Genomic DNA, 144,179 nt, shown 5'->3' with positions numbered 1-144,179 from the left:
AACTGGGCACCATAGCCTAGCTGTGTTGACAGAAAAAATTAGTCATCACACTTTTCTAGATGGAAAAGTTAGAGGACTTGAACCATCACACTGTTCTAGGTGGAAAACTTACAGGTCATGGAAGAAGGGGGATAGACCCATGACCAATATATGAAGTTGGTGAAAGTGGGTCTTCTCTAATGGTCAAATATTCTTTCTAGAATCTACCTCAGCCATGTATGTATCTTCTCAGGCCCCATACCAGGTACCTACACTGCCCAATGCCATAAGCTCCTACTAAAAGTGGCTACTGAGTGATGGACATGTGGCTAGGCCAAACTGAGATGTGGCTCTAAGTGTAAAATACACACCAGATTTCAAATACTTAGTATTTTTTTAAAAAACTCATTAATGCTTATATTGATTATATGCAGAAATGAAAATATTTTAGGTATAAAAGGTTAAAAAACTATTAAATTTTATTTTGCCCATTTCTCTTTTACTTTTTTTTAACATGGCTACTGGAAAATTTTAAATTATATATGTGATTTATATGTTATTTCTAGGGCCAGAGCTGCTCTAGACCCTTGCAATCTGTTATGGACAGATTATGAATTGTTATGAATTATTCTGATATGAACTGTTTCTTCCCTAAAATTCAGATGGTTTAGTTGCTAAGTCATGTCTTGACTCTTTGCAATCCCATGAACTGTAGCCCACCAGCCTCCTCTGTCCATGTAATTCTCCAGGCAAGAATACTAGAGTGGGTAGCCATCCCCTTCTTCCCTTCTCCAGGGGAATCTTCCTGACCCAGGGATCAAACCAGGATCTCCTACACTGCAGGCAGATTCTTTACCGATTGAGCCACCAGAGAATTCATATGTTGAAGCCTTAACCCATCATGCAACTGTCTGACCCACCAGGGAAACCCAAGCATACTGGAGTGGGTAGCCTGTCCCTTCTCCAGCAGACCTTCCTGACCCAGGAATTGAACCAGGGTCTCCTGCATTGCAGGCAGATTCTTTACCAGCTGAGCTACCAGGGAAGCCCCATATTTGGAGAGAGGGTTTCAGAGAAGTAACTGCAGTTAAATGAGATCATATGAGTTGAGCCCTGACTTGATAGTATTAGTTTCCTTATTGGGAAAAAACAAAAAACAAAAAAGGAAGAGATATCTGATGCAGATGCACAGAGAAAAGGCCATGGAGAGAATTCTTACCAGAAACCAAACCCTGCTGACATCTTGAGATTGAACTTCCAGTTTCCAGATTGTGAGAAAATACATTTCTGTTGTTGAAGCCCCCAGTCTGTGATGTTTTGTCATGGCAGCCCTAGCAGGTTAACACACCACTCAAAGTGTGGTCTATGGATCAACAGAACCAGGATGACCTGGGAGCTTGTGAGAAACACAGAGTCACAGGCTCCACCCCAGACCATGGGAACCAGAATCTGCATTTTCACAAGGTCCCCATGTGCTTTGAGGAGCCCTGCCCTGGAGAAGGCAATGGCAACCCACTCCAGTACTCTTGCCTAGAAACTCCCATGGACGAGGAGCCTGGTAGGCTGCAGCCCACAGGGTCGCGAAGAGTCGGACATGACTAAGTGACTTCACTTTCACTTTTCCCTTTCATGCATTGGAGAAGGAAATGGCAACCCACTCCAGTGTTCTTGCCTGGAGAATCCCAGGGACGGTGGAGCCTGGTGGGCTGCCATCTATGGGGTCGCAAGGAGTCAGACACAACTGAAGCGACTTAGCAGCAGCCCTGGAAGACGTTTGTCAGGGATTTCTAAGGATGAGAAAAGGATGTGGGGGAAGTGCGCGGTGGGGTGGGGAAATCAGGAGGCTTTGCCTGGTGACCTCTGCTCCTCAGGGAAAGCGAACATCTAAGAGCCTTAAAATTCAAATCCCCAGCCCAGGGAAGTTTACTCTTTTTGATCCCAATGATTAGAATCACTGTTTTCAGAGCTGGAGAGGCTCCTTCAGAAAATATCGAGTTCACGTCCTTAAGGGGTCACTGTGACTGATCCAAGGTCACTCAGAGGAGATGAGAGTCCAGACGCTCCCTGGTGGCTCAGCAGTAAAGAAACTGCCCGCAATGTAGGAGACGCTGGTTCAATTCCTGTGTCGGGAAGATCACTGGAGAAGGAAATGGCAACCCATTCCAGTATTCTTACCTGGAGAATTCCACGGGCAGAGGAGCCTGGTGGGCTACAGTCATGAGATAGCAAAGAAGTTGGACATGACTTAGTGACTAAATACAATAGCAACAAGAAAATAAGATCAGGGTCTCCCAACCTAAAGCCCTTTGAGAGAATGCTAAGTCGCTAAGTCATGTCCAACTCTTCGAGACCCCGTGGACTGTAACTCACCAAGCTCCTCAGCCTGTGGGATTCTCCAGGAAAGAATACTGCAGTGTATTGCCCTGCCCTCCTCCAGGGGATCTTTCCAACCCAGGAATCGAACCCTTGTCTCTTACGTCCCCTGCATTGGCAGGCAGATTCTTTACCACTAGCGCCACCTGGGAAAGCCCTTTGCTACTGTTTAATTTAAATATGCATGAGAATTCTGACAAACAGTTCCAGTTCCAAGAGGCTCATGGATCTGAGGGTGTTTGTTTCTTTGTTTGTTTAAATTCAGAGAAGCCAGTCCTGGGCTTTCTTGGGAAAGGAGAGAAAACAGACTGAGTCCCGTGGACTTGCAGGGTGAACACACACTCTAATATTAACCACATGTTCTCTGCACATCTGATGGGGATCCCGTACTTCTCACCGCGAGTTTTCTACTAAAGGTTACCATATGCTGTAGGAATGTTTCACCACCACGAACTGGCCATATAAGCTGAGCGCTTTAAATTACTGCACAGTCAGAGTGAGTTAATCTATGCCTTGATTATCTGTGTGTCTGGCTATCTAAAGACATCCCTGGCATGGAGCTGTAACTCATGACTAACTTGCTAATTTGAAATATAGATGTAAGCCTTCCTTGTAAACACACACACACACACACACACACACACACACACAGATGTACATTACATTGGAGTTTGCAAATGGATTGAATGCATTGTCAAGTCTGTCCTCCATTAATTTGTATAGATGCATTGCTGCCTGGGAGCTGGAGAATTATCACGCAGTTGAAAGTAATGGTGGGGAAGCCTATAGAAGGGGAAAACGGGTGGAGAAGATGTTAGAGAGAATGAGAAATAAGTGAAAATTAACTAGCTATTGCAGCCTGAACTGTAAGTCATTTCAGAGTGGTCTGATTTCTATATAAATCTCAGCTTTGCCTCTTGAGTGAGTGAGTAAGCCTGGGAAAGCTGTTTAATCTCTTGTGTGCATGCTAAGTCATTTCAGTCACGTCCAACTCTTTGCGACCCTTTGGACTGTAGCCTGCCAGGCTCCTCTGTCCATGGGATTCTCCAGGTAAGAATACTGGAGTGGGTTGTCTCATTTTACTCATCAGTAAGAATGGGAATAATAAGACTTTTCCTCTAAAATTTCAATGAGAAGATACAGAAAATGCACATGGTAGGGTCTCTGTTAATGTCCACATTCTTTCTTTCCTTCTGTCCTTCTTGTCCTCCTATTGAAACCAAGATGTTGGCAAGATGAGGTTCTTTTCACCTGCCCAGTAAGAGGAGAGATTATGGACAGACACAGTAAGATTGCCTTCAGGGACATTGATTGCTTTGATTTGATTGATTTATTGAGCTATTCAGTACTTTTCATGGTTATCAGAGTATATAATTATGACAAGTGGTAAACAATGATAGTCTATTAATAAAAATCAGCAGAAGGAACAACAATAATAATAATAACATAATCATAACTGTATGCTGGAAATGTAAGCTGGTAACCTTTGTAGCTGAATGTTTCATATACTATGAATGGACATGTCAGACTCTGGCCATTTCTGTTGACATAAATTTAAAAGGTAGCACTTGCAGAGAACTTTAGAATCAGTAGGAGATTTCTTTTTCAAATCCCATCAGTATATTTTTAGAATGTCCTTGGCAAATGGGCCTATCCAGGTAAAGCATGTTAAAATATTGTTCTATTATTTCAGCTGTCAAGGACACTTAGATGAGAAATGAAGTCTCCCCCTGTATGATGGGATCCTGCTGGATGCTAGTCAGCTTTGTAGCTCTTTGGCTTCAATTGAAGCAGTTCATTTGGACCAACAAGGGCCATGGTCAAAGCCAGAGGAGAACCACTCGGCTATGAGCCCATCCTGGACTTGGGGATCCAGAAGGTCTCTCTCCAAGGAGTTTTCCATTGGCTTCTTCCAACTTGTCTCCTAAATCATCAGAAAATAAAAATTTACTGGGCCCTTAACTACATGCCAGAAATATATATCAACTCATTCAACTCTTGAAATAATCCTACAAATTAGGAACTATTGTACCATTATACAGGTCAAGAACTAAGACTCAGAAAGGCTAATTAACCTGCCCAAGTTCACCCAACAGAAAACGGTGAGCTGGGAATTGAACTCAAATATGGCAAGATTCTGCTGCTTCTGAAATCAGAGACATTTCCTCAGCTCCTTAGAGTTTTAGTTTATATATGGTTTACAAACTCATTCTCTTTTCTTGGTATCTTCATTTCTTTCAGGTGAGAAAATATCCAAGATGCTTTTCAAAAGAGTATCAACATCTTCACCTAAATCAGGAATGACTATTCTCTTTTAGCTAAGAAACTTTGGTGATCTCATTCCATTTTGTAAACATTCTTGTATTTTTTTAATACATACATTTCTTCCTCTTTCTCTCAAGTTTCTAAACTCACAAAGCTGCTCCTCGGCCACCATCTGCTACAAATTCATTTATTTGTTTGACTGTCCACTGAGGGTCTGCTCTGAGTCAGGGACTGTGTTCTTCCCTGGAAAGACAAATATTAATAAGTTCTCACTCTCAAGGTGCTCCCAGTCTAGTGGGATGACAGTCGTGCAAGCAGACAGTTTCAATGGAGTTTTATACAGTTCTGGCCACTATTATACACTTCTGTATACTCCAGTCAAAGTTGGAGAAACACATGGGATCCAGCAACGACATCAGTGTGGAAGCACTAGTGAGGTATCAAGGTAGGGGGTGAGCTTTCAGTCAGAGCAACAAGAAGAAGAAACGATAGGGCCTGGAGTATTTCAGGAATTTCCTGTGTGACCGTAGAATGTGGGGAGCAGAGGGGCACAGGTGGTGGGAGAAGAGTTAGAAGAAGTCCAAGGCCAGGTATAGCAGGCCTCGTGTCCCTTGCTCAAGAGTCTAGACTCTACTGTGGGCAAGGAGGTGCCACAGAAGTTTTGCAAGGGGACTAACATGATAAGATTCTTCTTTTAGGAAGATCCCCTGGTCTCAGGAAGAGCTATTGCCTAGAAGAGAGAGAGAGATGAGAGGGAAACCGACAAGGCTATGCAGTAATCTAGATGGAAGATGGACTTAAGACAATGAAGATGGAGCCACGTTTGAAAACATTGCTGAGTCAGCGTTGTTAGGATGGAGAGTAGCCTGGATGTGCAGGATGTGGGAGCTGAGTTCAGGCGAACTCTGAAATGTCTTACTTGGGGATCTGTTGGACGGTGACACTAAATGAAACACGGCATTTGTAGGAAAAGCAGGTTTGGACGATTGGGGAATGGGATAGAGAGTGTAAAATATAAAAGAAAAAAACGTAAATACTGATGCCTGGGTCCTACTCCCAGGGAGAATTCTGTTCAATTTGCCTGGGATATAGCCTAAGGGCTTTCCAAGCGATGCTAGTGGTAAAGAACCTGTCTGTCAACGCAGGAGACCTAAGATCCTTGGGTCAGGAAGATCCCCTGGAGGAAGGCAGGGCAATCCACTCCAGTATTCTAGCCTGGAGAATTCTATGGACAGAGGAGCCTGGCAGGCTACAGTCCATGGGGTCGCAGAGAGTCAGACACGACTGCAACGACTTAGCACACATGCATAGCCTAGACATTTATTTAATCTCACGAGGTGATTCTAGTTTGAAGCCAAGTTGAGAACCACTGTTAGGAGGAAATAAGAGAAGACAGAATTCTCAGAAATACCACAATTTAAAAGGCAAGAAAAATAGCTCAAGTGTCCCTTAATAGGGTACTAACCAAATAAACTATGTGATTCAAAACTCAGCCCCAGATTTCAGGGAAGATGGAAATCATACTCCACCTCTCTCTCCCCCTGAATGCAGCTATAACCTGAGCAGAATTCATGGAGCAGCAATGTGACTCTGTAAATAGTAGCAGATGGATTCAGAAGGAAGACCAGAGATCAAAGTACCTCTAAACCAAGGGTGAGTTTACCAGATTGTCAGCTTCAGTGTTGCCCAGTCTGGACAGAAGGTAGCCTGAAACTGGATATGGGCTCCTGGAGAAAGCCTCTGGTTCTGGCTCAAGGAACAGGAAAGAGAATTTTCAAAGAGAATGAGAGAATTTTCCTTTCTCTTTTCTGGTTTCCTTCTGGTTGGAGAACTGAGAAGGGAAGCCCAGGAACCAGAAGGTACTGAGGACACGGAAGAGAGGAAGGAGTCTGGGGAAGTGACCTGATAAAATGGCTTATGAATTCCTGGGCTCACTCAAACGGCACATGTCTGAGCTTGACCCCAAATATTTGAGATGGAAATACACAGGGAGATGGACCACCACTCACATCCCCCCCTGGCCACCAGGGGGCACACACGCAAGATGGCTAGGAAGAGCGTTGTGAAGACTGAAGGTGGAACTGACATTGAAACCACAACCTGCAGAAGGCTGGTTGGCACTTGTGACCTGAACCCAACTGGGTCAGTTACTTATTAAAGCAAAATAATCCACATTTTCCGTAGGATTTACGTAAGATCCAGAGATTCATAATATTCAAAATGTCCAGAGTATGACACAGAACTACTTGTCATATGAAAAACTAGGAAAATCTCAACTCGAATGCTGAGATGACACTAACGATAGAATTACCTGACAAAGACTTTAAAGCAGGTATTATCAAAATCCAAGCATAGAAATAATTACATTAAATGAAAATAGTCTGAACAGATCAATTGGCAGAATGGATTTAAAAAAAAAAAAAAGACTACCCATGGACTATAGCCCACCAGGCTCCTCTCTCTGTCCATGGGATTCTCTGGGCAAGAATACTGGAGTGGGCCAGCATGGCGTACCGGGGCTAGGGCCAGAAGGTGCAGAAGGTGATGGTGCAGCCCATCAATCTCATCTTCAGATACTTGCAGAATAGATCACGGATTCAGGTGTGGCTTTATGAGCAAGTGAATATGCAGATAGAGGGCTGTATCATTGGTTTTGATGAGTATATGAACCTTGTATTAGATGATGCAGAAGAGATTCATTCTAAAACAAAGTCAAGAAAACAACTGGGTCGGATCATGTTAAAAGGAGATAACATTACTCTGCTCCAAAGTGTCTCCAACTAGAAGTGACAGATGAAGTGAGAAATTGTTTGGCAGTACAGTTGGTTTTTTTAGGTGTCCTTTGTTAGAGATGTAGTTCTAAAACATTTATTCATATTGTTCTGCTCTTATGTTATTACCAGATGACAATACATGCTGTGGGACTGTTTTTATAAAATAAAAAAAAAGAATACTGGAGTGGGTAGTCATTCCCTTTTCCAGGGGATCTTCCTAACCCAGGGATTGAACCTGGGTCTCTCACATTGCAGGCAGATTCTTTACCATCTGAGCCACAAGGGAAGCCCCAAAATATAAGACATGACATCATAAAACTCCTAGAAGAGACCATAGACAAAACATTCTCTAACATAAATTGTAGCAATATTTTCTTAGATCAGTCTCCCAAAGCAAATGAAATAAAAGCAAAAATAAACATATGGGCCCTAATCAAACTTACAAGCTTTTGCACAGCAAAAGAAACCATAAACAAAATGAAAAGACAACCTAAGGCCTGGTAGGAAATATTTGCAAAGGATGCAAATGACAAGGGCTTAATTTCCAAAATATACAAATAGCTCACACAACCCAATATCACTCTTCGCGTGACGTGGCCCAAGTACTAGAGTTTCAGCTTTAGCATCATTCCTTCCAAAGAAATCCCAGGGCTGATCTCCTTCAGAATGGACTGGTTGGATCTCCTTGCAGTCCAAGGGACTCTCAAGAGTCTTCTCCAACACCACAGTTCAAAAGCATCAATTCTTCGGTGCTCAGCCTTCTTCACAGTCCAACTCTCACATCCATACATGACCACAGGAAAAACCATAGCCTTGACTAGACGGACCTTTGTTGGCAAAGTAATGTCTCTGCTTTTGAATATGCTATCTAGGTTGGTCATAACTTTCCTTCCAAGGAGTAAGCGTCTTTTAATTTCATGGCTGCAGAGATATGCAAATCAAAACTACAGTGAGGTACCACTTCACACTAGTCAGAATAGCCATCAACAAAAAGTCTACAAATAATAATGTTAGGAAGGGTATAGAGAAAAAACAACCCTCCCAAACTGTTGGTCAGAATGTAAATTGCTACAGCCACTAAAGAACAGTATGGAGGTTACTTTAAAAGCTAAACATAGAACTGCCCTATGATCCAACAATCCCACTCCTGGGCATAGATCCAGAAAAGATGAAAACTCTAATTCAAAAAGATACATGCACCCCAATATTCATTGTAGCACTATATACAATAACCAAGATGTAGAAGCAACCCAAGTATCCATCAACAGATGAATGGATAAAGAAGATGTGGTACATATATACAATGGAATATTACTCGGCCATTAAAAAGAATGAAATAATGCCATTTGCAACAACATGGATGGACCTAGAGGTTATCATACTAAGTGAAGCAAGTCATACAGAGAAAGACAAATATTATATACTATCACTTATATGTAGAATCTAAAAAATAATATACATGATCCTATTTAAAAATCAGAAACAGACATAATAAATTTATGGTTACAAAGGGAAAGGGAAAGAGAGGAATAAATTAGGAGTATGGGGTTAACAGATACACACTACTATATATAAAATAAACAACAAGGACTTACTGTATAGCACAAGGAACTATATTCAATGTCTTATAATAACCTATAATGGAAAAGAATCTGAAAATTATATATAGTTGAATCATTTTACTATACACCTGAAACTAACACCACATTGTAAATCAACTATAATTCAACTTGAAAAAAGAGAAAAAAGTCGATATAACAGGAGCAAAGGTCAAAGAGAGAGCCTGGAAGATGGTACAGCGCTGGCTTGAAGATGAAGGACGTGGGCCCTGGGTCAAGGAAGGCAGGCACCTTCTAGAAATGAAGTGGCAAGGAAATAGATCCTCCCCTAGAGCTTCGAGAAGGAATACTCTACTGACGCACTGAGTTGAAGATTTCTAATTTCTAGGATAATAAGATAATACATTTGTATCATTCTAGGCCACTGAGTTTGTGCTTCAATAGCCATAGGAAGGGCTTCCCTGGTGGCTCAGCAGTAAAGAATCTGCCTGCTAATGCAGGAGATGAGGGTTCCAGCCAGGCTCAGGAAGATACCCTGGAGAAAGAAATGGCAAACTGCTCCAGTATTCTTGTCTGGGAAATCCAATGGACAGAGGAGCCTGGCAGGCTACAGTCCATGGGGTCACAAAGAGGCCTACACGACTGAGCAACTAAACAAAATCAACAGCAAGCCATAGGAAACTAACACAGCCACAACTTTTCTGCTCTCTCCAGTGTGAAGTATTGCCCAACAACCTCCTCATCGATGCTTCCCGCTCAGGAAGCACAGCTGCCTCTCACATGTCTTCTAAATCCCTGCGTGGGGAAATGAACCACAGATGGCAGAGTTCCATTGTCCTGTGAGGTGTAAAAGATGTGCGTGGCAAAGTAACCCAAGATCTGTCTCCTCTGCACCTCCGGAGGAAATACTGAGTTCTAAGCCCTGTTGGATAAAGATACATGACAGAAAGGACTCGAAAGTCTTATAAAGGACATAAGCAATCATTGCCCTTCGCAGAGATTGAGCAAGATCTGCAGAAACCAAAGCCAACGAGCTTCCTCCTTATCCCCACTGGCAGTGTTATTACCTTTAGCTGGCAGCTGCAAGGCCGAGAAGTTTAAAAGCTGCCCCCGACTCTCGCCTCCTGACCCCTCTCCCACAGCTCAGCGGTGACTGGCAGGACCTGCCCATCCACAGGTCATCCATCAGCCGAGATGTCTGCATGTGGTTTTGCTCCACGTCCATCCTCTTCAAAGCCCCCAATATGCTTCACATCTAATACGTGTAATAGGTTCACTCCAGTGGAGCTGGCCCACAGAGGGTAACTCCATGTGATAAAAGACCCCATAGCAGGTTGGGTGGCAGGTCCAAAGAGCTGAAGGTCTATAAATTTTTTCCAGCTCTTTCTACTTCAGATGGATGAGGATACTGCCATCACTATCACCACCTTCAGAGAACAGACAGCTTTGGATCTCTGCCAGCTACGACATAAAAATCCACTTACAATTCATTGAAGAAACACTTGAAGAATGTGGATCTCTGACTAGGGAATAGGTCGGAATAAAGCAGTGTAATATTTCTTAGAACCCAAAAGAAAATAGTTACTATTTAAAGCGGGAACTACACAGGATCAGCTTCAAAGAAACATTCACCAGAAGGTGGGATTTCGTTATTGATAAGAGCAATAACAACAATATTTATTGGGCACCTGCTGCAGTGATCCTGTGGGAGTTCTGTCCCCTTCCAGGCATGGAGTCTGGGTAGGATTCACCCGCCCCCAGGTCAAGGTGTGAGCCCTGATTGGTTGGAGCCAACCGAGTTAGTTCATCCCCCACTTGCCACAGTGATTGGTTCAGGGATAAGCACTCGATGCAGATCTGAGCCAATCAGCACTTGGCATTTCACACCCACCAGTTCAGGGCATGACAGCATATGACCAAATGCAGCTTCCTAAGAAGGAAGTTCAAGATTTCGGCTCCACAGTTGAAGGGAACATTCTGTCTTTCTTTCTGACTGTGATGAGGAAGCATGCAGCCCTGCACAGCGAAGGTACCCCCCCACCCACCCCCCGCCCGGGCCTTGTGAGAAAGAGGGAGAAAGTCTGGCATGAGATCAACATCTTGGAGGGCCCTGGTGACCTGACTGGACAAATGGGTTAAAACAACCCTGAAGCCTGCCTGCTGGGTTTTCGATGATATGAAGCAATCAACTCCCTTGTTATTTAGGCCAGTGTGTGTTGAGATTTTTTTTCTGTTTACAGCTGAATGCATCTTAACCAATGTACCCACTACAGCCCAAGGGCTGTGTGAGGGATTTCTGAACGATCTGTCTCAGTTAATCTTCACCATGGCCCAGTGAAAGAGGTGTCATTCTTCTCTCTTTACAGATGTCAGGTGTTCTATGAAACTGCTGACGAGTGGTGGAGCCAGGATGCTCAGGTCTGTCCATCCCTCAAGCCTCTGCTGTCTGCCACAATCTCTTGGCTTCTCCTGTGATACCTGTGGGCACAGCATTGGGGAGGAGTCTCTACAGTGCTGCAATAATTCTACAGATCAGCCCCAGGAGAGATGGTTCCTATCATCATAAAAGCTGCCATATTTTGTATCTGGCATTATGTCTTAGAAGCTGAATGTTTCCTACAAGTATTGGTTGATGTTCAGTGATTCAGTCGTGTCCGACACTTTGTGAGCCCATGGACTGCAGCACACCAGTTCCCTGTCCTTCACTATCTCCCTGAGTTTGCTCAAACTTATGTCCATTGAGTCAGTGATGCCATCTAACCATTTCATCCTCTGCCACTCCCTTGGTGGATCACTGTAAGAACAGCAATTAATAAATCCCTCATGACAGAGGCACTGCAGAAAGATCTCAGCTCTTATGGGCATTTTAGGCAGCAGAACTTAATTCCAAGATCTCAAAAGTAACCTTCTGTCTACCAGAAATGGACCTAACCTTAAAATAAACAGAACGGCCAAGAGGAGTTACCTTGCATCCGAGGTCAGGGGTGGCGGCCGGGGGGGGCTACCCCACGCCCCTAAGCCCGAGGCCAGGGGCAGCGGCCGGGAGGAGCAACCCCACGTCCAAGGAGCTGTGGCTGCGCGGGCGCAGGAGGGCCTAGAGGAACTATCCCACGTTGAAGGTCAGGAAGGGCAGCGGTGAGGAGATACCCCTCGTCCAAGGTAAGGAGCAATGGCTGCGCTTTGCTGGAGCAGCCGTGAAGAGATACCCCACGCCCAAGGTAAGAGAAACCCAAGTAAGATGGTAGGTGTTGCAAGAGGGCATCAGAGGGCAAACACACTGAAACCATACTCACAGAAAACTAGTCAATCTAATCATACTAGGACCACAGCCTTGTCTAACTCACTCAATGAAACTAAGCCATGCCCATGGGGCAACCCAAGATGGGCGGGTCATGGTGGAGAGATCTGACAGAGTGTGGTCCACTGGAGAAGGGAATGGCAAACCACTTCAGTATTCTTGCCTTGAGAACCCCATGAACAGTATGAAAAGGCAAAATGATAGGATACTGAAAGAGAAACTCCCCAGGTCAGTAGGTGCCCAATATGCTACTGGAGATCAGTGGAGAAATAACTCCAGAAAGAATGAAGGAATGGAGCCAAAGCAAAAAGAATACCCAGCTGTGGATGTGACTGGTGATAGAAGCAAGGTCCGACGCTATAAAGAGCAATATTGCATAGGAACCTGGAATGTGAGGTCCATGAATCAAGGCAAATTGGAAGTGGTCAAACAAGAGATAGCAAGAGTGAATGTCGACATTCTAGGAATCAGCAAACTGAAATGGACTGGAATGGGTGAATTTAACTCAAATGTTGGAGAAGACTCTTGAGAGTCCCTTGGACTGCAAGGAGATCCAACCAGTCCATTCTGAAGGAGATCAGCCCTGGGATTTCTTTGGAAGGAATGATACTAAAGCTGAAACTCCAGTACTTTGGCCACCTTATGCAAAGAGTTGACTCATTGGAAAAGACTCTGATGCTGGGAGGGATTGGGGGCAGGAGGGAAGGGGACGACAGAGGATGAGATGGCTGGATGGCATCACTGACTTGATGGACATGAGTCTGAGTGAACTCTGGGAGTTGGTGATGGACAGGGGGGCCTGGTGTGCTGCGATTCATGGGGTCGCAAAGAGTTGGACACGACTGAGCGACTGATCTGATCTAAGAAGTCACTTAAAATTGACTTTGTTTTCCTATTTGAAAGTGGAGAGTTAATGACATGAATCTAATTCACAATGGTTCATTTCCTTTCCCTTCAAAGATTTTTTTCTTGTAAAAAATCAACCTTAATAATCACCACTTAAGTTAGATCACTATATAATTTACTGTTGATATTTATAATTCTTATATTAAGGAAATTCCAGCACAAAAGCTTATCAACTGTCTACTTTCTCTCAACCTTTTCATTCAACTTTTCAAATATTATCAGGTTCGTATCTTGTCTTGGCTACAATGGTAATGGTGGAGGATATAAATCAAGGCTAAAACAAAATTCCAGGGACTTCCCTGGTGGTCCAGAGGTTGAGAATCCACCTTGCAATGAAGGGGACACCAGTTGGATCCCTGGTCTTGGAAGATCCCACACACCAAGTCTGCACAGCACAACTACCGAGCCCACGTACAGCAACTACTGAAGCCCACGTGCCCTAGAGCCCGTGCTCCACAACAAGAGAAGCCACCACAATGAGAAGGCCGCACGGCGCAACTAGAGAGAAGCCCCCAGGCTCCACAACTAAAGAAAGCCCGCACAGTAATGAAGACCTAGTGCGGACAATAATAAATAAATAAAAGTAAATAACAATTTAAAAAAAACTGAATTCCAGGGACTTCCTTGTGGTCCACTGGTCAAGCATCCACCTTCCAATGCAGGGAACTCTGTTCAATTCCTGGTCAGGGAACAAAGATCCCACATGCCTCGGAGCAACTAAACCCCCACACCACAACTGCTGAGCCTGCAACTAGAGAAGCCCATGCACTGCCATGAAGACCCAGCACAGCCAATAAATTAAAAAATTGAGTTGATTGTTTTAAAAAGAAAACTGAACTCCACCTTCAGAGACTCCAGTCAGTCTAGTGCAGTGGTCTCCTATCTGTTTCTGATCATTTGCTGCATCAGTTTAAAGAGTCAGACACAACTGAGTGACCAAGCACGAGCACTGTATAACACAGGGGACTAGATTCAATATCCTCTGACAAATCATAATAGAAAAGAATATGAAAAAGAATATGTGTGTGTGTGACTGAGACGCTTTGCTGTATAGAATAAATTAACGCAACATTGTAAATCAACTACTGGTCAATAAAATTTAAATAAATAAATGAGGTATTAAAAAAAATCAAGCAGTTACCCCAAGCTTATGTAATTTTATTTATTAATCATATACATATCCTACCATATATAATAGTGATCTGTTACATATGTGTATATATGTGTAAATGTAGATACACATATAATAAAACATACTTATATTTATGTAAACACATAAAACATTTGGGCTTCTCAAGTGGCTATCATTGTAAAAAAATCCGCCTGCCAATGCAGGAGATGTTAAGAGATGCAAATTCAACCCTCGAGTCAAGAAGATCTCCTGGTGGAGAGAATGGCAACCCACTCCAGTATTCTTGCCTGGAAAATCCCATGGACAGAGGAGCCTGGAGGGCTACCTTCCATGGGGTGGCAAAGAGTCAGACATGACTGAAGCGTCTTAGCACACATGCACAAAATAATATATACTTTCACAAATAAAACATACACAATGTAAACAGGAGGCAATAAGCAACATAAACAAAAATTATAATATTTTTTCCCCTTTCCCCACCATGAATCCTCTTCCTTACCCTCTGGGATGCTCAAATCTTTGGGGGTTTGGAAGCTATTGAGCTTGTGGATAAGAAAGACTTGTAAGCAAAAATTTGCATACAATGTGATAAGTTCTGTAATTGGAAAGTTAAAAGTGCACAGGAGTGGGGGCCTCTGCTGAGAAGAAGGAGGAGGAAGCCTTCATGAAGACGGTGACCCAGTGAGACTTGAAGGGTGATGAGACTTTGCAGGTAGGCTTGGGGACCAAGGATGCTTTTCAGGCAAAGAAAACAAGCTTTTGAAAACACATTATTATGAAAGAGGAAATAGCGTCTGCAGAGAATCAGGAGCAACTGGGTATGGTTTCAGCATAGAGTTCTGTTGGTAAAGGAAGAGTTAAGTGTGGCGAGAAGAGAAGATTCTAGGACATGCAGAAGAGCTGAAGCCCAGGAAACAATGCAAACCTGAACCTCGACCTTGTGCTCTCATTTACATATTAGCAAGATCATTCCGATAGAGGAGGAAATTCTAAGTGAACTCTCAGAATATTGAATTAAAGCAGTAAATTACAGTATAGATTAGTCTGTCCAAATAGTATGTGTTCTAGGATTACCCAGATGGTTTAACATTAGAAAATTTATTAACATGGAAATTTAGATTACTTTTTTAATAAAAATATTCATCTCAAGAGATATTAAAGATTTATTCAATAGATGTCCAACTTAGAGAACCGGGACACTCAGACAATAAAGAGTATCTATCTTAAACACACAGCCCAACATCATATAAAAAGTGTTTCCATTAAAGTCAGAAATAAAACAAAAATACCAAACACTAGCATTATTATCTCATATTGATGGCTCAGCGGATAAAGAATCCACCTGCAATATAGGAGACATGGGAGACTTGGGTTTGATCCTTGGATCAGGAAGACCCCCTGGAGGAGGGCATGGCAACCTACTTCAATATTCTTGCCTGGAAAATCCCTTGGACAGAGAAACCTGGCGGGCTACAGTCCACAGGGTCTTCAAGAGTCGGACACGACTAAAGCAACTTAGCAGGCGCACACACAGCCTTGTTCAGCCAGCCCTCGCCCTCCGCTGCTGCAGACTATCCCCTGGAGGGGGCCAAGGCCTTGAACAGGCATCTAAGTTGCCAGAGAGAAAATTCTTCTTGAGTCTTAACACATCCTTCAGACTTTGGGTCTGAGACTTTGCCCTGATGCCTCCTGTCAAATGAGGGTGGAGCCTTGGGTACCTAAAGCCGCTACAGTGGCTGGCACTGTGGGGAAGGCCCGAAACCCTCCTCGTCCCCATCTCAAAGGCCTGATCTGGGTGACATCCCACTCATGCCTGCTGCTGCTGCTGCTGCTGCTAAGTCGCTTCAGTCATGTCCAACTCTGTGCGACCCCATAGACGGCAGCCCACCAGGCTCCCCGATCCCTGGGATTCTCCAGGCAAGAACACTGCAATGGGTTGCCATTTCCTTCTCCAATGCATGAAAGTGGAAAGTGAAAGTGAAGTCGCTCAGTCATATCCGACTCTTAGCGACCCCATGGACTGCAGCCTACCAGGCTCCTCTGTCCGTGGGATTTTCCAGGCAAGAGTACTGGAGTGGGGTGCCATTAATTCCAAATCTGTATTTGAAATCACCCTTTGTTGCAGGCCTGACTTGGGATTTTGGCAACCATTTCTGGTCATGATTTCTGTTTCCTCCTGGTCCTCAAGTCCCCAGGTGGTAAAGAACCTCTGGGGTCCTAATACCTAGAAAAGACCCAGTCTGTGCCCCTGGGTGTGGAACAACAGCAGGACGGGTCTTAGGGAGGCGGTTAGACAGAAAAACATCCATCTCTTCCCCACCAGTCACTATGCCTCCCACCAGCCAGAGGCTCCTTGACATCTGAGGTGGAGGAAGTGGGGTGACCCGGTAGAGTGATGAGCGGGAAAGGCAGACCGGAGGCCACTGGAAACCAGCCCAGCTCTGAGATGTCGCGGATGACTAGGTCGGGGCCAGCTCCTTAGCGCCACTGGCTTCTCCAGCAGGTCAGCTGGAATAATGACTGAGGTGACAGCCCTGAGCCTGGCGGACCCTCTTCAGAGGGAAGTGGGGGAGAAGGCTCCTTGCATTGCGAAGGAGCCTGCGTGACAGCCTCTGAGAGCACCAACGAGCGCTCACAACCAGCTCCTCTGAGAAGGCCTCGACCCACGGGGAGGCTGGGCGGGGGGCCGGGGGGAGCCCACCTCTTCTGAGTTAGGGTTACACCAGCCAGAGCGGTTCTGCCCTCCCAGCCCCCTCCCCTCAGACACTGAGCCCATTGTTGACGATCTGGCAGTTACTCCAGCATGGCTCAAATCTGGCACATCCTCAAGACCTTTCCTGGTCAGATCAGGTGACCTGCTTCCCTGAGCCCACAGAGAAAGGAAGGATTAGCTGCCACCTCCCCTCCCCCTAAGAGGCAGGTGAGAGTAAATCCATTTAACTGACCAGTTTACAAATAAAACAGAAGCTATAAAAGCCGCCTTTCTTCCACTGAGGCAGCCGGCCTGACTGGGAGGTTAGATTAGCAATTTGCCCTTTGTCAGAGCGGTTAGCAGAGCCTCATTGTTTTCATGTTTATTTATCAATTTGCATCTTCTAACAGCTTCAGTCCAACTCCCAAGGCCCCAGTTCTCCCGTGTCCCTGCTCATTTTACGTCCTCTGCCAGGGGCCCAACGAACCTGGATTAGGGAACCCCCCAGGTTGGAGCTCCGGCAAGCCCCCTACCTTTCCTTCTGTTCCTGTTCAAACTGGCCATCCCCCTGCCACAGAGAGGAAATGACTGCCCAGGTAGAAGGACGAAAAGATGGTTCATCCAGATAAAGGGACCCTTCTCCCCACCTGTACACATGCCAACTCGAATGCAGAACGCCGCTCTCCATCGAGATCGAGAATAAATAGTCTTAGTTTTGATGCCAGCCAGTCCCCGGGTGGCTGGGCAGGTATCATCATACCTGGGCGTTTCCTTTCGATTTTGCCAAGGTTCTGAAGGACCTGGGACAGGGTGGGGATGACTTCCGCAAAGCTGACACTATGCTGGACAGAGTTCTCTGGAAAGACTGACCAACAGTTATCACGTCCTTCCCCAAAGATTATGTATTAAGTACCTAGTTGTACAGGGCTTCTCAGGTGACTCAGTGGTAAAGAACCCATCTGCCAATGCAGAAGACGTAAGAGACGCAGGTTCAATCCCTGGGTCAGGAAGATCCCCTGGAAAAGGAAATGGCAACCTGCTCCAGTATTCTTGCCTAGAGAATTACATGGACAGAGGAGCCTGGTGGGTCCATGGAGTTGGTAAGAGTCAGACACGACTGCGTACATACGCACCTAATTGTAGGTGAATCCTACAAGGAGAACTAATCCATCTCAATACCTGCCCATCTAGGATATTTCGGCCCAAGACTTTTACAGTAGTACTATTTTTTCAAAGCTGCAAAATTATTTTTCTAAATGAAAGCTTACTCTGGGGGATAGTGAAGGATAAGGAAGCCTGACATGCTGCAGTCCATGGGGTCGAAAAGAGTCGGACGTGACTTAGTTACTGAACAACAACAAGGGCCAAATTTTGTGAAATAAAATAAGCACCCTGTTCTCTCTGGTGCCCTCCCCTCAGCCCCAAGGCATCTCAGAGGAGTACTCTGTGCTGCAGGACACATTTGGAAACTTCTGGATGAAACTCTGGGGCTCTCCTGCTCTCCTCCATGTGCTTCTCTCCACAGCTCTCACAGTCAGGCTGTTCCTCCTACATCCTTTTCCCCAACCTGCCATGAATCCCACAAGATAGCAGTCCTGGTCCCCTTTTATAACCCCCTCGTTGCACTTTCTAAGCATCATCAGACATTCTGGGAAGACTTCTTTTAAAATTTTTATCATGTTACCTCTCCAGCTTTGGTAAGACTTTCAAAGTCATTTAGAACTTGGCCTTAACTTAATATTTCAGTTTTATCTTTCACTGACTCCTAAACAAAACTTCCACCTCCTGCTAGTCTTAACCACTCACCATCCTGAAGCCATGCGCTCATCACATTTGATGAATGAATGAGCGAATGAAAGGCATCTGTGTTCTCCCTTTCATAGAACGGTGACACTGGTTGAGAGTCACAGGAGTCAATTCCGACCTTCCTGATCCATCAGCCCTGTGACCTTGGGCAAACTACTTCTCTGCACCTCAGTTTTCTCAAGAGCAGAGTAGAGATGCTCCCTATCTTACATGGGCGTTGAGAGGAGGAATAAGTCTTTCAGGCAAATACCTGGCTAGTGCTTAGATAGTATGCAGGTCTGGAGGACTCACGGAATATTGGAATATTTTCTACTTAGCGATAAATCTGATACATTAAAATGCCCATCTGTTATTAATTACAAAAACCTTGCCAATATTTGTTAGCTCTAGGCTGAAAGGAATACTTAGAGGAGCTACTAAGAGCCATCACAGTTTTGTTTTTACATTTTATTTATTCATTATTTTTGGCTGCGCTGGGACTTCGTTGCTGTGCGAGGGCTTTCTTTAGTGTGGCAAGTGAGGGATACTCTCTAGCTGTGGCGTGTGGGCTTCTCATTGCGGTGGCTTCTCTTGTTGCTGAGCAGAGAATCTAGGCACGCAGGCTCAGTAGCTGTGGTGCACAGGCTTTGTTCCTCCACGACGTGTGGAATCTTCCCGGACCAGGGATCAAACTCGTGTTCCCTGCTTTGGCAGGCAGATTCTTAACCACTGGATGATCCGGGAAGTCTCACATATATTTTCAGTTCCCTCTGAAACGTGATCATTGAAGTGTTACTCTTTCCTTTTCAGACAACTATATGGAGGGCACATAACTCTCTAGGTTTACCCAGTGCTAGATCTACTGGACCTGTGGCAGATACCATAGCTAGTTAGATGGAAGAAGTATGTCAGTTACATCTGCAGCCTCAACTCCAGACAGCTGGATTAACCAGTCATAATGTGGAAATAAAAGCCAAAGTACAACCACAAAACTTCCCCCTACTGGACCTGTGGCAGATACCATAGCTAGTTAGATGGAAGAAGTATGTCAGTTACGTCTGCAGCCTCAACTCCAGACAGCTGGATTAACCAGTCATAATGTGGAAATAAAAGCAAAAGTACAACCACAAAACTTCCCCCAGTCCAGGCCACCTAGGCTTCACAAACATCCAGCCAACCTGAAGAACTCAAAGGCTGTGACAGACAGTTGTCTCAGCTTCTGCTTCTCTCAAGGATGTTGGCAAGGTATCTTGCCCCCGCTGATGGGAAACAATAGAACATGGAAGCAGAGACTAAAAAAAAAAAAAAAAAAAAAATCAGGGATCTGCATTTCCCTTGAAATCCAGACTAAAAAGAAAGTCAGATACCAGAATTAATGTACCACACTTATGATTAACCACATTAACATGAGAAGATGTATCAGCTCCCTAATTAAGAGCATGGCTTCAGATGCAAGCAGCCCTGGCTTTGAATGCTGGCTCTGCCACTTATTAGCAGAGTGATCTGAGTTACTGAACCTCAGTGTCCTTGCCTATAAAATGGGTATAAGGATATTCATCTCACAAGGTCATTGTAAGAATTTAAGTGCAATATATGAGATGACCTTACTTGTGCCTGGCACTTGGTAAGTATTCAAGGAATGGTAGCTATATGACCAACAATAATGATAGGAAACATAGGACATTTTAAGAACTTTGTATACATTACTTCATTATTCACAGCATCCCTATAAAACAGAGACTACTATCACTGTTTTACAAATGCAAAACTAAGACACAAAGAGGTCAGGCAACCTGCCCTAGATCACACATCTAAGCAGCAGAGATAGAATGTAGACCAAGGAGCTGCTGCAGAATCCACACTTGCTAAATCACCTCCGGTCTCTTGTTGCCATTTGACTACTATCACGATCAGAGTCAATACCATTCAGTGGTAGTGACACTGAAGGAGGCAGAGACAGACATAGATGGGTTTTTAAGAGTTTTAAGTCCATCTGCTGGACTGAGGAAGTCCTCAGACTGAGCCAGGAGACAGGATGAAAACCTGGTCACACTCAGTCAAGCCGCCAGAAAGTTCAGGGCCTCTAAGGCTGCAAAGTACCTACTTGCCCACAAATTAGATCTATGCTCCAAAAAACATGAAACAGTTCCAAGCTCCAGAAGACTGCAGGATCGTCCGCAAACATTTGTGAGCAATCCCCTGGAGAAGGAAATGGCAACCCACTCTAGTATTCTTGCCTGGAAAATCCCATGGACAGAGGGGCCTGTTGGGTTACAGTCCATGGGGTCGCAGAACTGGACTTGCACGTGTCAGGTATTACGTTACACACCCTATGAGGTGTCCAAAGATATGTATAACTAGGAGCTTCATCCTTGGAGGGGGAACATGCCATCAGCCATGAAAGTCAGTGCTCAGAGAAAACATCTGGGTGAAGAGAGGGTTAAGCAGACCTTGAGCCTGGGAAAATAGTGGACCAATAAGAATGTTCAGGTAGGCATTTGGTGTGTTCCCTGTGAGCTGCCATCTCACTGGCTTAGCTGAAAAGAGCTTTGGTTCACAGAGAGCTCCATTCAAGGCAGTAGCTGCAGGACAATGACCTTTGACCTGTCCTGGCTCAGCCGAGTCCCCTGGTCTGAAACAAATCCTATTTCTCATTCCCTTAAGAACATCCCTGGGAAATGCTAGGGTGAAAAGTTGATTTGGAATAGCTAGGTTTCTGGCCCTGGAATTTTTTGACAAGATGGGCTCAGGGAAAATAAATTAATCTGTGCAGCAGGGTCAGCTGTGGAATTGTGAAAGAATGTTGGCCTTCATTGCAGGAAGGGAAAGTGCTCGAAAGCCACTTCCAAGAGGCCTCGGGGCTCCAGGAAACACTGTGTCTTGGCCTCTGCCCCTCCCTGCTCCACCATGTCATTAACCTGGGAGGGGAGTTGGAAGGAGGCCCCTCTACTTTCTCTCCTGCTCTGCTCTGGACAGCAGACACTCTTGTTTATGCTCACAGACAAAGTTGAGTCCTTATTCACCTAAAAAGAGTTAAGATTGGAAATCTTTTGTTTCAGTAGAACTGAACCCAGATGGTGGCTCAGGCGGTAAAGAATGCAATGCAGGAGACCTGGGTTTGATCCCTGGGTCGGGAAGATCCCCTGGAGAAGGGAATTATACCTGGTTAAGGGCTTCCCTGGTGGCTGAGTGGTAAAGAATCCGCCTGCCAATGCAGGAGATACAGGTTCCATCGTTGGGTGGGGAACAGCACCTGGAGGAGGAAACGGCAACTCACTCTGGAATTCCTGCCTGGAGAATCCCATGGACCGAGAATCCGTAAGGTCACGAAGAGTCAGACATGACTTAGCAACTGAGCACCCACAATACACCTCATATAATTCTCCCTGCTAGACACCAGACAAGTTTTCACATACCTCCTCCTAATTATCCCCCCACTTGTCTTTACAGCCAGTCTTTTCTAAAAGTGTCCACTTGCTTTCTCCACTTACAAATCTACATATTACACCTCTTGAACTTGATGTGTGAAGAAATCACAACCAACTTGGAATCTGAAGACCAAGTACATTCTGCTGCTGCTGCTGCTAAGTCGCTTCAGTCTTTTTTTTTTTTTAATTTTATTTTATTTTTAAACTTTACATAATTGTATTAGTTTTGCCAAATATCAAAATGAATCCGCCACAGGTATACATGTGTTCCCCATCCTGAACCCTCCTCCCTCCCCATTCCATCCCTCTGGGTCGTCCCAGTGCACCAGCCCCAAGCATCCAGTATCGTGCATCGAACCTGGACTGGCAACTCGTTTCATACATGATATTTTACATGTTTCAATGCCATTCTCCCAAATCTTCCCACCCTCTCCCTCTCTCTCAGAGTCCATAAGACTGTTCTATACATCAGTGTCTCTTTTGCTGTCTCGTACACAGGGTTATTGTTACCATCTTTCTAAATTCCATATATATGCGTTAGTATACTGTATTGGTGTTTTTCTTTCTGGCTTACTTCACTCTGTATAATAGGCTCCAGTTTCATCCACCTCATTAGAATGGATTCAAATGTATTCTTTTTAATGGCTGAGTAGTACTCCACTGTGTATATGTACCACAGCTTTCTTATCCATTCATCTGCTGATGGACATCTAGGTTGCTTCCATGTCCTGGCTATTATAAACAGTGCTGCGATGAACATTGGGGTAGTCGCTTCAGTCATGTCCAACTCTGTGCGACCCCATAGACTGCAGCCCACCAGGCTCCCCCGTCCCTGGGATTCTCCAAGCAAGAACACTGGAGTGGGTTGCCATTTCCTTCTCCAACATTCTGCTAGGATAACAAAATCATTAAAATTGGGTAGGTAACTGAATGATCCATGTAAGACAGATTCAACATGTGTGTGAAACCAGCATTCCCCTTTTTTTACGCTGTCCATTCCCACCTATGTTACTTCTCCCTGCCCGTATCTGCTCACTCAACAATGCCCCAAACGCACACAAACACTGACGTTTGAAGGGTCAGGACTCAGCATGTACAGCTGGGATGTTGCCTTGCAGATACTAGCTTTCAGTTGACTTTCCCAGAAAGCAAAACAAAGTGTCAGGAAGTGGGTATTGCCCATAAAATATCATATATTAGGACAGTATGAATTCTTTTTATTTTTTTAAAAAATCAATTTATTTTTTACTTTTTGGCTGGGATGCTGGCATATGAGATATATTTGCTGACCAGGGATCAAATTTGCCTCCCCTACCGTGGAAGCCTGGAGTCATAACCACTGGACTTCCAGGGAAGTCCCAGGACAGTATGAAATCTTAAGGGAGACAATGATTTTATTCCCAATTTAAGTGCCTTTGAGACAATGCCTTTGGCCTTTGTCTTTTTCTGCCACCTACTGTTGGCAGCCTGGTTCACTATCAAGATAATAGCCCCTAGGAGCTTCCAGTCCCAGCCCTGCACTTCTTAACTCAGAAAAGTTACTTAACCTCTCCTGGCCCCAGTGTCCTTATCCATAGGTAAGATGACTAGAGCTAGATCATCTTTTTCTGATTAAATGAGATTCTGGTTATAAACCTAACTTCAGAGGAAACATCCTAATTTATAACCATTGATCTTAGTGAATGAGGGCAATAAATGTCTTTCCAAAGATTTAAAAGAGTAAATGCTCTTTATTGTGCCAGTGGGCAAAGTAATACTTTCGTTGATCCATTTACAACTGATCAGAGCAAAGAAAAAAAAAAATCTGATGTCTGTTAACAGAGTACCATTTTAAAAGAAATATCCAAATCTATGCTTGCATGCCAGCCACAGCTAAATTTTTGCTACCTAAATGCCAAACAGAACTCTAATTACTCTTAAATTCTTTTCAGTTATCACACCACCTCTATCCCTCATTTAATGAAATTTCCAAAATCCTCTCTAAAAGAAACTTCAACACACACGCACATATATAAACATTTTAGAACTTGGAGCAGTATAAACTATGTAAACTTTTTCCTCACAATAATCTCCAATAAAGAATTATTTTATAGGGTCTGTTCAATTTCCAGACTGCAGAGATGTGATTTCAAGAGACATAATTATTAGAACAAAATCCCATTACAACAATATCAGATATAGTTATGTAGTTATAGCTATGTAGTTAGGTATAGTTATGTACAGATATAGTTACATACACTTTGTATTAAGATTTCACCAGTCCTCATCAGACAAAATCCAGGACCTAAACATTTATTTGACCTTAGAATGACATTTAGAAAAAATTTTAGCATTATCTGTGTTATATGGAAACATAAAATGTTAAAAATGTTTATATAATATATTCAAATCTGCTCACTTTTTTTCCTTTATTATTTCCAGGTTTCCAAAATATCTTACATTTCTCCCCCCAACTCTGAAATTATATGAATGGTCTACTAAACTTTTCTCCTGATATTTTAGTTTTTACATTAAGTTATTATAGCTGGAGATTACTTCTATACATGATATAAGAAAGGAATATAACTTTTTGCCCACACAAATATTGCTAATTACACCAGGATTATTTATTAAATAAACCACCTTTTCCCCCAAAGTGAAATATTACTTTTATGTGGTATCAGGTTGCAACATATTTGAGATATTTCTGGATTCTGTTCATTGTAACAGATCCAAGGATATGTGTTGCAGTATCTTTTATATTTACAAAATCTGGAAAAAACTAGCATGTCTATCAGTAGCAGAACACATAAATTATAGGACATTATCATTTACAAAACAAGACTATTTATTAGAGAATATAGGTAGCTCGATAAATGTCTCCAACCATAATGTAATAAAAATAGAACTTAGAAACAACATATTTCCTTAAAAATACTATATGTATTAGAACTAAAAAGCATATTATAAAATAATACTATGCTTTGCAACTTTTTTTACAGTTTTAAATAGCACTCAATTTTAAAGAAAATAAATATTTATAATTAAATGATAATGAGGCACCATATATCAAATTCTGGAGGACACAGCTAAAGCTGTACTAGAGGGAAATTTATATTTTTAAACATATTTATCAGGAAGGTTATAAGCAAATGAGATGAGACTTCAACTCAAAACACCAGGGAAAGCAAAACAGAACAAATTTTATTTTAAAAAGCAAGAAGGAAGTATAATTTTGATTCCAATATCAGACGGGGACATAGTAAGAAAAAAAATTTATAGTCCTCTTTCACTTATGAATATAGATGTAAACATCGTCAATAAAATAATAGCTAATTGAATCCTGATCAAATACGGTTTATCCCAAGAATACAAGTATGATTCAGTTTATGCAAATTTATCAAGTTCATTCACCTTATAGTGGGTTACAGGAAACAAACTCTATTATCTCAAATGATGAAGGAAAAGCTTCTGATACAAATCATCACTTATGATTTTTCTTCACAAGCCTAGAAAATTGGGAAAAGAAACAAAATTTCTTAACTTTGTATGTTATTTATATGAATGTCTTAAGTAAATATATACTTAATTGAGAAACTGGAGATGGCTTCCCTTTAAGACAAGAAAAAGATAAGGCTGCCCATTATCACTAGAGTTGTTGGTTATTATACTGAAGGTCTCGCCCAACCCTACAAGAATTAAAAAAAGGGATGAGAAAGGAAAAGGAAGATATAAAAATGCTATCATTTGCAAATGATCAGCAATGTACAAATACTAACAAAATAATCAGCAAAACCATTAGAAGAGCTGAAGCTCCAATATTTTGGCTACCTGATGCAAAGAGCTGATTCATTGGAAAAGATCCTGATGCGGGGAAAAATTGAAGGCAGGAGGAAAACGGGTCGACAGGATGAGATGGTTGGATGGCATCACTGACTCAGTGGACATGAATTTGAGCAAACTCCAAGAGATAGCGAAGGACAAGGAACCCTGGCATGCTGCAGTTCATGGGGTCGCAAAGAGTCAGACGCTTAGCAACTGAACAACAACAACAAACCACTAGAAGAAAAGAGCTCAACAAAGATATAGAATAAACTGAAAATGTTAGTCCTTCATTCTATAGACTAAAAGAGCAGCTTGGATAAATCAACAGTATTGTTCTATGTCCAGAATATGAAAACTAAGACCCTGAGGCTCTCAAATGCCCTCAAAAATCTGTTTTTATAAACCTTCACCAACTGAGAATACTTTTTACATTTTTTAAAGTTGTAAAAAAAAACCCAAACACACTAAGAATATTCAACAAAGATCTTATGTGATTACCAAACATAAAATATTCACCACTTGGTCCTTGACAGAAAAAGTGTGCCGATTTCTGGCCCAAACCATGGGTAATCAGCTAGAAAAATCTAACTTTAAAAAATAGAGCACAGGACTCTTCCCTGGTTGTCCAGTGGTTAAGAATCTGTCTTCCAATGCAGGGGACACAGGTTTGATCCCTGGTCGGGGAACTAAGATGCCACATTCCAAGGAGCAGCTAAGCCTTTGTGCAGCAACTACCAAGCCCGCACTCTAGAGCCTGCGCACAGCACTCCTCATGCCGCAACTAAGACCTGACACAGCCAAATAAGGACATAATAAATTTTTTTTAAGAGAATATAAAACTGCATGATCAGGGGACTAAAAGAAAAAAGAGCTCAGTTCACAACTGCCACAAAAACAGTAAAATACCTAAGAAGTAACTAAATCAAGAATCCATAAATCCTCTGTGAGAAATAAATTTAAACTTAAAGAATGCACAAAATTTTTCCCCCAATTAACCTACAAATTCAGTGTAATTCCAGTTGGACTTTTCAAAGAATTCCATAAGCTTATTTAAAAATTTATATTGAATAAGTATCCACAGAAATGGCTAATGGGCTTCATAAAGTATTAAAGAGTGGGATACATTAAAGAGTCTAACATGTCTTAGCATAGTGTGCGCACTCAGTCATGTCTGACTCTGTGCCACCCCATGGACTGTAGCTCACCAGGCTCTTCTGTTCATGGGGTTTTCCAGGCAAGAATACTGGAGTGGGTTGCTGTTTCCTCCTCCAGGGAACATATTAAGATAATTTTAAATGCCAGTTTATGAATCCAGTGTAATGTATGCATGAACAAACTGGCCAATAGAACAGAATTAGGCCAATGCATACATGGGGACTTATATGCTGAAGGTGGCACCACAAACCAATGGTGGAACATCTGATTGTTAGGCAGATCCCTGGGGAAAATTTGCTCACTGTGGGGAGAAAAACAAAACTCAATCCCCACCTAACACCACAAAGGTGAATTCAAGATAGATTACAAACCTAGGTACAAGATGTAAAGAAAATATGGGAGAAAATCTTTGTGACCTAGAGGCAAACCACTCTTTAAACAAAATTTCAAAACCATGAAGTGTTAGGCATTGACAGAAACATCAACTTAATTATATCAATATTGGCTTCCCTAGTGGCTCAAATGGTTAAGAATCTGCCTGCAATGCGGGTGACCCAGATTCAATCCCTGGGTTGAGAAGATCACCCAGAGAAGGGAATGGTTCCTACTCCATTATTCTTGCCTGAAGAATTCCATGAACAGAGGAGCCTGGCGGGCTACAGGCCATGGGGTCACAAAGACTCAGACACAACTGAGCAATTAACCCATGCACACACACATATTAGGGATTTCTGCTCCACCAAAGATACTGTAGGTGAAGTTTAAAGAATGATAAAATGGGAGAAGATATTTGCAGTGTCTCAGACCAACAAAGGATAAATATCTGTTTGCATGAGATGATAAAAGGGAAGAACTAGATATTATCTAATACCTAAAATAAGATATTTATATCTCTTATCTAAAAATTAGAGATGGGCCTCCTACAGACCATGGGTGAAAATGTGACATGAAGCAAGAATTATGACTAACCTCACTCTGCATCTGAGGCCCATGGTAAACGAATATCATATTTCAGCAACTCGGAGCACTTTTAGATTGTAAGATGTCCCATCAGCTTATGAAAGGAAGGGAAAATTGCCAATTTACACTATGACACAATGTTTTCTTATCATGTAAAATTTTATACTTTTGCAAGTTCTTTTAGACTTACTTAGGATGAGTTTTTTTAATATTATCCTTGCCATATATAAAGAGAGAGAAAATATAAGTGAAATGAATCGGTTCAGGCATTGTTGAAACTTCTTTATATACTCAGAGTCCAGCTCTTCTGGATTTTTAATTTAGACTCATCACCACCCATATTTTGCACGCAGTTTCCTCCTCATCAAGACTATTTGTGTGACAACTTTTCTTAAAATAGGAACCAAATGAAATGGCTGACATTTGACTGTAACCAAAATCGTGGCAATTTCATACAACTCAATCTTATACAGGAAAGCTCCATTACCTCCAGAATTTTCTTCCAAGTTGCTGATATTCATTCTGCAAGTTTTGACACTGGTGTTCTCTTGCTCTTCCCAGAAGATATCAATGGAAGGGAATTTTTTCAGACAATAATCAGGATATTACTTTTTCAAATGGTCCTTTTTGACTGGAAACATCAAGAGATTGCAGCTGTCCAGTCAGGCTACCAAGAATAATATTCAAGGTCACTCATGCACAGGGAAGGAAAAGTCTGTCACAGCTGGCTGAGAGCAATTGAAAGATGGCCCGTGGATTATGAGTCGGGGTGCTAATTTTAGAAATATTAGAATGAGCAGGCGGGGGTCTATCTTAGAATTGATGGGTACAGTAAAATATCATTAATAAAGAAATATTAATACATTTATATCATTGTGTAGCCAATCTCCAGAACTCTTCATCTTGCAAAACTGAAACTGTCTCCATGAACCAGTAACTTCCCATTTCCCTCCCTACTCCTGTCCCTGGTAATCACCATTCCACTGTCTGTTTCTGTGAATCTGACTGTCATAGACAACTTATTGTCCCACTGTGATTGGCTCATTTCACTTAGCATAATGTCCTCAAGGTTCATCCATGTGGTAGCGTGAGGTAGGATTTCCATTCTTTGTATTATTTTCATTGTATATATACCACATTTTGTTTATCCATGGATATCCATGGATGGATATTTGTGTTGCTTCCATGTTTGGTTATTGTGAATAATGCTGTTATGAACATGAATGTACAAAACACTTGTTCTAGTCCCTGCTTTCAATTCTTTTGGGAATCCAGAAGTGAGATTGCTGGATTGTATTATAGTTCTGTTTTCGCTTTGTTGAGGAACCATGGTACTGTTTTCCATAGCAACTGCAGCATTTTACATTCTTATCAACAGCGCACAAGGGTTCCAATTTCTCTACATTCTTGCCAACACTTATTTTCTGTCTTTTTGATAGCAACCATCCTAATGGGTGTGAGGTGATATCTATTATGGACTATTTATTCTCTTCCCCACCCCCAAATTCAAATTCCTATGTTGAAACCCTAATCCCAATGTGATGGTCTTTGAAGATGGGGCCTTTAAGAGTTAACCAGGGACTTACTTGGTGGCCCAGTGACTAACACGAAGTGACTTAGACTGAGTGGCAAAGACTTCATGCTCTCAGTGCAGGGGGTCTGGGTTCAACCCCTGGTCAGGGAACTAGATTCCCATTCTGCAACTAAAGAGCCTGAGTGTCATAAAGATCAAAGAACCTACATGGCACAGCTAAGAACTGGCACAGCCAAGTAAATACATTTTTTTAAAAAGAGGTAATCAGGTCGAGGATGGAGCCTCACGAACAGGGTTAGTGCCCTCATATGAAGAGGCCAGAGAGCTAGCTTGAGCTCTTTCGGCTGTGTGCCAATCAGATGAGAAGGCAGCCATCTGCAACCTAGAAAAGGACCCTCACTGTAATCTGACCATGCTGACACCCTAATCTTGGACTTCCAGCATCCAGAATTGTGTGAAATAAATCTTTGTTGTTAACAAGCCACCCAGTCTGCGGTATTTTGTTAGGCTACCCTGAGATGACTAAGATAATACCTCACTGTGGTTTTGATTTGCCTTTCCTTAATAATTAATGATGGTAATCTTGTCTCATACGCTTGTTGCCCATTCTTCACATCTCCGTGATTTTTGATAATTCTGCTTAACCACTGAAGGCGATTGGTTTGCTACACGCATCCTGAGACATTCTGAACATCTCTGCTGTGTGTTGTCTTAGGAATAAAATCACTGGTTCATTTAATATTAATTAATTAAATTTAATACTTGGGGACATACCTCTTCTCCACCACAAATAGTCAGACTTTATACAGAGAAACGTCTGTTCATCATATCCCACAATGCAGTTCTTGGAGGTGCTGGAGGGAAAAGAAGCAGAGTTTGGGATGGGGAGGGGTGAGAAGACTAATGGCGAAGAGAGGGAAAAGTTAGGCCAAAGGGAAGGCTGGACAAGGAACAGAGGCATAAGGCAGGAGAAGGCAACTTTGGGTTCAAATCCCGGGAAAGAGAAGATGTTCTCTTGGTGAGAACAGGAGAAAGAAGCTCGTGAACGCTTTGAGTCTGACGATGGCTGCACACTCCAAGGTCCATAGGTTGCAGCTCCCCAGAAGCAGGCACTGAAGTGAGATTTGCATGCAGGCGGTTTACTTAGGAGGCACTCTCAGGAAGTGTCAGTCAGATGGTGGAGATGAGATGCAGAGGAGAAGGAAGCCACTCTCGAGGGTGTTTGACCAGGCTGTTAGTGGGGGTAGCTGGCCCTCCATCTCCCTGGGGAGCTCTGGGAGATGACGAAGAACTGGCCTCAGAGCTACTAGTCCTCCAACGCCCTCCATCCCTGGCTGACTGCTGCTCCCAGGGGTGTGAGCTCCCCACCATTTCTGGCCTGCCCTAAGCAGGCACAGACCAAACCCGAAATCCATCAGGAGGCATGTTCTGGAAAATGGAGGGCAGGAAGCAATAGGTGCAACACTAACAGTGTCTACTCCAAACGTCTACTGAATGCTTTCAAAATATATGGTTTAATCATTTATTATTTCTGGGCTTCCCTGGTAAGCTCGGGTAAAGAAGCTGCCTGCAATGCAGGAGATCCTGGTTCGATCCCTGTGTCAGGAAGATCCCCTGGAGAAGGGAACGACTACTCACTCCAGTATTCTCACCTGGAGAATCCCATGGACAGAGGAGCCTGGCGGGTTACAGTCCATGGGGTCACAAAGAGTCTGACATGACTAAGCGACTTTCACTTTCTACTGAATAATATACTTGAAAATGGTTAAGACGGCAAATTTTATGTGTATTTCACCATGATTTAAAATAAAAATAGGAACTTCCCTGGCAGTCCAGTGGTTAAGACATCGCACTTCCACTGAAGGGGGCATGAGTTTGATCCCTGGTTAGAGAATTAAGATCCTGACTGCATGCTGAGTGGTACAGCCAAAAAATAGAAAACGGGCAAACAAAACAAAAATAAATAAATAAATAAAGTAATAATAATAATAAAGCAATGGCATTTTTTGAACTGGAAGAGGGGACTGGGAGACACAAAAAGTCAAAACATTTCTTACCTTTTATTCTGCAATTCTCCCTTAATACTGATAGACAGAAAAAATATTAAATGAGCCATGAGGTGCTCTCTGTGCAAGTTCTGGGCCAATATTTAGGTCTCAGTAGAAGCAAGAATGGGCTTCCTTGCAGCTGAGAAAGTAAAGAATCTTCCTGTAATGCTAGAGACCCGGGTTCCATCCCTGTGTTGGGAAGACCCTCTGGAGAAGGGAATGGCTACCTACTCCAGTATTCTGGCCTGGAGAATTCCATGGACAGAGGAGCCTGGCAGGCTACAGTCCATGGGGTCATAAAGAGTTGGACACAACTGAGTGATTAACACATACCCAGAAGCAGTAATAAAGCTCACAGAGCACAAAGCCCTTCTGAATGGAGACTATTTCTTAAGCTGTTTTATGCTCCTGCAGTTCCTATGACTTATACACAATCAGAGGTGAATAAAGATAACACGGGCTACCTTGCTTTTTTTTTTCTTTCTAACAGAAGAGGAAAAACTCATAGAGGAACAATGTCAAATACATTTGGTTAGAAATCTCTTATTAAAATAAAAGACTAAAGCAAACATCTTTTTTGCTATAATGATCCAGTAACACAAAAGGACACAAAATTAAAAGCACACAATGGCTTATTGGTGCCCCTAAGCCAGGGGTAGTGATGTGTACTGAATTATTAAATGAGCAATTATGATAACCTATGATATTGAAGACCACTGTGTCGGTGAAGCTGGGTTTATTGTTTTCAAGAGAGCTGCCCATGAGGGTTGCCCTTATCCACCCCTTCACTGGCACAAATGAATCTGATGACACAGATGAGCTTGTCCACAGTGACGTATTTAACACCAGAACAGCATCTATTTATTCCCAAAATTGTGTTTTAAAAAATTAAAATGAAACAAACACTCTTGCATTTCCATCCCAGCAGGGAATAGAGTTTTAATGAACCCGTAAGCAACTAGGTGACACCTTTATCAGCCCTCATAAACCTTGATTGAACACACAGCGATAAGGCCTGTTTAAACTGTGCTCCTCCCGATAACAGGCCTGGAGTCCGCGACGGCCTTAGCAACCAGCCGGGAAAGAGGCCTCCCCCAAAACCAGAGCTCAGCCCTCTGGGCACAGTGAGGAGTAAAAAGCCAGGGCACCAGGCAGCTAGTTGCTTTGTGGGTGAGGATAGAAGGGAGGGAAGTGGGTTACAACGCTTCCCCCCCGGATTTCTTGCAAGGGGACTTTCTCCGGAATCAGCTCTGGCCCCTAGGGGTGAGGAAGATGCTGGAGGGAAAAGGGTGCTTTAAGCCCTAGTGACCTTTCGTATTTACATCTGCAAACACACAGAACTCCAAAGGGCTGGTTTTAAAGGATTTGGGAATAGCCAGCTCTGGTTTTCTTTCTACCGGCATCATAAATGCATGAAAGGTACAGACATCCAAAAAGGACCATAGAGCCCTGGGGTTTTGCTAAAAAGCTTCAGTCTGATTCCTACAGCCCTTCCCTTTAATGCTCCTACACACCCAATCACTACTGGCTTCTTCAGCCCACCCCCTGGCCTGCCCCAGCCAGGGACCACAGCAAGCCCCCACAGGCTGCCGCCGTCAGTGCCTTGGCGTATAGTATATATGTATAGTATAAAGAATCCGCCTGCCAATGCAGGGGATGAAAGAGACACAAGTCCCTGGGTTAGGAAGATCCCCTGGAGCAGGAAATGGCAACCCACTCCAGTATTTTCACCTGGGAAATTCCATGGACAGAGGAACCTGGCAGGCTACAGTCCACTATGTGTGTGCTGTGCTCAGTCATGTCCGACTCTTTGCAACCCCATGGTGTCTTACATCTCCTGCATTGACAGGCAGGTTCTTTACCACTAGCACCACCTGGGAAGCCCAAAAATCACCAAGAGGGCAAAGTATACAGTAGGTTATTTCCTACATCACTAAGATACCAGTTTTCACAATAGCTTCCAACACGTGGGTGACTAAAGTTTCTCTTCTTCTCCTCTCGCCCCTCCCCTCATGTTGGACAAGCCTTCGATGGGGGCAAAGTCAGGCCCCTAAGATGCCCTCCTATAGGTCAGTAACCCAGAGCTTTGGCAGAACAAGAGTGGAAGGAAGTTTTTCAGCTGGGAAATTCCACTCTTCTGTGGAAAACACCTGGCCTCAGTGACATTCAGGGATTTGTATCTTCAGATGAGTTTGCAGAAGAACTCAAGCTCTTTTGACCCAGGAGGTAAATAGGAAGCAAGGTCATCTCTAGGGAAACTGGGTTTTAAGATAACAGCCTGTCTTTGGAGCTGTACCCAGCACATGCTCCATGCCAGCAATTTCCCTTGAACATTGGCATGGAATTTTATATTTGGAAAGTGGTTTTTTATCACTTTGCCAGAAGTCTACATTCCCAGAACAACACTATGGTTAATACTACTTATGAGTTTGTTTTGTTTTTACACAGAAAAGATTTTATGCACACACAGGGAGAAAAAGCGAGTGAAGTGACAAAACTAACAAATACTAAGGCAAAGATTCTGTTCTTATAGGTGATAAACTTATACACATCAGTACACTGTGGATATTTTCCAAACCCAAAACTATCCATGAGATGTGATGACCACAGATGTGCTATTAAAATAAAAAATTCGTTTATTTTATTTTTGGCTGCATCAGGTCTTATTTGCAAAGCTTAGGCTTCTCTATAGTTGAGATGCCTGGGTTTAGTTGCCCTGGAGCACGTGGGAGCTTATTTCCCCGACCAGGGATCAAAGCTGCATCGCCTGCATTGGAAGGTAGATTCTTAACCACTGGACCACCAGGGGAGGTCCCACCATGGATGACCTTCTGAGGGAGATGTGGCAGGATAACCCAAACCCCAGCTGCCTGGGTCAATCTCACGTAGTCATCAACACTACAGAGCGGACTTCCCTGGTGGACTTCCCTGGTGGTCAGTGGTTAAGAACCCACCTACCCATGCAGGGGACATTAGATACTTCGTTCGGGAAGGTAACAATACCTCGGGGCAACTAAGCCTGTGTACCACCACTCCGGAGCCCACTCTCTAGCGCCAGTGCCTGCAACAAGGGAAGCCACTGCAATGAGAAGCCCGCTGGCAGCAACGAAGACCTGGCACGGTCAAAAAAAAAGAATTAAAAAAAAATACAGGCGTTCTTGGGAAGCTAGATCCTGGGATTTGCAGAGTAGAGACACAGCGGCAGTCAGCACCCTCAGGTACAGAACCATCACAGTGTTCATGCACAGAAAGGGAACGAAGCCGACCTTCTGGGAGCACCAGTTAAGGAAATAGTATCTGATGCTCCTCCTTGTATTCAGAGAGTCTGTCTCTTTTCATATCATTTGTAGACTGAAGGTGCTGATATAATTAACCATCCAAACAGGGCATTTGAAATGAGGACCCTATTAGTAATTATTAGTAATTACAACAGGCATCAGGTAGGACCGGCCCAGGCAAATAGGACATCTGGTCATCCTGTCAACACACCTGAAGGATCGGGGGACCCCAATTCCCAGTCCATAGAAGTCATGCCTTGCACAACTCAACCTAGATTACTTTTCCAGATTGTCCTCTTCTCTATGAAAATTTAATATGTCCAGGTCTGGACTATTCTATAAATTTTTATTTATCCCTCCCAGGTGGCACTTGGGAATGCCAATGCAGGTAGATCTAAGAGACACGGGTTGGATTCCTGGGTCAAGAAGATCCCCTGGAGGAGGGCATGGCAACTCACTCCAGTATTCTTGCCTAGAAAATCCCATGGACAAAGGAGCCTCGCAGGCTACGGTCCATAGTGTTGCAAAGAGTCGGACATGATTGAAGTGACTTAGCACTCACACACGCCTCCAGCAAATATTTATTCATCCCCTGCTACAGGCACTGTGGTATCTGCAGGTCTCCTCAAGGCACTTGTAGTATAATGATGTGTAGACTGGGATTATAACCCTGCCTTCACCTTTAATACTGCACCAGCTTCTCTGAGCCTCAAGTTTCTTAATCTGTCAAATGGGGATAATAAAGTAACTACCATATAGGGTTATGGTGAGGATGAATGAGTCAGTATGTTACATGCCTGGCACAGAGGAAGTGCTACGTGTTACTACAATCCACAAAAGCCACGTGTTTCTGACATAACCGTTTCGTTTATAGTGATTTTTCTCACTATAGATGCAGTTCAGTCCACAACACACTCACCTCATTCATTCAGCTCACTGCATGGCCCCTGGATGTGAGACCCTGCGGAAGACACAAGAAAGCAAGAAGCACAGAAACCTTGGCCTCTCGGGAATTTCACAGTAAGTGGAGGATGGAAGGCATTCATGGATGGAAATGAAAGAACCATACGAGTATCACAAACTCAGTGCTTCCTAGCTCTGACCACATATCAGAACCATATGAAAAGCTTTTGGGAAAAAGCAGGGGCCTGAGACTTCCCTGGTGGTCCAGTGATTGAGACTCTGTGCTACCAATGCAGGGGGCCTGAGTTTGATCCCTGGTCAGGGAATTAAATCCCACATGACGGAACTAAAGGTTCCTCAGGCCACAACTAACACCTGCTGCAACCAAATAATTAAGTAAAAAAAAAAGAAAAAGAAATCTACCTTTCAATTCAGAGTACACAGATTCAATCCCTGGTGGGGGACCCAAGATCCCACAGGCCATGGGGCAACTAAGCCAGCTCCCCAAATAGAGAGTCTATGGGCTGCAACAAAAGATCCCACATGACTAAACTAAGACCCAATTCCATCAAATAATAAATAAATTAAAAAAAAAATTTTAAACAGCAGGGACCTTACCACTTACCAACTAAATGAGACTTTCTAGGAGGAAGGCAACACAGAATATTGATAAAAGAAGTATCTCACCTGTCAGTGAATGGTACATGAATAAGTTGTGATGCTTTTGCGATACCCAGTAGCAGAGCAGCAGTCTTTTGAGTTTTTGTTATGTTCTGAGTATTATCACAGGAGCTCCATGAGTTTTGGTTTGGTCCAAGATGGCTTCACTGTGAAGCATGGTAGGATTCAGAGAGAGAAAGAAGCCTAGCTTTCCATGATGCAAAGGAGAGAATTTCAGTACTAGAGATGGAGTGTGCATTTTCAGATCAAGGATAAGTAAAGCAATGAATAAATTTAAAAGTAAAGCAAATTGTTTTTGTTTTATGTGTAGTGTACAAGTCTGTCCCGTGTCGCTTGCATCTCCTGCATCAGCAGGCAGATTCTTTACCACTGTGCCACCTGGGAAGCTCTACTGAAAGGGATATTCACCCAGAAAAGAGACCATTTATATCTTGAACTGAAAAATGCGTGGCTTCAAGGCATAAACAAGCAGGCCCACCTACGTTCTCACTTCATGGGGCTTTATGTAACTGACTATATTCAAAACACAAACTTCAGTGAAACTCCATGGAAAATAAAACAAGAGTGGATCTGAGTTAATTCCGTTCACTGTGCCTTTCCTTCATCCTGACCTCTGCTGTGTTCCATACAAAACCAGCATGGAGTTCTCAGGGATCAGCCTGGAAGCAGCACTTTGGAGTCTTCAATTTGACTTCGGGATAAACAAGAATAAAAGAACAACAATCAGAGAGAGACAGAGACAGAGAGATAATTAGATTTTCAGTTACAGAATAAAATCAAAACATGAATCTGTGCAATGCAGGCTCTCTCTCTCTCTCTCAGAGAGAACTGAACTGGGGTGTTACTTAAAAATGGAATGACTGCGAAAAAGCCAAGATTACACAGGTAGGAAATAAACCCATCCTGTCACACCAGAGGATTTTTAAAATAAAATTTCTTCATTGAGCTTTATTCCAGGGAAATTCAAATCTTCCTCCCCCTCCTCCACACACACAAGGCTGGATTAGACAAGTAGGCATTTCTCATTTTGTTGGACAGTTATTTTTCAGCCTCCTTCGATTATAAGACCCTCCAATAAGGCAAGGGGTGGAGAGAAGGAGACCAGCTTACATCCCTGTGAGATACTCTTTCATTTGGGGATTTGTATTCCTTTCGCCATTTTCTCCTGCAGCCTGCATTTTTTCCTACTATCTCACTTTGATTAGAGTAACTCACTGGCAGTCCCATCCTTTGTTGATTTCACAAAGTTTGTGCTGATTCATAATTACCCTAAAGCCTCTATTAATAACCAACATTGGAATTTCATCTCATGGACAACAACATCACTACATGGTCCTTCATCAAGCTGACAGATAAAGTATCCTTGTCATCACCATTGTACCTGTGGGAAGACCGAGGGTCAAAGAGGTTATGTGGATGGCTGAGGACCGCTGGTCAATTTGGCCCAAAGTTTCAATTTCAAATCCCACTTCTTTCTACTCAAGTATCTTTTCTTGCCTATTTGGGGGAGCATTTCGTTCGCTCACTTTGGTGAGCGGGGTAGAAAAAGAAGTCACATTTCAGGCAGTGCATTTCGTTACCGTTGCTGGCTTCCACTAGCATCTCTAAAACCAGTAGTAACAACATAAGGCATCTGAAAACTTTATCTCTGCTCGCATGCATCCATTCTCTCCCCAACTAACACGGAGGATTGTGTCAGCTCTGCCTGCTAATCTCTAATAGCCAAGCTTCCCCCAGCTCTGGGGGGTGGGGTAGACCCTGTGGAGGTGATCCCTCGCCTCTCCCCACACAATGACGAATTGTCCCAGAGGTGCAATGGACCAATTTCAGGAGCCAAAAGAACAAAAACCCAGGGAACTTAGTAATCCTGCAACAACAACAAAAAAAGCAAACTCCAAATATTATCAAGGGTCAGGCCCAAGCATGGAGACACTCCAGACTCTTTCTCTGTGTTGGAATTCCCACTGAGACCTTCAGCCGTCCTCGCTGGGTTTTCAGTCTGTAATGCCTTACAGATTTCAGGCCTGGCCTCTGACAGCTCTGACATATCTGAACTGAGGCTAACCTCAGCTAGTTACTTGAAAGCCTGATAAGTTATACTGTACCTGTCAAAGCCTCTCTCCACCGAGATTCTCTCTCCTTCTCCAGTGGAGCAACCAAAAAAAAGAAGAAGAAGAAGAAAATGTATTCTCTTCATTGGACCAGCATAACCTCCTCTGTGTATTACCATTGCTGGGAAAGATTGAGGGCTGGAGGAGAAGGCGGCAACAGAGGAGGAGATGGTATCACCAACTCAATGGACATGAATTTGGGCAAACTTCGGGAGATAGTGAAGGATGAGAAAGCCTGGTGCGCTACAGGCCATGGGGTTGCAAACAGTCGGACACGACTTAGCAACTGAACAACAAAGTATTATCATTGCTGTTCTATTATTGCAAACTCTAATTCATAAAAGAAAATATAGACCACTTAGTTGGGGGTGACACATAACAACTCGATTTCTTTCAACTTTATAAGACATTGTTGGCTACTCTTGGAAAATAAATTCCAGATTTGAGCTGGGCAGGAGAGAGGGGAAGCAAAGTCTACATTGACAAGAAATGAGCCATGTCAATTTGCCCCTCAAAAATTCAACAGGTTCTCTCTAATATTCCCCACAGTGGAAGTCGTTTCTGCATTTGGCACTGTGTCCACACAACATGTAAATGCTTACCCAAGACCCTAACACCACCCTTGTGGTCATGACATTGGGGCTCCTGAGTCAGTCTCCAGTGAAGAACCCAGGGGAAATCACAGGGAATCTTTCTGTGAAGGCCCTAGAAGAAGAACCCGATTCTTCATGTCTCTGTCCCCAGTCCTGACTAGTGAAGAGGTTTTACTTTAGATTATGGAACATTTAGGAAAGTGAAGACTTTACCCAGATCCCATCAGAGTTTACAACACTAAAGACTTTTGGAAAGAGCTTCCCTTGTGGCTCAGACAGTAAAGAATCTGCCTGCAATACAGGAGACCTGGGGTCGATCCCTGTGTCGGGGAGATCCACTGGAGAAGGGAATGGCAACCCACTCCAGTATTCTGGAGAATTCTATGGACAGAGGAGCCTGGCCGGTTATAGTCCATGGGGTTGCAAAGAATCAGACATGACTGAGTAACTAACACACACAAAAGACTTTTGGGAAGGCAATATATCACAAAGAACCTGAAATCAAAAACAATTCCTAGCCTTTGCTAACTCTTCACTGTTATAAGACCTCGCAAAGATACTTTTCATCTTTTGTTTCAGTTCTTTACCTGTCAAAAAAAGAGAGCAGGTGGCAGCTTTGTCTCAAGGGTACTGAAACAGCAAGTAATTTTAAAGCACTGTCATAATACAAGGACTGCATAAATGTCAAATCACAAAGGATACTGCAAATTTCAGTTCTCAGCAAATAAAATTACCCCAGTGAGACAAATACAGCTTCAAAAAGAAACTTGTCAAGAGGGCTTTCAGGCTGGGTCAGCACAAATATATTGATGTACCATGGACATGGGGCTGCACGACCCATCTCTGCCCTCTAGAAGCTTTGACTCAAGATACCTCACTTGAGTATCTTGAGTAGGGGACTGCCCTCGTCGTCAGGGGTTAGCACTTTGAGCTTCTACTGCAGCGGGCATGGGTTTGATCCCTGGTCAGGGAACTAAGATCTCAGAAGCCAGTGCAACCAAAAAAAAAAAAAAAGATACCTCATTTTCATAATGCTATTTTATGTGTATTACATGAATATACTCTCATTTTAAAAATTTAAGCCAAGAACTTTTTTAAAAAACATCCCACTTCTGGGACTTCCCTGGTGGTCCAGTGGTTAAAACTCTGCACTTTCACAGCCAGGGTCAAAGGTTCGATCCTTAGCCAGGAACTAAGATTGCATGTGCCCATGGCACAGCCAAAAATTAAAAACACCCCACTCCCATACCTATTTTCTACTGGTCCCTTCCATCTTCCCAAATGTAAATCCTCTTAGCTATTTGCTGGGCTGTGTTCAGAGCATTTGCTTGCCTATGTGTATATTGTAACAGACTTTTAAATATACAGTTTCTTATTCAAGGATTAAGTATGTGACCTGAGGGACTTAAATATTAATGTGAACCTCTAGATTAAAACTTAATCTCTGCAGATTGTGCCCTTTACACAGTAGAAGCTAACTCCAGGGTAATTACACAAGAAATCAGTATCGTAGTTAAATTTCAATTATCTGGGGACTTGATTTCCAGTCTGGGAACTCCTGAGTCCTTTCTGCTGTTCCAGCTCCACCTGGGTACCACGTTTGGCTTATGTTATCTCTCCTCAGTGCCTAACCCAGAAAGTAAAATAGTTATAATGAAAAGACTCCAAGACTCGAGACTCACAGCAAGTGGATACATGTATATGTGTGGCTAAGTCCCTTCACTGTTCATCTGAAACTACAAGACTGTTAATCACTATGAGAAGTGAAAGTGTTATCTGCTCAGTCATATCCGACTCTTTGCGACCCCATGGACTGTAGCCCAAAAGTTTCCTCTGGAATTCTCCAGGCAAGAATACTGAAGTGGGTAGCCATTCCCTTCTCCAGTGGATCTTCCTGACCCAGGGATCGAACTTGGGTCTCCTGCATTGCAGGCAGATTCTTTACCATCTGAGCCACCAGGAAAGCCCCAGGAATGGCTGTACCCCAATACAAAAAGAAAGAAAGAAAGAAAAGACTCTGAATATAATTGTCATTACTTGTTACCCTTTTCATTAGTGCATTCAAAAAAAAAAAAACCCAAAGAATTTGGAAATTAATTTTTCTCCAATTGCCTAAAATAAGGTTTGAGTTTATCAGCAAGCTCTGCTTACTCATGGCCCCACAGCACCCTTCTCCTCTGCCCGCACCACGGACAATCAAGGTTTGGCTCTGGTTGAGATTTATAGGAGAACAGAGCTAGAGTTCCCTCTCTACCCTTGTCTGCTAATGTCCAGTTGGCTGATGTTCAGGGCAAGGTGCCAGGCCTATATTTTGGGGAAGGATCATCCAGAGAGATAGAGGCGGATGTGATTTGGCGGCCGTGTGAGATCTGGCATGTGATTTTACGTGCTGTGGTGTTGTGTTTCTTAAATTCAGTACATGCACTTAGAAGGCTGTTCATCACCATCACGGAATATCCAGGCAGCGTCCACTTGGCACTAGAGGCAGTCGGAATGTCTTTTTAAAACAACATTTTAGTGAGGGGCCCAGGAAACGCACGATGGCATGGCACCGCATGGTACTAACCTGTTATGCTGATGCTGGCTTTTCGTGGGAAATTACAATATTTTCCTGTTTCTGACAATCAGCAAGAATTCTGGAAGAACATAGGCTACATTTTATAATTGTTTTCATTTATTCAGTGAAAGCAATGGCAAGCACATATTTTAAAATAAAACGTTTCTAGAATTAATAAAAATGAATATTAGAACTTTGTCTTCACTCTGCTTTTCTTGCTTTCTTATACAACTCACAAATAAATAAGAAGAACTTTTTTCTTTTTTTTTGAACGGAGGAGAAAGAAAGAGTTGCTTTATTATTTTGCCAGGCAAAGGGGGAACACAGTAGGCCAGTCCCTCAAGTACTGTGCCCCCAGAAGAATGCTTTTGTAAACCGATCTTTAGAACAAAGTTGTCTTGCCCGTTGCCTACAAGTCTCTCCAGAAATATTTTCCACCCTGGGTTTGGATTTTGGATTTGTGATGATAGATTCCACCCGCAGGTTTTTGGACGACCTACCTCTAAACCGTACGGTAAAACCCCAGCACTTCATTTCCCTGAGTATACTATCATTCTGCTGTCATCAGAACAGATACCCATGTATCACCCAAGGGAATAACGGGATCCCAAATATTTTTTAAAGGATCCAAGTAAAATACCAGCTTTGCAGGAAGAAGTTAGCAAAGGAAACGAGTGGTGGTCCCTTGTTCCTTAAAATCATCGCGTAGCTAGCAGAGTTCAGGACATATTGATGAAGTGTATGGTTCATCTTCTGATTTGGGAAAAGGAGTTTGGCTAAGAGAGGCAATGTTGTCCCATCAGGAGACCATCTTCCTGACGACTGAATGTCCTCCTGGGTCAAAAGAAGGGGGCCGGCTGATGACCCCACAGTTCCCTTTGGAGCAGAAATTCTCTGCCTGCCAGCAGGGCTTTCCATACTTGGCCCCTTTCCCAGCGATCAAGTTATTAGAAGATTAGGAGGGGAGAAGGGTGAGTGAAATGACAGGTCAGCATATTTCTGAAGGGCCCATTTACTTTACCCTATGTCCTCAAGCAGAGCCCAGCCGAGTTCAGAGGAGTTGCTTCGGGAAACAAGACACAAGTTTGACATCACAATGTCATGTTTTCAAAAAAAAAGGAATGACAAGTTCCTCCACGTGTGGGTTTATCACAGTTTAACCAACTGGTAACTCTATCTCCCTTCTTTCTTATCAATACCTACGCTACTAAAAAAAAACAATTTATTTGACTAAAACTCATAAATAATAATAGATCTCTCATATACTGCTGTGCGAATGAAACAAGATAATAATAGATACTAAACCTTTAACACTGTGGTTAGCAGTAGTAAACCATCCATAATTGTTAGCTATTGTTGCATTGGTGAAAACTCACTTTTGATAATCCCTTTTAATTTATGAAGCAATTTCATGTTATGGCACTCACTCCAATCTTTTAGCACACATCTAAGGAATGCCTACCATGATGTGCCAGACTCTGCTGTGAGAATACAACTGTGACCAGGATTGGCAGAGGCCATACCCTCCCAGAATGTATGTTCTGGTTGTGGGAGAAAAACAGTAAACAAGAAAATAGGGTATGGGAGGGGATTTGCTGATGAGTTGGGGTTAAGCAAAGAGAAAAAGAGAAACCAAGGATGACTGAGGCTGTGCCTTGGGGTCTGGTAGTGGGAAGGCAGACTTGGCAATTACCCAGATGGGAAGATGTTTACTCAAAACTCCCCTGTCAGGTAGAGGTCATGAATGCACCCATTTCACAGATGAGGAAGCTGAGACACAGAGTTTAAGCTTAACTAGCCCCAGATAAAATAAACCTCACTTACTTAAGAGGTAGATAAGGACTTATCAAATGGCAGAGCCTCAGAATCTTGGATCTTAAATTTGCAAAGTAGATGAAATTTAAAAAAAAAATTTTTTTTAAGCAGGCAGTGCTATTTAATTTTCGAAGGTTACTCCAGTCTCCATGGGAGGAAAGCAGAGCCTGGGGAGGTGAGGGAACTCGTGAGACCCGCCTCGGCTGCTGAGGGCAGAGCCAACACTAAACCTGGGTGAGGCTGAGACTCCCAGGACAGACACGGGACAAGGGAGGATCTGAGATACCCAGACGCAGCATGACCATGGCATGAGGGGACAGTGAGTGTGATCCAGCTACAGGTGACCGCCCCCCCCAACCGCCGCCCCGCCCCGCCCCGCCAAACTTGCCACCTCACAAAGTAAGAAATCCGGGGTGAGGGGTGTCAGTAACTGGACTCAGGCTGCCATCTTGCCCTGGCTCACAGCTGCTGACCGGCTTACTGGAGGACAGTTGCCTCTGCTCTGAGCTGAGGAGTATGCAAGAGCCCATTAGTAAAGATGGGGGAAATCCCGTTAGAATTTCTACAGGAGATAACGCCACGTTCAACACCCAGTCTCCAGTCTCCTTGGAAGAAACTGCCAAGAGGTTTGGTCCTCAGAGGGGAGGCAGAACTGCATCAATCAAATGAGTATTTATTCAGTGCTGACATGCACACAGAACTGTGATAGGCCCGTGAGAAATCCTAGTCCCTGTCACCAATTTGTTTATAATCTGGCTCAACAGAGATGGACTCACATAAAATGCTTTGTAAGCAGTACACGAAGGTTTACCCGAAGGCCAGCCTGGAATGGATCCTTAACAAATAGTTGCTGCGGGAATTGCTTGTTAAAAGTTGTTGGAGTGCAGATAGAGGAGAGATTCGAGGGCCTGGGAGTTCCTGGGAAGCTTCAGGGCTCTGGGTCAGGATGTGAGAGGTGTGCTGGGTGGAGGTTTCAGGCCAAGGAGAAGCGCGTGAGCAAAGCTTTCACAGTGCGGGTCCTAGGAGAGTGGACAACACAAGATGGCGGCGCAGCCTGACGTCTCCATCAGCGTGCTCACTTCCGTCGTGCTTTGTGCGTGGGAGTCTCCCCTGACCTTCCTTCCTGATGCAATGACCCACAGCCTCCCCAAAATTACATTTCATTCCAATCAGAGTTTGTCTGCCAAGAGAATGGAAAGCACTTCAGGCATTTCAGAGGAAGATTTAATACAGGGAACCAGTAAACAACTTTGTTGGAAGGGATGCAGGAGCAAGTGAGCTGGGGGCTGTTACCAAAGATAAATACGTATAGAAAACGACCAAGTCCCTTGGGCTGCAGGAGCAATGAGGGAGGGTGGTGCTCCCATTGCCTCCGGCACTCCTGGGGTCGGGGGTGGGGGTTGGTTTAGTCGTTAAGTCCTGTCGACGACTCTTTTGTGATCCCATGGATTGTAGCCCGCCAGGTGCCTCAGTCCATGGGATTCTCCAGGCAAGAATACTGGAGTGGGTTGCCATTTCCTCCTCCAGGGGATCTTCCCCACCCAGGGATCAAACCCCCATCTCCTGCATTGAAGGTGGATTCTTTACCAATTGAGCCACCAGGACACCCCTGGGTTACTTTCTATTTTCTTGACTGCTTGCTGATTGGTAATGTATCTTAAGTTGCAAGGAGTTTATTTAAGTGACCACAGAGCAGATTCAGAATGCAAATAAAATAATGGAGGACCCCCCCCCCCACCCCCCACCCCCCGCCAAAAAAAAAAAGAAGCAGAGACTGCAATATTCAGGGGTATGGGGAAATCCTGTCACCTGCCTGCCTGCTGCTGGAGAGGGCCTGTCACTAGATGCCAAACGTATCCTTGCTGGCAGTGGGCTGGGGTTGCTCTCTCCCCACCAGCTGTGGCAAGGCTGAGCGTGAGTTGGGTGTCCACAGGGTCCTTCCGCCTAGTACTGAAGAAGCTTGAGCTGCAGCTCCACCAGACAGGCAGTCCTGGGAAAGGTCCAGGAGTACGTTCATGTGGTCATGTTGTTTGCAAAACAGGCAAAAGTAACATATTTTAAATGCAATCAGTTAAGACCACTCAGTATTTCTCCTCCCACTTTTCTTTCACTTCTCTGTGTCAGGTGGCCATGAGGTAGCCCTGCATTTTTGAGATGAGGTAGATGGGAGGGTGTACAATAAGGATGCATTTATTTGGGGTTTATTTAGATACATCCTGGTGACTTGCAGTTAACTTCTTTGTATATTTCAGTTCAGTTAAGTCCAGTTCAGTCATGTCCGACTCTTTGCGACCCCATGGACTGCAGCACATCAGGCTTCTCTGTCCATCACCAACTTCCGGAGCTTACTCAAACTCATGTCCATCGAGTCAGTGATGCCATCCAAGCATCTCATCCTCTGTTGTCCCCTTCTGCTCCAGCCTTCAGTCTTTCCTAGCATTAGGATCTTTTCCAATGAGTCAGTTCCTCGAAGTAGGTGGCCAAAGTATTGGAGTTCCAACTTCAGCATCAGTCCTTCCAATGAATATTCAGGATTGATTTACTTAGGTTGACTGGGTGGATCTCCTTGCTGTCCAGAGACTCTCAAGCATCTTCTCCAACACCACTATACAGTCCATGGACTTCTCCAGGCCAGAATACTGGAGTGGATAGCCTTTCCCTCCTCCAGGGGATCTTCCCAACCCAGGTCTCCCGCATTGCAGGTGGATTCTTTACCAGCTGAGCCACAAGGGAAGGCCCTCTGTGTATTTATGTTACTGCTAAGGCTTCCTGGTACGGTCATGGCTCCTAGGACCCTTCCCATCACTCTCACCACCTGGTGATATGATTGGAAAAGCAGGGCTGAAAGGAGTATCTTAATATTCCTGGGGCACTTGGTACCTAAGGTACACAGACTGTGGAGGAGGGGAAAAAAGGGGGTTGATATGAATGCAGCCCTAGACTGGCCTGTGAAAAATTCTTCCACTCATCAGACATGTAAATGGTAAACCAAAGATTTGGTTCTCATTAACACCTAGTCAAAATAGCCTGCTCTCCTGTCAAGATACTGCAGGAGTGAAGGTCAGAGCTCCGTTCAGTAACAGAACGATCCTCGTGGACCGGTGCTGTCCCGGAGTGGTTAATGGCAGTAACGGGTCTTCAGCTCACTAAGAGGATTTTACTGACCCCTTGTGGAAGAGAGAAGATGGTGCACCTGTTTGTTTAGTAGCTCAGTCGTGTCTGACTTGAGACCCCATGGATGGCAGCATGCCAGGCTTCCCTGTCCTTCAACATGGGTGCACCCAGAGAGATCCCAGTTTGGGGAACTTACTTTTCTACCGTCCTTCAGGGAAAAAAATCAGGGGGCAGAAAGGTGAGGTACGTTACTAACTGCCCAGTTTCCTCCCATTCAACTTGAAATTCTCAGTTATTTCTCATACCAACTTTTTTTCCCCAACACATATCAGGGCTCTCATCAAAGGTAGGAGATGTGTGATGTCAATTTGTGATGCTTTGGGTTTAAAAAAAAAAAAAAAAAACGATGTAAGGAAGGGTAGGGGGCAGATAAGAAAAAGAAATGCAGTTTTGGATCCTAGCACAGCTACTAACTAAATGAAAGACTAAGCAATCCATTTAATGTCTCTGAGTCTCACCATCCTCACAGGTAAAATGAACTCACTGTTAGTGAGTTTGATGTGCATGGTAGGTGCTTAATGACAGTGTAGGCTGCTATCATTAAAGATAAGGATGTCATATTCATTCATCATCTTGATGCTCACTGGACAGTCACTTCACACTCCTGTATAGAACATCTTTTGAAAAGAGGGAAAAAAAAATCTAGAAGTTTCTTTTCAGTGAACAATTTCCTCAGTTGAGACCAGGTCTGACAGAGCCTCTGACAATACACACAGAGAACACCTCCCGTCCAGGAAGCCTGGTTTCCCTGGTGTGAGCAGAATTCCAGAGAACGGGGCACAGAGAGACCCGTCCCCCTCCCACCCCCTGCCTCCCCAGCAGGGCCAGGACTGTCCTGGGCTCTGGTGTGTGTCTGCGTTTATCTTCCCATAGGAAATGCCTGAGGTCCTACTCAGAAGTAAATACTCTTTGCTGAGACTGGAAGGAGACAATTCCTGTTTTCCCAACCTGCAGTTTGAGGTTCCTTGTGTTCCAGGGTAAGCAGCCCTCAGCATTCCCTGGCAGTAGGGGGAGCGGGGTGACATGGGGGACATGGTGCAGGACATCAGCTGGTGTGCTTTTCCCCCTCAGAAGGTTCCAGGGGATGGCCGATGATTGCTCACCCTGCCCTTCTTCACGGGGGGGGAGGGGAGATGGGGCTGGAGGATAAGATGCTGGATTAAACCAGTCTGGGGAGTGGGAAACCAACCTGCCTGGCTTAGGATCACTTGGCCAGAGCCCCAGAACGACGCCCATAACTTTCCAGGCCATTCTGACCTCCCACTCACCGAGCCAGGCAGCCCAGAAGTAGACTTTGTAGGCCACCCTCTCTCAGCTCTGGAATAACAGGCAACTTCTCCTGCTTTTCCTTTTCCTGTTTCCCTCTGCAGAGCAATTTTTCTTTTTTTGATCTTTTTATCTTGTATTGGGGTATAGCCGATTAACAAAGCTGTCATAGTTTCATGTGAATAGCAAAGGGACTCATCCATACGTAAACATGTATCCATTCTCTATGGAGCAACTCTTTAAAGTCATTCTATATAATATTGTCGTTTTTACTAAGATGTAAGAGGTTGGGCAGAGACCACACGCAGAGTATGCATATTTGTGTTTTTCAAAACAAGAGGGGACCAATATATACGTGTATTTTGTAGTATTAAAATAAAAGCAGTGGAGGGAAAATAAACCATAATATTATTTATAGGAGAATGGAGGATGGAAGGGATAGAAAAGGAAGCTAGACTTCCTGGACTATATCTTGCTTTGTGGAACTGACTTTGAAAAATGTACATATTTCACGTAACTTAAAATGAAATTTAAAAAATTAATGATGAAGGCAATTCCTAATATCTGAAAGTGTAATGATACAGAGAGCTACTCTAGGGTCTTCAAAACACAGTCATTTCACTAAAACATCCCCAGTGGGATTTACTGTTATATTTTTTTAAAAAACTGCAAAAATATTTTAACTGTTTTCAGAAATCATACTGTTGGTGATAACACTGTGACTGTGCAATAAAGCAAATACATTTATTAACTGGTTGAAAAGAGACGTAGACATAAAATCGATAAGGCTAAATAAACACCCAGTGGTCCTGAATTTGAGTTCCAAGATTCTTCAGTTTCAACTCATAGCATTTCTCTTAAAAATGTTCCTAGCTCTTTCCACTGAAAAGACCAAGAAGCAATGACCAACCCCAAAGCATTGGCACCTCTAGCACCCAAATTATGGCCTCTAGATATCACTTATCACTAAACAGAGTCAGGAGTCCTTGGAGAAATGTTCTATTCCACGTCTGTGCAGAGAATATACAGGATGAGACTGGAAATCTTGTCATTTCAGAAAGCAAGAAGACTCCCAACGAGGAACACGTTTGAGTCAATAGAACTCAGGAGCCAGTTTGAGTAACTTTCCACTGACCAGAGATGGGACAGTGTGAGCGCCAAAGAGTACAGTATAACTGCAATATACTATTAATAAAATGTATAAAATGTTTAAATCCATGAAATTAAAATATCATTAAAAAAAAAGAACAGGGCATCTTTGGAAGATACAAAGAAACAACTCATTAATCAGTTTGTTCTTCGGTCTCTCAGTCATATCCGACTCTGCTACCCTATGAACTGCAGCATGCCAGGCTTCCCTGTCCTTTGTTATCTCCCAAGTTTACTCATGCAATCAGTCAATTATACCAGAAATAATTAGCCCCTGCCTTTCTTTAAACAGGTCTTCTGAGTAAATATACTGTGTCAAGGCAAAGCCTGGCTTCACTTTAACATCACGGGGAGAGAGCAGCCATCTGATGGCTGGGAATGGGAGGAGCTGAACAAATCCTGGTTACCAGGTTGGAGAAGCTAAGATGATGCTTAGACTCTCAAGCCAAACTGTCCGTTTCCTGGAGAAGAGCCTCAGCGAACAGGATCTCTACACGATTACTTATGGAGATCACTAATATTCTTTTTTAAAATAGAAATACAATTCACATATCGTAAAATTCACCACTTCAAAGTATTAAAGTTCAATGGTTTTTAGGTAACTGTGCAACTCAATCCAGAACATTTTCATCACCCCTATAAGAAACCCCATTACAGAAGTCAGTCCCCCTTCACCCCTCTCCCAAGTCGTTAGCAGCCACCAAAGTCTATTGTCTGTATAGAATAATGTCTGTATTCTGGGCATTTCATATAAATGGACTCGTACAGTATGTGGCCTTTTGTGTCTGGCATAGTTTCTCAAAAGGGGAAACATTTATGCTTGTTTGCCATATGCAATATATTCCTTACCGAGCTTTATCTTTGCTCATTTTTTTAATTGGGTTGCTCTCATGCTCAAGTTCTAGGGTTCTTTTTACATTCTATATACAAGCCCCTTTATGTGTTCTGCAAGTATTTTTTTCCAACCTGTGGCTTACTTCTCATTTTTTCAAAAATGTCTTTTGCAAAGTATAAGTTTTTAATTTTAAAGAAGACCAATTTAACAATCGTTTCCTTCATGTGTCATGCTTTTAGTGTGGTATCTAAAAACTTATAACTAGGGAGTTCCCTAGGGGTCTAATGGTTAGGACTGGGCACTTTCACTCCCATGGCCCATGTTCAACCCCTGATAGAGAATTCCTGCAAGCATGCGGCAAAAAAATAAGTAAAACAAAAAGGGATGGAATGAAATGAAGTAGAATAAAATACATACACACTAAACTCAAGGTCACCTGGATTTTCTCCTGTGTTATCTTCTAGAAGTTTTATATTTGGCATTTCATATTTAGCTCTATGATGCATTTTGAGTTAATTTTTGTGAAAGGTGTAAGGTCTGAATCTAGGTGTTTTTTTTCCCTACATGTATCTGCCCAGTTGTTGCTGGGGTTTTTTTGGTTTGTTCTAGTTACTAAGTCATGTCTGACTCTTTTTGATATCCCAGGCAAGAATATTGGAGTGGATTGCCATTTCCTTCTCCAGGGGATGTTCCTAACCCAGGGATCAAACCTGCTGTCTCCTGCAGTGGCAGGATTCTCTACTGCTGAGCCAGTTGTTTCTGTACCATTTCTTTAAAAGCCTACCCTTTCTCCATTTCATTGCCATTATCAAAGATCTGTTGACTATATTTGTGTGGGTCGATTGGTAGGCTCTCTGTTTAATCAATCCACTTGCCCAATCTTTTGCCAGGATCACAGTCTTGATGGGTTTTTAAAAAATTGAGATACAGTTGATCTACAATATCTTATTTTAGCTTTATAGTAAGTCTTTAGGCAGATATTGTTTGTCCTATGACTCTGTTCATTTTTAGTATTTTTCTAGCTATTCCAAGTCTTTTGCCTTCCCAAATAAACTGTAGTATTGGTTTGGTGATGTCTATAAAATAACTCGATGAGATTCTGTTTGGGACAGCACTCAATCTATAGATGAGGTTGGGAAGAACTGATATCTTAACAATACTGATTTTTTCTATCTATAGTCATGGAATCTCTCTCCATTTACTTAATTTTTAAAAATTTCTTTTATCAGAGTTTTATAGTTTTCCTCATATAGATCTTTCACATGTTTTGTTATATTTATACACAAGTATTTTTTTGGTGCTAATGTAAGTGGTGGGTTTCCCTGATAGCTCAGTGGTAAAGAATCTCCCTGCCAGTGCAGAAGACATGGGTTCAATCCCTGAGTTGGGAAGATCCCCTGGAGAAGGAAATGGCAACCCACGCCAGTATTCTCGCATGGGAAATCCCATGGAGAGAGGAGCCTGGTGGGCTACAGTCTATGGGGTCAAAAGAGTTGCACAGGACTTAGCGACTAAACAACAAATATAAATGGTATTATTTTAAATTTCGAATCTCAACTTTTTATTGTTGGTATATAGAAAAGCAGTTAACTTTTGTACATTAACTTTTTATCTTGCAACCTTGCTATAATTGCTTATTAATTCCAAGAGTTTTCCTGTCAGTTCTTTAGAAACTTGCAAATAGACAATCATGTCATCTACAGACACAGTTTTCTTTCTTTCCAATCTGTATAGTTTTTACTTCCTTTTCTTGTCTTATTGCATTAGCTAGGACCTTAGAAGGGGACCTCTTTGCCTCTTTCTCAACCTTATGGGGAAAGAGCACCTAGTTCCTAAGTCTCAAAGTAATGTCAGCTGTAGGTTTTTTGTAGATGTTCTTAATCAAGTTGAGGATGTTCTTTTCTGTTCTTAGTTTGCTGAAAGTTCTCACCAATTCATTTGCCCATTCATTCTTTTGCCATGGGCAAAAAAAAAAAATGGATTCTTAACCACATTTGCCCATTCATTCTTTTGCCATGGGCAAAAAAAAAAAAAATGGATTCTTAACCACTGGACCACCAGGGAAGTCCTAAGGATCCTTAAAAGTGGAAAACTTCAGGAGGCAGAAGAGGCATTGCTTGTCAGACTCACATGCAGTGTGAGACTCAGCCGGCCACTGATGGCTTTGAAGACAAACAAGGGCCAAGGAAAGTGGGCTGCCTCCAGAAACTAGAAAGAGCAAGGACACGGAACTTCCCTAGGAGCAACCAGAAAGCCCCGACAGCAGGTTGAATTGAGCCCAGGGAGATTCAAGTCAGACTTCTGACCTCCCAAACTCCTACTGTGTTAAGCCAAAACATTCATGGTAATTTGCCACAGAGCAATAGGAAACGAACACAATACTCTTGCACTATTACATTCATACTAAAGGCATATAATCTTTGTGAACTTCAGTCTTTCTTCAGTGTGGTTTGGCCATGGTCAGCAGCCAAAGATACTCTGATTCAATTGTCTATTTTTGTATTAAATCAGGGTTAACTTCACCTATAAAGGCTTCTCCCAAACTGTACATCAATATTTCACTCAAGATATTACTTGTTCTGTGGAACTAAAAGGAAGTAAGGTCAACAGTCTTAAACGAATGAGAAATAATATTTATACTGATTGAAAATCTGCCTTTCAGAGAGTTGCCATATCTAAGAGTGAGAACCTAACATGAAAAGGCATTTTAAGCATGAGTACATGGTATCTGATTCTAAAATCAGTGCAAAGGCAGCACTGCCCAGTGGTTGCAGGGACATAGCATCAACTCTGGGACTGACAGTCACTGTTCCAGGTCTTGTCTTATCTTTTCATATAAATGTTTATCATCTTTTTATCCTTAACATAAAAATAAATCTCTCAACTAGTTTTGTTATAAGGAGAAAAAAACTATTAGCCAGATGATCATTCTTTAGCAATTAATTTATGGGAGAATCATTTTAGTGTTCTACTTTAATCCATGCACTCGTTCTATCTTTTAAACTCCTATCACTGCCCTGCAATGTATCATTTAAAAGCTTTCATTATTAGTCAGTCTGGGAAATGCTACACTGTATGACTAACAATTTTAACTTCTCTGAAGAACAAATACCTACCAATGATAAAAAGTAGAAATCAGATTTTCTAAAATGGGTTTATTTTAAAAACCTATACAGAGTTTCAATTTAATAAAAAATATTGCCATGAAATGACTAATTATACAGCAATAGAAATAAACCCCCAAATACAGTTAATTAGAGGTTATAAAAAAAATTAATTCACAATTTTAAAGGTGGAATACATATGCTTTTTTTTTTTTTTCAAATAAACAATTTTAAAAGGTTTTTGTTTTAGATGGTTTTCCTATTAAACATCTGAGTTATATACATACTTAATTTTTGAACTAGACAACCTCCCAGTAACTTCACAAATAAGTACTTCTATTAACTTGAAAAATAAAATAACCCACAAACCCTTCTATTACTGATTTAGTCACAAAATGCTAACAAAGTCAAGTAAATCATTGTTTTAAAATGTTTACCTCTTGAAAATGAAATCTACGTTGGAGTTGTGAAGTATAATAAACTTTTTATAGAAGTTGAGTCTTTCATGACTAGTAGATTTATTTTCTATCAAGTTTATCCTTTAGACTACTTTTACAATATCTCTTAATCCTGAGAATGTGAGGTGTTAAAATAGGAAAACCTTTGGCCCCATTGATAGAGAGGTACCTTAAATGTAAACAATTGCAATGAGAGCCTTCTAGACGTGAGCACCCATGTCTTGTATAGAGTTGGAGATATATTTCCTTGTTTCTCAAAGACATGATAATTTCCTTCCCAATAAAAAGATTTGATGTATTGAGATTTGTTTTCAAATGCCATAAGGAATCAAAATTCATGTTTACATCTATAGAGAATAGTTTTAAAAGATCAGCGAAAAGCATTATATAATGATATTACATCATACACTTTATTAATGGTAAATGTTTGTGTTTATTTTTAAAAGCTTAGCTCTTGCTAAGCACTTTTTAAGAGAAAGCTAATAAATGAGAATCATTTGCCATACAAAAACTGTATTCACAAACAAGACTTTAATCAAATGAAAGCTAAAAAACACTGGAAAAAATACAAAGCAAATCACTGCTATGAGTCAATTAAACTGCCTTCTATCACTAAATATAATGTATCTAGAATGACACAAGTACACTGAACAGAAAATTCTGTGGATTCAGTCTAAGTAAGACCAGCGTTAAAGAGTGTCATGCAATTCATGATTTTCTTAAAAAAAAGTTTTTTTAACCGAATCATTTAAACAAAAGGTCTTCTTTTCATTTGAGGGGAAGACAATCTGTTTTCCAAACAGATTCTCCTTTTTTGCTAAAATAGCAAAAGGTATGAATTCTAGCTCCTCTTCCCAGGTGCTACTGATATAGGACTTGGCATAATGACTTAACATAGAAGTACTTTCCTGGTAACAGTGTCATGGCCATAAATAATCCATTAAAAAAAATGATCAAGTGCAAATCTAAGAAAACTTCCTTTAAAGAATTACCCAAACCCAGCACACAAACAGTATCGCTATTACATGAGCTAAGAAATACAACTTATCAATGTGTGTATGATGATAAACGCACACCAAAGACCACCTTCTATCAAGTTTTAGTAGTGCTGCCAAGTTAATAATTCTTTCAAGGCACTGAAGAATTATGTAGATGGATTTTCCCAAAATATAACTAACAATTGCTTAAACTGTTAAAAAGCCCTGAGTCAGAACTTTCAATAACTTCCTGAAATTATTGATTTCAGACCAAAATGGCACATTTGTTTATTCTATAGAAAATTACAAGACCACTTTGCTTTTTGGAGGGAAGAAGTCATGTTTATGAAACAAAACTAAATAGACTGCACAAGAAAAAAAAATATTCACCAATATTATCTCTCTTACACATTTCATTATTAATTGTAACTTGCAGTTACGGATTTAGGCACCAAACTGATGTGGCAAGTCACCTTTGCTTCCTCAACAAAATAAAAATCTCCATTTTTAACCTCAGGTTTCCATCTCCTCCTTAGTCACAAATATGAATAAACGCTGGAAAATACTCTGGCAGAAAAGGAGGCAGAACGTGCCCATGCAGCAGCTTACACTTTAACTCACCAGTTCTACTATCTACTTCCTATCTTTATGCTCTAGTTTCACCCACTACCAGCCACTTACCAGCAAACTGAGGCTCAACCTAAAAAAATGTCCCCCTTGTTGTAGCAAAGCAATGTATACATGAGACAGCATTAAATAGCTTTTCCTCAATTTTAGTGTTTTAAAGAAGTACAACTGTAATTAATACTGTTATAGTTTTACATCTATGTAAAGGTTCCAAGGCTATACATGATTCATCAAGTAATGTCAGTAAGCATTCCTATTATAATACTCAAGCAAATAAAATTAAGATTCCTTTTTGAGAGGAAAAAAACATCTTGAAAACAGTTACAAGTAGACTTAAAGAAAACTGACATTTTCAACAACAAGGCACACAAAATTTGTGAAGTTCTAATACCTTGTCAATTTAGTATAAATTCAAAGCTAACCTAATTACAATGTTTAAAAAGTGTGCTTCTCCCCTCTGACTCAAAATGAAATAAATCCTTCTAATTAACAGATATTTAAAACCTACTCAATTACGACTGATGATGACTGGGAGGGAGAAAAGAAATTCTGTCTTCCCCAAACTTGATTATTCACCATCACTGTAGGTCTTGCAAATACAAACTCTTAAGATAGTCAGCTGTTTCTCCAGTTATATTTAATCAAAATGCTATTCCACTGGAGGAGGGAGAAGAGGACTGCTGCTTGAGGGGTACAGTTTCAATTCTGCAAAATGAGAAAGGTGAATATACTTCTACAGTTACTGCTTTGGTAAAATCTACATGATCTCCATTTTTCTCTAAACTCAAAAACTGACTTTTCTTTTCCTACTTGCTGCAATCCCTGTCATCCCCTCTATCCAATTCCATCACCAATTCTCCAAGTTCATAAGTTTAAATAATTCTTAGTCCAAAAGGGTCCAAAATTCACAATAAACAAAAAACAGCATTGGGCAATACATTACACTACAATACAAGACCAGCTATTTCTGCCACGTAAAAATGACCTAGCAAGCTTTGAAATTTGAATTGGACACATCTTAAGCAGCATGCATTGCAATTTCCTAAATGCTCTTACAGGCTAAAGCCATCAAAGACATAAATTTAAGAAAATTATTTTCAACATTATCAATTAATTTTATGCCTCAGTAGCTAGATGGTCAATCTGCAATGTTTAAATTTACATACAATCAAGCATAATTTGGCCAGCTAAACTAAAACACTTATGTAATATAATATTCCAATACTAATACAAAATGACCTTCTCTTGAAAAACTTCCTTGCTCCCAACAAAATGAAATATGTTTATAGTTTAAACAGCAATGTTAAATTATGGGAAGAAAAACTATTAGAATAGCACCATCTGGTTAAGTTGTGTGTATGTTTTGGGTCACAAAGCTGACAATATTAGAATAAAAGAAAAACTATGGTAGAGGTGAGAGGGTACAGAGAGGGAACCCTAATGACAGCTCTTCCAAAGCATTAGGAAGAAATGCTATCAGTATCTTTAGATCCCTTCTTTTTGAAAAGAATACTTCAAATACACAATGGCTGCATGATAAATTCTGTATGTGCTTAGAAACTGACAATTTTTTCAGTGTTGTGTATCTTGCTCCTGAAGCCCAATAAATACGTTTCTGAGTGAATGCATGACAGTTTTGGTGTTTTTTTTGTTTTTTTTTTTTTCTTTCCTAACGATTCTAGGAAAAGCAAAAGCTCCTTCGAGGCACAAGATAAAAAGATGATCATGACAAGGACACATCCTAACTGGGAGTACTGCTGAGACTTATGATAAGAGGTAGCCGTTTCATAGAATTAAAGGAAAGTCACTTAAATAATGATGCTCTTAAACTTATTCTCTCTCACAAACCAAAAATAAATTTAAAATTATTTTTCAGGTGCTTAAAAACACGAATGAAAAAACATTTTCTTTTCACTAGACAAATTTCAAAGTGGTACAAATGGAGAAAATCCACAAGTGTACAACACTACAGTTACAGTGACTTTGTGACTTTTATAATAGTTCACAGGTTATTGTATTTTTAATATGGAGGAAATAAGCTAGTCTGGAAGGTGAAGCTGCCTTTTAGGGATGTAAGCTTGAGCACTGTCGCTCAGAAGACCTAAAACAAGAATTTAAGTGAAGTAAAGCTCCGGACTGTACAATTCTCTGGTTGGTCAAGCTAAGCACGAGTCAGCCAGGTGCTCCCTCCTTATAGTCGGCCTTGTGGAAAAGAGATGGGCAGCACGTGGAGGAAAACCCTGACTTACACTGTTTACAGATCTGAAAGAAAATAGTCTTGTCTCTCTATGTGAACATCACTGGACAGACATTCTATGTTTTTATAACTTCAAAATATGGCTTCAACAACAGCCTCAGTAGCCTGTTATTAGGTAACTGAGTACAGTCAATATAAATTTTCAAATTTAAAATTTATAAAAACTTTTACTGTTCTAAATGGTAAGTCACGCCACTAAACGCAGATACGGAATTACCGAGACTAGAAAGGCAGCAAAGTGCACCATTGCTCTCGCCAGGGCTTGCAGAGGCAGCAGGCATTAATGAGCCAGAAACATGGTATTATGAGGGCTAGAGACCTTGTACTTTCCAATTTAATTGTTGCAGCAGGAGAAATGAAATAAGAACCAGAGTCAAAGGGGAAAAAACCCACAAAAAAGATACTTATCCTTAGGAGTCAACTTATACACATATAGTAGATACTACTGTAAACAGGTGATATTTGTATAATCTAGCAGCAATGAACCCCAAAACACTTACTTATGTGTATATTCATTCCAGATGTTGAAAGAGAAAAAAATAATTAGATGCTCCAGAGTAAAACAAAACAAAAACACCGATAATCAGACATATTTCTGTAAATATCCTAGTCACTCTTTCTAAATTAAGTTATTTACAAGGTCTTGGATATTGCTGACAGGTTAAGTAATATCCCCATTGTTAGGTATGATGAGAGACTGTTTTCTTTATAGTCAGCTCTACTATCTAGAAGATGATGGAAGGAGGCCTCTGAGGAGGACAGCGACAGTGACGGTGGCAGAACTGACGCCGAGGAGAGAGGGCCAGCGCCTTACTGAGGACAGTGCTTTTCCCTTCCCGGATTCCTGCTACTCGGCGCATCGGGAAAGGTAAACTGAACCCCGGGGGCCCAAACAGGGCAACACCATTTCACTGGTCAGATCAAGCCTGAGTAAGGAACCACAGGGGAAACTGAGGCCCATTTTTCACAGTTTTTTACAAGCTGGCTGAACAAACAGTGTACAAATTGATGTAAGAAGGGCAACTCTAACAGTTAATAGGCACTCTTTTATTGGATGCCCCCACCCGCCCTGCCTTCAGTTACCCACTGTGATTGCTTAGTTTTACTTTTCATGTCTCAGTCATTTTGAAACAAGCGAAACAATTTTCCTTTGATCCAGAAAATAAGTTAAATGCAAAGTCACTATTCTCTCATTCTATATCTCCATTTTCTCTGAGAATTTAGAGACAATCATTTGGATAACTTTATGTTACCTTATAAGGAGAATCCTCACTTCAGTATTCCTTTAATCATGCAGAACTTGTACTATAATTTTATCATGTAATATATGAAGCATAATGGTTTGACTTGCACCTTTCATATGATACATGACCTTTCTGGGTACCTGTGTCAACTCACTGTACAAATCATGATAAACTGAAAGACAGCTGACCATAAGGAAGTATATCTTTTGAGGTCTAACATTTATAAACTATGAGAGAAAATGCAATGAAAACAAAAAATAACAGGAGATGCTTAAAGGACTTTCTCCCTTAGATGCAGAAGGCAAATTATATATGAATTACATGGATTTGATGTTTCAATTGAAAGGAAAACAAAAAATACACAGCTTCAAACACTGTTTTGTAGAGTTTTTGTTGTTGTTGTTGTCGTTGTTCTGGTATGTTTAGAGTCTAATTACACTCTAGCAAAGACACTATGAAATTAAAAATTAATTCATTAGAACCTCCAACTAGCTTAAAAAGCTCACTAAGATCTCACAGCCAAAATATTTTCGCTAACAGAACACAGGGGGTTTCTTAGTTAATACAAAAGAATCCTCCGTTCGATAGCTTTTCGACAGATGGGACATTCACTCATCCGGTCTCCGCAGAGCTGGCACGTCCCATGGCCACAAAGGAAGATCATGTTCTTCAGACGATCCAAACACACAGGGCACATTGTCTGCAATATGAGATAATAAACAAAGTAATAAATGCTGAGCTATTTTCTAGTTTGAAAGTATAATCTGACAACTCTGCAAAGTCATTACTTTTTTTGTTGTTGTAGTCAAATAATCTTTGGCTGCTGGACACTTTTAAATTTTGAATCTTTAAGATATCATCCTTATAAAAATAGAAATACTGGCTGTACTGTCAGGTCAGTATAAAATGGTACTATATAAAATAAATAGTACATAAAATTAAAAATGCAAATGCCAAAATCTAATAGGAAAAGGATGAAAACAGCCCCTTCAGCCTGACTCAGATTGTTCAACTCTAGGTACCAGGTTGTTCTTGTATGAAAATAACACAGTGTATCGCAGGAAGCAGCGGAGGATATTGCTAAGAACATACACACACGCCAAGCACGATGCTAGACGTGATCCAGGCCCAAAGCTTGTATCACTCTCACTTCAAAAGAGGAAACTGAGGCTTAGTGACGCTAAAGACGAGCCAGAATGTGAGCTTGGGCGCGTGTGGCCCCAGAGCTCCTGCTTTTAGACGTGAAGCTGCGCTGCACAGCCTTCAGTACAGACCCTCTGGTTAAACACAATTAACCTTAGCCATTGCTAAATGTAGCTTCATCAACTGAGAAGAATTCAGGAGTGTATTTCTATGAACTTTTCCAGAAAAAAATCACACACTCACAAAGTACATTTTACGTTTATAAAAACATTATATATCTTAATACTTCATTCTGAATTATATCTTTCCCAAATAACACAGAAATGAAATAATTAAATAAAAATGTCCAGATTAATAAATCAGCCCTAAAGCCTATAGGAAAATGTAATTACCAACTCTGACAATATCAGAAATCATCGTGAAGAAAACGATAGAAAAAAAGAACTACAGTCTCACTTGCTGGCTCCATTCTTCCAAGGTAAACTTTCACATTTATCGTCGAAGTTTTGAGAAGAAAAGGGATAGAAAAATCAGTTTTTATTTTAAAAAGCCAAAGCAGCTTTTTAAAACTAAAATAGTTTCTTTTTCATTAAACTTCCCAGAGGTTTATGTAGTTAATTAATAACTCTTATTTCCAAAAGTAAACACATCTGTGCAGTCCAGGGTTAAGTTACTTTGGATTAATATAGCCTTAATAGCATATAAAATAAATCTTTGTTTTTTAAAGAGACATTGGGGTAAGAGAGAGATTGGAGGTTTAAAATTTAAAGAGACTTATTCAGATGCTTTCTCTTGGTAACCTTGAAGGGGTAAGAAACCTCAACATTCCACAGAAAATGAGCTTTAACTATTTAAATACTTTAGTGATGAAATATGGACATAACGATTATCTAAGAAAGAAGAAACTTCAGATAGAAAAGACAAGCGTGGGACTCTGCACCACTGCACGGCAGCACTGCTGTGACTGCGACTGAAGAAAGCCCTTCCTGCTCAACCCTCTGAATTAAACCAGATTTAACTGCTGGGTCAAACGGTAAGATAAGAGGGGAAAAAGACTGTTTTTTAAAACCAGAACCTCTAAGTTTTAGGTAACGTCTTCATTTTAATGTTGCTTTTGTTAAATATTAAGCAGATATGAAAGAGTACTTCTGTTGGTATGTATAATATATTAAGAAACAAATAACCACCACCCAGCTTAGGCATGAATACGCCCTCCACACCCCTCACTGATAACGACGTTTCTGAATTTAACATTTATCTTTCCCTTGCTTTTCTTATGGAGAGTATGTGTGTGTGTATCTTTTTCTCTTTTTCACTGAAGTATCACATCTATAGAGAAATGTGCACAGGTCATAATGTACAGTTTAATAAAAGCTCACAAACTGATCAAACGTAAGTAAATAACTTAGGTCATGAAACGGAACCATCACTACTCATCAAACTGCCCCCATGTCCCAGCCAAAAACAACCACCATCCTTCGATTTTAAACACTATCTGTGTGATTATTTTTTCCAAGTTTTCATCCCCAAACAAAATCTTATTTAGTTTTATGAGATGATGACAGACTTTCCCAAAGTGTTTTTACTAATTAATATTCCCATCAGCACTGTGTGAGTTGCAGCTGCTATGTACTTTGCCTGAACACTCGATACTGACAGTTTCTAACATTCCCCCCTCAATCTGACAGGCAGGAAACGTGTGACGGAGCATTTTCTCATGTTGGGTGTGGTGCGTCTCCTAGTTTGTCAAGCACTTGATGAAATCTTCTAATCAGATCTTGCTGACTGCAAATATTCAAATACTACAAGTGATACACTAATATGAACCACGCTTGCTATAGACAACGCTAGTAGTTTTTTAGAAAAAGATGCACTGGCGCTCTTGGGAGTCGCTCTTCACTGTGGAGAAGCGCCGTTACCTGCTCTTTGATGTCCTGCAGCTGCTGCTGCAGCTTTTGCACATCCGCATTGACATTGGTATTATCCTTGTCCTTCTGCAGCACCGGAATATTCCCACTGGCTAAAGCACACACAAAGAATCTTAATGTTATGACTGTTGTGAAGCAAAAATGATTTTTTTATTTCAAAATTATTACTTTTATTTATTAAAAACACGATACTATTATTCGAATGCTCTTAAAAAACTTTTTTCCCATGTGGACAACAGATACAGCAGTGACATTCATGTTAAACTTCTTCATTTATAATCTTCAAAAAGTAATAGGTTTACACATTAATTTCTAATCATGTTTAACTCAGGTGGACAATAATCCACGCTACAAAGAGACTTCCGGGTTTTCCAAGGCTCTCCTGTTGCTACTGATCCGAGATGAAGAACTCCATGAAAGAAAGGTCCATGATACCTACTCAATGGAGGGAAATTTTTTACCTCACTTTTCCTATTCTCTAGATACTTGGACTTTTACTCTGGTTAATCTGTCCCCAGGATTTTTACCCTGCTCTATTGGGGATAAAAACAAAGTGGCTACACTAACGTTATTCCTCATCCTACACAGAACAAAGAAATCAAAGAGACCATCCAGTTTACGTCTCGTGCAGAGATGAAAACTATGTTTATACCACTATACTACAGGTGACCCTTGAACAACACAAGGGTTAATCAACAAATAACTTACAGCAGCCCTCCAAATCCACAGTTTCTTCACATTACTGGACTCAACCAACCACACACAAACCATGTAGTCCCGTAGTATTTACTACTAAAAAATATCCAAGTTTTGGGAGTTCCCTGGTGGCCTGGTGGTTAGGATTCCAGGCTTTCACTGCTGTGGCCTGGATTCAATCCTTGGTTGGGGAACTGAGATTCCACAAGCCATGTGGTGTGGCCAAAAAAAAAGATTCAAGTTTAAGTGGACCCCGGCAGTGCAAATCTATGATGTTCAAGGGTCAACTGTACAGAAGATTGAAGGTAAATAACTTACTTTTCATCTTTCCACTGTTCACTGGGTTACACTTCCATTTATCTATAGTTACTCTGTCACAAATAATGACTATTTCATAAAATAATTAAACACACTAGGTAAACCTATTATATAAAGGAATAAGGTTAATACATGTGTAAACTGAAAAAATAATTTTTAATATGATGTCCTCCTGCCCTGAGACACAATAAATTTCATCTTAAAAATAGTCAAAGTATCTTTAAGAACACAACAATACTTTGTTATAAAACACACATGGGTACTTCCTTAAAAGACTAATGCTTAAAGCTCCAAAATATTACAAGTTAGAAAAACACAATTGCAGGTTTCCCATAGTGCACCTGTTCCTTGTAGATTCAGGTCACATACCTTGCGTTACGAGCAGGCAGTACAGTGCACTCTGAGAAGACGTGTCTATGGAAATCCCGACAAAGTAAGAAAACCCACTTACAGATATCATCCGTGGCGTCCTCTGCACTTTTCCCTCCACAGCACATGATGAAGGGCACTCTTCGCTCAACTACTGCCCGACACTGCACACACTTCTTCATCAGGCTGGCACAGTCTGCAAATGGCAACACAACACATCTCACAGAAGAAAACGTGAACAGGGGTGCCTCCCTCCACTCATTTAACAGTGAGATAAACACTAAGTTACAGCGATACACAATTCTACCTTCTCAAGATGTTACCCACCGAAGAAAGCATATTTTTCACTGGTAGCCTCTAGAGTAGAAAGCCCACTGTTATGAAAATAACAGCATTTTCTAATACACTGGAATAAACTGAGGGGAAGGTTCAAATTTTTTTTTAAATATGTAACATAAATATTTCAAGATCTTAAGGCTTAAGAATAAAGGAGGGAGAGACCTTTCATGAATTTAACTACTGCAACAAGAATTATAAGGCTGCCAGCATGATATTTTTAAAGACTACTTTCTTTTGTAAGTATTTTATCACTAGTCTCTTAAATTCCTAAAATATACTATACAATTCTCTTCCTCCTATCAAATTGATGCAATCTAACAAGGAAATTGCTTAGTGACTACTTTTTTAATGTTAGCAGTCAGGACAATTCATCATAATGGACTATCTTTCTAATACCTCTATATTAGAGGTAGAATGCTTTCCCATTCAAAGAAGACATTCTCAGGCACAATTCTATGTTATGGACTATTAATGTTACACCTAAAGTTATTAATTAATTATAAAATAACACATAGCGCTTCAAAACAACCTTTCCCATTAGCATTTATTATGAAAAGTGTACTCCATATCTTAGCCTATGGTACCAAGTGTCTTTGTCAATTCAAAAACAGGAAAAATAACAAAAACTGTGGCAGGGTATCTTTATGATATGATAGTAAACCTTAACAAAGCATAAAATCACCAATGTGGACAAGGGGGTCATAGACTCTCAGCAGTGCTGATGCTGGTGGACAGATGTTCTGTCAAGGTCGATCTTCTGCCAAGGCCTAAACAGAGATGGGTCAGATGCTGGCCTCGGCAAGATGAACCAGGTAGGAGCTATTGCTAGCAGACAACTGGTTTGGGATTTGTCTTCAATTTGAGGGCAGACTTTTTTCTCTTGAGTTTATAATTTAACAGCCTGAGTATGTAATATGTAGCCACTATTATTTCAAATAGATAGCATCCCCAACTCAATGGGCAGGAATTTGAGCAAACTCCAGGAGATAATGCAGGACAGAGGGGTGTGGCAGGCTACAGTCCATGGTGTTACAAAGAGTCAGACACAGCTTAGCAACTGAGCAACAACAAGTTATTTCAAATTCCTGTAACTATTAGGTTAGGTTGTTATATTATTGATATAAAATCTGTCTTCAGCCTGTCCAAAGGGCTGTAACTTCTCCTTCCTTGATTACTGTGCTGTGGAGACTGGACCACCTGCTGTACTATATATTCCTTGAGAAAGGGACATTTTTTCCCCCGCAATTTCAGCTTCTCTAGCAAATATATGTTTACCAATAACAATATATCTGTAAAATGGAGAAAGCAATCTACTTTTTAGGTTTCTTATGAAAATAAATGAGGAAATACTCAAAAAGAGATTACAATAGTTGGCACAAATTAAGAACGCAATATAATCAGCAGTTGTTCTCATTATATTCTAAAGCAAAAATAATGTAAAAACTTTGGGGAACTCCTGAGGGAAAATATTACACTAAGGCTCTAGAGTCCATATTACCAACTATTAACTATAACCAGCTTTATGACAGGGTCAGCAAACCACAGACTGCAAGCCAAACTCAACTGGTCACTAAGCTTTTATAAATCAAGTTTTAATGGAAAACAGTCCCACCCATTTGTTTACATGTTGTCTAAGGCTGTTTGTGCGCTACAATGACAGAAGCAAACAGCTGGAAAGGGCTGAGTTGTTACTGCAGAAATCACGGGGCCCACAAAGCCAAAAATGTTTTCTAGTTGACCTTTTACAGAAAATGTTGGCTAACTCCCAGGCTATGAAAACTTGCATAACCTGAGCTCTTTTACTTAAGACAGAATTCTCTTTTTTCTTGCCCTCTGACAGCTGATAATAGCCATTATACCAGTCTCTGTAAACAGAAACAATTAACTTGGAGCAGAATGTTACAGCAGAAAACCTTGATCATTTCTTAGTTGACAAGCGGCCAAAAAAAAAAAAACACACCAATGCTTGAAGCAAATCTGTGCCAATGAGATTAATCTATCACACAGTTTTTTACTTTAGTCAGATTTTATATTAAAAACCAACACCTAAGTGACTGAACTATTTCATAAGAGGAAACACCATATTTTAGCTTGGGCCCATTTAAGTACAAATTGTTAAACATGTTTAAAATCTTTCACTGACAAGTAAAAATTAAAAGGGAGAACATTAATACTAAATATATTAACTTGCAAAGAACAAGGGAGACATGTAAAAGCAAAGGTTAAAACGCCTCTTAAATTTTAATATTACCTCCATAAAGAAAAGATTTCTATAAGCTCTCTTGACATAGAGGTTAAGGAAGGTTAAGAAGGCCAGAAATTATTGCCCCAAATGGCTGCTGTGAGTGGTTCAGCAGTGGAGAGTGTACACAGGAGAGGCTCCACAAAGGTGTAGACAAATGGAGATGTGTTCATTTTATACGTGGAAAAAGGCCATACTAAATGTTTCAACGTTCATTTTTGGAAACAAAGAGGTCATTTTATTTCATTTATGCTCACACATAAATGAAATAAAAAGTTGAGCTGGGGGAATGCAGTGCATCCAGCTTTCGCTAACACTTGGGACTAAGGAGGGAGAGTGGTGGCATCTGTACCGCGTACAAATGGGGAGTCTCAAAGGCTACCAACACCTCTGTTCGTGAGTTACTTTTTAAAAAAATTCAAAGGTATAATTTACTTCGCTTTCTATTTTTATGATAATTCTGAGAAAGTTCTATTTGGGCTACTTACTCTCACAAGCACACATGTGTCCACACGGCTGAAAAAGAACAGCTGCTTTCTTGTCAGAGCATACCACGCATTCTTCAATCTGTGAAAAAGAGGGTACAGCATAAGCGTGAACATCTACAAATAAACCGAGTGACTCTAACAGCTCCTTTTGTATCCAAATGCATTGCTTCTCTGTAAGGAAACTCTTCCACACAGAGGAATTTACCACAGGCTTCTCCTCTGTCCTCGATCTAGTCTCTTGGTCACTTATTCTCACATTTTTTTAAACACCCCAGCTAAGCTGGCCTCGTTCCACTTCAGTCTCCCTACCTGTCTGAAAGAATGACACCGAAAATTCCACTTCCTCCAAGGTCAGGGAAAACAGACTAGATTTCAGTTTTCTTTTTGTGCTTAAACTACTTTTGAAAGAAACATTAAAAGGACAAACGACTGAGATAAGATAGATTTCTAACATTCATAAAAATCTAACCAGATTAGCCAGACTGCTAAAGCTTGAGGAGGAGGAGGGAGGGGTTTACTGATCCACATCTGAGGACTGCCACCTAGCACATCCTTTCCCAGAACATGGACCCTCCCCCCAGCCACTGGCTGAAGCCCAGAGCTCTGAACTAGTCTTTTCCCTGATCTCTAAAGCCAGAGCCCTCCACAGAGTAATCATGATTTCCCTGTTTTTCTTCCTCTTCTCCACTTAATCTGCGTTCTGCGTGTATAATGATTTCTTAAGCTTGCTCTGGTTCTCTGACCCCCACCTGCCCACCACCCTTGGCTCCACCTTCACCTTTCACTCATCCTCCTTCCTTCTGACACACATTCACCCCTCCTTGTGTCACTTAACAATACTGTTCACTGATCACCTCTTCACCTAAACAACCGAATATTGGACCTTCCCAGCTTAGACCTTGCTATGGACATAGTAACTTCATGGGAAGCAGTAAGACATGGTTGGTCAGAATCTTAATGTTCCTGGATTCCAATTCCAGCTCCAGTACTAACAAGTTACCTAACACTGTGGAGATGAAGCTTTTAAAAACTGAACAATAAAGAACAATCCTTCTTCACAAGGTAGTAAGAGTCAATTAGAAGACAGGGAGAGGAGTTAGGTGGCCCTTATTCAGGTATATCCTACAACAATTCTAACTATCAGATTGGGAGGGGCGGTGGTGGTGGACATCTGAAGTAAGACAGAATATGATAGAGGAGTAGAAAGAGTTATGAGAAATATTTAAGAAGACTTGGTAACTAATAAAATGTACAGAATAGAGAAGAAGAAATCTAAGATATCTGCTAAGTTTCTAACTTGATTTAAAACAGTTGAAAGAAACAAATTTCAGTCTCCTACAGCTTCTAAGATGCAAGACCAGGGTGGTCTTTCCAAGTCTACAATTACACAGCCAGGCTTTAGGCCTGTTCAAGATGTGACTACAAAGAAGGGAACGATAACCGTAAGCCCCCAAGCTGCTAGCACTATGCAGTACAGCAGCACAACCACAGGAAGGGGAGCAAACCAGGAAGACTCTGGAAAAGTGGCTAAGGGGCCCATACCCTGGAGACACGTACATTTTTCATAGCTCCCAAGAAAGTCTTTCCTTTCTCTAAAGGAAGGAGTGAGGACCATGGTAAGTTTCAAAGGTGTGCGCGTTAGCTATCTGCTGGCTAGTAAGCTAAAAAGAAAAGCAGGCACAATCTGGGTGAAAGAAGAAATGAAAATCCCAAACATCAGCAGCTAGAATTCTGACTGATTCAGCCATCTCTATGTAAGGGTATCTTCATATAAATATTGTAGGAATTATATGTGCTAAATACTGGCCAAACATTAAAATGTGACAGTTGAAAAAAAAAAAAAAAAGAATAAATTAGATACTATGTGTAAAGTGTTTAGTTCAACCCTTAATATACAATCAGTGCCTAACACATGATGATTCTCTGCTCGTCACTATATAAAAAATGTGTTGATTCCCAACACAACTGTCTATGTATCTGAATTGCTTATAAAGACGTTAAAATAATCTAGCAAACCAATATAATAATCACTTACCCATTCAGCTATTAGTTCTTTAAAAAGACCTTTCCATGCATAAATGTTACCCCTTCTGGATTTTCTCCCCAGGTTACATACCCAAGAGTGGAATTACTATATCAAAGCATGTTTATTGTAAAGGTTTGTATATATATTGTCAGGATGGTCTCTCAAAAATTAAAAAAGTGATTCAGCCAACTGCAGTGTGAAGAGAGTACTCATTTCCCACTTCCCTGGCTAGCAATTTTTGAAGTTTGTTTTTGCTAATTTGACAAGAATGGTTAATAATAGTTCATAATTTCACATTTGTATTTCTTTAATTGCTAAACAGACCAAGCTCATTTATTCTTCCTCATCCAAATAATAGTTTTACAATTTATCTTCATGAAGATGTTCATGATCCTTTAGCCACTAGGGGTCACTATTTCCTTATATTCAAAGGCTCCACAACCAACCCGACAAACCTCCTGGGAGGGTATGTGTAAGTTTTCGCACTTTTGCACAGGAACGAAAATTCCGTAACTTAAAATACAAACAGAAAACTTTCTGATTCCTGGAGTTCAGAACTAGACTAAACAGGAGTAACAACACATTCCTTCCTTTCTACCTTCCTGTTCTGTCAACCCTCTCTTGTAGACACTGTTTATGACACAGAGGAAAGAATAGGGACTTAAGAATCAAGAAAACTGAGTTCAAGACCCAAGTGTCAGTGTACTTCTTTGAGACTCAGTTTTTTCCACTGAAAACACCAGAGCGACTAGAGGATCAATAAGAGTTACCAGCTGAGACTCGCTTTACACAAGCCTGGGACCTGAACTCACTTCACATGTGTCTCACAGCACCGACGACATCCCTATACACAAGAGTAGCTTTTACTGTTAAGTCACAGTTTGTCAAGAGATTACTAATTTATAGCAGGGAACGATCATATACATCTCTGACTTGGTTATAAAACAAGTGCTCAAGAAACATTTTTGAAATAGGGTTTAATCTAACAAAAAGTTTCAAGCACAACAGCAGAATACACAGAATCTAAAAACAAGAGAATGACTTAAATTTTTATTCTTTCAGATTCTTTCCCAAACTGTCACTCTGCCAGCAGGTAACTAAAGCAAATTATAAATACCAAGTAAAGCGATTCAAATTAATTTATTAAAGCAGGGTTGACACAAACATAATGCATGTGAAATGCCAACACAGTGCCCGGCATACAGTGAGTGCTGCCAGTATATCCTTCTCCCCTTTATAAACAGGTTAAACAATCACATATGTTAATCCAATACCTCTCACCCAAAAATAACTCCTGGAACTTTTTCCTGTGCCTAAAATTTTGCCAATGATATAGTCATTTGAATCATAAAAAGCACACAGTCTTAGAAGAAGCCCTATGAAAATGCAAGAAGCACTGGCAAGTTTTCACCTTTCAAGTCACTGCCAGCTAGTTCATCATGAGAATTAGTGCCAACTTGTTTCTAATAATGAATGTTAATATATAGCTTAGGAAATATCTAGAGAAAAATAAAAAGAACAACAAGGGAATGAGAAAAAGAGTATAACCTTCATAAATGAAGCCAAAGAAAACCAAAGTATCTTTTGATTTAAGCTACTCACTTTGAAAGAAATTATTTGTAAGAAACTTAAACCTCACTTTACATATACACACATTAAGAAAAACTAAAGAAAATAAATTATTTCACAAACTAAAATGAGTAAGATGATAAAGTACTAAGTTAACATGGGGAAAAAAGAAAGAAACCAGAAACTCAGAAAAGAATCTGCTTCTCAAAAAACAAAAGGAGTCAGATGAGATAAAAAGTTCAGAGATACAGAATTTGGCCATAAAGAATTACAGGATTATCAGACTTTATCTGCCTAATGAACAGTGGGACACAGTATCAAACGAGTAGCATCATCTACGAAGTTTTCTTTCCAAAAATGTCTAGGTTGAAACTAATCAAGCTGTGAGAGCTAACTTCCAGTTCAAAGAAATACAAAGGATATAGAAACAAAGAACACCATGATAACACAATCAAATAAATCCAGACTATTTGATATTCTAATGAAAAAAAAATCAACTGGTCTTCTACAAAGAGGAATACAAAACAATTCATGTGCTCAAAAAAGGTGTAATATACAAGTAACTAAAACCACAAAGTGGAATTAAACACATCTTTAGGTGATAAGAGACTTTTAAAGTAAAATAGTAGACAACTTTTATTTTTAACTAATAGTGTAGTTTACATGTTTTAACTGGTGTCTTGATAAATGTATAAATAATACATTCCCATGTTTAGATCTTGCTTAGGAAGAACAAAATTAAAACAGACACACGGCATCATATAATCTTATTTATCATTAACTGTAGTCTCAGAGATCAAACAATAATAAAACGCTATACGAAAAACATACTACCTTGGTCCTGGACTGAACTTGCTCTTTACAGAGGAGGCATTTCTTGACTCGTGGCGAACACAGAGAACAGGTAGCAATATGCCCACACGGGCCAAACAGAGTGTCTCTCTTCATATCGGAGCACACCATACACTCTTCTAAGGTTTCAGAGTCATTACTGATCATAGAAGGACTTCGGGAGCCCACCTGACCACTAATAAAAGAAAATAATTCTAATCAAACCGATCAGAACATCTGTCAGAAATTCATTAATTAAAATGTTTTAAAACATCTAGAGCATCATTCGTTTGCATAAAAACTTTAGTTATGTTTAAAAACTAAGCCTTATCATCTGTATATGAAACACTGTATATATTATATTCTTCTACCTCTTTGCATTTTTTTAGTACATATAGCACGATTCAAATTTCAATTGAACAAATCATCACCCAATGAAAAAGGGTGAATCTTCTAACACAGAAGTCAAATACACTAGCTTAAAAAAAAACTAACATGAACAGTTTCACTCAGAATCTTTTTTTATCTATACAGAACCAGCTGAGGAAGACACAGGACACAGGAATAAAACAAAAATCCTAACTAGAGACTATGTTAGTTGCCCTAAGTACAGACAAAGGAAGCATCATCAGAATCCACACCAGACAGGGAACTGTGAAAAATAGGTCACTGCAGCTGCTGTTTTGACATTTCTTTAAATGTATCCTTAAGGAGCATAAAGATTCTATTACAGAAAGGCAGAACACACCATAAATATATATACACGACACAGAAATACATATGCACAACCAACCACAGCAACAGAAAACGGACACACTGTTTCCACTACAGCCTTCAGAGACTCATGGAAACGCAGGCTCACACGTTCGCAAAGTGATTTCCCCTACACCCCAGTGTTCAAGTTACTATTGCAGTAATTACGGTGCCTTTATCCATATATTTTTAGATACATTGTCTTTCTCTAATAGAATTTTACGTTCCTTAAGAATATACTTAACGATATGTATATACCTCTATATACAACTACTTAGCCATAAAAAAAAGAATAATGTCATTTGCAGCAACATGAATGAACCTAGAGATTATCACAGTAAGCAAAGTCAATCAGAGAAAGACAAATATCATCTATCACTTATGTGAACTCTAAAATATGATACAACCTGAACTGACTTACAAAACAGACATAGAAACAGACACAGAAAACAAACTTACAGTTACCAAAGGGGAAAGGAGTAGGGAAAGGATAAATTAGAGGAGTTTGGGATTAGCAGATACAAACTACTACATATTCAATATAAAATAAACAAGGTCCTACTATATAGCACAAGTAACTATATTCAGTATCTTGTAATAAACCATAATGGAAGAATATGTATACATATGTATACATGAATCACTTTGCTGTACATCAGAAAATAACATTGTAAATCAACTATACTTCAATAAAAAAATACTTCATTATATTAATTTCCCTGTGACACAGCTCTATGTATGGATTCCAAAGAGGTGTCATTTCATCACTATACATCAATTTACAAGAAGAAAGAAAGTACAAAGTTCAAGGGACAACTACTAAAATGTTTAATGACAAGAACCAAGTCCTTAATTGTGAAACCACATGACACTTTATGTACAGAATATTTTATGTACAGAATACTAGGTTTTATGAAAATAAATAACACAAACCTGACTTTTTCTTTATGACACTTTGCCAAGGCTTTGCAGAGACTTGGATCAGGACAGAGATCAAGTGGCGACTGACCCTTCTTATTTCGGATGCTAAGGTCAGCACCGTTAGCAGCCAAGAAACAGGCAATAGATGCAGCACTCTTCTTCTCAGCCCCCTGGGTACCAAGTCCCATTATTAACTGAAATCATATGAAAAGAGTCATTATTTTCCTTTAGGAATCTGTTATCATTTCTTATCACCAAACATACATACATACATACATACGTGTGTGTGTGTGTGTGTGTGTGTGGTGTGTGTGCTTGCGTATATATGTATGCATGTATATATGAATATGTATGTGTGAATAAGAAAATGTCTGGAAGGAGCATACACACTACAGAGATGTGAGGACACCTACGGGGCGCAGTCCTAGCATCATTCCCCTCTCACTCACCCCGTGTCCTCAGGTGTACAGTATGAGGACTGACCCATCCTCCGGGTTCAGAAGTGAACCAAAGATGGTCCAAATCAGTCAGATACCCACTTCATCTGTGCTTAGTTCAGGGGTGAAATACAATGTAAATCAAGTTAATTAAAGCCCGTAAGACTCAAGAATGGAACTTCTGATTTAGATATTGAGGAAACAGTACTACCTTTTCTAACAACTTGGCCCTGGAGCTGTTAGCAACCAACTTGAAACAATAAGGGGAGAGATAACTGAGAAAAGAACCAAGAGCTAGGAATTAAGACACAAAGTGGAGAATGAGACAAATCAGGTTCTACTGTCATGCGAGCTACTGACTCACACATCTTGTGTGAAAATAGTCATAATAACTGTTAACATTGATGGAGCATCTACAGTGGACTAAAAACTATTCTAAGCACTTTCCATGAACTAACTCATTTAATCCTTACAACCTTATGAAGGTAGTTACTCCCTTCCCCTCATTTTAAAATAAGAAAAACAAGGCACATAGGAGTTAGAGTATTTACCCATGATCACACAGAAAGACAGGCAGCAATTAGCAAACACTTTGGTCTCAGAATCCTTTTACATTCTTAAAAATGATTCTAAAATTCATACGGAAAGGTGAAGGACCTAGAATAGTAAAGCAACTTTGAAAAACAGGAAGAAAGTTGGACTGACCTCAACATTTATTATAAAGCTACAGTAATCAAGACAGTACGTTGGCATTACAGAGCTAAAGACACAGATCAACAGAAGAGAACTGATTTTAGATAAAGGCACAACAAGCGATTCAGTAGAAAAAGATAGCCTTCTCAACAAATGGGACTGGAATGATGATATCCACAAACAAAAAAAGATGACCCATACTTCATACTGTGTATATAAAAATTAACTCAAAATCAATCACAGACCTAAATGTAACAGCTCAAACTTTATAAACTTCTAGTACAAAACAGGAAAAACCTTAGTGACCTTAGATTTAGCAAAGATTTCTCAGGACACAAACAATAAAAGAAAAAAATTGCTAAATCAGACTTCATTAAAATTACTCTTTTTCGACTCATAGACTTAGAAAATTTTCTGGTTGCTGGGGGGAAGGGATACTTAGGGAGTTTGGGAAGGTCATGTACACACGGCTATGTTCAAAATGGATAACCAACAAGGACCTACTGTATAGCACATGAATTCTGCTCAATGTCATGCACCAGACTGGAGGGGGAGGGGCTTGAGGGAGAATGGACACATGTCTAAGTGTGGCTGAGCGCCTTTGCTGTTCACCTAAAACCACCACAACACTGGTGACTGGCTATACCCCGATTCAAAATAAAAAGTTTAAAGTCTGAAGACAAAAAAAAAAAAACTATTGCTTCAAAAAATACTGTTAAAAGAATGAAAAGACAAGCCACAGACTGGGAGAATGTATGTGCATATCGCATATCTGGTATGGAACTTGATTCAGATTGGTAGTAAGAAAACAGTTCAACAACATAATACATTAAGGTCTTAAGTGACAGCTTTGTCAAATATATATGGGTGGTAAACCTGCAAATGAAAAGATGTTCAATACCAGTAGTCATGAGGAAATGCAACCCCAAACCACAACAAGACACCACAGCACTCCTGCTTGAATGGCTTAAGTTGCATAAGGAGAACCAAACAACTTTCAGTAAGAATGCGAACAATACAGTCAGTACTGACTAGTGTTTAGCTCATAAACTAAATCCCTACATTTGTACTTTTGATGAAATATCTGATCAGATGCAGGTTCAATGAGCCATAAATAAGACCTTGCATTAAAATACGCTCCTCCTGGCACGGAAGTGACGATTATCTTTGCTCACCGTGTTTTTGGATGGCTCCCAGGCAGCATCAACCTTCCCCACATCCTGCATATCTTGAAGCTGACGCAGCTGAGACAGAGTGTGATGCCGCAGGGCTTCGTGCAGAGGAGTGTCCCCATCCTTATCCTGAATATCTAACTTGGCACCTGCACGGACCAAAAGCTAGAAGAGAAAAATGTCTCTTTTTCCTAAGTATTCCACCCACAAGAAATTATAATACATCTAAAGTAACAAAGTTTCAGTTACATAAGATGAATTTGTTCTGGAGAGCCCCCCATTGCATGGTGTTGTATCATGTTCTTACAATTTGCTGAGAAGGCAGACTTTAACTGTTCTCACCAAACAGATACACAAACTATGTGTGATGGTGGCTATGTGAATTAGCTTAATTATAGTGATTATTTCACAATGTACACCTGGATCAAAATACGAAGCTGTACACTTTAAATGTATACAATTTCCATCTGTCTATTATAACTTAATAAAGCTAAAAAAAGTAAAATTAAAGTAACAGTGTGAGAGCCCTATCTGACGGGGCTGCCCTGACAGTTAACTTCTGTGTTTGCTTGCCACCACTCTGATCCCTGTGACCGCTTACAAATAATGATGAGCTTGATTATTCAAACATACTGAACTAGGGACAGCAGAAAGAAACAAGAACCAACATGCAGCTTAATTATTCTACTCTAAGATCAAAATAACTGGAGGAAATTCAGGACATTGTTTTCCTCTCCTTTTAATTTCAGATATGTGAGTTGGTATATTTTAAGTATTTCCAATAGGACCAAATCACAATACTCAAAATTCTTCTATTATTTAAATAAATATGCATTTATTTTTTTCCATCCCCTGTGGTCAATTTTCTCCAAATGTGTGGTTATAAGGGTTATAAGTCCAAACATCAGAGAAATGAAGAATTTCTGGCAAGAGAATTTTTTATAAATGTGAAATGTTTGCTAAGTTACAATCTCTTACATATAATGCATAATTGATATACCTCAACAGATATTTTAAGCAGTAAATACAAAACTTTGCTTTAACAAGTTCCCTAACCTTTCTGTAAATGTTATCAGAGTTTTAGAAAAACACCACACAAAGAAATCAATCTCAAGCATACAGTCCTGCCTGTTTTGGCAAATTACTATTTTGCTCTTTTTTTGTTCACTATGCTTCAAAAAGATTATATAAAACGTCCCTGTAGATAGGTCTCTCAAATTTAAATTGGCATCAGAATTACATGGGGGCCTGTAAAACCAGAGATTGCTAGTTCCCACCCTTAGAGGTTCTGCTCTGGTTGGTCTGAGATGGGGCCCAAGAATTTACTTTTCTGCCAAAGCCCTAGGTGATGCTATTGCTGCTGCTCAGCCTCCAAACTTTAAGAGCCACTGCTCTGCAAAAAAGTTTAAACAGATCATCTTTCAAGTATTTGATCTGGAATCACCAGATTAGTAAAATAAAATTACGTATGCCAGCTTCTTTGAAATGTTTGGCAAATGTCTAGCCAAAGGCTTTAATTACAGCTCACTCTCATTTATAAAAATTAAAAGGAAGTATACTTTTAAAAAATGTATATGTTACTTTGAAATTCTCTGATTTAATATTCCAGGAATTTACAAATCCTGACAACAAAATTATAAAAACTCTGAATATAAGAGTTAAGATTTTTCCTATTAGAAATTAAAACTCTTTATCCAACTGATTAAAACACCAGCCTAGAATCATAATTTTACCTCTAACTACGCCTTCGGAGAAGCCTAACAACATATCATTTACAGGGGTAAGATGCACTTTAGTAGACACGTTACCCTCACAATCTGGGTGTGCTGCCGCTCCACCGCCAGGTGGAGGGCCGTCTGCTGGTTCACGTTCTGGATGTCCAGGTTTGCGTTTCCCTGAAAGAAGAACAAGGCTTACAGTTAAATGTGACAAGAGGGAAGCACATAATCTAACTCTCTATGAAGAAGCCATAACACTGGATGCTGCTGAGCAAGCCCCCTCCAAGGGCTAGACCTTGTAATATATGGTAACAGATGTGAACAGCAGGAAGAAGTGGTGAGACAGCCAACTTTCTGAAATAGAATGGCAAATTTAAAACTATTTTTACTGTGGTGATTCCACCTAAGGACAGTTACAGGACAAAGGACAATACAGAATCAAACACGGCTCCCTTTTAATCTCCGTTACAGAGCCACAGACATAATCAGCTCATTTTAAGTAAGTACTTCCTGAAAATGTATCAGTGAGTCTTCATATTGTATTTGGAAATTCAGAAGACCTAGAATGTTAAAGTAGGTCTGAAAAAAAACAACAAAGTTAGAGGACTTACTCCAACTGAGTAACTGATTTCAGTTACTGATTACTATAGTTACTACAGTTATTATTTCAGTTCAGTTACTGATTACTATAACCAAGCAACAGTAACAGTAACCAAGACAGTGGGCTTCCCTAGCAGCTCAGCTGATAAAGAATCAGCCTGCAATGCAGGAGATCCCAGTTCAATTCCTGGGTCGGGAAGATCCCCTGAAGAAGGGATAGGTTACCCATTCCAGTATTCTTTGGGTTCCCTGGTGGCTCAGCTGGTAAAGAATCTGCCTGCAACAGAGGAGACCTGGGTTCAATCCTTGGGTTGGGAAGATCCCCTGGAGGAGGGCATGGTAACTACGCCAGTATTCTTGCCTGGAGAATTTCCATGGACAAGAGGAGACTGGTGGGCTGCAGTCCATGGGGTTGCAAAGAGTTGGACACAACTGAGCGACTAAGCACGACCAAGACAGTGTGGTACTGGCTTAGGTCCGTAGTTTGGATTTTGGATGAAAAGGAATTTATCATAGTTAACAACACTTCTAAGAGAATTAACTTTAATAATAAAGGCTTATAATGGCAGGGGAAAGGCAGTTTAGCTTTTGAACTGTTTCTTTCTTTAAATGTCTTTGTACAGACTGTCCATCTTATGATATAAGACCCAATTACACGTAATGTACTATCTACTAAGTTTCCCTGCCATTTCATCTTCTTAACTAGACTGTAAGTTCCTTGAAGTCAGGAGTCACAGATAATTTTTTGGAAACTTTACTGCTTCCCTATGGCATATGCTTGTCTGAAGCATTTAAAAATTTTGCTGAATATACCAAAACATCAAAAAATTGCAATCAATAGGTTCCCCTCAAAATCCAAGCTCATAAAAATGTAGGGGTATCTTATTCCTAAGATAAATGAAATAACTAAGGTGAGCCTACCCTGCTATCCACACAGATTCAAGGGGTCCAGCAGTTGTTGAGAACTGAGTCCCTAGGTCCTAACTGCAGCCTGGTGTCACCTGGTAGCAACTCGCCACACTGATTTAGACATCAACATACTGGTCCGTGATGATACAGCTGAGTGACACTTCCACAACAGTGGCAGTGAATCTGGAAAATCCCTTTAAGTTGATGCCTATTTTGTTGGACCAACTCAGGAAGGCTGTGCAGAGAGAATACTGGAGGTGTTAAGGATCCACACCCACCCTACCCACACCCCCACTATTTCCCTCCACCGAAGCACCACTAAAGACTAAGTTCATACTACAGCTGAATTTGCATCACCATGGGATTTTACTGTCATCTACCAGTAAGTAGTTCAGTTCAGTCGCTCAGTCATGTCTGACTCTTTGCGACCCCATGGGCTACAGCACACCAGGCTTCCCTGTCCATCACCAACTCCTGGAGCTTGCTCAAATTCATGTCCATCAAGTTGGTGATGCCATCCAACTATCTCATCCGTAAGTAGTTGATAAAGTAATAATAAATCAATGATTAGCAATGACCCAAAATTGTTAAAAATTACTGAAATGCTTTTCCTACCTGATGCACCAACAGTTCAGCCACTTCTACATGATTATTAAGGGCAGCCAGATGCAAGGCAGTATAACCATCATCTTTCTTCTCATCCACAATCCACGGTCTTGGTAATTTAGACAGTAAAACACGCATTGCGCTGAAAGGCAAATTTATATTAATTTGATATTTAGTTATATATTTTATTATTTTCTTTATAAAAAAATATTCAAAAAAACTCATAAAATCAAATGAAAATATTCCTCTTTAAAGAAAATTATGCCCTTAAGAGACAAACAGAAATTCAAAATTTCTAAATCTCAAATGCACAGCCCTTTGACATTTTAAGAGGTAAACAAATTATCACTGTTTGGAGAGTAGAATCAAAATAGAATGGGAGTGCTACAAAGGGAAACATTCTGAGAGGGAAAAAAACCAAAGGTGAAATATACCCTAATAAGGACATAGTTTGAATCTGTGGAATCTCTTAGGTTCAATTAGAGTAGTATATATTAATGAAAGAGTTAATGAAGAACAACCAGGTAACAAGAGTTAATTGGGAAAAACAGTGATAATTAAGACAAATTTTATGTGGCTGGCAGATTATCATGAATTCTACGGGATTAAAAATCTGATATATGTCATTTAGTAGTGCTAAATCTAGTTGATACTGAAACACACAAAATGGCACTCAAATATTTAAAATTTACAATATGATAACCAAATATCTCCAAAGCAAAAAAAAAAAAAAAAAAGAAAGTTATCCTAAAGAGCACCAAAGATTAAACCAGGAAAGATCAGGGGAACTAATTACTGAGAAACCATGCTTTGTAAAGAAAAGGCTAGCCTACCCTCAAAAAGGAAAGTAAAATAAGAAGCAATTTTTCTTACCATTCAGCGGTAACTTCTCCTAACAAAGATCTTGTGTGGAAAACTCATAATTTGGGAAAAATCTAAAAATAATTATTTTTTTTTGTTTTTAAAAAATTTGGGAAAAATTTCCCTTAATATCTGTCCACTAATTGTTGTTGTTTTTTTTTTTAAAGACTGACACCTGAGATAATGAACGGCTTCTATAAACAGTACTGGACTTGGCACAGACAACACTGATATATGTATTAGATATTGAATGTTCCCCCACACCTAAAAAAGGCAGTAAACGCAGAAAAGCTTTTAAAATTCTGTCATTAGAGTATAAAAGGGCAAGAAGTTAACAGTAAGATACATATTGGGATAGTTCTTCCTAAGGGGGCACATAGGGGAGAAAAATCTGAAACAAATATTTTAAATGTATGGAGAAACAGTCTGAAGATGCAGAATAAGAACGCATGTAAAAGAAATTGTTAAGTCTCTAAATAATGAAACTAAGACCTAACATGATACAGAACATGTTTCTTTAATGGCAGTGGTCCATGAATCCCACGTAGGAAGTCCAAGACATCTGAGAACACGCTTTAAAGAATCCACGAATCTCTAAAATTGTACTCATATCTGGAAGTTTACAGCTTTTATCAGATTTTCAAACAGGTTAATGACCCAAGGCATATTGAGAATCAAAACTTAAAAGACAGCCTTCAGTGGTTGTTACTAAAGTTAAAATCACTGTCCATGAATGACAGACTTCTTTGGAAATCTGTGGAAGGCCAGGAACCATTCCCTCCCCCAAAAGTGCACATAAAAATCTTTACATATAATTTTGAGGGAATCTAAGTTCCATTCATGGACCTCATACAAAGCTGAAGATTCTTGCTTTAGTTCATTTTCAGTAATTGTAAGGGCTTCCCCATTCAGTGGATTAAAATAAAATACTAGAAATTATGTAGGTTTTTGACTTAAATTCTTAACGGTACATCATCATATGAAAAATAATTTGACATTTTTATTAATGTTAGTGTTAGTCATCTCTATGGGCCTATAAAGTCATATGAAAAGAGTTCTGTAAGAACTAAATGAGGGAATGTAATAAATTGTTTTAGTATAGTCTAAAGCTCTTCAATATTATAGTGTTATTACAGTTCTAAGTTTATAGACCTATGAAGTACACAATACAAATTTCCCTTTTCTCCTTCCCAAGAATTCTTCCTGTATTCTTGATTTTGGTTATTCTTATTATCATTTAACCAGCCACCCCAGTCAGAAATATGGGAATCATTCTAGACCCTCTCCTCCCTTCCCACTCCTGCATTCAATTTGTTCTGCTGACTTTCCCTTTTAAAACTAAACTATTATTTCCTAAATAATATCTTTTATATAGACTTTCATTACCTTTCCTCTGAACATCTGTAACAGCCCCCTTCCAAATTTAGCCTTTATACCCCTTTCACACAAATCTACCCATTTCCCATTTTCACAAATTCAAAGTCATCGGCATTCAAATAAAAAAAAGGCTCCCTTTCACATAACTAAATCTTTTTAGGATTGGTCTTGATAAAATTTATTCTGAAATATACTTTTTGTTTTAATATACTTTTAAAAGAATATAAGACTAAACTTACCTTATGATAACTGAATTATAATAACAAAATCAACTCCTGATTAAATGCTCTAAGTTTTGGAGAAATACTGCAAATAGCCCCAAATCAAAATTAATGCAAAAGTCAACAGCTAGCTAGGAGTGGTCAGATTAGTTTTTGGTTTTGCCATTTTTAAATAAACTTTTAGATTTTAGACTTACGGAAAATTGTGAAGACAGTACAGAGTTCCTCACCTCTCCTGTTAATACTGTACATTAGGATGACACATTTGTTACCATTAAGGAACCAGTACTGACAGTTATTAACTAAAGACCATACTTCACTCCAATTTCCTTAGTTTTATTTAACGTACTTTTTCTACCACATTACACTTAGCTGTCATGGCTCCTGAGGGTCCCTTTCACTGTGACAGTTTCTTAGACTTTCCTTGTTTTTGATGATGTTGACAGTGTTGAGGAGTACTAATCAGTTATTTGATAGAATGTTCCTTGCTTGTAATTTGTCTGATGTTTTCTGATGATTACAACTGGGATTATGAGTTTTGAGGAGGAAGTCTCAAAGACAGTGCCATTTCATCACATCAAGGGTGCACACTATCAGTATGATGTATCTCTCAATGTTAACCATAGCCATCTGGTTGAGGTAGCATCTGTCCACTTTCTCCACTGTAGAGTTGCTCTTTTTCTCCCTTTCTCTACTACAGAGTAATACTACACTCTTTGGAAGAAGTCACTACAGGTAGCCTACTCTTAACAGGTGGAAAGTTATATTCTACTTCCTTGAAGATAGAGTATTCACATAAATGATCTGGAATTCTTCTATACTGGAGATTTGGGGTAGCTTAATTTTAAGAGCAATCTATAACCTTCTCGTCTTAATAAGAAAGCTGCTAATTAATGTTAGTTCTTAACCTACTGCCTTCACAAAAAGCAAACAAAAACAACACAACACCTCAAGAAAAGTCAATCTTTGGGCCCAGCCTGCAGTATGAGCTAAGAGAAAAAAAAGAACAGTCTCTGGTCCCCTCCCCTTCATGTCCAGAGTAGTTCTGAATGGTCTGTCTCCTTTCCTCCTGTGGGGCAATCTGAGGACTCCACAATACAACCAACGAAGGTCAGCTGTTTCCACAGCACCTTAGCTAATTAAGAGGCTTCTGTTGTTATGCTGCAAGCACTGAGGCCCTTAGAGTTCCTGGCATAAGATGTTACCAGTTCAATAAATCAATAATTTTACCAAGCCAACAGACTCTCACTGGTGGAGCACTGTATGAGATTTGAAGATACTTTCCCCAATGTTCAAACACTCTTCTTTATTTCTCAATCTGGTTGTTTTCCAAAAGGTTAAGGACATGGATGGTTTAAGGATAAGATCTTACTACCAGTTAAGCAGGCATTTGTGAATACTGCCAAAGAAGCATTAAGTTCCGGAACAACTAATAGTGGTGCCGAGCATAATCCTTGGCACATGGTAACACTCAAACGTTTGCTGAATGATGAACAAATGAGTTCTAAGAAGCAGAGGGGACAAGCAGCTGTCTGCACTGGTATGTAACAGTCAAATGGCAATGGCTCCATTTTTAGGACCTGCCATGCTTTGCAATCTTTCTTCAGAGATGGGCAACATTTTTCCAAACAAACCATAGTAGCTAAACTGAGGAGGCCTTACATATTAGTATTACTGAATGTAAAAAAGACATTGAAATAATAGCATATATTAGGGGTTCAATAAATTCTGAATATTGAACAATCCCTCAAATATAATTTAAGCATGTTAGTACAGAATCCATAAAGGAACCTGCTAAGAAAGTTGATAAATCTCAGAAGTTCTGTAGGCCATGCTAAGAGCAAGTTAATATGTAACAGTTTGATCACATCTTTATTCAATACACACCCACCCCTATCTAAATGGATGGAGACAAGAATGATATCTGTAATAATCATTCTAGCAAATGAATATGGACAGTTTTTATTTTCTTTCATCTATTTAAAGGGATACACAGACATGACTCAAATGTTAAATTTTAATTTTTTTGGTATGCTTAATTTTGCTCCCCACAAACTTTTTTTTGACAGATACTGAAATTAAAAGGTTCATTAATTTAGCTTGAATTCATTTACTAGGAATTTGGTAATGCAGTAGAAATTAGCTCAAAATGACAGATATGCGATGACAATACAGGCTGCAGGAGGACTCGATCATTCCTAAAGCAGGACAACTAAAATGATCTCTTCCGCACTGTAAGCCAGGGACGCCATTTTACTCATCTTTATTCCCTCTGTGTGCACCTAGTATGAGGTGCTCAAAGTTTACTTGAATGAAACAAAGGAAGAAACAATCAAACAAACGGTCGTTTTTCTCAGCATACCAGGGCCAAGAATGCTCAACATGCTACATTTCTGGTATAGGTCCCAGTCCCCTCGAGTCCAGGCCCTAACTGCTTGCATTATTATAAACCACAGCAGCGACAGGCACAGGAGTAAAGATCTAAGTCTGAAGCCAAACCACCTGGGCTCACACTCTGGTACCAGCAAACAAAAGGGCTGGTGACTTGAGCAGGGTACTTGCCTTCTATGCCTCAGTTTCCTCATCTATAAAATGTGTAAAGAATCACAAGTCCTATTTCGTAGGACTGTTACGGGGATTTTAAAGGCCTTAGAAAAGTGCCTGTCCTTTCACATACACTATGTAAGTGCTTGCTTGAGAGGTGGGAAAGGAGGACTTTCACGGCTACAAAATGGTCAGGATATACGAGGCAGTTTAAAAGTCTTCAAATTAACCGATCTTGTACTCTGAGATGCATCATCTTCACACAATGTGTCTAAAATTACTTCAGTATCTAGAAGCATGCTTTATGTCACTGTTTTAAAACAGCCATTCAAAAATAATTAAACTGCTAAGTTATAAAAAATGCTAAAGACAAAAAGGATGTCAAGGACAAATTTCCCTTGTAGGAGAATGAGCTCAGAAAACTGATAACAGTTCTTTTTGGTTCTTAACTGAATCGATGGATGTGAGAGTTGGACTATAAAGAAAGCTGGCTGCTGAAGAATTGATGCTTCTGAACTGTGGTGTTGGAGAAGACTCTTGAGAATTACTTGGACTGCAAGGAGATCCAACCAGTCCATCCTAAAGGAAATCAGTCCTGAATATTCATTGGAAGGACTGATGCTCAAGCTGAAACTCCAATACTTTGGACACCTGCTGCAAAGAACTGACTCATTGGAAAAGACCCTGATGTGAGAAAGATTGAAGGCAGGAGAAGGGGACGACAGATGATGAGATGGTTGGATGGCACCACCGACTCAGTGGACATAAGTTTGAATAAACTCCGGGAGTTGGTGATGGACAGGGAAGCCTGGCGTGCTGCAGTCCATGGGGTTGCAAAGAGTCACACATGACTGAACAACTGAACTGAACTGAATCAATACTTAAGAGACTATATATGAATTAAGAACAAGGTATAGTTGGTTTTTCCTAGGCATTCTTAGGTTTGTTAGATCTTAAATTGTACCGCCATAGGTTTGCGGAATTTGATGTTAAATTTTTTTTTCTCCTTGGTTAAAAAATAAACCTCAATATTAAAATTTATGGTGATATGCTATTAAAGTTTAGGACAAAAGTATTTTTCCCCTATAACATGTGTTATGTGACAAAGTTACAGAAGGGCTTCCCTGGTGGCTCAGCAGTAAAGAATTCATCTGCAATACAGGAGACGCGGGTTCGATCCCTGGGTCAGGGACTTTGTGACTGAACAGCAACAAGAAATTACAGAAAGGTTAGTGACTATTTTGAGTCTGTAATAAAGTGTGAAATGATCATGCCTAAATGCTATCTCAGAAAAGTAAAGTGGAACAGCAATGTAGAAAGGAGGAAAAAACCACTTCACATTTGAAAATAAAGTAGAATTTAATTAATGCATTATAATAGTTATATAACTATACAAAGTTTCAATAGAAAAGTAACACAATTACTAAAAAGACCCTGTTTCTCACCTAAGCACTACTAAAAAATTTATTAAAAGTGACACTGAATTAAAAGTTTTTTTTAATTTAAAAGTTTTAAGTAGCACTTCCAAGATTTCATTTACACATTCCTCCTTTCCTCCTGAGTGATCTCTTCACCTTCAATATATTGGTTCTACTTCCTCTTTCTACATATTTTTCCATTCAATTATTATTTATTAAATTTAAAAAGAATGTATAGCAACAACGAGCTTTAAAGGTAACACTACAAAATCCCTTCAGGCCTTGAGCTATGTAAAATATCATTATCCTGATTTTTTTGTTTGTTTACTGATTTAAAAAAACAGGTTATGAAATATATTTTGGCAGCAGAGCGACTTTACTTGTCCCGTATCTGTCCAAAGCCCGTCTTGCTACTAGCCAGGGTAATATTTTTTCTCTTTCCTTTTTTCGCTGCAGTGCTTCTAAGTATAGTGGCAGCCGCATCAGGCTTTCCTAGCCTCAGCGCAAGCTCAGTATAAATCTGGGATGTGTAAGTGGAAACATGAGAGACCGCTTTATTTGGCAGTGCTTTGAAAAAAAAAAAAATGCAGGACAAATGGCAAGGCAGTGTTTGGATCGCAGGATGAACAATCAATAGGCAGAAAGCAAGATAGAGGCTTCCTCAGCTTTTGGATCGACAATCGACAGCTGAGAGACTATTTTTTGCTATGGTTGACTAAATATGGTCAGGGAAGAGAGAGGCACAAGAGAGCCTGTTTGCCTGGGAGTGCATGTTTCAAATGCTTAGCTGCCTATAAAGCTGAACAGTTCAGCCTGTGGCCACTGAGGGAAGAATATAAGTTAACCTCAGTACTGACCATGTGGAAGTCCCGACCTTGCTTGCAGACTTGACCTCTGGATATGACAAGGTAGCTTCAATACAGATCTACCATCTAATCCTGGCAACTAGAAACAAACAAACAAAAATTCCACAGCAAGAAAGATGCAGAATTATTTCCTGAGAAGTCAGAAGACCCCAATGTCCTCTGGTGGGCAAAGGAAACAGGGTGAATGTTTACAGTTATTTGGTGGGGGGGAGTGAGGTGTGTTTTGGTTTTTGCTGGGTTTATGTGTGTGTGTGTGTCTTTTTTAGTTTGTAAAAGTAACGTCCTCTACAACTTTTTCCCCATTTCTGAAGTATTCCATCTGAGCAATTAGTGAGGTGCATTTTCTTGGCCTTTGAAGCAAACTTTCCCGGTTGCTTCACTTTCTATACACCAGAGACAAGGTACTCATATCCATTCAACACCAGTAACAGGACATTCCAAATCAAATGGCCAATGCTGACTCAATTTTATTGAAATGTTTTTTTTTTTTTCCCTTAAGCATAAGGAAAGGGAGAGGGAAAAGATGGCTGATATACTTTGTTTGTTCACTTGTTTTTCAAATTTATCTTAAAAGGTGGGGTCCTGTGTTCACTGACACTTCCCCTTTACTTCCCCCGGCTCATGAAAAGAAGCGCTGATTCAGCAAATAGAGTGAAGAGCCGATCAAGACGAGATGGCTGCTGCTGGCATGACTCTCTGGGTCATTCTCTCTCTCCCTGCTCATGACACTAAGCTCACAGGTAACACAGCACCACAGGACAGTACTTTAATGAAGGCTTATGGTTTTCTGCATGCTTACCTATTATCGACTCAATACATGCTTTTATTGTTAAATTCTACCTGGGCAAAGCCGTTTCACAGTTCAAGCAGAAACCTTATGCAGTGTAAAAAGGAATGCTGTTCAAATATCATGACAGATGATTCAATGTCAAAGCTATACAAGTCCATTCCTGTCTTTTACATTATTAAAGAGTCAGTCTTTACTGTTTCAGATTAAGTGGTGATTCTGCATCCCTAGGAAATGGCCACCTGCCTTCAGAGCATACTATCTTTTAAAAACTATTAACTCTTTCAAGGTTTAGTCAACCAAGAAACTTGGGAGATCACAAAATGCTTTTTAATGCTTCCTCTGATAGCTGGGCACAAAATTAAACCAGAATATGGATGGTGAAATTCAAATACTGCATTGCTGAAATTGCTGTAGTACTGGACCATCTCCTGCTACGTGGTCCTCTGCTCTCTGTGAGCTACACTCACTTCTTATAACGGGCTGCAGGAATTCTACTTTCCATGTCTTTTACACCCCCTCCTCTCTCAGATCTGAAATTTTCTTATGGTCTTCTTATAAATTAACTTCTTAATGCCACAATAATAAAAGGCAACTCACCAACTATAATTTGTTTTCATGCTAAACGATCAAGTTAAAACCCAACTGCTCACTAGCCAATACCTTTCAGTTCTTTTAAGTGTGACTTTGGAAAACTTGATTGTTCTGGAACTTATCCTTCATATTGAAAAAAAAAAAAATCAAAGTATCAGAACCACTCAACTCACCAAAATTAGATATTAATTCCTTTATCTAAATTTATATTTAACCCAGACAGGATCACCAAACTGCAAAAATCAGGTAAGTAACTAATAACAAAGGAACAACACAGAGGTTTTCAAATGATCATGAGTTCTTATCCGTGACCTTAAAAACAAAACTAACAAAAAAAATTATCATTAAAAAAATTCAGTTCATTCATACTCTAAAAAGATCCAGTTTTTCTCCCTGTTTTTTCAACTTTAGAATCAACATCAGAAGTAGTACTAATTGGTTAATTATTAAGTCTTTAATAAGATATCTTGCTGGTAAAGAGTACATGCACCAAATTAATTATTGTCTACTTGTAGGTTCTAGAAGCAAACTACAAAATAAGAAGAGATTTGCTCTGAAGACTATGAAGAAACACTAGGCTGATCTTACCAATTTCTGAAATACACTCTGTAAATCCCCACTGATTCAATGGATCTCTCTCAAAAAGAACCAAACCAGGACAAAGTTCAACAGATAACTGGTCAATGTTTAGAAGTGTATGTCCACCAAGAACAAGGAACCATAAACAGCACTAATGCCATGCCTCAGGTAAATGTGTTATAAAGTTTAGTCTTTGATATTCTCTGCAAACGATCTACCACTGCTCTCCATCAGTAAGCTGAAAGTTTTACTAAAAAATGGGAAAATAAAACATTTCATGTTTTTACAGCTAACAACTTAGTAATACCTACTCAGAGTACATACTTCTTTATGTACCCATATGAACATACAATGCTATGGAATGTAAAGAAGTATGTATTTTTGGTAGGCAATAAACCCCCAAGAGGAAACTAGACTGCAGCTATGTGAATGACCTTCGTATGTTAAATTAACCTATCAAAGAGATGACCTTTGGCAATACTAACACCAGAAAATGTACCTATTTCTTTCAGATGGAAACTAAATGTTGCTGATTTATATTTCATGAGGAAAAAAGTTCTTCTGAAGTAGATTTAAAATTAACATGGAATTCCTTTTAAATCTTTTAAGTTTAAAGCATATGACATTTTACATTTTTAAATTAAGTACTCACATGATTAAAATTTGAATACAAAAGAGAAAACAGTGATACTAGTACAAAAAAATGATACACATGACCCATTTTCTGTCTCCACAATTTAATTTTAATTTAAATGCATCATATTAGTAGGGCTGACATTTAACAAAAGCTGACTTCATTTGCATTTCAACAGCTATTCTTCATATTTTAATATGAAGAATAATTATAATTAACAATGTAATTATAATTTAACAATACTGTAAGAATTCCTGAAGCAAGTTTTGGTGTTTTAAGTTTTCTTTCTCAAAGCTACAGACATAGTTATAATTTTAAAAGACTATCTTTCAAGTAAAATTCTACTCTCAAAGAAAAAAAAGTGGTCCCTGTCCTTCTCCCTAATCTAGTTTCCACTTTCAATGCTATATAAGTACTTAGTTTAAATCAAGACATACGATTTATTCAAGAAAAATGATAAAATTCTGGGAAATAGGTATAAATCAATAGGGCACACTGGTCACAGACTGCCAAATATTAAAATAAATTAATTTATTACCTATACTATCCTTGAATTTGCTTTCTCCAAAAAGGGCACATAAAATGAAACACTACAATCATGAAACCAATTTATCCAGAAAGAATAACCATGGTACTAGGCAAATACAATTCAGTTTTTTATAAACATGATAGCCTACTGTTTATAGTATGCTAGAGATATTAAAATACATTTTGTATCTTATGTAAAATTTATTTTGTACAATATATACTTATATTGATAAATATTATAAATGATAAAGCTCTTAGCAACAATTTATTAGTAGCTATTTTAAGCTACTATAATAGATTTAGAAAAGAAATATTAATATTCATATATTCTAATCATTTCTTTTGATTAGAGTATTCAGACATATCACATGTCTAAATTTTTTGTCACAGTTGAATAGAAATGGCCATAAGGTTATCCATGAATTGTTAATTTTCTGTTTAATAAGACAACTAGATAATTGTCAAAAGGTGATTTTCATTTAATCAGATTAAAAAGAGAGAATGACTTACATACAAGCATAGAAGTTATAGAATATTTATTGTAAATTACAAAAAGTTCATTAATTTAAAAATTTTACATTTTCAAAGAAAAAAAAATCAGTTCAAAGCTTAACTCACTCAAGAATAGACCTTCTTCCTGATTATCCACAAAAAGGATGGCAAAGCTTTCCATTCATTAAGTTTAACTACACATACCCTAAACATCAAAAACTGACGATATACACCTCAAAAATAGAGGTTCCTCTATGAAACTACTCAAAGGGTATTACTATATCTACACTTTATAATAAGCAAATTATATTCACCATTCTATGGGTATAAAAGTTTTTAATAATTATTTTAAAACATTCCAGCAACTAAGAATCTTGTTGCTACAATATTAAGAACTTACAAACCTTAGAAAATGACAGTATCTATTATTCATTTGAAAAAGTATAATTATACACTGATCCTAGTGCTTGCAAGTTAAACTTAACATATCTAAGAGTATTTTCAATCACTCTAAAATGCCACATCTATCACTTAGATCAGCTGTTCATTTTTAACTGAGTACATATTAAACTCTGGGCATCTGCTGACACTGTTGTAACTCAAACATTTCAACTGTCTCTCTGACAGGGATAACAGATGCTGACATTATCAAATGCTGTACTATTTTTTTTCCCCCGGCCTCTCTTGCCCCGATATGGCCAGTATATGAAACTGAACTGCCATCCAAAGCACACTTGAGCAACTGGATCTGCTAAACAGCTCCCATAGAACTAGTAAAAATAGAAGTCAGTTTTATTGCTATCTTCAGCACTTAAGTCCAGGCAATTTAACACCTGTTTCTTTTCTATTAGAATAAATGATGGAAATAATTGTAGTTACATTAAATTTCACCAGCAGCATGATACCCTTCAGCCAACAGATGCGGGATATACTTAATACGAGAAGTGTTTGAATATTGCCTGAATTAGTGTTGACCTTCTCCCAGTTTGGTTCAAAACATGTAACTATTTCTTTACTGTTTATATTTCAGTGAGAGCACTTACCTTACAGGCAAACTATAACTGTTCAAAGTTTTTAAAAGTTATTAAAAAGTTATTTAAAAAGTTTTAAAAAGGTATTTTCAGAAGACATCCCTTCTCAATATTGCAATTCCCTTTTAACAAAAACTTGCTGTACTGAGTTTTAATAATAATTTTCATACTCAAATTCATGATTATTGCTAACCACAATGTATTATTAAGCAGATAATGAGAAGTAACCAGGCAATCTGTACCTGAAATGACAGAGAATTCAGTCAAGGAACTAGACTTTTAAAAGAGTTCAATTATTAACCTATGGTTAGTGACACTACATAAGCAAAAAGAAAGAAAAATAAGCTATCATGCATGGCAGTTCCTTCAACACAAGTCTAAGCAATACACTGAATACACGTGTGATCTATTTATAAACCAAAGGGTACCAGAGGTACTTTTATTAAGGCCATTCATCCTTCCCCCCGTCAGCAACTTGCTGTTTGTTAGTTCTTAAGTATTATGCTAAAAAAAGAAGTGGCGGTAGGAAAGTGTGACTGACTAGCAGTACTCTTCCCTAACCTATTTCACCTGCTTATTTGGTGTACTGCTTAAAGATAAATAGAAAACATTACTCTGATACACATCAAGGTCTATATGCTCTTTTTAAATGGTGCTGGTTTTGAAACAGGTCACTGTCTATATTTAAGAATTCAGCAAAGGTGTTAAAAATAAAGATGTACATTGATAACTCCTTAATGCACTACCAACGTGCTAAAGGGTAGAGACTTCTGCACGACTGGAGTGGGAAACAGCACAAAAAGTGCCTTCAGAAAATAAAGTTTTACAATCCATGGCTGAAATACTGATACGAGATTCTCTTAACATTTGAGGAAGGACCATAATCATAATTTTACAAATAAAAAAATTTCAACTGTTTTAGGTCCCCAGCTAGCAGCACGGCAATGCTTTGCTAGAGCTGGTAAAATGGAACCAAATCGCCTCTTCAATGGATTTGGTCCCCTTCAACCAGCTGTAGCTATGCATTGATTACTACAGGACAGCCAGCGTTTTCATTTATCATTATCAATCACATGTCAACTGATTTCAACTTACTTAAATTATTCAGATTATGGTTTAAATCAAATAATTTGTAACTGTTAATTCTACTTGAAAGAACTATAATAGTATATGATGTTAATAAACAGTTTGGTGAAAAACTGTGTGAATGATATAAGGCTTTCAAATAAAATTATTTTATTCATTTATGGTCTCTGTATTAAATTTCCTGTCCTTCAGAAATGAAATGATATTGAAATGCAGACTGTGCCACAAAATTTAAAAAAAAAAAAAAAAAACTTCTTTCAAAGGAAGAAAATATCTGAGAAGGTCACCTGAAACCCTAACAGGAATGCCACAGTGTGGACATGCGCTATTTTAAATTAAAGAAAGGTGTAACATTATATGGGTTTCCCTGGTGGCTCAGCTGGTAAAGAATCTGCCTGCAACAAGGGAGACCTGGGTTTGAATGGGTTGGGAAGATCCCCTGGAGAAGGGAAAAGCTACCCACTCCAGTATTCTGGCCTGGAGAATTCCATGGACTGGATAGCCCATGGGGTCACAAAGAGTCCAACACAAGTGAGTGACGTTCACTTCACTTCATAACATTATATAAAACAAAACTCCAGAAATGCTGAGTCACTACCTTTCATATGATTAGCAATTAATTGACTGCTATTTATCAGAACATTGATAGTTAAGGTGGAAAAGGAAACAATGACACTGCAGAGCATTTGGCAGACAGACTTAAATAGTAAGTATGTAATTCTTCTGATACTGAACCAAAAGACTTTAATCCTCAAAAAAGGAACAAAATACTAAGCATTGCTACCTTTTACTTATATAGATATTTCAACTCTCCAAACCTGTTTCCTCAGTTGTAAAATGAGAAGACTTTTTTCTCTTAATTCTGAGTTTCAGTGGTTCCTTTTGTCTTACGACATCACTGGTTAGTACCAGGAAAGAAAAGTCAAAAAGTTTAAGAATAAGAAATCTGATATAAAAAAAAAAAAAACTCAACATAACCCAGCTTACAATTACAACAAATAAATAACTTGCATCATCTTCTCATCCTCTTTCATGTTCAATTAAAATCATCCTTTATCTGGCAATCTACAGTCACAACTGCATAAAATGTCTTAAGCAAACAGGAATTAAAAGTCATATACCTTTAACTAAAGCACCACTTTGTTGTAGAATGAAAGTGTTTATTTTTTTCTCTTTTTTTATGTCATTTGACACCAATTACCCGGTTGGAGGAGTTCTCAGGAATTAAAGAAACAGAAGTAGTATTTTTCCCCCTCCTTGGTTTAACATTATTAAATATACTAGCCTGCTCTCAATGTGCTCAATAAAGTTAAACAATTCAAAATATTTAAAAGTTACTCATCTCCTAAACACTTTAGTTTTTAATCTACCTTAAACTTTACAACTTAAAAATATTATATAACCTAAATTAAATTCCCCCAAGAAAATCTTTTTGCCAATTCTAACTTGAAATACTTGCTCTGTATGAACTCCTGACAATTTCTCTACAGAATTTTTATATTTTAATTGATTATATACTCTTGTGATATCTAACACTGTCTTGTCAAATGAAGACTAACATGTATTGAGTCCTCACCTACAGTCAAGGCATTATGGGAGATACACAAATATTTGTGCCCAAAATTTTAACAGAAAGAAACATAAAAATGCACATACTAAGGGACAGCACAAAGAAGATAACTGCAGAAAACAAGAACACAGAACAAGGAAGTATAGGGCAAACAGAAAATCATTTCAAAGAGGAAATCTAAGACTTCAGGGAGAAAGTCAGTTAAGGGGATCTTAAAGAAAGAAAGTGCTTCATCAATGAAGGAAAAGAGCAGAAACTTTTAGGGAGAGAGAGTAGTACAGTATAGCTGAAGGTCAAGGTGGGCAGAGAGATTTTAATTAGTGGGCTATAAACTTAAAAGATAGGCTCATGACACACAAGTCAGCTTGGTTAAATCATTCACTGTCCATGTGTTCCAGCCTTACCTCACAGCCCAAAATACAGAGGAAATAATATAAGGCAGCTAAGATCAAATGATTCTAAAGTCAAATAGACCATGCTCAAGTTCCAGCTGTTCCACTAGGCAGCTGCATGATCTTGAATACAAGTATTGAAAAACTTCATTTCTTTATAAGCCTCATATTCTTCATCTATAAAATTAGGATATTAACACCTGCTTTCTGCTTCAAAAAGCTGTTCAAGGGATTAAATGAGATAATGCATGTTAACTACTCGCATGTGGTAAATCTGTCATCACCACCTTTTATTTGAAAGGCAGGGAACATATAATACTATTTTCTCTCCTTTACAGTGTCAACATTAAATATTTGAAGTGTTCAAATATTGTAATTTGAAAAAAACAAATCAAGACATAAGCTAAAATATGGCCATTTATTTCATCCTAGATTATATACCTATTGTTACAGTACCAATAGTCAACTTGAATAAACTCCTTTTGTTCTCTGTGCTCACCCTCTAGTGGCGATCTTAAGAAGCTAAAAAAAACAGCAAAAAATTATTGTAAAAGGAAACATGATGTAAAAATGCAATAGGGAACCAAAGAATAAGAAATCATGGTGTCTACAGTTAATAATATTGCATTGTATATCTGAAAGCTGCTGAACGAATACATCTTAAAAGTTCTTATCATAAGAAAAAAATTCAGAACTATGCATGGTGATGGATGTTAACTAGACATATTGTGGCGATCACTTCACAATATATACAAATATTAAATCATTATTTTTAACACATGATATTAATATAATAAAGTGAAGTGAATGAAGGTCACTTAGTCTTGTCTGACTCTTTGCGACCATGGACTACACAGTCCATGGAATCCACTAGGCCAGGGTACTGGAGTGGGTAGCCATTACCTTCTCCAGGGGATCTTCCCAACCCAGGGATCGAACCCAGGGATCGAACCCAGGTCTCCCACATTGCAGGCGCATTCTTTACTAGCTGAGCCACAAGGGACATTAATATAGTATCATATGTCAATTACATCTCAAAGTTTTTAATTTAAAATTTTTAAATTATCAAAATAAACTTCCAAGTAAACATCTTCCTCAGTCAATACACATAGCTTGATTCAACTATAAACACAAGACACCTAATGAAGGATTTTCTTTTTTTAAAGTTTATTTATTATTATTATTACTATTATTATAATTATTATTTTGGGGCCTCACCACGAGGTAGTTCCCCAACCAGGAGCTGAACCCAGGCCCTTAGCAGTTAGAGCACAGAGTACTAACCATTAGATCCCAGGGGAATTCTCCAGAATTTTCCAAAATGCTTCTCAAGGTAAAATTGTTCCAAAAAATTCATTTACAGAAAGTTCAACGTTAAGCAAAGCTAAGCATTTTTCTTTTCTGTGAGACTCTGCAGATCCTTTATGAATTTTATGACTTCCCAAAAGTCTTTCTCAAACTTCACCAACAAGCACTTTTTTCAGTAGACTACCTATTACCCTAACAATGGTTAGAAGACATCTGTACTAGAAGTTTATAGTTAATTATATTATCAATAAAAAATTAGGTAACTTAAAAGTGTTTTAGTCAAAAGTTTAAAAAAATAATTACCGTGCAAATAGACAACTTGGAATAAAGAAACAAAAAAACAGATAACATGAGGTTTTGGTAAAAGGATGCCTGAGAATGATCTTGAAGACACATAAATCTCCAGGTGGAATGCATTTTAATTAAACCTTTAGAATACAAGCAAGTCTTCCTGATATTTTATACCCATATTTAACATATATTTAAATAGTCATTTCATGATACTTGTATTAGTTTAACAAAAAAAAACATATAAAACTAATCTATTTTAATGAAGACATAATTTCCTCAGATTTTAAAATGATTTAAAATATTAAAATAAGCCAAAATCACTTCCTTATAAGCATCGGAAAAAGAGAGCCTGCAACAGAAAACTATTTTTAAATTGCATAGGAAATAGTAAAAGGTGACATCTTTACCTGGGGTTTCCTCTCAGTGCAGCATGGTGTAGAGCATTAAACCCATTGTTGTTCGTAATGGTAACATCTGCTCCAGCTTCTAGAAGAACTGCCAGGATGTCATCACGTTTCTTACTTATTGCATCATGAAGAGGAGTATCGCCTTCAGAATCCTTTTTTTATTTTTTCAAAGTTTTAAGAGATTTAATTAGCTCTTCTTCAATTAATTATGATATGTAAAGTTAATTCTTATAATGATCTACTAAGCAAAGAAAAACAGAAGCCATATCCAACAACCAGTAATAAAACATGCTGTGTGTTAAATTTCAAAATGCAGGCAAGAAATACTAGCCTCACTATAGTAAAGAAATTTCTAGTCAATCTAGATGGACAATACAATAAACATGCTACAGTTTGCCAAAGAAAATAAAAAATAAAAGCAAGGACGTATCCTCAAATACAATTAAAATTTTAATGAGATAGAAAAGCTAACCCCCACCCAACTCATTAGCTTACAATGGGCCGCTGTACCACACTCCTACCATTAACGGTTACACCCTAAAATTCCATACCTATTATAAAATCAATCCTAAAACTCCATATATATTTTCTAAATCAGAAAATCTTCCAAGACTAGATTAAGGACTAGACCAACAATCTAAGATAAACTAAGCTACAATTAAAATAATTTAGACTCCTCTGAAGTAACTATTATGAATTGCTGAAGCTCACTGTCACGATCAATAAAGTTAAATCAACTCCTAGCTGATATTTTTACAAGTCCCCATCGCCAACTCCCCCCATACAAAATCAATTTACTGACACTTGCTTAACAAAGGCTTTTCTAAGAAGGAATAGCTGCCAATTTTATGGCATGCTATGGCACCCCACTCCAGTACTCTTGCCTGGAAAATCCCATGGGCGGAGGAGCCTGATAGGCTGCAGTCCATGGGGTCGCTAAAAGCCAGACACAACTGAGCGACTTCACTTTCATTTTTCACCTTCATTCATTGGAGAAGGAAATGGCAACCCACTCCAGTGTTCTTGCCTGGAGAATCCAAGGGACGGGGGAGCGTGGTGGGCTGCCGTGTATGGGGTCACACAGAGTCGGACACGACTGAAGTGACTTAGCAGCAGCAGCATACCTTTGGAATCATTCACTATGACTGATCATACAGAAAGGACTGATAACAAAGGAATGCTTGCCACACAAACTAGTATTGCCATTCAAAAGAATCCTGGAAATACCTGCACAATATAATTCTTTAATGGTTTTACCTGAAGACTGGGATGACAGCCAAAGTCCAGTAACGTCTTCACCACCTGAAGGTGACCTTTATTGACAGCAATATGAAGCGGTGTCTGCCTGCGCTTGTTTCTAGCATTCAGATCAGCACTGCCCCGGTGCAGCACTTCTATAACAGCTCCTTCATCTCCAAAAGCAGCATGGTGAACTGCTCTATCGCCATCTTTATCCTAAACAGCAGCATTAAGTCTCAGTCAGTGAATGTTTCAGAAAGAAAAAAAAAAAGTGACGCTACTATAATAATTCATCAAGAACCAGATTAATGTAAGAAAAGGAAACATAGTGGAGCCAACAAGATAACTAGAAATTCATTTGACTAGTGATTAGCTCCAAAGATAAATTATGACCTGGATCATTATATCATGCACACACGTACTAGACCAACAGTTACATCAGAAGTAGTCTGATTCTTCAGTACTCCTAAATTACCAGCCATGATGGTAAGCCAACATTAGAAAAATGTTAGATCACAACTATATATGAAGTTTTTTCATCAAAAAAATCTTACACAGACTTCTTAATAACATAGAAATTATACTAACAGTTGAGTAATTTAAAAAAAAAGAAGGAAGAATGCCAAACAGTATGATCTCAACCAGCTTTAAGGGGGAGAAATACATCCTCATGTTAACACTGGTTATCTCTAGCTGATGAGCATACACTTCTCTATATATTCAAGAACAGAAAAAAATTATTAAGCACTTCATTTAAAGATAAAAATGAAACACAAACAAGTATAATTCTATACATCCAAACCACCAAAACTATTTCAGAGGGATCCAGTAGGTATGCCTCACCTAATGTTAGCATATTTCTGAGAAGATGAAAGATAGAAAAGGACCCAATTGCTTAAGTGTTTCTCAAATGTAAGAGACTGCTTTTTTAAAAAAAATGCTTGTACTGAACCATAAAGATAATATACATAGTCCATACCAAAGAGAGTCTCACTGTTAGATGCAGATGGAAAAGGATATTATAAGGGTACTGCTTTATTCCATACACATCTCCAATATTAACACTCAAGTAAGCAGACTCTCAGACTTTCTCCAACCCATGGTAGCCCCTGGGAGACTCTATAGTTTCGGCAAGTGGTTTGAAAATCCATATTGCACTTGGGCTTCTGAACTATTTTTCAAAGATAATGCAGATAAATATCACCATGGTTAAATACATATAAAACAAATGAACACGACAGTTGCTGAATTCAAAATAGTTTTCGGTCTTTGCATATTTTCTCAAATAGATGCTAAAAGTAAAACTGCTCACGCAGGAGTCCACAATGGCTTGACAATCATTCTTGAAAGACCAAGAAACCACAATTCAGAAATTCTCCTCTACTAATATTCCAGCAGAACAAGGTTAGGAGTTTTTGTTACTTCTCAACCTTAAGCCAAAAGGAACTAGCAAACTACTACAGGGAAGAGTAATGATTGAACTCTTGTGCCTCTCAGCAGTATTATATCTAAAATTCCAGAAAAAAAAACAAGCTTTAAAAAAAAAAAAAATTATGTTTGTGTGTATATATTGTTAACTTCTCTAGTAACACATTTCAGTATTTCATAATCTTAGATTTAAGATCTTCCTAATTTCCAGTCTAGATTCATTTTCTGTTATAATTTTTAAGTCTATCTAGTGGTACTCCTTCCATTAGAAATGAGAACATCCACTGACACTCACTGAATAAAGATAGGAACTATTTATGAAACGTACTATATATTGATGACTGTCAGAGAACTGCTACAAAAACACTTTAATGCAGGTTCCAACAACAATTTGCTTATGTTAAAAAAAAATAATACCTAAAAAATTAAAACCCAAATATATATGTCAAAGGGAAATACATAAGGAAAATGTAAAGATTTTGGAAAATACATACACGCACTAGAAAACAACAATTAATTTCCAGATTTTTATTCTAAATTAGAAAACCTCACTTCCACAAAGACTGTAGCTTCCAGGTTTTGTTGCTTTCTTCCAAATTTATCTTAAGTATTTCAAAAGGCTTCAAACAAGACCTTTATTCTCTCTCTGATACTGCCACCAAACAAGTTGTTGAGGCCCAGCACAACAGCTCACTTCCAAAAGGTGATCTAAAGAGACTTGCAAAGGGGCCCCAAATTTAATCTAACACTGCTCTTGGTCCTTTCCACCCTCTTCCCCCCCTTCGTTTCCTCCCAACCTCTAAAACCTGCTCTTGTTCCACCCTCCCCTCTACTGGCTGATAAAAACCACAGTCAGCACATTCAGGACCTATCAGTCAGGCTCATCTACTTCCTTTTGCTGAACCCCTACAAGCAAGCACCAAGTTCGATGGCTTTCACTCTTCAGTTAGGCTCTGTTTTCTCTTGTCCAATTCTACATCTAAGTGATTCAGGCCTTCTTGCATTCTCATTCACCTGACCTACTGCCATAGCTCACCCAGCCTTCTTACTTCAATCTATTCTTCATACAAAAAACAGAATTTTCTTTATAAAACACAAAATTTATGTTTAAAATTATTTCATGTAACTCTATAAAAAACAAACCTCTTTGAAAGCCTACTTCTGTGGACCATTCCAGACTCATCTGCTGCCCTCTTTCCTCACACATAAAACTAACTTAACCAACTGACTTGAGCCCAGATGTTCACGTGCTGCTCTCAGACTTCAATGCTCTTGTTCATTATGTTATTGGCTTGAAAACACACATTCTTTAAAACTCAGTTCAGGCCAACTCTTCTCTTATGAAACTGTCCCTGCCTCTCACAAAATTAGTTTAACTCTAATTTCTAATTTATTTTCAGCAAATTATGTCAACTACTTTATTATTCTCAAATTTCATAAGTAACATCGCACCTCATTTTATTTTCTATAAAACTCATTCAATTAATCAAGATGCTGCTATCCTGATCATACTTAAACCTAAACAGACTATGTAGATATGGTACATTCTGCTGTGTTCTTTCATTCATTCAGTAATAATGGACTAGGTGCCCACTATGAACTCAGTGCTGTGCTGTGCACAGAGATAAAACAACAGGCAAGACAAAACTCCTGTCCTCAGTTGCCATTCTAGTGGGGTAAAGAGAACATTAAAAATGAAATATGTAAATAAAATGTAAATGCTTGGTAGGAGGAAATGCCAAGGAGAAAAGATAGCAGGGAAGAAAGACAAGACAGCCAAGCGATGACCCCTCCCAAGGAAGGTGTGAGTAAATAGCTGAGAGAAGTGAGAAAGGCCCTGAAGACATCTGGGGAGGAGAAGTGCGAGGAGACAACACAGTGGCAGCAGGAAGGATGAAAGTTGTGTGAATTCTGGATAAATTTTACAGAGCCAACGGGATTTAGTGATATTCCAAATAAGGAGTACGGGGGAAAAAGAGGAATCAATGACAATTTTTAAGACCCAATCTGTGCAACTAAATAAAGGTGCTGATAAGAGAGGACTATAAAACTATGATATGGCCCCTTTAAAAATCTGACCTTTTTTGTTTGGGTGATCTCAGATTGCACTCTGCCTTCCTGCAAAAGGCCCCTTAAAGACTGTTTTCTGGGTCTTATATTAATAAATCAGATCTTTTCATGTTTTTAACTATCAGTATTTTGTGGTAAGGGGAGTGTGCAGGGAAAGAGAAGTGGAAAAGCCTCTAGCCACAACCTGAACTAACATGGATCCCTAGGAACCATGTACGCTGATTCCTAGAGCCATTCTGGAGGTTATTATTCTGAGTCCTGATTTGTTTTCCAAAAAAGAATTTCCTTGAATTGAGTAGTCTTAAAGTCTACTTGCCAGTTCCTTTGCAGATTACAGTTAAATACAATGTTTCTACAGTTTTGTTTTCATTAACCAGATAAACAGAATCACATAGAATTAGCATCTGCGATTTGTTCGTTGTTTTTTTGGTTTTTTTGAGAAATTGCTAGCTTTCACTGAAAAGAAAAGTGAAAGTGAAGTCGGTCAGTCATTGTCTGGCTCTTTGCGACCCCACGGACTGTAGCCTATACCAGGCTCCTCTGTCCATGGGATTCTCCAGACAAGAACACTGGATTGGGTTGCCATTTCCTTCTCCAAACTTTCACTAGTTGGAGAGAAATGTTTAATAAGAACACAGATAATAATGAAACCTTAAATTTCCATTGTGTTTTATATTATAAGTGGTATCTTAATTGTTTCCCTTACTCACTCTCCACCCCTTCAAATTATTATCATAGATGAGGAAACAAAAGGTTAAACCAATTAAACTTTTTGCCCAAATATTATTTTAGACAGCAACAATACCATTCAAACTTGGGTTTTTTGACAAAAGTCTAGTAGTATTCCCTATTAATATTCTCCATTGAAAAGAGCTGTCATTAATCTTAAACAATAAAACCACTTAAAATTTGCTGATATCATCAGTATATATTTGTACTATATTTAAAAAACTTATTATAAAGAATTCACTTTTTAAAACTGGGCTTCCATTCAATCCTCCACACCTTTACTCATTATATTCATCAGTAGAAAAAAAAAAATACTGAGTACCTGGAGGATGAAAAAATGAGCTCACCCAAATCGACATACCTAAAATCCCACAGTCCTCGGTGCCTTTACCTACACATAAACAGAATGTAACCCTACTGTATTCAGTAGATCATACATGGAGACAACCAACTTTCCAAAATAGCTCTGAGTTTTCCCTAAGAAAAAGAAATAGGGAAAAAAATGTAACCTAATCACATATTTGAAAGGTATAATATAAAGCAAACAATTTAGCTTTCTAACAGCTTAAATCAACTAAAAAATCCGAAATAGTCATCTATACTACGGGCCAGCAAACTTTTCTGTGAAGGGCCAGAAAATAAATATAAGTTTTATAAGCTACATGATCTCTTGTCACAACTACACAACCACTCAGTTTTGCAGCTGGAGCACAATAGCAGACTACACAATAAAATAAATGAATGAGTGTGTTGTGTTCCAATAATACTTTTAAAAAGAAATGAAGGGCTGGACCTGGCCTTCGGGCTATAGATTGCAATCTGTGAGCTATACTATCCTGAGCTCACTTCCTGATGCAGAAGAATAAAATTAAAGGATGCAGAATGAGATTCCCAGAGAACAAAATATATTATTCTCTTTATTCTTCAGCTAACTTCAAAGCTTTTAATAAAATTGGATTTTTAAAAAATCATTGTTAAATTATTGTGTCTAGGTGTGTTAAAGGTATAATAAAGGTTTTAAGAGAAGAGCACTTATCTTCTAGGATACATACTAAAACTATTTACAGATGAAATAATATGATATCCGGATTTGCTTCAAAATAATTCAGTGGAGGAAATGAGAGTTAAGAGGGTACTGATAAGACAGACTTGGCCAGAAAAAATAACTCAAGTGGAATAATGAGTACACAGGATTCATTAAACTATTCTATTTTTACAAATGTTTTAAATTTCCAATAATAAATTTACAAACATATCGATTAATTTATAAATGATGAATCACAATTTTAACTGCATTTGAAAAACTAACTATTTTCTCTCTCTTTTAAACCAGGATTTCCAATCAGCATTGCTGACATTTTGCACTGGATAATTCTTTGCTGTGGGAACTGCCCCGTACATTCAAGGATGTTTAGTAACAGCCTCGGTTTCTATCCATTATACGCCTGTCAGTCCCTTTGCTCCCCACCAAACAGCTGTGACAGTCAAAAATGTGCCCACAAAATGTCCCCTGTGGGCCAGAAATGCCCTCCAATTAAGAATCACTGTTTTAAGTAAATTATATTGCTATTTATTACAATGTTGAATCTTACATTCTAGAAATATGAAACTTTGCTGAACTTCTGCTTTAGTCTTAGGCAATGATTTATATTTCAACCCAATTTTTAAATGTAGTTTTCCCTTTACCCACTGGGAAACTGTGTTATTAACTTAATCAGATGTGTAGTTACCCCTTTTTCACACTATCTCTACAAATTACATCTTCCTACAATGGTTTTTATAACAGAAAATGCTCAGAATGGAAATAAAAGAGGCAGTATGGTAGAAGGCCACACATATCGATGTTTAGTAACAGATGGAGTTTCCAAATTGAATGATGTCATTTACAAACTACTGGCCTCACTCCAACTCCAATCTTACGTGGAGAGTAATAACTGTTTTGCTTATTTGAGCTCAATTAAGAAAGAAAAAAAAACCCTATTCTTGAAAAATAGTGCCGCCTTCATTCCCAGTCCCCTAGCCGCAGCCCTACTCTATACAACCTCTCATGTGAACAAGTCTTTAGAAACACAGATTTATGGATAGTCTCACTTTGTAAGGTTTAGTAATGCTGAATCACAAAGTATAGCTTTTTTTAAAAATTAGGCAAAAATTTTTTTGATTTTTAAAGCCTCTCAGCTGATTTTCTTTAATCAGAAAAGTTTGGGGAATTCCTTGGTGGTCTAGTGGTTATTACTCAGCACTTTCACTGCCACTGCCCAGATTCAATCCCTGTTCAGGAAACTAAGACCCTGCAAGCTGCAGTTCAGTTCAGTCACTCAGTCGTGTCCGACTCTTTGCGACCCCATGAATTGCAGCATGCTAGGCCACCCTGCCCATTGCCAACTCCCAGAGTTTACCCAAACTCACGTCCATCGAGTCAGTGATGCCATCCAGCCATCTCATTCTTTGTCGTCCCCTTTTCCTCCTGCCCCCAATCCCTCCCAGCATTAGGGTCTTTTCCAGCGAGTCAACTCTTGCATGAGGTGGCCTAAGTACTGGAGTTTCAGCTTCAGCATCAGTCCTTCCAATGAACACCCAGGACTGGTCTCTTTTAGGATGGACTGGTTGGATCCCCTTGCAGTCCAAGGGACTCTCAAGAGTCTTCTCCAGCAACACAGGTCAAAAACATCAATTCTTCGGTGCTCAGCTTTCTTCACAGTCCAACTCTCACATCTATACATGACCACTGGAAAAACCATAGCCTTGACTCAGTTCAGTTCAGTCGCTCAGTCCTGTCCGACTCTTTGCAACCCCATGAATTGCAGCACGCCAGGCCTCCCTGTCCATCACCAACTCCCAGAGTTCACTCAGACTCACGTCCATCGAGTCAGTGATGCCATCCAGCCATCTCATCCTCTGTCGTCCCCTTCTCCTCCTGCCCCCGATCCCTCCCAGCATCAGAGTCTTTTCCAATGAGTCAACTCTTCGCGTGACGTGGCCCAAGTACTAGAGTTTCAGCTTTAGCATCATTCCTTCCAAAGAAATCCCAGGGCTGATCTCCTTCAGAATGGACTGGTTGGATCTCCTTGCAGTCCAGGGGACTCTCAAGAGTCTTCTCCAACACCACAGTTCAAAAGCATCAATTCTTCGGTGTCAGCCTTCTTCACAGTCCGACTCTCACATCTATACATGACCACAGGAAAAACCATAGCCTTGACTAGACGGACCTTTGTTGGCAAAGTAATGTCTCTGCTTTTGAATATGCTATCTAAGTTGGTCATAACTTTCCTTCCAAGGAGTAAGCGTCTTTTAATGTCATGGCTGCAGTTACCATCTGCAGTGATTTTGGAGCCCAAAAATATAGTCTGACACTGTTTCCACTGTTTCTCCATCTATTTCCCATGAAGTGATGGGACCGGATGCCATAATCTTCGTTTTCTGAATGTTGAGCTTTAAGCCAACTTTTTCACTCTCCACTTTCACCTTCATCAAGAGGCTTTTTAGTTCCTCTTCACTTTCTGCCATAAGGATGGTGTCATCTGCATATCTGAGGTTATCGATATTTCTCCCGGCAATCTTGATTCCAGCTTGTGCTTCTTCCAGCCCAGCATTTCTCATGATGTACTCTGCATATAAGTTAAATAAGCAGGGTGACAATATACAGCCTTGACGTACTCTTTTTCCTACTTGGAACCAGTCTGTTGTTCCATGTCCAGTTCTAACTGTTGCTTCCTGACCTGCATACAGATTTCTCAAGAGGCAGGTCAGGTGGTCTGGTATTCCCATCTCTTTCAGAATTTTCCACAGTTTATTGTGATCCACACAGTCAACGGCTTGACTAGACTGACCTTTGTTGGCAAAGTAATATGTCTGCTTTTTAATATGCTGCAAGGCATGGCCAAAAAAAAGTCAGAAGGGTTGTAATATTTTAGTTTGTAGTTTCTGGATTCATTAAAAAATGGGATGTTCAAAATGTAATATTTACAAAATATTACATGATACTAAGTCTCTCTTGCATCACCAAAAAAAAAAAAAATCCTTATAACACATACTGGGCTCCTAAATTGACAACCAAGATAGATGTGACTTAAAGCTACTCTGTAAACGCAAAGTCAAATTATATAATCTCATTTAGAAATGCATCACAGTAATAAAACTAGTGTATAGTTTACAAATGTCTAATATGCTAATGCAAAACTTAAGCTCTAGGGAAAAGAAAATGCCAACACCAAGGATGACCTAAAAAACCACTGGTTATTTAGTAGCTATTCAGCAACTCAAGATATACATATCTAGGGGAAAAAAGCAAAAAGAATGTAAGACTTCTGTTTTCAAACATGTCTTTAAATTTTTATAATTAGTAAAAACAGGCTGATCCACAAATTTCGCCCTCTAACATTGAAATCCTTATTAAATAGCTTCCTCAGAGGGGAGTGTCATTTGGACAAAATTGCAACATTTTGCCCAGTTTGAATTTGATAGAATTTGGCTTATTCCTAAATAATCCTGCATTAGACTAAAACAAATACAATTCTAATATATTTTTAAGTGATGCAGTCATAGTTAACTGCAACAAGGGAAGCCCTCTGCCCACACCAGCCAATGAAATTTCAATGCCAGTAAGAATCATTAATTTCTTCTTTAATAAGAACATGTTCTACATTAAATTAAGCACATATACATACATAGTGTGATAAACACACACTGTAAAATCTTTTAAAACCCATATTAAGGTTAAGAAGCAGTAAGACTAAACAAATTCTAATTTACTGGTTCCCTAGTGAAAAAACAAAAAAACAAGGAAAGCCCTCTGTGTGTCATAGATAAGGGAAAATCTTGCCCCATGTGATTTATATTCCTCTTTCCTCAATTTCCCCAGTATGAGTCATGGGTAAATACTGCAAGCTCTCAACAGCATAGTAGTCCTACGAAAGCAAGAGGAAACTCAACCTTCTTCACTTAGGGTTATGCCTAGAATATCAAGAGATCACAGAAAAACACAAAATGCTTCATGTTGTCTTTTCTCAAATTTTTTTCTTTTTAATCAGAAGTCTTGAGTTAATATTAAATTTCAACATGAAAAAGAATCAATCTCAATGATACAGAAGGACCATTTCTAGGACATTAATTTTTACTTAAATATTTTTAAAACTTAATTACCTCTGCTTCTACATCCACATTTTGCTTCAAAAGTAACTTCAAAATGTCAACATGTCCATTCTGACTAGCAGCTTGCATAGCTGTGTGACCAGCACACTGTCCGTTCACCTAAATACAAAAAGAAAGGACGAAGGAATGTCACAAAAAGGGAAGAGCCAATACATACACATGGTGTAGGTTTAAACCCAACAAACTGAATGATCCTATGAGAACAATTTAGGCTGGTGTTCTATATTTCCTGTTACAGATCACCAGAAACGTGACCTGTATCACATTTCTAAGTTAGGGAGGGATTCAGGCACTCTGAGAGTTCCACTGTTAAAAGAGTTATGGAAGAACTTTTAGCCAATCTGCAAAGTTGAAAACAGAAAAGGATGAGAGGGAAGGAGGGACAAAGGGAAGTTGCATTTATTTTAAATATGTGTCTACTTTAATTATTATTAAAACTCAGAGTCTGTTTCAATGAAAAAAAAAAAAAAGTAATGAGGTGAATGGAAGACTTTTAGAAAAGATACTGTCTAGTATAGTGTAAATAAATTCAACAAATACAGCCAAATGTCAATGGTAACCAAACTACCACAAAGGATACATAAATGAGCTACCAGGGTAGCTATACACAACTGTTCAACTGTTCTACTATAGAGCAGCAATATCCAATTACTGTTCTACAACTGTTCTACTATACAGCAGTAACATCCAATCTTTTCTTCACTTCAGGTGTTGTGTAAATGGATATGGAAATGCAACATGGAAAAATGGACATTTTTTCCAAAGAAGACATTTCAAATGGGTGACATGAACATAAAAAAGATGCTCAATATTGCTAATAAACAAGGAAATGCAAGTAAAAACACAATACCATTTACATTATCACCCCCTAAAATTAAGCACTTAGGTATAACTCTAGTAAAATGTGTATAAAATGTACATGAGGAATAGTACAGAACTCTGATAAATGAAATTAAGGAGCTAAATAGATGGAGCGCTACTCCATGTTTGTGGATAAGAAGACTCAATAATGTCAAGATGTCCGTTCTTCCCAACTTGATCCACAGATTCAACATAATCACTATCAAAATCCCAGCAAGTTACTGGATGGAAGTTTATACGGAAAGGCAAAAGGCCCAGAACAGTCAACCCAGTATTAAAGAAGAGCAACAAAGCTGGGGGACTGACACTACCTGACTCTGAGGCATACTACAAAGCTACAGTAAGCATGACAGTGTGGTACCGGCCGAAGAATAAACAAACAGAAGAAAGGAAAAGAACAGGAAGCCCAGAAACAGCCTCTCATAAATACAGTCAAGTGATTTTTAACAAAGAAGCAAAGGTAATACAACAGAGCAAAAACAATCTCAACAAACAGAACAGATGGAAAATCGCTATATCTTTCCATTTCAGTTTATAAAACCTAAAACTGCTCTAAAACTAAAATCTAAAATTAAAAACTTTTCTAAAATTTCCATATATGAAAGACATGATTTCCAGGATAAAAAGATCAAACATTAAAAGCAACGGATGAAGATAGATCCACAACACTGTACAAGTTCAGACACTGGTGAAAAAAGAGATCTTCATGCTTGAAAACATAAAACAGCTCACATGAAGGATGAGGAATCAGAGGGCAACTCTGAATGCTGGAAGAAAATGGAATTATTCTGAAGGAAAATGATATCTAAACTTGAATTCTCCTCCCATCTAAAATTTAACTGTAAGGTTAAAAAAGTTATATACTGAAAGTGTATTTCTCATCACCCTTTTTCTGAAGAAGCTACTGAAAGCCATACTTCACAAAAAACAGAATAAAATTGGAGACAGAGGGACAGAGGATAAAGAAAACAAGAAATCCAGTACAGGAGAGAGGGGAAAGGAACCTGGAGGATGATGAGTTAGAGACATTCCAGATGGATCCCGTCAGAGGCACTGAGAGAAATCTCTCTCAGATGAAACACATACATAATCTGATGTGCTAAATGTCTTAAGAGATTACACAGTTAAGAGAGAATTCTGGAGAAGAATTAATAATAACAATACAGATTACTAACAAATAAAAACAAAAGTGTTTAGATTATGTCCTGGGGTTAAGAGAAACAAGTGAACCCTTTGGAACAATGGAAGTGTTCTACATCTCAATAGGGCTGTGGATTATGTAGGTGTATGCATTTGTCAAAACTGACTGATCCATGTATTTCACCATATGTAAATTACATCTCAGGTGTGTTTTTTTTTTTTTAAGAACAATTATGAACACCAAAATCACTACAGATGGTGACTGCAGCCATGAAATTAAAAGACGCTTACTCCTTGGAAGGAAAGTTATGACCAACCTAGAAAGCATTTTCAAAAGCAGAGACATTACTTTGCCAACAAAGGTCCGTCTAGTCAAGGCTATGATTTTTCCTGTGGTCATGTATGGATGTGAGAGTTGGACTGCGAAGAAGGCTGAGCGCCGAAGAATTGATGCTTTTGAACTGTGGTGTTGGAGAAGACTCTTGAGAGTCCCTTGGACTGCAAGTGGATCCAACCAGTCCATTCTGAAGGAGATCAGCCCTGGGATTTCTTTGGAAGGAATGATGCTGAAGCTGAAACTCCAGTACTTTGGCCACCCATGCGAAGAGTTGACTCATTGGAAAAGACTCTGATGCTGGGAGGGATTGGGGACAAGAGGAGAAGGGGACGACAGAGGGTGAGATGGCTGGATGGCATCACTGACTCAATGGACGTGAGTCTGGGTGAACTCCAGGAGTTGGTGATGGACAGGGAGGCCTGGCGTGCTGCAATTCATGGGGTCGCAACGAGTCGGACACGACTGAGCGACTGATCTGATCTGATCTGATGAACACCAAGGAAAGCGAAAAGTTGTGCAAGAAAACGCAATCGAGTATCCTCCACAACTCAGATATGCATGCCATTTGAATAATAACATGCAAAATTAATTCTAACATCAACAAAATTACAATGCAATACCACATTAAGAACCTGGAAGAGGTATGCATGTGTGTGGAAAGGACAGGCTAAACGTGGAGAAGGAAAGTGGAATCCTCGCCTTCACAGAGCAGTATCAAAACATAACTTCAAGTCAAGAAATAACCTACAAGTCAAGAAATAACTATAGAAGTATGTTACTGAAAGATGAAGAGGTAACTATATGAAGGAAATCAGCTTAAAGAGGTGAAAATAGTTGCCTCTGAAGAAAAGGAAAATAACACTGAGAAGGAGATGCTGCTTTTCCTAAAAAATCTTGGAGAACTATTTTTCCTTATAAGTTTTTAGAATGTACTACATTCTAAAAACACAACTGAAATAAATCAGTAAGGAAGAAAAAATTAAGTGTAATAAAATGTAAATCTGCATAAGTGAATATAAAAGAAGTCTGACTCTACGTTCCAAACACACAAAAAAATCTGGTACTTTAATATCTGAAACTATTTGTGACATAGCCCACAACCAATCAAGAAACTACTGTGCCATGCTGCTGCAACTGATCCCCAACAAACCTGAAATGCCACATGAGATCATAGGAATACGAAGTTTATACCTTATAAATTTCGGGATTCCCTGACAGATCAGTTGGTAAAGAATCCGCCTGCAATGCAGGAGACCCCAGTTCAATTCCTGGGTCAGGAAGATCCGCTGGAGACGGGATAGGCTACCCACTCCAGTATTCTTGGGCTTCCCTTGTGGCAGTAAAGAATCTGCCTGCAATGCGGGAGACCTGGGTTTGATCCCCTGGGTTGGAAAGATCCCCAGAGAAGGGAAAGGCTATCCAGTATGCTAGCCTAGAGAATTTCATTAACTGTATAGTCAGTCCATGGGGTGGCAAAGAGTCAGACACAATGGAGCACCTTTCACTTTCACCTTATAAATTATAGATCTAATCTCTTTGTATGTCCGGCATACTTACATACAAAGATATGGTAACGAAAGCCCTGACTGCACAGTGACAATGATTCAAAGTGACACTCAACCTACAATCCTTTGGCCAGCACTGACTGACATCGTATTGCTTCCAGAACAGTAGCGATGCTAAAGCCAGTGAATAACTAAGTGAGAACCACAATTTGCAGTTTGAACCCATTTAAACTATGGCTTTGGTGAATGGTAACATTACAACACATTACAAATTAAGATTTACAAAATGCATGACTCCTAATTCAACTGCATTATGAACCATGAAACAGTCAACTTTCACAAGGAGGAGAGGGGGAAAGCTTAGGTTAAATGTTTTGAAAAGAAGGATGGATAATTGCTTATAAAATTTACTAAAATACATTGTTAAAACATTGTAACATTTACATGAGAAAATTTCACTGAATTTCCCCAAAGGACACTAACTACTTAAAAACCTAAAAGTAAATTTTGACATCATAAAGTTCAAAAGTCAGTACTAAAATAAGAAAATGTCAATATCTTCTAGAAATGCACAATGAAGAAATAATGCCCAGTGTCATCTTTAAAATACCTGAGAAAAACAAGGAAGAAGGAATAGATGAAGCACATGTGGCAATATCTTAATAACTGCTAAGTAAAAGGTTCGTTTTAACTATTCTATTTTTGCATATGCTTCAAATAAATTTTAAAATGCTCACATCCACATCTGGTCTTTTTAGCAAATCTTCCACTTTAGCAACATCTCCATTGGCAGCAGCCTTAACTAATTCTTCATTGAGGTCACCAGATTCTTGGGTTTCAAATAATTTCTTCAAGAGTTGGGAGAGTCTTTCTGTAAAGCATCAAATAAAGCTGCTAATATAGGAGGATCTCAAATCTTAACTACTAACAGACAAGCATTACCCACATGCCTATAATACACAGTTTTCCTGTTTTACTATGTCTATCATTAATATTACTTTGGTACTAAGCTACAGATACTACCCTCGCAAGTTACAATTACTACCATATAAAACTGCTTTCAATCTGAGCCCACAATTATTCCTGGTTTACTCCAATTCATGTACTTCAAGTTAAAATTTCAGAAAAAGAGTCATACACAAACTATGATTCAAGATTTTGGAGTCATACCAGAGATATTATAAATGAACACACTACCACAGGAGTATCATAATGATACAAATTGCCTTTCAGGTCTTGAGCGTATCTTACTGCTCTCAGACCTCAATGCAACAAATCAGTGATTATGATACAAAAGCAATATAATCTCTATAGTCTCTGGGGAAATATTTTAGGGACAAACCAATTTTCAGTTGAAAATATTCAAATAAAATACTTCAAAGGTGCCAACTGACTGGTTCTGACTAAAACAAGAAAGAACCAGATATGTGCTTATATAAACCTTTCATAAGGCTTTTTTTTTTTTTCTCCAAATAGCATTGATCAGTAGAGAATCTACCCAGTTCTCCTTAACTCTAGGATCTACTTATTGGAAAGGAAAGAAGTCACAAAGTGAGGCCCAACACCAAACCAACATTATTTGAGAAAAGGATATTAACAATTTTTCACTCTTTCAATATGTAATGGGTTGGCCAAAAAGTTCATTTGGGTTTTTCTGTAAGATGTTATGGATGAAATTTTGGGCCAGCCTGATAAAAGTCAGCCTACTGTGATGCTATCTAACCACAAGGTAAAAATAAACACCACCTGATTTAACCTCAAACACATTAGCAAATTACAGCAGGAAAGAAGAGACACAAGCAGAGGAAGTAGAGGCAGTACAGAATAAAGCTGGAGGCCAGCCAACGTTTTCCTTTACTTTCATACTGTGCACAGTTATGGCTCCATCTTCTCTTCTGGATGTCAGCTATATTCGTACAGTGAGTTGTAACCAGTTGTCTAATGAACTGAGTGTGGATATACAGCTGGATCACAAGAAGAAAAGCTCTGGGCCTGAGTCTACCCAAGCATCCAGCATACTCACATCTCGGCACAGCTCTCTCTACCCACTGTGGCCTGTACAATACCTCTCATAAAATGACAAGAGAAAGGTATGGCTGATACATAAAAATATCTGAAAGAAAGCCATCTGCTAGCAATAATATTGGAAATTAAAAAAATAAATAAGGCAGTCAAAGAAAGTGATGGTTCTGTGGCAGAAAACAAATGTTCTGACTAAAGAGTAGCATGCTGAATTTCAGGTATCTCCTCTTTGACATGGAGAAGCCCTTGATATATCCGAGAAAAAGAACATGTTTATGGAATTTTCACAGGGTATACCTCAGCCAGTGCAAAGGTGGTTCATCATATTAAAAAAAAAAAGAGAGAGAGAGAGAGACATTTAACACAAGTTTAAAACGTTTTTCCAGTGGTCATGTATGGATGTGAGAGTTGGACTGTGAAGAAAGCTGAGCACCAAAGAATTGATGCTTTTCAACTGTGGTGTTGGAGAAGACTCTTGAGAGTCCCTTGGACTGCAAGGAGATCCAACCAGTCCATCCTAAAGGAGATCAGTCCTGGGTGTTCATTGGAAGGACTAATGCTGAAGCTGAAACTCCAGTACTTTGGCCACCTCATGTGAAGGGTTGACTTACTGGAAAAGACCCTGATGCTGGGAGGGATTGGGGGCAGGCGGAGAAGGGGACGACAGAGGATGAGATGGCTGGATGGCATCACCGACTTGATGCACATGAGTTTGGGTAAACTCCGGGAGTTGGTGATGGACAGGGTGGCCTGGCATGCTGCGATTCATGGGGTCGAAAAGAGTCGGACACGACTGAGCAACTGAACTGAACTGAAAAGGTAGTTAATATACAAGTGAGGTAATGTGATCTGAGAGAAAATTAAGATTACATACAACATTATCTGTGTACCAGAACTGGGAAATGAGGAAAGGTTCTAACGTAAACCACATTGCTTTTAAAGAAACACAAAAGAGAACATACCACCAGACGCGTTGCTAATGGCTGATCCCGCGGACGCCACCTTGGAAACTGCCGCTGGATTATATGTCCAAGATGTTCCACATACTTCCACCTTTAAATCACTGTCTGAATAAATCTGCTGTACTCGGCCAACTTTACCTAAAGTCTTAAAAACAAGATTAGATTTATGTTTCCAAGTTTACATTATAGAAATCAATCATCAGTTTTTACATGTTTGAAGTATTCATTTTACTTGATTCCTAATTTTAAAAACTTTTAAAGAACAATCATATTCAAATAGGTTATTTACTAGCCACAAACTTTATAGAGTATCTTTAAAAAATATTTTAATAAAACTATTACACTTCCACAAGAATATAAAAATTATCATGACAATCTTATTCAAAAAAGTAACCTTTTAAGATACCTCTAGAAAACTTGTAACTAAAGAAAATCTGATTTCTTAAAAAAAAAAAAACTTAAACCAAAAAGGGCTCAAAGCTTATATCCATGTTTAAATCCTTTTTGGAATCAAGCCTAATTTCAAGACAGAAGCATGAAAGTCACTGTCATTCTGGGGTGAAGGATCAGGAAGCCTCTTTGTCTCACCTTAACCTTACATTCTCCACTAAAGGCTCTATCAAATTAGATTTATCTATCATATATTAACTATAGCCCTCTATGGATCTTCCCAGGCTTATCTAAGGGCTTCCCTGGTGGCTTAGCAGTAACAACTACACCTGCCAATGCAGGAGACCCGAATTCAATCCCTGGGTCAGGGAAGATCCCCTGGAGAAGGGAAAGGCTACCTATATTTTTCCCTGGAGAATCCCACAGACAGAGGAGCCTGGTGGGCTACAGTCCATGGAGTCACAAAGAGTTGGATACAACCTACCAACTAAACAGACATAGAGAATGGACTTATGGACGTGGGGAGAGGAGAGGAGAGGGTGAGATGTATGGAAAGAGTAACATGGAAATTTACATTACCATATGTAAAATGGATAGCCAACAGGAATTTGCTATATGTCTCAGGAAACTTAAACAGGGCTCTGTATCAATCTATAGGGGTGGGAAGGGGTGGGAGATGGGAGGGAAGTTCAGGAGGGAGGAGATATATGTATACCTATGGCTGATCATGTTGAGATTTAATAGAAAACAACAAAATTCTATGAAGCAATCACCCTTCAATAAAAATAGTAAATTCAGAAACTAAACAACAACAACAAAGTTACTCTAACTGAAGTAAATTTAGAAAATAAAAGGCATACAGATGTTAAGCTGCCAGTGAAGAGTACAATTCTCAAAGGATTAAGCTAATTTATAGTTTCTAAAATTAAAGTCATCAAAGCTTTTCAAAACTACGTAAGCAAGCTATAGTTCTGACTCCCAAAGGACTTAATATACACTTACTGGGAGCATAGCTTCTGCCCATTCTCCATGTCCTCTCTGTAGAAGTTTAATTCTCTCCAGATCATAACAAACTTGCACAAGATCACCCACTTGAAACTGAGAGGTGCCTCCCTCTGCACCCTGCGCAGCATCCCCACTTCGGACAATGTTTGCTTTAGTGAGAACAGCAGGGTTAAAGGTCCACCTAAAAACCAAAGCCAAAATTCAAAATCGGTACGTTTACTTAACTTCAGCACAACATTCACAGTTAACCACTGGAGGGAGAAAAGCATTATAACACATCCAAAGTGTAAAGCAATCCTTTACAATTATATCTTGAATGATCTGTATTTCTTTTTAGAATTTATTACACAAATTTGAGAGAAGAGTCATCCATAATCTTACCATACTAGTATGATACCCTTTTGTCTAGATTTATTATCGCTTGCATGCTTTAAAAATTGTTATAAAAGTAATACACACTCGTTGTTAAAGATTAAAACATGTCAGAAACGTGTACAGTGAAAGTTCCATTGCACACAAACACACCTGGATCACCATTCTGCACGCCACTAGACACCATGGTTAATATTCCATTGTATATGGAATGCAGATCTTCTATTAATATGCTGAGTGATGGTTTTAACAGAGAGCTAATTTGCCCAGCTGAAATGATCACTCTTCTTTTGTAGCTTCAGAACAGCCTGAATATTCACTTCTCACAACTACTTAAAACATTTCAATGCAGCTATTTCTGACTTTATCTATCCAAATTTAAAGGGAAACTTCTTCAAAGTAGAGGACCATGTCTTAACTGTCTCTGTAATTCTAACACTAATCATGGGCCCTAATACAGGATAAGTACTTAATAAACTGTTCTTAAAGAATAAAAAATTTTTTTCTCTAAAAGTCAAGTGTTATGTTACTAATAACACTAGTACCCAAGAGAATTTGGACCAAGGACGAATTCTGCAAGTAATAATCCTCATCTGTGTTAATTTACCATTTCCAAATAAGAGGCCATTTAAGACAACATGTGTTAATACACACTATTCTGAACTTAAATTAAGATTTTTTTCCCTTCTTTATTGAGATGTAATTCACATACCATACAATTCACTCATTTAACGTGTATAAATCAGTGGCTTTAGTATATTCAGTTGTATAACCAACCACCACTATAATAATTTTATTTTCATCATCACAAAAAGATACCCCCATAACAATCAGCAGTCACTGTGAAATCAACTCTCTCTTCCCAGCCTCTAACAACCAGTAATATACTTTCTGTTTCTATGAATTTCCTTATTTTAGACATTTTCCATAAATAAAATAAGATAGTATGTGACTGTTTGTGACAGGCTTCTTTCACTCAACAAATTTTTTCAAGATTTATCTATGTTGCAGCATATGTCAGTACTCCATCCCTTTTTATAGCCAAATAAAATGTTCCATTGGGTGGATATACCACAACTTGCTTATCCATTCAGGAGTCAATACACATTTGGCTTATTTTCACATGTTGGCTGTTATGAATAATGCTTCTGCAAACATCCGTATATAGATTTTGGTGTGGGCACATTGTAATTTTTTTGGATATAAACCTGGAAGTGGACATATTGGGTCATATGTTAACTCTATATTTAACATTTTGAGAAACTACTGTTTTCCAAAGCATCTAGACCACTTCACCTACTTATCATTAATGTAGGAGGGCGTGGTTCCAATTTCTCTATACCCTCAACAACACTGGTAATTATCCTACCTTTCTATTCTAACCATTCTAGCATGTGAAGTGGTATCTCATTGTGGTTGTGAACTAATAATGTTAGTAACTAATAATCTCCTGCATCTCTTCAAGGGTGATACAGAATGAATTGTGTCCCTCCAAATTTCACATGGTAAAGCTCTATGGCTTCTATGTAACTGTATTTGGAGACAGGGCCCTTAGGGAGAAAAGTAAGGTTAAATGATGTCATAAAGGCGAGGTGCCATGTGAGGACAATGAGAAAGCAATCCTCTCCAAGCCCAGAGGAGGTCTCACCAGAAACCTACCCTGATGGCACCCTGATCTTGGATTTCTAACCTCCAGAACAGTAAAAAAAAGAATAAATAAATAAACATCTGTTGTTTAAGCCACTGGTCTGTGATATTTTGTTAAGGCAGCCCTAGCAGACTAATGCAATGCACTCATTGACCATTTCTGTACCTTCTGTAAGAAGCTTCCCTGGTAGCTCAGATGGTAATGAATCTGCCTGGGCCAGGGTTCAATCCCTGGGTTTGGAAAATCTCCTGGAGAAGGAAATAACAACCCACTCCCGTATTCTTGCCTGAAAAAATCCCATGGGCCAGAGGAGCCTGGTGGGCTTCAGTCCATGGGGTTGCATAAGTCGGATACAACTGAGCAACATTAATATCTTCTGTTAAAAAATGTCTTTTTAAATCCTTTGCCCTAAATCCAATGACTGGTGTCATTAAAAGGTCATATACAACCATCTTTTCATAATTTTCTATGTAAAAGATTTCAGAATTTCCATGAGCTCAATTAACTTTCTTCTATGCCTCCTTAGGGTTTTTTCCTCATGGATGGCTAAGCTACAAGTGTTGGCTTGATGAAAAGAAAATAGTGGGCCGGAGGACAGTTTACGTGGCTCTAAGAATCAGATCATCTTTGATTCTGAACTTGACTAACCAGGGATTAATTTGAATGAATTTAAAAATAAAATGTGTGTCTCACCCCAAAAAAGAAGAAGGTCATGTGAAGACATAGGGACAGACAGACTCCCAGGGGACAAGGCCAAGTGCCAGAGGCAGAGAAACAAGTGGCGCACCGGCCAGCCAAGGAACACCAAGGGTCACAGCAACCGTCAGCAGCCAGGAGAGAGGCGCGGGGCAGACTCTCCTCAGCCTCCAGAAGGACTCAGTCTCCCCAACACCTTGACTTTTAGCCTCCAGGATTGTCAAAGAAGAAACTTCTGCTGTTTTAAGCCACTCTGTGGTAATTTGTGGCAATTCTAGGAAACGAATGCACCATCTAAACAATAATAGGTCTTCTGATCCATAAACATGAAACATCTTTCCATTCATTTAGGTCATCTTTAATTTCTTTAATAATGTTTTATAGTCTTCAGTGTACACATCTTGTACTTCCTGGGCTAAATTTATTCTTAAGTATTTTATTCTTTGATGCTATTATAAACAGAATTGTTTTCTTATTTTCATTTTCAGGTTGTTCTTTGTAGTGTAGAGAAATACACTTTTTATATTATTTTTCTATATTAATATTATATCCCATGACTATGCTGAATTCATTTATTACTTCTAACATTTTTGTTGATTCCTTAGATTTTTCTATGCATGAGATCACATCATATGTGAACAGAGATGGCTTAACTACTTCTTTCTCTTTCTTCTCCCTCCTGTTTCTTTTTCTTGCCTAACTGCCACAGCTTGACCCTCTAGGACAAGATGGAATAAAAGCAGGGAGAGCAGACATTCTTGTTTTGTTCCTGATCTTAAAGCAGAAAGCATTCAGTCTTTTACCACTGAGGATGCTGTTCACTGTAGGATTTCAGAGATGCCCTTTATCAGACTGAAGAAGTTCCCTTCTTTTCTTAGTTTATTTAGTATTTTTACCATGAAGGATATTGGATTTTGTCAAATGTTTTTTGTGCATCTCTTGATATGATCACGTATATTCTCCAGATCTGAACACAATTAGAGCTAATTCTATACTTTGGTTAGCAATTTGTTTATTTTTCTTATTCTATATATAAACCCTCCCCTAAAGAAACTTGGAGAGTTAGTTTCTTTAAGTACATGGCAGTAATACAGATATGACAATTAACTATTATTTTTTCTCTAAAATACTATAAACATATTAGTAAACTGGATACATTCTGGCCCCTAGGGATAAACAAATAAAAGGCACAGGCCCAGTCTCCAAGAAACTTGAAACCTAGAGATCAAATAAATAACCATTTTAGTGGATAACAGGAGGCTTAAACAGACAAATATTGTATGCATGTACCAGGGAGGGCAGCTGGAGAGAGGAGGCAGGCATATATTCAGTATTTACAGAGGCACTGGAGTTATCCAGAGAAGAGGAAGACAAGGAGCGTGGAAGGATGGTGTGTAAGGAAGGTTATAGAAATGACTAAATGCACACGGTGCTGTGTTGCTGATACCGATGAGCGTGTGGCAAGGTAGAGCTGTGTCACCATGAGACAACACGAGACAGGGACCAGAGGAGTTCACTGTTATTACCCTGTTCATTCAGGGTAGATTGATACAGTCCACCAGGAACAGACAACTTTTTAGCTACACTTGGACACAATACTGATACAATGTATTCTGCTCACTAAAGGGAGAAAAAAGTGCACAGAATATTCACACACACACACACACACACACACACACAGAGTTCTTACTTGCTTCCTTCCACTTTACCAAGGTATTCTGGATTTTCTTCTACTACTGAAGAAGTTAGCTGTAAGAAGTCTTTGTGATGTCACATTATTTGCTTTTTGTAGGCTCAGAGTTCCTCTGTAGACAAATTTCACTTGCCATTACTGAAAATTAAGAAATACAACCAACCTATTGCCGCTTGGATACTGTACTACAATGTCATGATCTTCATCAATGCCACAAACTGTTCCAGTTGTAGTCAAGGTCTCAAACATGCCATCAGTCCATCCGCCATGACCGTGCTGCAAAGACTGTACAATTTCAAGGTCAAGATCTATGTTGACCAGGTCACCAATCTGCAGTCCACCAGGATTCCTGTTGCCATTCTGCTCACCTGTAATTGCAGCGGGAGGTGACCAAGGACAAGGAAAACCACAGCAACAACAGGCAACTGCACTGTTTCAAATTAAAAAAAAAAAAAGCCCCAGACAGTTGAGTTTCAGTTACTATCTAATCTTAAAATGTTTTGAGAATAAAATGTGAGTATAAAAATCTAGAATTATACAGCCTTAAAAAAGAAAGAAAAGAAAACAAACAGACTCAAAAGAAGAAATAAAGTAATGATTTATAACAATGACTGAAGAGGAGCAGCATCTATAGATGACAAGACACTGACTATCAGAACACAAAGCTCTGGGCATTGGTAATATTCACCTTTCGCAGAACTGGATGACCTGTTGAAGAGTCAGGATAGCTAACTAAAGAATACAAAAGAGACTACTGGAATTTTGTTTCCTCTGAAGTGCTTACTATTATTATTTACCAAATGGTTTTTGTGATTTTTGCCTCAAGAGCATTTTTAAATATTTTAAAAGCCCATTTCCAAGATTATTTTCAAAGCTACTTCTGGGACAAAGGATGCATGATCATCAAACACTATGCTGAGGGATCCTAAATGTGTATGTTGATTCTACACTTTTCTTGTAAAGCCCAAATACAAAAGAAGAATGTTTCTGAATGCAAGACAGATGATCTCATCTCTCATCAAAACCGTAAGATTTTCTTTCATATTCTCCTTTTTTTCTAAAAAATTAAGGTATGCTGCAAGAAAACAGCACTTGGGGGCAATAAGGGAAAACAAATGATTTGAAAAGAACACAGAGTTCACACCAAACCCGCTAAATCAGAAGAGCCTAAAGGCTTAATCGGAAGAATGTGGCAAATGTTCATTGTAGCAACAATGAAGAATCTATAAAACGAAAGTAGTTTTGGTTTTCTTGTTCTTTATTTTAATCATACATTATATTTATCGTATTATCTTAATCTTGGAGCTGTTATATTTTCAAAGGAATTAAATTCTAAGGAATTTATAAATATTAAATTGTTAGGTCTTATTCTCAGCAAAGTATGTATAAGTATGGTAATACAACACAAAATTTTTCAACAAGCTCATGATTAAAACAAAAAAGTTTCATACAGTATTGTATGCCCTATAAATGATGTATCAATTTAGCAAGACATGACAACTCTTTCAGAGACTAAATAAATCATTAAAAAAGAACAAATGCTTTTAAAACCAAACACAACCAAGAGCATGCCTTTAAAAATCTTTAATGATAACTAATTTTCTTAAAGCCCAGTTGAAACGCTTTTCTGATTCCATGAACTCTGACCCATTATTTAGAAATGTTCTCATCTGCTAACTCACCTAGCACAGGACAATGATCTCTGTAGAAAGAACCTCCTTTGGCATCCTGGACACACTTCAGATCAGACTACAAAGAAAAGAAACCAAAAAAATCACCCTTGAAAGCTTCAAGTATAGCTCAATACCTAAAATAGGCAAAAATGTTCATTCAGAACATATCCTCAGCAGAAGTAGCTCTGGGTTAATAACCACACTAAACACTGCTTTCACAAACACCCATCAACAACTATAAACCTGATCTTCAGATATGTCATACTTTACGCTTTCCTTTATAGTTCAAAATTAAAACGTCTGGATCTTTACCACTGAAATATTTTCAAAAACACATGTTGGAAAAAAAGAACTAAAACAAAAATCTTGTATTTAAAAATTACATAATACATTCCATTTAAAATACATTCCATTCTTTTACCAAAAAGAGGTCAACTCATTTGATCTTTCTAATCAATTTTATGAGATATACAAGGTAGGCACCAACTCATTTTATATATATATATTGGAGAAGGAAATGGCAACCCACTCCAGTGTTCTTGCCTGGAGAATCCCAGGGACAGGGGAGCCTGGTGGGCTGCCGTCATGGGGTCGCATAGAGTCGGACACAACTGAAGTGACTTAGCATATATACACACACACACACACACACACACACACACACACACACATATGTATAAAGTGACCAATATATACTTACTATATTAAGAAAATGAGCTCCTTTACACACACACACACACACACACACACACACATACACAATCCAACTCTCTGTTAGTTACAGCCTCCTTTGCCACTGGATTTCACATTTAGTTCAATCCTAGCCAAAGAGTCATGGGTCAAGCTGTTTTAATATGGTACTTTAACCTAGCAATTCTACTTCTAGGAATCTATCTTAAGAAAATACACCCATAAATGTACAAAGACATATGCACAAGGATATATGTCACTGAAACAGTGCTTGCAACAATGAAAAACAAAAACAAAAAACCAACCCAGACACCCATCAACAGAAATTTCATAAACAATGGCATAACCATACAAGGAGTGCTACTCAGCCATCAAAAAAGAATGAGAATCAACCAATATATAAATACTACTCCTTAAGCACTTGAGTAATGTTTCTAGGTCAGTCATGTTCAATTATCAACAGTATACTTTAAAAATACAGGGAAAAAACGCCTTAAAAATAATGTTAACACCTATTATATTAAATTCTCACTTTACAGATGTTCCTTCCTACTGCATACTCATGATTCAGATGGCTGTATTATGATAAAAGGAAATGACACAACAAAAAATGAAAGATTACAATAAGGGCTATTTTTAATTTCCTTTCTTTCACCCATCCAATATTTTCATCTTTTATGGTTCTTACACTTACCATGCCCTCAAAGCCAACTCTGTACAGGTTCTTAGCACCATTATCCCAGAGAACGTAGGCTGCGCTATGCGGGCTTGATGCACTCCAGTCTTGGATCTCTGTTACCTAAGGGAAATTTTTGAGGGAAAAAAAATCTTTAAGAAGAGAGAAGAGGCTAATTCTTTTAATTATATTTAAATCTTTAAAATTACTTCAGTTACAATCCTGTGTAACAGGATCATGAAAAACACTTACTTGCCAAATATATGTCACTTCTAACATATAGTTGAATTAGAGATATTTTTCCAGAATATTATAAGGTTATTTCTTAAAGCACTATAGAAACTTTATTTATTTATTTATTTTTGGCCATGCTGCATGGCTTGCAGTATCTCAGTTTACTGGACCAGGAATTGAACCTGAGGCCAGAGCAGTGAGAGAGAGCATGGAGTCCTAACTACTGGACCACCAGGGAAGTCCCTAAAACTACTGCAGAAATTTTATATTGAGAGGCTTGGTGATTACAGTGATGGATTATCAGCAAACACATAATTCAAGTCAAAATTTAAAATCTGTACTCTTAAAGGGTTCCTTCTAACAGCAGTGTTATTCTTTTAAACCTATTTTTTGATACAAAATGTAAAATCTTTGACCAAATACCCAGAACAATTCAAGATAACCCAGCTCTCTGGTCAGCTGAATGCGGATGAGCACAGGCTCAAAGGTCGTGTTTAAAGAAGGCCTGAGAGATCTGGTTCCTCCAGCAGTGCCCCTCAGCTGCCCTGAAAAGCAGGCCATCCAAGCTAAAACGCCCCGACTACAACAGAAACCCAGACACCACCTCCAGGCCCCACATGCCACCAGACCAGACGGATTCGTTAGAGCAGTCAATATTTAAAAAAAAAAAAACAAAAACTGGAGTTGCTATTGATTTAGGGCCAAGAATCAACTACACAAAAACGACACACAGTGCGCACTGAACTTGGGGGTTTTCAAGTGAACCAGTCTACAGCCCAGACAGGGAGGCTGTACGTGTGCAACTCATGACTCTCTCCATCTTGACACTTACCAACCACCCTTCATAGTTTCTCAGAATGCCAGGCTGATACTGAGCGTAATCTTTAAGGTATGCCCTTAAAAACAGACTACTATTTCAAATAAGACACATAATGACCGCTTCATTTTCACCCTGTGCTAAAGAAACAATTTTGCATGCCACGTATTTTACAGTGCTTTTGTGAGATAAAAAGTTTTTATGCTTAGGACTTGATTAAATACTTGAATAATATTTCAAAGCATTAGTAAATAAGTATTCTTTATAATTTTAAAATAAATTATGTTATAAAAATCTAACACAAACTTTAAAAAATAATTAAAAAATGAAATGAACATTAGACTAAGAAAAAGAAAATTACCAGTACTTTTAGAGTCCCCTGCATGCCTCTCATCAACGCCACCCCCCTGCCTCCTAACAGAGGTAACTACCATTCTGACTGTGGAGTCCATGGCTGCCATGCTCTGTTTTATGATTTTCACAACTAACCACTGTACAATCTTCAAAAGCAAGAGTTTCTAACATTCTCAAGTAAAACATGCAATTTGTAGGAAAGAAAAATCGCTTTTGATTATAATACAGTCAGATTCTATTTCATTTATTTTTACAAATGCAGTGTTAGATGAAATAAGCCTGTGCTTTTATGAGAGGGACAAAAAAGCATTTGATCAACTTTTAAAAAACAAATTTTGTTTAAATCGAATTCATCCTAAATTTCAAATTACTTGGAACATAAGCAAGTTCATTACTCAAACTGTGAATCACTAAATGAAATCACTTCATTTGTGAATGTGATTCAGTTTATCAAGGAGGAAATAAAGTGGAAAGCATAAGAAAATAACTTCATTAATTTCTTACTTTCGATTCTGATTAATAAATATGTGTGGAATGGCTACTAAAACCATTAGGTAGAAGGTCTCTGAGAAATTCTGTAAAGATCAAACTGACAAGATCTGCACTGATCAATCTTAACACCACTAATAGGATAATCAAGATTTTACAGGCCTTCTTCATGTGCGATCTAAGTACACACACCAGAAGTGAGGTACTCTTGCCAAAATAAACTTGACCCTGAATCTACTCATTTCTCTACATCTAACAAGTTATGAGAAATACAACAGTTAGAAGAACACGTTAAACAATACCATAAAGAATCAGTCAGAAAAATACAAAGAACTTGATTTCTTCAACAAATAAATGGCAGTTTTTAAAACACTGATAAATTCTTAAGTTGGATGTTGGGTGCACAGGTATGTGTTATATTATGCTTTCCATTCTGGTGTATGTTTGAAATTCTCCATAATAAAGTTTTTTAAAAAGAAGAAAATATATCTAGTGTATGTGTATGAAGCAATTAACATATATTCAAAGCATTTGTAAAATGAAAACAGTCTTGAAATACTAACACAGATAGTTAAGACCATACTACACATTTCTATGCTATCCTTACATCATGTCTGTCAAAGCCTGCACTTGACCTGCTTATTTTTGTGTTAACACTGTTGTCACCATGAAAAAACCACGGCACATGCAGGCATGTGATAGGCCATAGGCGGTATCAGTACTAACACATCAGCCCAATGTGGTATCTATCCCTTAATGTGGCTCAAACTAACCCTACAGTTGAGAACACATAGTAATGAGAATGGGGAATCCTGAACCCCAAGGAAAAAAGATAAGAATACACTACCACCTTCATGTGGGTTACACCAGCGGACTGGGAGAGAGACGCCAGCCATGAAAGAAAAGGGGGAATTAAAAACTTTATTCATTCACACACAGGGTCAGAAAGAGTCAGACAAAAATTATATTGCATTTCAAACACGTGCTTAAATAATGTTACCCTGAAGACTTCCTATTACATTAAGTTCCCTCACTCAGAGTCATATGTGCAAGATGGTTTCATTTTTCTTTTTGTTCCTAAAATGTAACAAGTATTAAATCAACAAACCAAAAATGTAACACTGATGACTCAAAGCTTCAAAATTGCTACTCTGTATTCCACCTAAGAAGCGTCAATATAACACAAATCCCGAAAAGTGCCATTTACGTGGCTTCAGGCTTTAGCAGCAACTGCTTTTGAAAAGGTGATGAAAAACAGTTTTTTTTAACCCTCTGACCACATAATTAAGTGTGAGGAAGAATATAAAGCTAAACCACTTTCTAGAATGAAAGTATTAAAAAATTTACTTCTCATGCACTCTTTCAAAAAACATTACTAGGACGTGTACTCCATCAAAAGGAAGAGTAACTACGGAAGATGATGTAATGGGATACAGAAAACAGAAGATCCAGCCAGGAAAGAGACAAAGGCATCCATCAGAGGCTTGCCAAGATGCCTGCTGGGTACCAGGTGTCAAGGGCAATCTGACTGCAGCCACGTGACTCACAGGCCAGACATGCTGAAGGCTTTCATTACCAAGATGTCCACTGCCATCATATCAATTTATCGACCTAAGGACACACTGCCTGAGTGAGCCAGACCCAAATTCTCAACTGAACTTGGCTTATTGGACTATGTAATGATGAGGTTCCCACTCTCCCCTGCATTCCCCCATTCCCTGCCACCTAAACCAGCTGAGGTTTCTCATCCCACTCAACAGAATATTCTGCTTTGCCTTATTCCTAAAACTTTGAGGTGTATCATGGTAAGCTTGGAAGCAAACAACACATGCCCTCTGACTACATTCCTGTCCGGTGTACAGCACGCGGTCCATACTTCTGCCCTTCCTGGTGTCCTGACCGTGCTGAGCCCCGTGTTTTCCAGGACCTACTAATGACTGTGTCTACTGACTACCCCAGAAAGACTCTTACAAGCTCCCAGGGATGCCATTATCCAGAGACTAAATTCAGTTTATCTTCTCCCTAGAAGCTTTCGTCTAAAAGCACAATTCTGCTCGGTCTTTACAAAGGCTCGATTTCTGCTTGCTACTTGGTTTCTCAAAAACTTAAATCCTAAATGTTGTAATACAGAGCACTAAGTCATACAGTAATAAAGACAAACAAGGGAATAATGACAGGAAGAATTAGTTACCTTGCAGGGCTTTGCAGCTGGGAAAGAGTAAACAGAAGGCTTTTACAGGTATTCGTAACACTCTTTTTTTAATCCGTAGAGTAGGAATAAAATTTACTTTTTAAAATTTCACTACTATTCTTCAAGCTTCAACATATGTTTTATACACCCTATGTGACACAGGATTGCTGTAAACGACTGCAGAAGCTGTTTACTGCACAAAAGGCCTTGCCAAAGAGGAAAGCAGAGGGTTACATCCAGCCTGAGTTCCACTCACCAAGACCCTCTGCACTGGGACAAGGCTGTCCCTGTGCCCACCCCCCAAGGGATACCTCTGCTCTGCCACTGGCTTGCCAAGCATGCCCCCATAGCACTCCATTCAGCCACAGATGGTGTCTTCCCCAAACTCACACTGGTCTGTGGTCCAGTGTTGCTTCTAGAAACGTGCTTCTCCTTATGGTTGCCCAGGGTGCAGGTGGGGAGGGGAGATGAGGGATAGTTAGGGAGTTTGGGATGGACATGTACACTCTGCTGTATTTCAAACAGATAACCAACATGGACCTGCTGTATAGCACAGCACAGGGAACTCTGCTCAATGTTATGTGGCAGCCTGGATGGGAAGAGAATTTGGAGAATGGATACATGTATATATATGGCTGAGTCCCTTTGCCATCCACCTGAAACTTTCACAACGTTGTTAACTGGCTATACCCCAATACAAAAAAAAAAGAAAGAAAGAAATGTGCTTCTCAAACTTTAATGTGCACTTGAGTGACTTAGGTATCTTATTAACATGAAGATTCTAATTTAGAAAGTCTAGGAGGAAGGTGACCTATTACCTAGCATGCTTGTAACAAGCTGTCAGGTGACACTAACGCTGCTGGCCACAGAACTTAGATTTGAATTCTGGTTCTCCATCTCCTCTAATGAGAACACAGGTCTCCGAAGAGTAGGAGCCTTGTCTTTTCTGTTAATTCCTACAACCTTCACGCCTGGAACAGAATCTTGCACCTAATTCAGTTCAGTTCAGTCGCTCAGTCGTGTACGACTCTTTGCGACCCCATGAACCGCAGCACACCAGGCCTCCCTGTCCGTCATCAATGCCCGGAGTTCACCCAAACTCATGTCCATCGAGTCGGTGATGCCATCCAGCCATCTCATCCTCTGTGGTCCCCTTCTCCTCCTGCCCCCAATCCCTCCCAGCATCAGAGTCTTTTCCAATGAGTCAACTCCTCTCATGAGGTGGCCAAAGTATTGGAGTTTCAGCTTTAGCATCAGTCCTTCCAGTGAACACCCAGGACTGATCTCTTTTAGAATGGACTGGTTGGATCTCCTTGCAGTCCTGCACCTATGTGGTCAGTAAATATTTACTAAAGTTTTTCTTAAAAAGCATTGCTTCCTAATAAAAATCAAAGTACTTAAAAGATAAAAGACTAAAATATTTATCTGACTTCCAAACGTTAAACATTAGACCTTATCATTTAAAAATGAAATCAATACAGCAATACTCTGAATTTGGAAAACATTTTATTTGACAAATGTTTAAAAATCTTAAATTCAAAAGAATTTATATAGCACCAAGTAGTACAAGAGGCCTTCAAGTCCCTAGGAAGAATTTCTCAGATGACACAGACTTTAAAGTCATCATTCCTTAATGCTAAGAACAATATTTTACAGAAGGTAACAGTGGAACAGGGACTGACGCTGAAGTCTCAAAGGGAAATGCTATTAATTTCAGTACACCAAGCAAAACACCCAGAACACACATTCAGGATTTGAAAACACATTCAGTACACCAAGCAAAACACCCAGAACATACGTTCAGGATTTGTTGACTGATCAACGACTGCATCATCAGCAAAAGCAACACGAAATCCAAAATAAGCAAAACCAACAACCCACTTACCCTGATATCTCTGGTAATCCCACCCCATTAAAGAGACTACAAAATTCCCTTCAGAATAACTGCTGTAATTGACCCCCAGACCACTCTACCTATGATCTCTCAGAAACGCATCTGTGAGGGAATGGAACATAAAGCAAGTAAATGCACATGAAATGTTAATAACAAGAAAGCCAAGAGCATGAGATACTGCTTAAGGAGGACTGGCCCAAAAAGGATGTTCAGAAAGGCATTCTGGACAGCAAAACAGCAACGTGAAGCCTAAAGGTGGAAAAGAAAATTTTCTACCCACCAATCTTCTCACTGAACACCAACGTGTACAGCAGAGAGGGAACAATCGTTTTTCTTCCCAGGGGAAAAAAAATAAAAAGTTTAAGAAACTATTATTGGCCTTAAAGAAAATGGGCCACAAAATTCAATTACAGTAGTTTTAACATCTACTGAATATACAGTATTCGAGAATAACATGACGAATCAGAAACAACCTTTACCTTTCCCCTGCGTCCATTCCCTCCGTCCTGATCTTCCCACTGCCAGTCCACTCCTCGTACCACTCTGGCACCTGCAAAGATCCCTCGGGCCGTGATCTTCTTCGATTTTCTACGAGACTCTAACAGAACCCTAAAAGAAGATTATCTATTTTCAATTTTATATAAAAATAAAATTGGTAATGGGTGGCAATTTATTTTTTAAAATAACAACTATATAAAAGGTTATTTTGAAAATACAAAAGATTTTTCTTTGCTCTGGTTAACACCATAACAGCAAGTAACAGGAATACTTTCCACATTCCCTAAGGTATGCTGATGAAGACATTAGTAGTTGGAATAATAACAACAGTTTATATTCACTTAGCTTTTCCTATACATAAAAACAGAGATACAAACTCTGTTACCCACCTTAAGATAAAGGTACTATTTATTACATTACTCATTTTACAAAAAGTCCCAAAGAGGTAAGCATCTATAAGTTGCCCAAGGTCACAAAAGTTAAAATGGAATGGAATCAACACATGAATCCAGTCTGACCACTGCAGGGTATCACTGCAACTCGTCACTACTTTAGAGACGGCATATACAAAACCCAACAACTGCCAGGCACGCACTGCTAACGAGGGCCTGAGAGAGACGGCACCACGGCAATGGCAAATGACGAATGGCACTCGACCTTGGGCAGAGGAAGACAATAAGGAGTGGTAGGGACTTTGGTGAGCGCCAGAAGACGCTTTGTCTAAAGGGGACAGATGCTCCTGGGCTTCAGCCAGCCGCTGCCAGGAACAAATGCAGGCCCTGCGGTGACAGCCTGGGCAGAGGGGGAGTTAGAATTCATAAATTGATCTTTCTGTGAAATCACCTTTCACAGAAATTCACCTTTCACAGGTTTTACAAGGTAAGTAATTGCTCAAAAATTGAGAGCAAATCAAGCAAAATACATCTGTGGCCTGGATCTGATCTACACCAAACTGTCTCTAAAGCAGTGTACACCTACAAAAGACTACGGACCTTGAAAAAGATTATACATGCAGCTACCTAGACAAGCATGGTTCTCCAAAGCCTTCCACCCCTTATTTTCCTACAGCTTTCTCATTCCTAAAAAATCAAATAGAACTGGGATTTTTAAATTCTACTTTCATCTCACTATTCTATTCATTTTCAAAATGTCTTTACTACACTCCAACTTTAAAAACTGTAAGCAAGAGACAAAACTAAATAATTTGCAGAAAATGACTCAACAAATGGCAGGGCCAGGATTTGAACCAGGACAGTATGACATAAAAATCCATCTTTCTATTACTCCTGTTGCCGCCTCCCTTCACCGACTTGACTCGTTTTTCTGCATTAGTCACAGCTCCCTAAGAATAATACTCCATCAGCGAAAACTCTGCACCCACTCACACTCAACACTCCTCTCTTTGCTCCTAAGACACTTTTTATGTATCTCTATATACAGTCCAAAACATCACATGATAATCACTGCTGATCAAACAATGACAATCCCTTAACCTGTAAACTGCTTTAAGAATAACATGCCCTGTTTATCTTCAGATTTACCCAAGTACAGTCTTAAAGCTCTATAGTCTGAATAAATGTCTCTTGATTCCATAACTGTGCCCTAGTGTTCACAGGATAGAATGCATACGGAGAAAACCATCAGCCTTCCTTGGGCCACCCTTGCACATCCAAACACTGAGCAGGGCCACGTCTCTATACAAGAGAACAAACAGCCCCGATTATCCTGGAAAAATGCACCTAACTCCGCTGCACTAGTTCTCTTCTCGTCTGTGGTGGCCCTGGTCCCCATCTAGCCTGGTATCTGCTACTTCCTACTAAATCAGCTGTCAGAAGCTATTTCCTAATCCTATTTTTAAGGCTGAATGGTACAAAAAATGTAACAAAGAATCGCAATTGGAAAAGAAAAATTGATTCCCATACCGCTCACTCCCTGGTGTGGTAATTCTATAAAAGCGATGCCTTAAATGATGTTTATCTCCATGATAACAAACGGTGCACAAGTCGTAATTTGTACACTCCGCACACTTCCACCGAATGCCAATGATCGGCTGCTGGCGGCAGGTATCACACATGGTTCCATCATGCTTGATGCCTGTTAAAACAGAGATGCATGCTGACATTAATTTCAAGTACTGTTTATTTGAACAGTATTCCCTGAGGGAAAAAATAGGAACACAGCATTTTACAAAATAGCTCAATAAAGCAAGAAACAATATTTCAAATGAACCATATAGTTTCAAGATAACAGCAAATATTCTAAAGAGTACAAATTACAAACTAAACCTTTTCTATTCCTTCTTTTTTCATTAGTAAGAACACTTCTCAGTAGCACTTTCCTTGCTCTCATCCAAACCTGAAACTTACGTTCAATCCAGAGAGAGAAGGAAAAATCCTTTATCATCAAGGAGATGTTTCAGACTTCAAACACATTAAAAACTTTTTGAGTAACACAAACCTATTCTCCAGGTAAATAATTCCAAAGAAGAAGACAGTTTTATTCTCATAATACCAGAAACAGTCAATTAACTTAAGCTTTTATCCCTAGGTAATGACAACTTTTTGCTTCCCAGTTTAATGGGAAATAACATAGCTGAGTTTGTTGTTGTTGTTGTTGTTGTTTCCTTAAGGAAAAAGAAGTAATAAATGCTAGAAAAAGAAAACAAGCACTTGGTAAAACAACCTCCACCAAAAATACCCCCTACAAAGACACTGTATGGTAATAAGACGAGGGAATACTGCTCCTTTACTACTCTGTTACATTAAGATCACTTGTTCACGTAAATTAAAGCCAGGGGTTTTTAAACAATGTGTGGCCTGTGCATCAGTGTCACTACTTCATGACAGGCTGCATGGTCACGCCCGCTGCTGACACCTCCTACATCAAATTCTGGCTCTGTCAATAACAGCTTTCTCTGTGTCCACAGAAGTCATTTTAACTAAAATATTTACATGTAAAACTACAGTATTTATTTCAAAATACACAGTGGAGAAGGAGGGGAAGTACGGTGAGCTGAGATGAAACAAGACTGCTCATTTGAAGTTGGGTAACAGTTAACACGGGGGTTCATTATACTCTATGTTCTGTATAAATTTAGAAAAATTTCCAATAATTAAATTAAAAATGAGTCCTATTAGTTCTCAGAACCTCATTCCCTTTGGAGGAAGTGATATGATCTTTAAAGGAAAGGTATGTTCTAAGAATAAAATGAGAATGTGCAGAATATGCAAGAACTATAATACAAAAGTAGTACCGCTGTAACTAAACAAGAACTCATACACTTCTGCTACTTCCCGGAGAAGAGAAAAACCCTACTGAACTCATGTCTATATCCAAGTTTAAAATCTCTATAAGGATGGTAACCAGATTCTAAATTAAGTGCCTACACTGAGATGGTTAAGATGTAAAAGGGAGGGAGTGATGGGGTGGGGAGAAATGAACACTGGAAGGAATGAGCCCTCACTAGGGAACTGAACTAGCCATCACCACTCTGAACTCGGACTACCTAGTCTCTGAGAAATCAATTCCTGTTGTTTACAAACCCCCCAGTCTGTGGTAGATTGTTATGGCAGCCCAAGCAGACCAGGACAATATGGAAAGAGAGATTGTGAAGCTGAAGTGATATAACAGAGGCAAACATACTTAGAAAGGCATTTAGAGCAAAAAGGCAAATATAAGGAATTAGACTGCACTTAACCTTAATAGAGATATATTAAATGTACTAGTCAACAAATTCTAACTTAATGATCAAAGCTGTCATATATCCTTGGCAAATACATCAATACTTTATACAAAAATTAAAGAACAAATTTCTCAATTTCCCAGAGACTACATATGGAGAATAATCAATTAATTCATGTGTGGATGACCTTCATTTTAGCAAATTACCCACCCTCTCCATGCACTAATTACTATTTTATCTCTGGTTTTTCCCCAAAGCTCATAGCTTCCCTGAGCTGTACCTATCCCCTGGGTTCCTTTCATTGTGTTCACTCCACGATAGCAACAGAGGACACACCTGCCATTCGAGACAGGCCTACTCAAGGGTAGCTCATCCGGCCCTTCCCATTCTAGCCTACGGCTAATTAATTCTGACTGCCTCAATCATGGAAGTGATCATCTGCCACAGGCTCAAAGAAGATTAGACTCCAGCTTAACAGACTGTAAACTAAAATTAAAAACCAAATTTATGGCTGCACAACTCAGAGCTACCAGCATTCGCTGGTACTGCATGCTTTAGTGTTTTTAGAATATAAATCAGAAAGCCAAATGCAATTTGCATCTATTCTTCCTTTTGGGGTGTATAAATGTGTACAGAGAAAGGATTTGTTTGGTGTTTTTCAATCATATAAGGAGGGTTTTCTTTTGTTTTGTTTTTTTTTCCTAAGTAGCAAGGAATCCATAATCTGGCTAATCACAAGGGTTACTAAGAATCTGCTATATTTTTATTTAAACCAATATATAACCTTTCCTTAAACTGTTCGTTTTGAAAACATAATTTTGTAAATATTCTTGTAATTATTATCTCCCAACACAAATAGCAAAAGTCTACAGAGTTAAGAAAGAAATTATCCTGGCTCACATTAAGATTTTAAGGTAAATTTTAAAACCTATCAACAAAGACTTTGAACAACTGTCATATCTGATGCAAGGCTACTAAAGTGAATTTTAAATTTTCATAAAAATCGCACTTTTTAATAATGGCAAAAATCACTATATGAGCAGTTTTTTAATTCATCGATTTTAATACTGAAATACAGATATACACCTGATTTAAGATTTTACATCAGTTACATTCCTAGAAAACTGAGTGTATACTTAAGATGGAGGAAAGGTGTAACAGATTATTTTCTAAAGAAAATCTCACCGACTATATCCACCCCAAGTGCTCCTCTGACAACAGGACAATGAGTAACAAGTGACCATCAATAGGCAGGTCTGTTTTCTTCCCCCCTGAATCAGAGGGGACATTTGCCTTGGTTAGCAGAAGGTGGCGAAAGTGACACCGCATGATTTCTGTGCCATTTGTCTGACCATGTGTCTCTCTCTCCCCCTTTCAAGATTCATGGCGCCCACTACCCCTGCTGTGCCACGTCGTGGGCGCTCTCTCATTCTAAGTCTGGCTACCTGAAGCTGTCACAGAGAGGTGGAAAGACATGCCCAAGGAAGCCTGGCTGGGCCAGCCCCTCCACTGTTGACTCTTCTCACTGAAGCCCCAGACACTGGCGGAACAGAGGCAGGCCATTCCCCACTAAGCCTCGAGCACACAAATATTTTCCACAATACAAAGTTTTGGGGTATTTGTTATGCAACCATTGCAACTAAAACAAAGCAAGTTAAAAATAAGATACAATCTTTGTTATAGTTCTCTGGAGTACAGTGTAGCAAAAATAAGGATAATGAGCTAAATATGAAAAAAGGAAATCATAAAAGTGTTAAATAGTTGAACAGCATCTTTTATAATCTTGAGTAAAGTCTAAGCATGACACAAAATGTAGAAGTCACACACATAACCATGTAAGCACACCCATACAGAAAGTGTACAAACGGAGAAAACCAAGCCACTCCTCCCAACTGCACACAGTGGGTCGAGGCAGCACAGATGAGGAAGGGGAGGGCGCTTCCACATTTGTTTGCTGTTTGTATACTTTTGAATTAGTTTTTTGGTTTTTTAAATTGTTTATTTTAATTGGTAGATAATTACAATATTGTGGTGATTTTTGCCATACACCGATATGAATAAGCCACAGGTGTACATGTGTCCCCCATCCTGAACCCTCCTCCCACCTCCCTCCCCAACCCAATCCCTCTGGGTTGTCTCAGCACACCGGCTTTGAGTGCCCTGCTTCGAGTGCCCTGCTTTGAGCATCGAACTTGCACTGGTCATCTATTTTACATATGGTAAGATACACGTTTCAATGCTATTCTCTCAAATCATCCCACATATAATGATTGTGCCTTCTCCCCCATAGTCCAGAAGTCTGTTCTTTACATCGGGGTCTCTTTTGCTGCCTTGCATATAGGATCATCATTATAAATTTTTCATCTTTATAAATTCCATATATATGCATGAATATATTGTATTGGTGTTTCTCTGACTTACTTCACTCGGTATTAGAGGCTCGTTTCATCCACTCATTCAAACTGACTCGGCCCCATGCATTCCTTTTTATAGCTGAGTAACAGTCCATAGTGTGTATGTGCCACAACTTCCTTATCCATTCATCTGCCAACAGACATCTAGGCTGCTTCCATGTCCTAGCTACTGTAAACAGTGCAGCAATGTACACTGGGGTACATGTGTCTCTTTCAATTCTAGTTTCCTCGGTGTCTATGCCCAGCAGTGGGATTGCTGGATCATAAGGCAGTTCTATTTCCAGTTTTTTAAGCAATCTCCACACTGTTCTCCATAGTGGCTAAACCAGTTTGCATTCCCACCAACAGTGTAAAAGGGTTCCTTTTCTCCACACCCTCTCCAGCATTTACAGTTTGTAGACTTCTTGATGGTAGCCATTCTGACCAGCGTAAGATGATACCTCATTGTGGTTTCAATTTGCATTTCTCTAATAATGAGCAATGTTGAGCATCTTTTCATGTGTTTATTAGCCATCTGTAAGTCTTTTTTGGAGAAGTGTCTGTTTATTATAATTTCATAACTTTAAAAAGGAAGTACAAGAGATACCAACTTTATCTTCCTGAATCAGCACACATTACAAATAACACATCCCTGTATGTGAAGATGGTGTCAAGAAAGCCAGTCAGATGGATATTGTTGCAAGGCAAACAGAAATTGATACAGTATCTACAGAGAGGGTACCGGCAAAATGTTTTAAATGCTTTTTAAAGATTTTGACCCCGCCTTCAAAATTTTAAAAAGGTACACCCAGTGATACCAAATTTTTTGTAGTAAATAAAAATTTAACATAACTGATGTTGAAAATATGAGACAATTTATGTATAAACTAAGGTAATCCATAAAGGAAAATTCTCTGTGGTTATTAAACTACATTGCAGAAGAAACATTACTGAGATGGTAAACAATATTATTATTTTATAAAGTAGTTTGCTAAGAATTACAATACAGCACTTTGGTAAATAAATTACATTATATGTATAACACATATGCACAGAAAAATTAGAAAGGTAACCCCCAAAATGTGCTTAATGGGATTCATTCCCCTTTGTGGTTTTTCAAGTTTTCTACACTCAGTGTATATTAATTGTAGGAAGCAGCTGGGTAAGAAGGGGCATTTAATATGCAGTATAAGCATCAGAAATGCTGGTATATGTCCCTTACAATTAAAATAAAAGCTGAAAATAAAAATACGAGGAACTCCAATGATTTATAGAAACCAACTTTCAAATTGTTACGTTAGCAATGTGGTACGTAACTACAACTCAAAAGTTTTTTTCTTTTAACCCATAGCCTAACCTAGTTATTCCATGCTTATGAAAATAAAATGCATACCTAACATGTACACTCCTTAATCTGTCTTAACTCAGGAAAACACCAGGACCCAAAACTGCATAATATCAAAAGAGCAGTAACAGTAAATGTCCACACAACAGTTACATTTCTGAACAAGGTCTAAGATAGGTCTCCTTGCCATCACAAAAAGCCAAGCATACTAAACAAACTGGCCCAACACACACTGAGAGGCACACCCTAAACTACTGGTCCAGCTCCTCGAAGGAGTGTGGACTGATGAGAGCCAAAGGGAAAATGTATCCCCACCTGACCAAAAAAAGACAAGTCCAGGTTTCAGCTAGTCCCCTATTTACATATTTTTCATCTCTAAGTGCATTTTCCACATGTACAAGGATAACATTCATCAGCTCATAATCTGAGTACACACTTTCTTTAAATGGAACCATTTAAACACACAATGATAACTGGTTAAAAACAAAACACCCTCCTACAATTCATGGTTTCAAGAATACTTCAAGAAAACCATTAATGCACACAAAAGCATATCCAAATCCTTTTTTGGTTCCCACAGTTCAAATGCCAACAAAGCTACCGAACAGCTGTGAAACCGACCAATGCTGAGAACTGGAGAAAGTCAACAACGCAGCTGCTCCAATACCAAAATGAGCAGGAGAGAATTTTTAATGACAATGCAATGAATTGACTTTAAAACAAAAGTTGATATTTAAAGAAAACATTAAAAAGGAGAAAGAGTCTTACATGAACAAGGCCAACATTTTAGTAACCTCTGACTGTGGTAGCTTTTTTGTTTGCCCTTACTTCATCCACCCAATTCATTCTCACCTAAAACTGTTCTCTTCCATTCAAAATCTCCTCAGCCCTAGCAAGAGTTATTCCTTAAAATTTCCCTTTCTTGAAATTTAATTCCTTAACTAAACCCATTAGTGCTTTTTCTCCTTATAGAATACCATATCACCCTAGAGAGTAACGCTCTTTCCCTTTGCTAAGCTTTATGAAGACATCTGCCACTGTTAAATGAACCACCTGATGATAGCTTTTGACTCATTCTAATATTTAAATGACCATCTGCTCTACATTTAATGACATCTCGCCTAAATTCAGTAACTTAGAGAATTTACATAGCTTAAGTCTTTTTGTTGGCTAATTTTATGAAAACGGTAAAACATGCTAATTGAAATCAATAACCACAAGTTCTTAAAAGAGGCAAGGAAAACAGTTTAAATCCACAAAGCATTGATTTAAGTAAACTGCTAAATTTCTAGAGAGAAAAAATGATCGAAATAGAGAAGTTGCTCACTATAAGCAGTTCATTATGTGAAGCAAGAGTAAATAATGTAAATGTTCATTAACAAGAGAGTGCAGACATATATTAGGTATATAATGGAGTATCTAAAATGAATCTTTAAGAGCCATACAATTCAACATGGATGAACTCTTCAACCATAATGCTCCATTTTAAAATTATACAAGAATACAAAAATGTTGATTGTTTACAGATATATACAACATAGCATAAATGTAAAGAAATCCATAAGAACTACTAATTTCTACACAGTGGTAGCAGAATTTCTACATAGTGGTTACTTTAGCAGAGGAAGGGGATGAAATTGGGAAGAAGTACACAGTGTTTCAAACATCAGAAATGCTTTATTTGTAGATAGGTGCACAGGTATTTATTAATCACTCCTGTACCAGGATATCTTAAATACTGTGTAATAAACTTTTAAAATAAAAGATAAGCATTCCTAGACTAGTACAGTGCCTAGTTAACCCTCTACCTTTTCGCCCTAATTAAAAGATTTCACCTAACAGTAAAAAGTAATATACAAGTCATCAACCAGTGTTTAAACGCAATTACTTATTGTGGCATAACTATTTGCTGATGTCATTCAACTAACCAGGAATTCCTATTTCTGATTTATGGATTCACTCAATTTTAAGCCCAAATCAGTGTAACAAAAAGTTTACAGAGATTAAAGAGGGTTAACCAACTAGAATATGCATCTTATCCTCCCTGAACCATCACAGTACTTATTGTTTAGAAACTGACTGAAGTGTAATTAAAATTCCTAATGAGGGCGAGGCCTTTGTGACCTGCCAGCTGCTTGGTATACTCCACATTCCTTACTCTTGAGAAACAGTAAATTAGTGAAAATAAGATTATTATTAATACTAACTACTACTTAAATCAGTACACCAAGCTAGGTGCTTCACATATATCACATAACCTTCCCAACAATATTAAAAGGTAGGCATTATTATTCTCATTTATAGATGAAGAAATCGAGGATATGTGGGCTCAAATTCAAACCACATGAGTCTGATTACAAAGCTTGGCCTCTTATGCTCTTGACTCCACCTGGGTTTTTTCTTTACTTAGCTCTGATTTTGTTTGAAGAATAATTACATATCTAGGGCATCATGTTTCTCATTTAACATACTACACTCAAAATAAAAGCTATTGAATCCCATTCTAATAACCAAATAAATCTCAGAGAGATACATTTTAAAAACTGAAAAGATCGTCTGCGTGCCTGACTCTGCAACCCCATGGACTCCTCCCACCAGGCTCCTCTGTCCAAGGGATTTTCCAGACAAGAACACTGGAGTGGGTTGCCAAGCCCTTCTCCAGGGGATCTTCCCCATCCAGGAACTGAACTCTTGTCACTGAGGTCTCCTGCATTGGCAGGCAGGTTCTTTACCACTAGTGCCCCATGGGAAAATGAAAAAATTATCTATTTCTTAGTTAATTTCAATAGTGTAGTAGAGTGAAACACCATTGACTTCCAACCAACTCTTATTTTGAGTTAAGGATATGTCTTTGAAGTGTCTCACTCAAAATCTACGATTCTCTCATCTTTTCTGTTGGACAAGTTATTCTCTCATCTATTTTTTCTACTCTACTTTATTAAAAGCTTGCATAACAATCATGCCTCACACAATTCAAACAAAAGAAACAAGGTATCAAACCAGGCACACAACTAGCAATTTCAGTAATATATTTGCTATCTATTTTAGCACTTGTTACACAAGAGTAGAAAATGAAATGAAACAAAAATGAGAACTATCCATTTTTTTCCCTCCTAACAGATAAAACTTCATTATTTCATTTTAGAAGCAAAACATCTATGTACCTTTACCTACTCCAACTACAAAAACAGGTACAAAAAAAGGTACAAAACATCTATGTACCTTTACCTACTCATTTGACAGATGAAGAATTAAAGTTTAAAGAGATTAATGTTATAAAGTATGGGGAGTGGGGGAGAACTGACAAGCCTGGATGTCAACCTCAACCATCAACCAATTACTTATGAAATCTTGGGCAAACCTGTTCATTTCCCATAGCCTGTTTTCTCATTGGTAAAATGAAGGCTATCAAACAACACTTTTATGAGGACTAAATGAGATAAAGTATGTAAAAAGCTTGGCATAGTTTCTGACACATGATGCAAGTCCGGTAAATGTCTGTTCCTCTAGTTAACACGTCCACATGAGGAAACAGAGAATGAACAAACACCTTAACTCCCCTACTAACCCGGTGCATTTTCCACTGCTCCCCGAAGAGAGGCTGGGAAAGGGAGGTAAGCAAGGTACCATAATGTAAAACATCACAATCCCAAGCTTTCACGATTTATTATTACTACTAGCCCTACAAAACCCACTCCAATGTTCTTGCCTGGAGAATCCCAGGGACGGGGGAGCCTGGTGGGCTGCCGTCTATGGGGTCGCAGAGTCAGACATGACTGAAGCGACTTAGCAGTAGCAGCAGCAGCCCTACAAAACTCCCAAAGTCCAAATAATGATTTTTTTAATATCAGAAGTTTCCACCCCATTTCTTGCTTTTTTAGGAACAAAATTATCATCAAGACAATAAACCCACCCCTGGGAGAAAGCCATATACTCTTATCATGAGTATGCATAGAGAATATAAACTAATCCTAACCACAGCAAGCATCTACTAAAGTAAATATGCTCCCAAAGTCACTCCAAGCCAGAAGTGTCTGGACTACCTGCTACTTTCCATTATCTCCTCCATTAGTTTAAACCCCACCTTATCTTAGTTGTGTCCTACAAGTTCATTTAAAAGCCGGTTGTTTAGAATTCAGCATCATTTTCCCTCAGAAATGAACTTGTAAAGATAACATAGATACCAGACTATTTCATAAGAACCTATTTACACACAGCTAATCTATGGGAAAAAGATCAAATTGTTTCTGTGTTCCTAGTACGGTCTGAGGAGGTGGTTTATTGTAATGCAAACATCCCAGTTTAAAAGGGGGTGGGGGGCAAGCTAAACTGTCCATGGGGACATCTGAAAGTATATGAGCAAAGAAATGGGCTTAGGAGCATGAGGAATGTTCTAAAAGAGCCATTTTCCCACAGATACTTAACATGCATAAGCTCTTCTCTGGTGACTCAGTACAACAGTTTCCAAAGTGAGGTACATGACCCAGGAAATACAAAAGAATGTGCTTTGAAATGGAAGAGACAGGCTCAAGATCTCTTATCTATTCCAAAATCCCAAAACTCTCAAGTTGTTTGTAAATGAGCAGCAAACTGAGTGGTAAATCCCGATCTGAATGAACAAAAGGCTATGTTGTTGTTTTGTTCAGTCACTCACTCAGTTGTGTTCGACTCTTTGCGATGCCATGGACTCCAGCATGCCAGGCTTCCCTGTCCTTCACCATCTTCTGGAGGTTGCTCAAATTCACGTCCATTGAATCAGTGATGCCATCCAACCATCTCATCCTCTGTCGTCCCCTTTCTCCTCCTGCCTTCAATCTTTCTCAACATCATGGTCTTTCCTAATGAGTCGGCTCTTCACATCAGGTGACCAAGGTATTGGAGCTTCAGCTTCAGCATCAGTCCTTCCAATGAATATTCAGAAAAAATCAGTAGCTTTGACTATATAGACCTTTGTCAGCAAAGTGATGTCTTTGCTTTTCAATATGCTGTCTAGGTTTGTCATAGCTTTCCTTCCTAGGAGCATCTTTTAATTTCATGGCTGCAGTCACCATCCACAGTGATTCTGCAGCCCAAGAAAATAAAATCTGCCACTGTTTTCACTTTTTCCCCCTCTATTTGCCATGTAATGATGGGACCAGATGCCATGATCTTAGTTTCCTGAATGCTGAGTTTTAAGCCAGCTTTTTCACTCTCCTCTTCCAACCTCATCAAGAGGCTCTTAAGTTCCTCTTCACTTTCTGCCATTTGAGTCATATCATCTGCATATCTGAGGTTGTTGAAACTTCTCCCAGCAATCTTGATTTCCAGCTTATGATTCATTCAGCCCAGCATTCTGCATGATGTACTTTGCATATAAGTTAAATAAGCAGGGTGACAATATACAGACTTAATGTACTCCTTTTCCCAAATTTGAACCAATCTAGTGTTCCATATACAGTTCTAACTGTTGTTTCTTGAACCACACACAGGTTTCTCAGGAGGCAGGTAAAGTGGTCTGATATTCCCATCTCTAAGAATTTTCCACAGGTTGTCATGATCCACACAGTCAAAGGCTTTGGTGTATTCAGTGAAGCAGATGTTTTCCCCTTAGTATAATTATTCATACGCTTTCTGCAGAAATACTGGTGTATCTGATATGACAGGTGCTGCTCTGGACCTGGAAGTGGGCGATATGTACTCTGTGGAATACCATATTACAGCTCTAAAATCCAAAAGTTTATAAACTCAGTCCCAAGCATTCTGAGGAGAAGGCACTGGCACCCCACTCCAGTACTCTTGCCTGGAAAATCCCATGGACGGGGGAGCCTGGTAGGCTGCAGTCCATGGGGTTGCAAAGAGTCGGACATGACTGAGTGACTTCACTTTTACTTTTCACTTTCATGCATTGGAGAAGGAAATGGCAGCCCACTCCAGTGTTCTTGCCTGGAGAATCCCAGGGATGGGGGAGCCTGGTAGGCTGCTGTCTATGGTGTAGCACAGAGTTGGACATGCAATGGCACCCCACTCCAGTACTCTTGCCTGGAAAATCCCATGGACGGAGGAGCCTGGTGGGCTGCAGTACATGGGGTCGCACAGAGTCGGACACGACTGAAGCGACTTAGCAGCAGCAGCAAGCATTCTGAATAAAGGGTATGGACTTCCATTAAAACTTTCACATTTACTATTTTCTAAAAATCTAAGAATTAAATTAGGTTAGTAATTATACAATACTCAGCTGATACTAGAACCCTCAGTGGGTCACTAAAAAAAAAAAATCATACAACACACACAATACAAAGTGTAGTGAGGATGGGTGGGAGTTTGACAGCTGAGGGTCTAACAATGTCGCTCACTTCTGGCACACTAAGACATAGCTAGGCAGACTTGCAGAATACATCTTAATGATATGAAACCACACGTTGATTATCTTGAGATAAAGTGCTTAAAGTTTCTTTTTTTTCTACAAAATAAGAGTAAGTATTCCCAAATTGCACACCTTTTGTAGAATGAAAAGTGGTTGCTAACAGTATGCTTCCTAGAAGATACATATATTTTTTAATTATACCATTTAATCTGTCCCTCCAGGTAAAGGTGATGTCTGACAAGAAATAAGAAAATAAATGCAGTCTAAAGGGAACTAGAGTAAGCAAGGTGAAAAGTGACATCTGAAGATACTTCCCTCGTTATGTGGTCTTTAAGGCTGAAACACTGTGTGTCACCAATAAACTCTAATATCTGCATCCATAAAAGAAAATCATTTTATTTCATCTTAAATTCAGTGGATTCTGAATTCATTTATTCAAAATATAAAAGTGAAACACCTTCCAATTTGTTTGTAAGAAATGATCAGGATCAGAAAAGATGGAAAACTACCAGCTAAATTTCAATAAAAATGTTTACTTAACTGGTAAATGAAATAGAAACATAAGACTGAGTTAGGTAAACACACTGCATTAATCAGGGTCCAGTCAGCAGACAGGAAACCACGCCAATCCACCACTTCTAAAAATGGGAAAACAATGAAAAAACAGGATTATTTAAATGTAAGAGTCTTAAAGGAGGGGTCCCATAGGGCTGGATTACATGTTACATGTGGGATACATGTAAACCATTAATGTCCAACAACAGTGTTACATTAAGTTAATCAAACAACCATATCACAGACTAGAACAATTTATCTCAATTTTCTAGTCAACTTTCCCTCAGGAAAAGTGGTACAAATGGTGATCATTTCTGAACTACTATAAACAGAAGAGAGGATGATGAGGTAAAGCAATGAATTAACTGAGTTTTCGTCCCTATAATGGGCCATTCACCAGCTTTGGGACTGAACAAGTTTTTTCATCTCTCCAAGCATGAGTTTCTTTTTATCTGTGTTAGGAATCCACCTGTACATCTAATGAGTTCAAAGCTCTTTGAGAAGAGCAATTTATTCAGAAAATACTCATCTAGAGCTATGGTTTTAATAGAAAATGGAGATACAAGGAACAAACACACACACATTCCTTCCCCTCCAACTAATCATCTCATGCAAAAGACAATTACAACCAACATCCCTGTAGCAGCAGAAAGGAGCACAGGGTACACTGCAATCACACTGTCTAGCAATTAAAGGTGGAGGAGAGAACCTGTGGGAGGCTACCTGGAGACACATCCAAAAAGAAATATCTAACCACAGAGATAAGCCTGTAGTTTGATGGCTCCGTTGGTAAAGAATCCGCCTATAATGCAAGAGGCCTGGGTTTGATCCTGGAGAAGGAAATGGCAACCCACTCCAGTATTCTTGCCTAGGGAAATCTCATGGACACAGGAGCCTGGCAGGCCACACAGTCCATGGGGTTGTAAGAGTTGGAAAATCCCAGGGACGGAGGAGCCTGGTGGGCTGCAGTCCATGGGGTCACTAAGAGTCGGGCACGACTGAGCGACTTTACTTTCACTTTTCATTTTCATGCATTGGAGAAGGAAATAGCAACCCACTCCAGTATTCTTGCCTGGAGAATCCCAGGGACAGGGAGCCTACTGGGCTGCCGTCTATGGGGTCACACAGAGTTGGACATGACTGAAGTGACTTAGCAGCAGCAGCAGCAGGAACTAAACCACCACCATATATTAAGATAGCATTACAGGTGACTTCCCTGGTGGTCCAGTGGCTAAGACTCTGTGCTCCCAATGCAGGGAGCCTGGGTTCAATCCCTGGTCAGGGAACTAGACCCTACATGTCGCAATTCAAGAGTTCGCATGCCACAACTAGGGCTTCCCTGGTGGCTCAGACAGTAAAGAATCTGCCTGCCATGCAGGAGACCTGGGTTCGATCCCTGGGTTGGGAAGATCCCCTGGAGGAGGGCATGGCAACCCACTCTAGTATTCTTGCCTGGAGAATCCCATGGACAGAGGAGCCTGGTGGGCTACAGTCCACAGGGTCGCAAAGAGTCAGATACAACTGAGCAACTAAGCACATGCCACAACTAAGACCAGGTATGTCCAAGGGCCAACATCATCTCCATCACCTGGGAGCTTTTAAACTACCCTTGCTGAATTCCACACTTAGTGA

The 144,179-nt window shown here is 39.2% G+C and overlaps 2 protein-coding genes and 1 long non-coding RNA gene across 7 annotated transcripts; 2 read left to right on the top strand and 1 right to left on the bottom strand.

The window, feature by feature from the left end:
* Positions 1-7,090: 7,090 nt before the first annotated feature.
* LOC112581432 (small nuclear ribonucleoprotein E-like) lies at positions 7,091-7,439 on the top strand. The gene has a single exon (XM_045164043.1). The coding sequence runs from the start codon at positions 7,162-7,164 to the stop codon at positions 7,399-7,401; it is 240 nt and encodes a 79-aa protein (XP_045019978.1). The 5' UTR covers positions 7,091-7,161; the 3' UTR covers positions 7,402-7,439.
* A 46,565-nt stretch (positions 7,440-54,004) lies between these two features.
* On the bottom strand, positions 54,005-130,323 carry MIB1 (MIB E3 ubiquitin protein ligase 1). Its single transcript, XM_045164070.1, has 20 exons — positions 130,152-130,323; positions 128,211-128,340; positions 121,771-121,875; positions 120,396-120,462; positions 118,877-119,081; positions 114,302-114,485; positions 112,910-113,054; positions 110,663-110,796; positions 106,074-106,181; positions 96,723-96,920; positions 95,466-95,617; positions 78,489-78,621; positions 76,455-76,541; positions 74,650-74,811; positions 72,357-72,538; positions 70,674-70,866; positions 66,245-66,323; positions 63,258-63,371; positions 61,784-61,884; positions 54,005-59,421 (listed from the first exon to the last, which is right to left on the bottom strand). Exons 1-20 carry the CDS (start codon positions 130,301-130,303, stop codon positions 59,281-59,283), a joined length of 2,772 nt encoding a protein of 923 aa, XP_045020005.1. The 5' UTR covers positions 130,304-130,323; the 3' UTR covers positions 54,005-59,280.
* On the top strand, positions 85,431-103,137 carry LOC102395296. 5 transcript variants are annotated; one of them, XR_006547780.2, is made up of 3 exons: positions 85,485-85,928; positions 86,341-86,506; positions 87,663-91,656. It is a non-coding gene; the product is annotated as an uncharacterized LOC102395296 (long non-coding RNA). The 5 variants fall into 5 exon arrangements; XR_329383.4 differs by having other exon boundaries at positions 85,490-85,946; XR_329382.4 differs by having other exon boundaries at positions 85,493-85,808.
* Positions 130,324-144,179: the final 13,856 nt, after the last annotated feature.

Source organism: Bubalus bubalis, chromosome 22 (assembly GCF_019923935.1).
Source record: "Bubalus bubalis isolate 160015118507 breed Murrah chromosome 22, NDDB_SH_1, whole genome shotgun sequence".
NCBI lineage: Eukaryota > Metazoa > Chordata > Mammalia > Artiodactyla > Bovidae > Bubalus > Bubalus bubalis.
Note: the sequence above shows the minus strand (reverse complement) of the source record. Positions and strands in the feature narration are given on the sequence as shown.

Bases quoted from the DNA above. Each gene is read 5' to 3' on its own strand.
- MIB1 (XM_045164070.1), bottom strand. From the start codon at position 130,303: ATGTGTGATACCTGCCGCCAGCAGCCGATCATTGGCATTCGGTGGAAG. The intron at 70,867-72,356 runs GTTTGTGTTATT...TTCTTTTATTAG, and splicing joins TGTCATAAAGAAAAAGTCAG to TGGTCAGGTGGGCTCCCGAA. The intron at 66,324-70,673 runs GTAGTATGTTTT...TCTTTTTCACAG, and splicing joins AAGTTCAGTCCAGGACCAAG to ATTGAAGAATGCGTGGTATG.
- LOC112581432 (XM_045164043.1), top strand. From the start codon at position 7,162: ATGGTGCAGCCCATCAATCTCATCTTCAGATACTTGCAGAATAGATCA.